The following is a 134,517-nucleotide window of genomic DNA, read 5'->3' as shown; positions in this document are numbered from 1 at the left end:
CATAACTTGGAAAGGCCCTTCTATCTGCTTCTTTTCTTTTATTCTTCCCCCTTTCCTCCTCCCTTTCCTCCTTTCCTTTCTGTTATTGTTATTGTTTTACTGCCCTTGACCTCACTATGTAGCTAAGGACCTTACATTTTTGATCTTCCTGCCCCTCCTCACAAATACCAGGATTCGTTGGGCATTGTGCCATCTTATGCAGTTCTTGGCACCGAGTTGCATGCTGGGAAGTGAATCTCCATACCTCCCTCCAGACCCCCTCTCTTACATATCCCAGGCTGTCCTTGAACCCCTGATCCTCCTGCCTCCAGCTGAAGTGCTGAGATGACAGCTGTGCATCATTCTACCCTGCTTCCTCCAGAGACCTTCTGACCACAGGCTCTGCCTAAGTAGTGCACACACACCTTCCACGGCTGCTCTTCCAGCGTGAAGTCCCATCGGCCCTCAAAGACGTTGCCGCATTCATCAGTAGTTTTGGGTTTTTTGTTTTGTTTTTTACTTTCCACTGTTTCATACGGTTGTCCTTCCATGTCTGAGGGAAAGGGAGAGACATCTATTGCTTGCCGGAGCTGATCTGGCCGTTTGGCTGTTGTGGAAGACAAAGTCAAAGGCTACCCTCAGATGTCGCTTCTCTGGAGATCTTGTTTGTGTGTTTGTTTTTGTTTTTGTTTTAAGATTTATTTTGATTTTACAGGTATGAGTATTTTGCCTGCATGCATGTGTTTGATGTCTTTAGAGGGTAGAAGAGGGGGTCAGATGCCCTGGAACTGGAGTTACAGACAGTTTAAGCTGCCAGGTGGGTTCTGAGAGCCCAGCCTGTGTTCTGTGCAAATGTGAAAGCACTCTTTTCTGCTGGCCAATCTCCTGCTCAACTGTGTATCTTTTTATCTCATCCTAAGGGTCTTCCCATCCCTGTCTCTCGTGTCTCCCCAGCACTGGGATTATTAACTTACACAATGTTTGGTTCTTCCTGCACAGCAGATGCCTTGCTGACTGGGCTCTCTCCCAAGCTCTCTCTCTGGTTATTTCGTCTTCTCTGGGGAGGTCCAGAAGGAGCATTTGAAGCCCTTGGGGAAAAATGCTGAATTGAATTTGGGGTGAGCATATCCCCCAGGTTTATGTGTTGAGATCTTGGCCTTCTAGGTAGGGGTATTGGAGACCATTAAGAAATGATGCCTGAGGACTGGAGAGATGGCTCAGCAGCTAAAGAACTCTTGTTGCTCTTGCACAGAACCCAGTCTGTGCTCACTGGAGGGCAGCTCCCGGCTGTCATTAACTCCAGCTCTGGAAGAGCTTATGCCCTCTTCTGGCCTCTGCAGGCACTGCACAAATGTGGTGCACAACCAGATAAAAATGGAAAATATAAAAATAAATGAAAAGAGAAAGAAGGGATACCTAAGCCAGGCTTGTGGGCTAACTCCTGGATTCTCTTTATATAACATGTGTCTTTTCTAACCAAGATGACATTAAACGAGAAATCAAATAAGTGTCAGCTGGGTGTGGTGAAACATTCTCATAATTACAGTTCTCAGGAGCTTGGAGAAGGAGGATTGCAAATTCAAGGGCAGCCTGGGCTACAGAGTGAGATCCTGTCTCAAAAATATGTTGTTTCGCCTTTCCTGGTGGCACAACCTTTAATCCAGCACCCAGAAGGCAAATTCAGCCTGCTCTACATAGAGAGCTCCAGGGCAGCAGGGCTGTATAGTGAGTGAGACCCTTCCCCCCACCCCAAAAGTGGTCAAGTGGAAAGTGACTTGTTCACCGGTACTTAGAATGGGAACAGTCCCAGAGCACTGGTTTTAGATCCCTCAATCTCTTTGGCTCCTGCTTCCCAACAAGATCTCTTCTGCCTATACAGGTTCCTGTCATAATTTTAACTTCCTTCTCCAGAGGCCAGCTTGGCTGCCTGACGCTAGGGTTTCAGGCTCCCACACTGCTTCTAGGTAAACCTCTTTCCTTCCATAGTCTCCACAGAGAAACGGGCCAATCAATTCAAGAGGGAAGGGAAGGTAGGAGAGGTATGACACCCACCCTAAGGAGAAGCAGAGTTGCAGAGCAGGTTGAGGAGATGGGTTGAAGGATCTGGAGGGGCCAAGGGCTCAAGTTCAGAGCACATTGTAGTGGGTGGGAGTAGGGGCTACATCAGTAGACAAGAGTGGAGCCTTTCTGGGACGTAGTGTGCAAACAGCAAGCACTGAGTCCTTTCCGACGTCTCCATCACATGGCTGTTCTACCTTCTGCAGATATGAATTTTTTTGCCTCCCCTCGTCCCGTGTCATTATCTTTTCCCTGGAGCTAGCTCTGGGCTGGAAACATTCCTGATGACAGAGTCAGAGTTAGCCAAGCACCTGCCCCACACCAACAAGAGACAACACAGCCCTTGCAGATGCGGCTTGCACCTGCCTCTAACCAAGCTTATCTTGGCCAGGTGAAGCCCACAACTTAGTTTTTGATCTGGTCAAAACAAGCTGCGCCCCCCAACTTCCAGGGCTGTGGAGACAGAAGGGTCTCAAAGCTGAGCTCACATCCGAAAGACATATCTGGCTTTCTCCCCTGCCCTTGAACGACTCATCCACAGGCTAAAAATGGAAGGGTAATGTGACACCTTAGCTTCCCTCAATCAAGAAAGATGATGGTCTATGAATTGGCCAGTGACTTTCCTTCTCCCCTGTCTGCCCCTTGCCCCACTCCTATTCCCTATGAAAAGGGTCCACATAATCAACCTGCATGGGAAAACCTCTCCCTCAGACTCCAGTGACCCCTCTGTGCCACTGGGTGGCACACTGGGTGTCCACTGGGTGACCCATTAACGGTGAGGCTAAGAGAACCCCCAGTGGAAAGGGGACTTTCCCAGTGTTGTTTACTTTCTCTTTAAGATAAACATTTTTAGCTTCCCAATGTGGAGTAGAACATACAATGTTTGTCTTTCTGTGCCTGGCCTAATAGCTCCATATTCCGTCCTCTAGTCCAATTCACATCACAAGAAACAGCCATTTTTATGGCCGACAGATAATAGTATAGTGGGACACATTTCGTTCATCCATTCATCAGCTGGCGGCCATTTGGGTTTTGTTTCTTGGCCGCTGTAAACGGTGCTGCGGTGAGCATGAGCTTGCTGGTGCCTCTTGAGCAGATCAGCTCCATTTCGTTTGCACATTCCTTCATAGCTAGGTTAGGACAGGAATGTCCACTGAGTTATGCTTTATCTACCGAGGGGGATAGCCTGCCTGATCCACACTGAGCTCGGCGCGCCGCAGGGAGGAGTTACGGTCTCGGCTATCATGAGATGTATCAGCTACACAAGGCAAAACCGGACTTGGGCCATGGGATTGTGGAGTCCTTTCTAGGCTGCTCGGGCCCGAGCATCTCCGCGTGGTGGCAGTATTGACTGAAAAGCAGATCTCTGTCACCGAGAAAGGCTGAGTTGAGCCTTCAACTTCCTGCTAAAGCCTGGGAAACAGAACGGGGGAACGCGAATCTACAGATCCCGACCTGCTGTGACACAAATCTCGGATGCTAGGAAGCCTCAGCATTGTGATTTAAAAAAAAAAAATTCCAAATTGCATTTTCTTATTTTTCAGTGATGCCCCAGCTATGGTTCTTTGGTCTGAGAATCATCGAATTGCAGAATTCAAAAATTCAAACAGCTGCTTAGGCCCTCGGATCTCACAGCCACGTCTCCGGACTGCGCGGATCCCACCAACAACAAGGGATGGGATGCTAGCCTCACAGGCAAGCCGGAGACTGGTGTCCTGCACCCAGCACTCTGAGATTCTGTCTGGTTTTTGTCTTCTGCGTAGAGATCCACGACGCCACGCGTCAGCACAGAGGGTCCAAGCAATGGCGTCTCACCGTGAGAACAGTGCCAGGCTTGCTCTCATGAGGTTCTGCCCGAAATGAAGAGAGTTTGGGGACTGGCGTGAAAATACCCAAAGTCCAGGCTCGGCTTTGGAGCAGATGGAGAGAAGAGGGTGGAGAACACAAAAGGGTCCTTGGGGTGGGGACCCCCAGACTAGGACGTAGACATTTTGCCTCACTCCGACACTTCACGGTGAGCCTGATTGTCCTCTGTGAGGTGATACTGGCCTGAGATCCAGTGACTTCCACAGTGTCTGTGATAGCTTCAGTATGATTTGACTGTGTTTTCCCAGGCTTCACAGGTTGAAATTTAATCCTCATTGTGGGGTCCTAAAATGGTAGAAATCTAATCGACTCTCATGTTCAGAGGTGGAGGTCTGAAGTCTTTGGGGAAAGATTAGGGTTAGATGGGATGCTAGCCTCACAGGCAAGCCCAGCACAGCCCACCATGCAGCCCAGACGACAACTCATCTTCTGAGTCCTACAATCTCTATCCCAGCCTTAGCGGAAAAGGGTATAACCTCAAAGAGCACATTTGTTATGTGTTTTTGTTTATTAAAGATTTATTCATTTATTTGTTACATATAAATACACTCTAGCTGTCTTCAGACACCAGAGGAGGGGATCAGATCTCATTACAGATGGTTGTGAGCCACCATGTGGTTGCTGGGATTTGAACTCGGGACCTCTGGAAGAGCAGTCAGTGCTGAGCAATCTCTGCAGTCTGTTTTTGTTTATTAAATAAGAAACGAGGGGCTGGGGATTTAGCTCAGTGGTAGAGCGCTTACCTAGGAAGCGCAAGGCCCTGGGTTCGGTCCCCAGCTCCGAAAAAAAGAACCAAAAAAAAAAAAAAAAAAAAAAAAAAAAGAAACGAGAACATAAATTAAAAAAACCCTCAAAGAACCTGACTTCCAGAGAGAAGTTGTTCCAGAGCTTTGGCCGTCTGCTGGCTTGCAACTGTATAGCCCTGACAGAGGGCAGGGAGCACAGACAAGGTTGTGCATTCTGCTAGGTTTTAGAGAAATCTTCTCACTGGAAGCCTGTGTTACACTGAGAACTTCCCCAAGAACCAAGAGAACATGGAAATCTGACAAGGGGTCGGAATTAGAGGGGGAAATACACAGGAGGCTCCCTATAACCTTGGGAAACACTTTTGGGAGGGGGAAACCCACATGAATACATGAAACCAGTATCAACAACCGAGTCCCACATATATTAATTTCCCTTCACATACCTGTGATGAAGTTGAATTTATAAACTGGGCATACTGGAAGCTAAACAACCAAATGCAGAACCATTCCCTTCCTCTCAGCTCCGAGGACAGACCACTCAGCTCTTCTGTAGCCCTTGGCAATCCCGGCATACTGCCAGTTCTTCTTTCTTGAAAACTTTTACCATTTTAATGACAGAAAACGGTTTCTAGCTTCTCTTTCACATATTTCAATTCCAACGTCACTACTCTTTGGAGCTTTTGAGTTAAGAGAGGATCACTTAAATGAAAACACAGTCAATCTCAGAACAGAGACTTAAGGAGAGAGGGTAGAGTCCACAGTGTGGGTATGTGGGGGTGGGGGCGTGGGAATGAGGCAATACCCAGTCCATACAAGACAGAGTCAGATTTTGCCACCCTGAACATAAAGGAGGGAAATTTAAAATTCATGAATTGTTTATTTCTGGAATTCTCCCCACAGTGTTTCTGGACCTTTGGTGACTGTGGGGGACTAAAACGACAGAAAATAAAACGTTGGATAAAGGCTGAGGGAGGGGATGTCTATAAGTATTACTATAAACTGAGGAAATAGCACACTCGAGTGCAAAGGCATCACGATCAGGTCAGCCAGAGCTACGTCGAGATGAGCCTTGGTTACCGGACCTCGCTGCTATCTCAAAAGACAAGAAAGAATGGAAGGAAGGCTGCAAGCAAGGGAGGGAGGGGGGAGGGAGGAGAGAGGGTTGGCCCAAGGTAAGGAATAAACAATCTGATAGGAGAAACACACCAAGATAACTCAGTAGATGAAGATGCTGAAGCGAGGGGCACAGTTGAGGAAGCGGACACCCAGACAGCTAGTACCACAGAGGGAACAGCGGCTAGGGCTCTGCCTGCCCAGCACAAGGCCAGATGGAAAGCAAGAGTGCAGTCTGAATAGAGCACTGCACAGGCTGGGCACAACCACAGTGCATGCTGGGATAGGGTACAGACTAAGCATAGACCATACAAACATCCTGGTACAGAAGGCGAGATGAGGTGACCCTCAGAGAAGCTCTGCACAGACAAGCAAATCAGTGATTGCCACGGACGAGGCCGTGGAAGTGGCAATGTTGGCGGTTCCTGAGAAGTCGTGGGGATGGGGGCAGGGAGGAACAAAGTTGTGGAAAGAAGGTGCAAGAAGGAAAAGCAGTCCCGGCTGAACAGGAAGCTCACCAGCTATGAAGAAAGGAACACACCATCGACAGGACAGAACAATCTACACAGACAGATATGTGTAACAGAGATGGCTACTAAGTGACTTAGCAGGAGGGTAGAAGTGAATAGGAGACCAGAGTTCAAGGTCAAGGAAGACCACTCTTCAAGGACAGCTCCAGGAGCAGATGTGGCTGCATCCCTTCTTTCCTTCCGGTCAGCCCTACACAACCATGCACCTGGGGCACAGTCCCACCTGCTTACATTAGTGTTGTCTTTCTCAAAGTGTGTGCCAAGGCATCCCAGGGTGCACTGCACCAGAAGTCTCCAAGTGTGGTGTAGAATGCTCCCTGGTGTACGAGGAGGCTGTCAGATACAGGTATGCTCCATTTTAGTGCGGATGGTTGTAAATTCCTCTCAAAGATCTTATCTCTGTGAGGCTGGGCTTGGAGGCTGCTCCTACCATTAAAAGCAAAAGTAGTGTACACATCAGTCTGCAGATGCTGGCTGTGGTCTGTGGGGAACTACAGGTGTTGAAGAAATTAGCCAGGTTCAGCGGTACATGACTTTAATCCTAGAATTCAGGAAACAGAGATAGGGAGATATCTTCCAGCTAGAGGCCATCCAGTCTACCCCGCAAGTTCCAGAATTACATAAAGATACCCTGTCTCAAAGGACAACAATAAATGAACTTAAAGTAGCATGTGTGTCTGGAAAGACGGTTCATGGTTAAGAGCAGTTGGAAGCTCTTCCTGAGGACCCAGGTCCTACTCTCAGCACTTACAGGATACCTCACACCATTTGTAATTCTAGTTCCAGGAGATCTGATACCCTCTGGCTCCCTTCAGCATCCTTTATATGGTGCACAGACTTATATACAAACAAAATACCCATACACATAAAATAATAATATAAAAAAAAGGAGGTGTGGAGGCAGAAATAGCTCAATGATTAAGAATACTAGCTGCCCTTCCAAAGGACCCGGGTTCAGTTCCCATCATTGACATTGTGGTTCACAACTGTTTGTAACTCCAGTTCTAGAGAATCGACACCCTCTTTTTGGTGTCAACAGATACTGGATGTACATGGTACAGAGAGAGAGGGGGGGGAAAGGGAGGGAGAGGGAGAGAGAGAGGGAGAGAGAGGGGGGGAAGGGAGGGAGAGGGAGAGGGAGAGAGGGGGAAGGGGAGGGGGAGGGAGAGGGAGAGGGAGAATTCCCATACATGTAAAATTAAAAAAATATAAGGAGGTTCAAAAGACGACTCAGTGGTTAAGAGCACTTGCTGCTCTTGCGGAGGACCTGGGTTCTGTTCACAGCTCCCACAAGGTGGTTTATAAACATTTGTAACTCTAGTTCCAGGGAATCTGATACTCAATTCTAGCCTCCCTGGGTACTACGCATGAATGGATACACATAATACATTCAGGGAAACATTCATATACATAAACAATGTTAAAGTAATAAAATAAAATGTGTTGGCTGTGGGTATGACTCAGTGTCAGAGGGCTTGCATGTAAATCCCTGAGATTGGTCTCCAACACTACACTCGTGCACACACACACACACACACACACACACACACACACACACAGTGTGCACTGAGTCAGTCAGTATGCATTTCGTTCAATCTATGAGGATCTTTTTTTTAAAGGTAGCTTTGAATGTTATTTGGGTCTAATTTCTTACTACCCAAAGCCATTAGGTATTTCTTTTAACCAGGATACAGAGAAAAGTCTGCAACTTTCTATCTCTTCTGAGCTCAGAGGACCCACTTCTCTGTGATAAGGTCCTGAGAAGGACCCCGCAGGGTCAGTCAGGGTTGTTTCTGGAAGGAAGGAAGCACCTGACAGGCTGCGGGGTAGAGATGGAAGGGCTGCCCCTTCTGCCGTGGAATCCCACCCTGCCCACTCACTAATCCCTTTTTTGGGATGAAAGTGACTTTTCCTCCAGGGCCACTCATACACAGTGACGCCTTTTCTCATCAAAACCACAGTCCCTTGAGTTCCAGCTCCAAAGTGGTTTCCACAGAGAAACCTCAAACGCTCTCAGTCACCACAAACCATTTGCAATACTGGCTCAGAGGCCTCACCCACGTCTCTGCCCCATCCTAGTTTATCCGTCTCAAATGTGCTGACAGAAGGCCTCTGGTTACAAGGACTTGGTCTTACCTGTCAGCATCCGCCATGTATTTACCAGGTGCCTACCCTTGTAACAAGGGTACAGATGCTCTCCCCTACATAGTAGTTTAGAGGCAAGTTGACTGACAAGGGACAGCCCTTAGGAGACAGCAGAGGGCGCTCCTAGGAGCAACCTGATCTCTAGACAAGGAGGAATCCATAGGCAATCCATGTGCTCCCAGTAATAGACAAAATGTAGGGTGTGCTGTGCACTGCACAGTCTTTCAAAGCCAGACTGCTAGTCAGAGGGCAAGAAAGAAACACTGGGTTGGAGCGATGGCACACAGCCCCTGCAAAACAGAGGTGGGGCAGAGGACACGACCAAAGCCAGACTGAGTTAAGTAGTGAGTTCCAGTCTGAAAAAGGAAGGTAAGTAGGGAGGAGAGGGGAAAGAGAAGTGGAAGCAAGGGAACAAAGAATAAAAACAAAACAAACAAAAGCAGGAGGGCCAGTTGGAAGCATCACACCTCTAATTCCAGCACTCGGGAGGCAGAAGCAGGTGGATCTCTGAGTTTGTGGCCAACCTGGTCTTTAGAGTGAATTCAAGGTCCAGGAGAGCCAGGCAGGGCTACACAGAAAAACCCTGTCTTGAAAATCAAAACCAACCAACCAAAAACAAAAATGGAAGAATAGAAGAGAGAGAATCCCAGAGGTGCCAGTGAAGTAGAAAAGCCCTCCACAACAATGGTTCATACTAAATGAAATGTCATCTCCCAGGCTCCGTGGAGGTTGCTATTCTGCTGCCCAGGGATGAGACCCAAAAGAGGGCAGGGCCTCCCACATTATCATGGTTGCCTACAAATTCTGAGCAAACCTGGCTTAGGGTCCTTGAGAGGGCTGGTGATCCCCCAAATGTCTCCTCCCATGAGGGGAACCAATGTACTTTGGATCCACCACACACACTCTCTCTCTCTCTCTCTCTCTCTCTCTCTCTCTCTCTCTCTCTCTCTCTCTGTCCTCCCCTTCCCTCTAGCTGGCCTTGCAGGGGCCAATACAACTGCAGGGAATCAAGAAAGAGGCTTTTCCTGAACTGTCTTGGGTATCCCAGCCCCACAGCAACACCCACTTGCCCTGGCTCTATTTGCTCCTGACCCAAACCTGGAGCAAGACAGCCCCACCTGCAAGCCCTGGTGGGAGGGAAGGCCTGAGACAGCAGTACCTACACGCCTCATTTGCTGGAATCTGCAAAAGTTCTATGGAGAACCAGGATCCAGCTGGTGGGTACTTAATGTCATTCTCCTTTGTGTCTGGAGAGGCAGCAGCCCCTGGGGTGCTCCTCACCATGGCTCTAATCCCATGACTGGACTGCAGCACTGGGGAGGTGGAGGTGCTGGAAGCCTGCCTGCTGGGCTCAGGCCCCCGTCCCATTCATAGCCCAGGCTCCCCCAGTAATTCGATAATTGGGTGGGATTTTCACCGAGAGAGAGGGAAAGTCCAAAGTAGCGATGAGCCAGCTCTCCTCCCTCCCTGTCTCATTCCAGAGTTCTTCCCTGAGAGTAGAGGTCTAGTAGTGACTCAGACTAGGGAGGGTGAACAAAGGCTAGACTCATAATGGTGGTGCATAAGAAAAAGAATGGTTCTCTCTCTAAACTTGGGTTTCCTGATGCCATCTCTAGGTGACTCCTGGGGCCAGGGTCTATAAAAACATGGATGGCATCTTCATATCATGAGCTCCCTTTACTAATGGTCAGCCACTGTGAACATTGGGCAGGAGGAGTAAGGAGTAGCCTGCCTCTGTTTCTCCAGTCTATACCAAGCTTACAGAAGCGGCTGGGCATCTCTTGCTCTGAGAAGCAATCCTGCACAGCCCCTGACACACCTCAGACCACTTTATGCTCCCTCCGAGCCACAGGGCGAGGCGAGTCAGGACCACAGGCTCTAGAAGTGGACGGGGCACCATGAACAAGCCTGAAACTTGCGTTTGTAGCTCTGCCATGGTGACGCTCTCTTCAATTCAAAATGCCACAAAAATTCCTGCTGAGCTTCCTTAACAGCCTCCGCACTGAGGACCAATCCCTGGTGGGAGGTGTCTCTTACCTGCTATGCCTTCAGGTGCTCCAGGGAGAAGCTGGAGCACATCCAAACTTGTACCTTGTCCTCAAATTACAAAACTACCTAGGGTCTTTTCTCTGGGCTACAAAATTCTGCAAATGGCCTCAGTTAGGAGGAATCAATGTGGATGACTTTGGAAACTTCACTTTGCCTTCCCAATCAGCAAAATAATGTTTGCCAAAGTCCTCAGATTTCTTACTGCCGACTTGAAAGCGGTGTTTCCAGAATCTGAGCCCAGGGGCTGCAACTTCCTTCCCATGGGTTTCTGTGTTCTCTTCCCAGGCTGAATATGAGGGAGAGAGAGTAAAGGGATCAAATCTTAGACTTGGACTCCCTAACAACTACCTGCGTACAGGGTCGGCAGTGCGCCATGCTCCGGGAGGGGGTGTGGCTACAGATCGACTCCTAAGACAAGGTGATGGACGAAAGGAGCATCAACACTTCCAAGAACAAGAGACAGGATGTGGCAGTGCTAGCGGGGCACTGTATGTCTTGCCCTCAACTCAGGGCGCCTGGGGCTAGAGATCCAGGGCCTGGTCTTGTGACCCAGATAGGTTGAGATCGGAAAGAACGAAGCCCAAGCCTGAGGACTACGCAGTGCAATTCTCAGCTGGCACAGCGCGGACCTGGAAGGCCACTAACCCGGTGCACACCTGGGCACATCCAACACCCTGTGCATCCCGACGCGCATTGTACTCCGACACATACCAGCGGTGCCCCAGTACCCCCTCCACGAACACCGACACACCCCGCACTCTGCACACACCTTCAGCACCCCAGCACAGGGAGCTCTGTCATTCACCCTAGCACCCCGCGCACCCACAGCCGCGGGAGGGGCCAGAGCCGCCAGGCTTCAAACCCCCGGGGCCCCGCCCGCCCCCTGCCCGCCCCTCCCCGGCCCCAGCCCCGGCGGGCGCCCCCCGCGGCGCTGCCCCGCCCCCGCCGCCCCGCGCCGCCCAGGGCCTCGGCCCGCCGCCCGGCCGCCGGCCCACCTGGCGCAGCGCCGCCCTCGGAGCCCGTGTACCGGTGCACACCCGGGAACCCCGCGCACCCCGCTGCCACAGAGGGCCCAGCGCCACTGCAGCCGCGCCACCTCCCAGGGCCGGGCCAGCCCCGGCGTACGCGCTCTCGGGGTGGACTCCCCCCGCTGCGCGCTCAAGCCCACGATGGCTCCTCTCGGATACCTCTTAGTGCTCTGCAGCCTGAAGCAGGCGCTGGGCAGCTACCCGATTTGGTGGTGAGTGAGTCTCCTTGCGTTCGCCCCCGGGCCCCAGTGCCACCCTAGGGCAACCGCCCCTCCTGGGGCAGGGCCCCCACCGTCGCTCTGCGCACTGGCTGCGGGCGGGTTGTTTTCCTTGGCTGCCACTTGGACCTGTTCGGGCCGCAGCTGGGACGCGGGTGGCGGAGCTTCCGGGGACACTGATTCCCCTGGCAGGAGGGGAAAGAGGGCAGTGAAGGTCCATGCTGTCCTTGGCGTCGAACAAGAATGGCAGAAAGCGGGTCAGCACATGACACTAAAGCCTAGGCGATTGTCGAGGAGAGAGGGTAAAAGGGAAGCCGCGCAAGGAAGAGACTCTTCTTAGGGACCCTATTACACACACACACACACACACACACACACACACACACACACACACACACACACACACTTTAAAACAAAGTCGGCAAGGCAAGACCGAACAGCTCGGGGCAGCACAGTTACGTAAAGACAGTCCGAGACCGGGCGGGGAGTGGCTCGGAGCCTGCGGCAAGGCGCACCGGGACCAGCCCGGAGACCTGCGCGCTTCCCCAACGCTATTGCTGTAGCTTCTACGTGGCTGTCCGGGTGGAAGGTCGGTCTGCCGTCCACAGCCTGATGGTCTGGCTGACAAGGAAACACTGCTGCCGGGAGGGGTGAGCAATAGGTAAAGTAAGGGATTTAAGTTTCCCCGGAGTGAGAGGCTTGGGGACCCGGTCCTGGAGAGGCTGGACAGCATCCTTCACTCCAGACAAGGCACACTAGAAGACCCTTCTCAGCCTAGGGATGGAGTGAGATTAAGCATAGGAAAGATCCTGGCTCTCAGGCCCTATGTCCTCCGCACGTACCCTGAAAGGAGGAGAAATTGGGCCGACCCTTCCTCGGGGCGTGTGACACTCTTTCCCTTCATGGAGTGCAGACTTAAGGTCACGATCAGCGGCGCAGATCTCTCCTCGAACACAAACGAGAGGATTGAGAGCGTCAAGGTACCGGCGCGCACCGCTGGTGAAAACTCAGTTGGATAGAAGCCTCCCCACAAACGTGCGCACCACCCCCCAGGAACACTCCAACAGCTTGCCTGGAATTATAATAATTATGCCGAGGGGAAGGGGGGACCCAGCGAGCCGAAGTACATCTAATCCGATAATCATTTTTCTCTTCGAGATGCTTCAGGAGAAGAGCTGAGAAGCCTGGGGTGGGGATGCAGGGCCCGCGCCGCGGCAAGGATGGAGGGTGGGCAACCAGGAGTCGTTGGGGGCTGGAGAGGCTGCTGCGCAGTGGCTGCGCTCTACACAGGTCTAGCTGAGCCTCAGCTCCTGTGAGAATTTTAGGATCTGGAGGGGCACCTGTGGAGCACTGTGGCCTCCGGGAGCGAGGATTGCGCTAGGCATGTCTAGGAGCGCGGACACACTGAGGTGCGTCCCGGCGTCCGCGGGGAGCCAGGGGCAGCGCGTCCGAGGGAGCCCCGCGGGCTGCCCGCTGCTGAGCCAGGCTTCTAATTAGAACCCGCCGCCGCGAATTCCTGGGCTCAAGAGGAAGCGCCTTCGCCCCCGCTCTACTCCCATAAAGAAGGGCCTTGTCGCCAGCCTCCTGGCTACCCCGGGTCCTGGGACTTTTGTCCCTAAGGTCGGGGGGGGGGGGTGTCACTAACCGGGTCCACCCAAGCCCGCAGAAGTATGGCCTCCTTTTCACCTGGGCTGTTAGACTCCCCCCTCGGGTGCACACGGCATTCTCCAGGTGAGAGGGGAGGGGTGTGAAAAAGTGAAGCCCTTAGCCTTCCCACCCCTCCCCTCAAAGGACCGGGGCAACCCTTTGGCCCCAGAAAGTGATACGGAAGTCCACCTGGTATTCATGGGGTTGGGTGACAAGGGCCACCTCTCCGCCCATCCCCTACTCCCACTTTGTTCTCTGTAGGATTCTCACACTTAACAATTCTGCTTCCTGAGACGCAGCCCCCCTCGCTCTGGGATGCTGGCTTCCTGGGGACAAAACCTAGTTCCCCTCCTGCCCCCTCTATTCCCTCTCAGTCCCTGGCAGGCTCAAAGTGTCAGCTGGATCAGACACTCTGCAGAATGGAGAGGGAGGGTCCCCTAAAACGGGCGGCAGTGGCTTCAGTCACTTTATACAGTGTGGTAGCTGGCTCTTTAATAAAGGTTGTTTTGTAGTTCCTACCTACCCAAGCTTCAAGCTTCTCCTCTTTTCTCTTGCCCACGGTCTGGGCCTAGATGAGACAGAGCCCCCAATGTGGAGGGGCCTCATGGCTACTGCTGGGTGGGCTACTGGTAAGCTCCATAGAGAGGCAAAACAGGACTCTTGAACCTTTTCTTTCTTTTTTTTTTTTTTTTCTTTTCTTTTTTTCGGAGCTGGGGACCGAACCCAGGGCCTTGTGCTTCCTAGGCAAGCGCTCTACCGCTGAGCTAAATCCCCAACCTCTGAACCTTTTCTTATTTGTTACATTCACCCTCAGACTGCTCGCTGATTGTTTTACTTGACCTCCCGCCCAGCCTGAGCCTCTCTCCCCCTTTCTGACCCCCAGCTCCCCTTTCCTACAAAGCTAAAGTGAATAGCAGAGAAGTTCCTCACCTGCAGGACCAAAACCAGGAAATCTCAAATCAGGAGTAATTAGGCTTTTGAAGATGCCGTGGGTCTTCATGGGGAGGAGGGAGAGAGGAGAAAGTTGGTGCTTCTCTGTTTCTGGTGGAACCATGAAGGTCTACCACCTCCCCAGGACCTACTCTGAGGGATGGGTGGTGTGTTCAACCCCATTGCCAGTCCTAATATCACAGGCCCATCCAAAGTAAGAAATCCATGAGTGTCTGTTTTGGGATCTTTAGGAGTTGGGAGAAGGGGCAGGCAAGAATGTGGGCTCCATCAGAGGACTCACACAGAAGGAACTCTAAGATGCTCTAAGATGTGCCTGCCCCCCACCTCCTCTTCCCTTCTTATCTCCAGTCTAGAAATGCCAGCCTTGTGGCTCCCTGCTTCTCCCCAGACACTGAGCTAATTCTGGCAAGGAATTGACTTTATTCAAACCCACAACTCCCTCTGTTCCCTCCTGAGGCTACACTGCTATGTTCCTGCCCTCACTGGCCACTTCTTGCTGCCATTCTCTGTTCTCAGCCCAATACTGAGCCCATGCCCTCACTGCCACCTGGATTTCCTGTTTGTGTCCCTGCTCCTTGCTCCTTTACTTGTGGAAGAGCCATTGTCCCAGCTCCCCTTTCTCCCTTCCTCATCAGGGTTCCTCTCCTACAGGCACGTTCCTTATGGACCACCAATTCCTGAGTGTGGGAAACACAGCAGAGCATGTGGGGCCAGTGCTCAGCTCACAGCTCCTCCGGAGTTTCTAATAGTTTCCTCCTCTGTGGGGTTCTCCCTGATATCCCTGAAGCTGTGTGCTGTATCCCAGGGATACTTTAATGAGTCCCACTTAGTTCCTCTTCTTAGCACATAGGTGTCTCCAGTTTCTCACTCTTGTCTGCAGTCCTGATACCACCCTCCCCAACTCTCCCACTCCTATGCACTGCTGGGCACAGGCAACCTCCAAGGAAGTCTTAGCTTTCTTTCCACCTCCTTGTGACCTGGTGATGGACACACAGGGTACGTGTGTGTGTGTGTGTGTGTGTGTGTGTGTGTGTGTGTGTGTGTGTATTAGAAAGAGAGAGAGAGAGGGTGATGTCTGTCCGGAAACCGGGAAAGGGAATAACACTTGAAATGTATATAAGAAATACTCAAGATAATAAAAAAAAATAAAAAGAGAGAGAGAGAGAGAGAGAGAGAGAGAGAGAGACTAGGGAGCATGTGGGAATAAGTAAGGTGGGGAGGTTACAGATGAGGTGGATGGTCCATGTAGAATCACGAGGTTGCCAGCGTGAACAGGTGCACAGGCTGCTGTGCAGAGCAGATGAGGAGCTGAGAGAGTAGAGCTAGGCAAAGACAGGTAGACTGAGGGAGAGTCAAGCTGAATTTCCTGGCTTGCTACAGGGCTGTGGAGGTTGCTCCAGAGGTGTCATTTATGAGCCTTCATCCCAGTCCAGCCATTAAAGCCTGCTCTCTCCCTCATCTTTGAGCTCTTCCCAATCTTCCCACCTCTGTCTCTCAGTTCTCTGTCTTTCTGTTCCTTCCCTCCTTCCTGTTCTTCCTGTTCTCCCTTCCTTCTCTCTTCTCTCACCTCACTTGGTCAGTAATTAACATAAAGCTCACAAAGCGAAAGAAGTCAGGACCCTAAACAAGTATTGCGACTCCTAGGACACTGAGGTAGGTGCTGCCTCCTCAGAACTGCCAATCACTCAAACTGTCATCATAAACTACAAGAGGAACAGTCAAAGCCAGCCCTTTCCCAAAACCAACTTGCAGAGCTTTTCCAGACTTTGATGCTCACACTCTCCAAATGTTATTTGGGGGGGGGGGGGGAGTTGTCTCCAAAGCTGGATGTCTTTCTTCCACTCAGCTTTATGTCCCCTTTAAATGACTTTCTATATCATTGGCATATAGTTTCCCAGACCCTTTGTGACCAGAGAGCAGAGAGTCAGTGAATACAGTGGCAGTGAGTATATTCTTAGGCAATTATTAATGGCCCGGTAACATCCCCTACATACAGACATTTGGTCCCCGATTCAAACCTTTGGCCTGCTCAGGCAGTGGCTTTAATGTGGAGGCAGAGGCAGAGAGGCAGAGAGGCAGAGGCAGAGGCAGAGGCAGGCAGGTCTCAGAATGAGTTCCACATCAGCCAGGGCTATATACATAAACCCTATCTTGAGGGAAAAACAAAACAAAAACCCTTTGGCCTGGTAGGTTAGACCCTTGGCAATTCAACCATCCTTCTTTTGATATGGTCCAGGATTCAGGAAACAGGATCCAGATTTGTCACCTTGTCCCTCAGAATAAGAGTATGGTCAGTGCTTTCTGATATGTGACCAGAGCCTAAGTGTAAAAGATCTGCCAACCATTTGTGAAGATGTACAACCTCTGTGTGGTGGTGGTGGTGGTGGCAGAGGTGCTAACACAGCAGCTTAATGACAGGGCACTAACAAGTCGGGTTCTTCTCTGGTTGGTCTAGTAGGTTGGTCTGTGTACCAGCCTGAAATCACTCATCGGCAGAGCTCTTCCTCTCCCTCTACCCTAGGTCCTGGGTGTGAGGACTGCTGGCCTAGCCTTTGGGATTTCTGCCTTTGCCTCTGCTCTGGGAGGGTGAAGAATTAGGCTCTTGGGCGGAGAGGGTTCATGGAGGTCCATTTGGATTTCTGACAGTCCTCTGGTGAAGGAGGCTTCATTTTCTGCTTGGCCTCAGAGGCTACAGCCAAGGGTGTAGAGAACTGGCAGGCGGCTGGCCTAGGGGCAGGGTGTGAAAAGGCTTCCCGAGGGCTTGTCCTGGTACCAGTCTTGCTATCTAGGATATGGTGAGCAGCTGAATCCAAGGCTGAGAAAGGGAGCTAGCCACTTCCCTTCTCTTCCCTTCTGAAGGCCAAAACTTCCAGGAGACTGTTAGCAACACAGGGGCCACATAGCCCTCCTTAGAGTCCACAAAGCCTTCAAGTCCACTTTGTGCCCTCTGTGGTGAGCTGTTGCTCACACACTGCATTTGTAGAGAGTTCTGGGACTAAATCTCAGAGAGAAGGCCCAGGCCCACGACCAGAGAGGCCTTAGCCATATGAACCCTGCCACCTGTACCCAGGAGCATTCCTCCCCCCTTGGAAATAGCACATTTCTTACACCTACCATAAAGTCAAGCGGACCCAGTCAGTGTGACTTCCTTTCTCCTCCCTGGCCTTGCTTTTTTGCCCTTTGCAGCCAACCAGTAAGGTTGTGTTGAGTGGATGAATGGACAAAATCTACAGTGAACAACAGATACTGCACCCGAGCATGGTGGACACAATGGACATGGGGACACATTTTAATATTTCTAATACCTTCCCCCATCTCACCACGTAACAACTTTCCAACTCTGAGACCTAGAGGAACCTGGCCTCTGCCTCTACCTAGGTCTCCCTCCAGGGCTCCCCAGGTGACACCCTCGAGGTGTCTGATACATTGGCGCTTCCACATTCCTTCACCAGAAGAACGTGCCGCTGCCGCCCAGGGAGGCTGGCAAACACATGGCCGCCGGCGCGGGAGCCTCCGCCTGCCAGGACTCGCTCAAAGTATGTGTCAGTAATCCTGCTGGCCCGGCGGGGCAGGACAGGCGCTGGCTGGGAAGGGCTCTGTGCTGCCTGGAGTAAGGACTTAGGACCCCCTCCCCAACTTAGAAAGTGCTGGAACTCAAGGATGGCTTCCATTTTCTGGAGATGCTGTCCGTTTGTGGGAAGGCAGCGGATTGTTGGAGCTCAGAAACACAAGTACCCCAGGGATAGCTCTCCGTCTGGGTAGTTTCTGGGCAGCCCCATTCAGGAGAGGACAGTGTGCTTTGTTCATGAATAGAGTGAGCCCCATACCCTGGGTCTCAGGTATGAGTGTGGAAGCCTGGTGATGCCACTGAGAGGCCCAATTCTCCAGAGAGAAAAGCCTCAATGGATGGATACTCCATTGACCCACAACATCCTGGCGCAGGACCCTTATCAGCGGAGACCTCTCTACCCATGATCCTCCTTGTTTCCTCTGGGCCTGGGCAGAGCCTTGGGAACCCCACCTACTGGGATCCAACTCAGTGCTTACTGTGCCTGACTCCCTGCCAGCAGCGGACAAGAGAAGTCAGGTAAGTCAGGCACTTCCTGCACCAGATACAGATGCAGGGAGAGGTGGACAAGAGACAGTCCAGACAGGCAGGTAGCAGTGCCACCAGTATACAGGGATTCCGGGGTGGGGGTGGAGAGGCGGTGTATCCGCGTGCCTGTGCGCCTGCGCTGAGGCTCTGTCCATAAGATGTGCCTCTCTAGTCAGAAAAGCAATGGAGACTTGTATGTCCCACTCCTATCTTGAAGCCTCAGTTAGAATAAGGTCTACCATCTTAAATAGGGAAACTGAGGCCCAGGGCACCAGGAAAAGGTGTCAACTGTGACACTCAAGTGAAAAATAAATAGCACTGTAGCCTGGGCCCTCACCTATGCCTGTCCAAATGCAATTGGCCTCAGCGCAACTGCCAAGTTACCTCCTCGCACAGCCCCTCGCTGCCTGCCCACAAGCCGCTGTCATAAATGGAGGCAGATCCCCTGCTCGCTCCTGGAAGCTCGACATTAGCTCACATGGAGCTGGTGCCATGGCAGAAGGATGGGAAAATCCACTTGAGACCAAATAGAAGCGGGGGGAACCTTGGCCCGGGGAGGCCAGTGCTGGCCCAGGCTGGGCTGGCCTGCTGCCCATCTCCCAGTCCTGGACCAGCCTCCTTCCTCTGCTGCGTGTCACAGCCAGCGTTTCTGCTATATCCCTGGCCAGGTGCCCGGCCTTTCAACAGGAGCAAGGGAAGGAGGAGGGAGAAAAACCATTAGTGTTTGCCGGCTGCAGGCGTGGCTCACGTGGCTGCAGCCGCAGGATGAAACCCCTAGTCCAAGGATGGGGCTGTGTTCCAAAACATAGCAAGCTCTAAGTAGACAGCGATGCCTACCCCTTTAAGAACAAACTATGATTTAAGTAATAATTTTAAAAAAATTAACAGCATTAGTGAAAATGAAAGCAAGAGACTGACATCTGATTGGCATAACAGGCAGAGTTTTCACTAGTATGGGTTGGTCTTGTTTGACCCACACACACATGCTTATGTAAGGATTAAAAAGTTCCAGCCCTGCTTTCTAAGGCTCAGTTTAGACATCTGCATTTTGGGAACTTTTCAATGGTGGCCTTGGCAGTTACCTGGGTTCTAAAGTACTTAGGATCCACTACCTAACTTTGGCTGCCAATCCTTCTGCTGGGACTCAAGAAAAGGTTTGGGATGGGGTGGGGTGGCCAGATCTTTCGGAGGAGTGACAGGGGAACACTGATTTATTTTTTGGGGGGGTGTCCAGAGAATCTTGCAATGTGACGTCCAGTTGGACAGTTCAAATTCTAGCTGAAAGTAGAGATTGAGGGCTTCTCCCAAGAGGCTGTCCTCCACCCTGGTTGGCAGAGAGAGGGGAAGTGGAATGAATTCCTCTGGTCGTGAATCACAAGACCAGGTGTGGAGAAATGGGTGCAGCGAGGGCGTTGCCGCCTCCCAACTTCTCCCCAGGCCCAGGCAGGGCCCTCCTGCCCTAGCTGTTTCCATCACCCCAAGGCAGAGTTCAGACCTTACAGTGACCTTGCAACTAGAGGAGCTGGATACGGATTGGGAGTGACTGGTTACAAGGTCTCTTATTCTTAAGGCTCTCCAGGGTGAAAAGATAGGGGCACAGCCTAAGTCAGGACACAGGGTCCTTTGAGTAACCCGAGGGTTCTCTATCGTTGTCTGGACACTGGTTTACACATGTGAGAAGGATCCTGTGTGAAAGGAAATGGGGGAGAGAGTTCATTAGACACTCCTGGAAGCTCAGGGTGAACACTAGAGGCTTAATAAAGACTAGGTTCAGGCTGGACTGGATGAAGATCACCAGTTTGTTTAGCTGGTAGCCGTCTCTTAGGCCTTGTAAGCAGCCAAGGGTGACTGGCTAATTGCCAGGTCTCAGGTTCCACTGGTCGCCCCCTGTCCCTTCCCCAACCTCTGATATTTCTTGGGGGTTCAGATCTGATAAGTCTTGACCTTGAAGGGAGAGCAATAGCTTCAGAGAGGTCAGTGGAATGTCAGATGTCTAGGGGAAATTATGTTCATCGTTAACTCCTGGGAGAACGGAGTGGAGAAAATAGAAAAGGCAGGTGGTAAAGGCCTTTAGAGTCCATGAAGATATTCAGGTCTTTTGCATTTGGACTCAAGCCTTAGAAAATCCCTTGACTTTGGAGTATCTTTCGTGTTGTGGAACGTCAGACTGGAAGAGACCTCAGATCAGCAGCCTAAAACCTCGTTCCTGACACTATGCTCTAACCCAGTGGTTCAGCTAGGGACACTGAGGCTCCAAGAGTCTCAGAGGGGACCAGAATAGACCAGCACAGTGGGTCAGATGAGACCTCATGGTTGGGTTCACCATTCTCATCTCCCTTGATGTCTCCCCCTTGATGGAAGTGGCGTTGTAAGGGAAGCATGCCACTTTTGTAATGCTGCGTCATTTTGATGTGCCCGCTGCACACGGGCCCTGCTTGACACATTTCTTGATATTGGACTCATTCATAAATGTTATGTTGCTTGGGCTAGGACTTCATACACTTTAAGAGTGTCATAGTGTATCAGGGCCAAGAGGATGGCTCAGTCAGTAAATGAAGTTAGGATCTGTTACACAAGCACAGGGACCTATGTTTGATCCTCAGCACACACAGAAAAAGCATTATATGGTAGCAGTTTTGAAAGACCGGTGTTGAGGAGGTAGAGACAGGTAGGCCCCTATAGTTCACTGACCAGCCAGCCTAGCCTATAGTGAGCTATAGGTTCCAACAGGAGACCCTATAACAAAACACATAGTTACTAAGGAACAACACACAAGAGTGACCCCTGGCATCCAGTGCATGTGTACACACCTGAACAGGAATGCATGAAGGGATACCCTTGGGAGCCAGTATGCTGAGACTGCTGTTTTTGCCATATTAACCTGAAGTCTTGGCATAGGCTCCACTCATCGAGCCTTGGTTTCTTGTCTCAGGTGGCCTTGGGTCTCACCTGTCCCAGTTTGTCACATACAGGGTCTGTGAACACATCACCCATGGGCTCTACCTGGGGCAACTGTCGCTCATGGTGGGCAGATACAAGGCTGGGACAATGATGAGAGATTTGAAGGGACAAACACAGCAGAGCTGATCTGTGGAAGGAAAGGTCCTGAGTAGTAGCAGGAAGGGGCAGCTGTCCCCAGGCTAAGCCAACGGGCTTGTGGCATGTGCCCCTGGAGCTTGGACACAGGATGCCTAGAAAGTGGCATCTCTCAGAGATACCTCTTTGTTCTGGGTGTTAGGACTTGGTAAGGGTAGAAGAATCGAATGCAGTGAGAAGGACGGTGGTGTGCCCCTCGGTTCTTGTCAAAGCAGAGCAGAGACCCACAGATTTAAGAAATTTTGCAGCTCCCAGTATCAGCCGGACCAGGAAGTCACTTCTAACCTCATTCATGTTGTTGAGGGTCATTTTGTGTATTTGTAGGACTGAGTTGGCTGTGGCTTGGGGTAGCTCCTGAGAGTCCCTCTGTAGTCTCAGAGCCAGAAACTAGGAGGCAAACTCTGTGCTTGGATCCAACTTCTGAAAGCACAATTGAGTAGGGCAAATGTAGAAATCCAGACCACAGTGTATGCCCCAAAAGTCCTGATAGGACATTCTGGGCATAGTTTTGACCTCAGAACTCTGGGAACACCTCAGAGTTAGGGGTGCTGCCGGATTCTGGACCTGGAGAGGCTTCTGAGGAGACTGGGTGTGCTAGGAGCAGCTGAGTCCGTCTGAGTGTGGAGTCTGGCTACTCAGCCCACAGCTGTAGAGACCTGGTAGACTCCGAACTCCTGAATCATATTCCTGTGCCACCTCTGGGTGCTAACCCCATGCCCACGCTCCAAATGGGACAAGAAACGGAATTCTCATTCCCAGCTTGTCTAATTGCTTCGGGACCTTACCCTTGATCACGAAAGGAGGCGCACGCTGCTGCTGCTGCTGTTACAGCCAGTTTCTGACATCACTGAGGGAGGCCAGATATCCTCATGGTGGGTGAGAATTGAAGAAGGTATAGATGCTGTTGCAGTTGAGCGTTCTGTAGAAGTCTCACACACACACTAGCACGAACCCTACCAAATTCCACCTTGTTCTCCTTCCTATAAGTCAGTTGACTGGGCTCCTCATGGCTGTATTTTCTCCCCTTTCCTTCTGAACAATGTCCTTTTGGTTTTTTTTTTTTCTTTTTTTTTTTTTTTTTTCTGGGCTGGGGCTTGAACCCAGGACCTTGCGCGTCCTTTTGGTTTTTAATTTTAATCACGTTAAAGGTGGTGTGCACCTTTAACCCCAGCACTCTGGAGTAGGCAGAGGCAGGTGGATCTCTGAGTTTGAGGCTAGCCTGATCTACAGAATGAGTTCCAGGGTGTCCTTTAGTTAGTAGAGGGCTTGCCTCGTTCACGCAAAGGCTACACCTGTAATCTCAGCGCTTGGGGAGTAGAGGAAGGAGGATGAGGATTTCAAGGTCATCTTTAGCAATTTAGTAAATTGGAGGTTAGTCTGGGCTACATGAGATCCTGTGTCAGAAAACAAAAACAGGCAGGCAGACAGACAGAACTAAACAAGCAAAAACAAACCTAGACTAACCATCACAGCCCAACTGAAATCCAGGTTAACACACCTCCTCGACCCTGCCCTACCCCTCTCCAGTGTACAACAGCCACCCTGCTGTCTTCAGTGTTCCTTCCCACAAGGCCTCTGTGACTGGGCTTTCCTGGCGGTCCAGCTCTCGGGGAACAAGAACCGATCCAGGCTGCGATTCAAGGCACTTGAGAGGCCCTTGGGTCCAGAGAATGTTCTTTTTTACCCCTCTAAATCCATGAGAGGGAGCAGGAGGGATCCTGCTGGAGCTGCCCACACCCTGGCCACCTAGCTAGGGGAGGTGGCGAGCAGGGACCTGCCCAGAAGAGGGAAGGCAGAGAAGGCTGACTCAGCATCCCTAGAGGAAGGGGGCTGGGGAGCAGCTGTGGACCTGGAAGTCCCTTCTCTGCCTTCCTTGGGGGCTATGCCACACTATTGGCAGCAGCTTCATCTTCAGCAGCCTCCTTTTGCAGCATCCTCCTCTTCAGCTCATCTTCCAAACCCACATCATCAGCACCCAGGATCTAACAAGGAGGCCATCTTGGGAACTGGGCCCTGGCCCCAGTCAGTTCCTACTGTGAAGACAGAAACGGCCAGGTTCTGGCCAGATTCTTTTTTTCTGCTGTTTGAGGATGGTCATGCTTTCCATTTACTCTAAGTCTTCTAGTTAACTGCACTCACAGAGGGAAGATTGTCTTCTTCTTAGATGGATACACAGGTGTCCTTGCCCCCTTTCTGGGAGCTATGAATGTGGCTCAGTGGGTAGAATGATTGCCTAGCATCTGTGAAGTCTATGTCTGATCTCTGGCCCTGCAGAGGCAGATGGATCTCTGTGAATATAAGGTCAGCCTGATCTATATAGTGAACTCCAATACAGCCAGGGCTATGTAGGGAAAACCGGTTTTAAAAAAAAAACAAAAAAGGAGGAGTAGGAGAAAGAAGAGGAGGAGGAGGAGAAAAAGGAGAAGGAGGAAGAGGAAGGGGGAAGGAGAGAAGAGGCAATGGGGGCGGAGGGGGGATGTTGCCTAGACCAAGGGAAAAGTTTGCACAGGCGGGAGAGTCTTGGGGTGAGTGTGGGTGCAGTAGGTTGCGGGGTTCAGGGGGCTGAAGAATGGTACAAGGACAGCCAAAGTCCTTCTGGATCCATTGGACAGGAGGAAAGCAGATGAGCCTGAGGAGACATGGTGGGACCTCTGGTTTGTAGGTGGTCAGCCAAAAGTAACATGGTGACAGGGTACAGCAGTGGCTTTCCACCTTGGTCTACTCTCTTCCTCTCTGTTCTGGGCACCTGGCCAGCCCATCCTCTCTGCCATCCTTGAGGGCAAGGATCACAGATCCCAGACCACTCAGTATGTTCATGTCTCGGCCCTCAGGCCAGGACCTTGGACAGTGATTTTGTCATCCTGCCAAGTGTCTCCTCTCCTCATACTCACAAGTGCCCATGTGGCCCATCCAGTTCCATCAGGAACACACAGACAGTCATGGTGGTCTGCACCGAGAGAGGAATGTACTGATTGCTACTGAAGGCAGCAGGGAAGAGGGCGTCTATGAGCAGACTAACCATGGAGGTCAGGGGCCTGGAGAGGAAAGACCCACAACTACTGAGAGTAGAAGCAGTCCCCAGCCTGCACAGGGCTGGCCTTATGAACATGGGTCCTATCATGGGTAGGTGTGCACGGAAGAAACCTACCCAGTCGTCCCCCAGGCCTTACTCATAGCTGAGGGAGGGTGAAGGAGCAAAGAGCAGGCCCTGTCACGGCGTGCACACAGGGATACTCAAGAGGCCTGCGTCACACTGCACTAAGGCCAGGCACGTGGAGATGTGTGATGCAGGCCTCTTGAGTATTTCAGGAAATTGGAGAGCCCAGCTCTATGGGGACTAGACCCCAGGATGGATGTGCTGGCAACCTGAAAACTGTGATTGTGACCAGAGGTACTTGATGAGATGTGAGCACCATTTGAAGCAGCCACAGCCATGAGAAAATGCCCTCCTGAACAGTCCCCAGAGGGACCTAGTCACACCTTTAATCCCAGCGTTTGGGAGGCAGAGGCAGGTGGATCTCTGCAAGTTCCAGGCCAGCCTGGTCTACAGAGCGAGTTCTAAGGTAGTCAACAGCATGCAATGAAATCCTGTTGAAAATCAAAACAAAACACAAAATGAACAAGCAAAAGGGACCCACCCAGTCTTTTTTTTAAAGATGTGATTCAAAAAAAGATGGCTGTGGTGATGCCTATAATCTCAGCAGTAGTAGTCTGAGGATCATTAAGTTCTAGCCTGGACTAACTACATGTCTAATCCCAGGCTAGCCTCAGCTACATGAGACCTAAAGATGAGTGTTTCAAAAAGCAATAATAATAGGTAGGTATGGTGGCTCACGGCTTTAATCTCAGCACTCAGGAGGCAGAGGCAGGCAGATCTCTGAGTTCGAGGCCAGCCTGGTCTACAGAGTGAGTTCTAGGACAGCCAGGGCTACACAGTGAAACCCTGTCTCAAAAAACCTAAAAAGCAAAAACCAACCAATCAAACAAACAAACAAAAAACCCCAAAGACCAGTGATGAGTGCTTTTCCAATGTGCATGAAGTCCTGGGTTTGACACCTCTTCCCCGCCCCCACACCCCCAATATCTGAAGCTGTGGTGGTGTGCACCTGTGATCCCAGTGCCAGAGGTATGGAAGCAAAATGACCAACAGTTCAAGGTCATCTTGAGCTACATGTGACCTTATCTCAATATAGAAATGAATCAAGATTCAAATTTGTACAGTCAACTCTCTGTACGTGAAGGGTCTACAGTCACAGATTTAGCCTCTGAAAATCAAGTGTTTAGAAAAGCTGTATATGGCAGCACAGACCTGCACACTCTGGATGCTAAGACTACACAGTGAGGTCAGCCAGTGATGCACACAACAAGACCTTGTCTCAAAGAAAGGAAAGAGGAGAAATAGATGTTGGGAGCCAGGCCCAGTGGCTCATGTCTGTAATTCCAGCCAGAGGATCAGAAGTTTAAGGTCAGAATTAGCTACATAGCGAGTTTGAAGCCAGTCTAGGCTACATTTGGGAAGGTTGCTGCATGTGTACTGATCATGTGTGGGCTTCCTGTGTCAGCTTTCCCTGCAGTGTAGTGTGGCGCTCTACTGTCTTAGGATCCTTGTCATCTAGGTTTGACATGGACAGAAGGGTGTGTAGGCTATGTGCAAATACCATGCTATGTTATACAAAAGATCTAAATATCTGCTGTGTGCACATGTGTGAGCATGTGTTGTGTGTGCATGCACACAGTGGACATTTGCAGGCCACAAGTTATTGTTGGATATCTTCTGTCACTCCCCACTTTGATTTTTGGTACAGGGTCTGTCACTGAACCCAGAACTCCCTGGCTAGCCTGGCTGCCTCTGCTTCCCACCTCACCCTCAGTGCTATGGCCCCAGACATAGGCCAACCTGATTTTTACATGGGTGCTAAGTATCCTAGCTCAGGTCCTCACACTTACCTGGCAGGCACTTGACCAACACCTTTCTCCCCATCCCCTCCTCACACTTTTTAGCAGTCATTTGCTTTCTTCCCCTCCCCCACACCAGAGCTGGCTGGGATCCACTGAGACACCTCAGCAGCCATCCTCATCCTATCTCCATCAGTATCTGTATCCTCCAATGCCTTCCGAGGCCCGAGCCACAGGCTGAGGTTCCCTGAACCTGTACAGAGCAGGAATGCAGGTCTGATTCTTCGCACGCACAGTGAGTCGTGACAGCTTGACATGTGATCTACATCCTGGGTCCCTGGTCTACAACATCCCACCTCTAGGTGCCCTTCCTGGAAGATGCAGCTTCAGGCCAAGCATATGCACATAGCTCAGAGTCTGTCTGTTTCCAAAGATGGTCTCACACACCTCCTTTTCTTCCCACCAGGTCCTTGGCTGTGGGACCCCAGTACTCCTCACTGAGCACTCAGCCCATTCTCTGTGCCAGCATCCCGGGTCTGGTGCCCAAGCAGCTGCGCTTCTGCAGGAACTATGTGGAGATCATGCCCAGTGTGGCTGAGGGTGTCAAGGCGGGCATCCAAGAGTGCCAGCACCAGTTCCGAGGCCGGCGTTGGAACTGCACCACTGTCAGCAACAGCCTGGCCATCTTTGGCCCCGTTCTGGACAAAGGTACCCTGGGTGGTTAGGGTCATCTCTATATGGGCAGCATAAGGCCTTCCAAACTCCACCTGGCTGGGCTTCCTCCTCCTGACCAATGGAAGGCTTTGGAGAAGAAAGGAGGGGGGGAAAGGGAACCAGAAACCCACAGGGTGGGAGAGCTTGGATGTTGGGGAAGTGGAAGCACCCCTGGGCTGGTTTGGAAAGGAGAGAACAGCAGGAGGGCTAGGTGTTAGTTAGCTGCTGGCTAAGAGCAAATTATCCTAAAGTGTAGTGGTTAAGGCAGTAATTACCATGTGTTGACCTCCTGCTGCCGGGGGTCAAGGGCTGGGCTGGCTCTGCTTCCCATCCACAGGGAGGTCCACAGGAGGCTGGCTCAGCACCAGATGCTAGAGAGGCTCTGAAGTGGGGCAAAGGCTTCTTTCTGGAGTTTCTGGGACCCAGGGCAGAGACAGAGAGGGAGACAGAGATAGAGGAGGCAGAATCAGAGAGACAGAGAGACAGAGAGAGAGAAGAGAGACAAAGGTGGAAGAGGGACGGGGAGAGGGGGAGACTGAAGGAGAACACACACCAAATGAAAGCTTTCATGCCTTGAAAGAACAAGAAGGGGAAAAAATCATATAATTTAAATCACTTTAGAACATACAATCCCAGCACACTTAGCACACCCACAGAATTGCGACACCACCACTCCTAATTCCAAAATATTCTCATCCTCTCAAAAGGAAACCCCAAGCCCATTACGTGGTGCCCCTGGCAACCACTGGTTTGCTTCCTACCCCTGTGGTTTTCTTATACTGGACATTTCCTCTCTGTGTAATTATGCACTCTGTGGCCCTTTGTAGCTGGCTCCTTTCACTGAGTGTGAGGTTTACAAAGTTTATCTACGTTGCCATACACATCAATGCTTCACTCCTTTTGATGGCTGAATACTATTCCATATCATGGGGTGTGTGTGTGTGTGTGTGTGTGTGTGTGTGTACCTTAAATTTCATATGTCAAAAAAAGAATTTTATATGTAAAGGATGATGCCGCCTGTGGATTTCATTTCTTTTATTGGCCTATATTTATTGTGTTGGGTCTTATGAAGACATCTTCATACACATATAGAATATATTTTGACCTGACCTAATTCTGCTGCCCAGGACATCAGTTCCCAGTGGGACCAAAGTGGAGAGTAGGCCAAAACTATAAGCAGTGAATATCTTTGTTTCCTGAGTCACCCGGCTTTGGTGTTTGCTGCAGAGGTCAAAACACACTCTTGACCCCCATGTCTATCCCTGTGCACCTGCTAGATGCTCTCACACTTGAGGTACAGAATGCAACAGCACCTGTGGCTTTGCAAGTCTGTCTTGGAAGCATGGCCACTGAACTGTCCCCAAGGAGAACAGAGTTGTGGAGAGGCTGAGGCTGGGCTCCTGCAGTGGTCTCCCTGTGACCTTGGAGGTGTTTACATTCTTCTTTCCAGTGAGGTCAATGCAGCCTGAGCCTTTGGGGTGGAAGTCTGCCCCTGCCCTCTTTCACCTCCAGTAATCCCGTCAGCGTGGCTCCACCCAGTCCCGTCAGCCTCCATTCTCAAGCCAGGTCTTCACCTCATATAATGACATCATGCCACCAGCCCTGACCCTATGGTTCCTCTGACCCCCTTTCACACCCAACGTCATGACCCACCATTGATTTTCTTTCCTGGGTGACATCCATCAGCTCACTTCCAGGGGTGTCAGCGTCCCTATCTATAAAATGGGAAAGTAATTGCAGCTTGCAACCTGAGAGCTGTGAGTCGGGCTAATTACACACAGTTGCTCCCACAGGAATAGCACAGCTGTGTACAGGAGAGGGCATGGTCCCCAGGCTGGTATGGTTTACCAAGCACAGCTTATAGTATGCGCATGTGTAGCCCGTCCTGTGTCTTCACAGGAATGTGATGTGTGCACATGCAGCAGTAAATGCTAGTGTGCACGCATGTCTTCCCACATGACTACATATAAGCAGCACATGTGCATTCTGTTGTTTTGTTCTTGTCCGTCTGTGTTTGTGTTTTGTTTTTTGCTATGACACTGTACCTGATACTAACGATTTAAAGAGGGAAGATTGATTTTTGGTTCTTGGTTTCAGGGGGTTCAGCCCACCGTTAGTTGGCTCCATTGCCTCAGGCAAGGCAGTCAGGAGGTGGCTGGAATATGTGACAAAGGACTTCTTCCTTCTCTGGAACCGGAAAGTAGAGAAAGCCACAGGAAGGAGGAGCCAGGGATGAAAGACACCTTTCTAGGGCATGTCCTTAGCCACGTATCCCTCTTCTTCCCTGTCCCTTAATAACACCATTAGATCGTGACTCTGTCACGTTTGCTCATTAGTCCCAAGCTCAGGTTCCAGTCACCTCAACAGTCCTTCCCGGACAACACTGCATTTCAAAGCGTTAACGGTGTGTGCGGTTATTGTGTGTACGTGCACAGGCGCATTCAGTGTGGGGCTGCACTCACACGTGAATCTGTGTGTGTGCGTGTGGCTGCACACAGCGGTATCTGGGCCTCAGAGCACGTGCACGTGTGTGTGTATGGAATGTACACGTGTGGACATTCAGTGTGTGCAGAATAACTGCTTCTTACCTGGTTCTCTTCTGCTTTGTCACGGCCACAGGGCCCAGGCAGGAGAGGTGTACTACACCCAGGGGACTCCAAGCCCAGCATGGGTTTTTTGTATCTTGCCCCTCCAGAGAAGAAAGCTGTCCTACTTGAAGCCACAGCAGGTGATAGAGGATGTCTGTTGAGTGGGCGAGGAGAGATGTCCAATGTTTCCTGATACCTCGTGGTTGGAATCTGGAGTATCCTCCACAGGCTCATGCCTTGAATACTTGGTTCCCAGCTTGGGACCTTATTCCGAAGGTTGTGGAGCCTTTAGAAGCTGAGATCCCGAGAGGCTGGGGTTGGAAGGTTTCCTGCTTGTTGTCTGTGCTGCAGTGAAGAAGCCCGGCTCCCATTACCTCAGACAGAGACCCTCCATCCTCCTGCCTCTCTGTGATAGACTGAAATGGGCCAAACATGATTTCTGTCGGGTGTTTTATCACAGCAATTATAACTAATACATCCGCCTCCACGGTGGGAGTCTGTGGGAGTGGCACACATACTACCACCCTCATAATGCCAAAGCGAGTCTCTCGAGGAGCATGGAGGGCACCCCATGACCACCAACTATGTTTTAGCATCAAGGAAGGGCAAACTTATATTCTGTCATGCTGACAGAGGGGGTAGGGCTCAGTTTCTCCTCTTCACCAGGACCTCTTTTTTTTTTTTTTTTTTTTTTCCGGAGCTGGGGACCGAACCCAGGGCCTTGCACTTCCTAGGCAAGCGCTCTACCACTGAGCTAAATCCCCAACCCCACCAGGACCTCTTGTTATTCTCTCACTGCTGCCTTCGTGGGTGCGAGCATCTCTTCTTGAATTTACCATTTATGTGTGTCTTTCATAAAAAAATTTTTTTGTTCAGTTCTTCTATTCATTTTAATAGGGTTATTTCTACTTGGTTTGAGTTTCGATTATTTGTGTTTTTCTTTTTTTTTTTTTTTTTTTTTTTTTAAAGATTTATTTATTTATTATATATAAGTACACACTGTAGCTGTCTTCAGACACACCAGAAGAGGGCATCGGATCTCTTTACAGATGGTTGTGAGCCACCATGTGGTTGCTGGGAATTGAACTCATAACCTCTGGAAGAGCAGTCGGGTGCTCTTAACCGCTGAGCCATCCCTCCAGCCCCCTATTTGTGTTTTTCTTAATCATAGATTTAGTGTGTGTGTGTGTGTGTGTGCGCGCGCGCGCGCGCCTGTGTCTATGTCTCAGTTCTCTCCTCCTACCGTGTGGATCCCAGGGATTGAACTCAGGTTGACTCGAGTTCAATTTCCAGCACCCGAGTGGAAGTTTGCAACCTCCAAGAGACTTCAGTCTCAGGGAATTCCACACTGTCTTCTACTAACCTCCACAACCCGGAGACAAAACATGCAGACATTTAAATTTCTTATTTATTTATTTTTTTAAGATTAAAAAAAATTTTTAGTGTGTAGCACGTTTGCCTGTGTATGGTTTTGTGTACCTGGGTGAAGGTGCCCTTGGAGGCTAAACAGGGTTCAGACCCCGCTGAGCCGGAGAGACTGGCAGTTGGAGCTGTCCAGTGTGGCTGCTGGAAACTGGACTTGGGTCCTCTGTAAGAGCAGCCCATGCTGTCTATCAACTGCTGACCCATCCTCCTACAAGAGTCTTTAACTTTGATGACAAACCCCAACTCTTTCGTTGGCTTTTGAGCTCTAAGAAAACCTGGCTGAACCCAAAATCACAGATGTTTGCTCCCCCACCCCACGCCTTCCAAGACAGGGCTTTTCTGTGTAGCCCTGGCTATCCTAGAACTACCTTTTTAGAACAGGCTGTCCTCGAACTTACAGAGATCCACCTGCCTCTGCCTCTGGAGTGCGGGATTAAAGGCGTGTGCCACCACACCAGCTGGAGAAGCTCGCATTTTCTGTTTTCCTCAGAGTCTTACGTCTTCAAGCCAGATGTGGCACATGTGGTTGTTGCAGCCAGAGGCCTGATTTCTAAAATTTAAGAACAGCCTGGTCTACATGGTGACTTCCAGGCCAGTCAGGGCTCACAGCGATTCTACATTTTTCTTTTTAAAAGGCAGAGTCTTAAAACCTTAAATCTGACATCTAGATCTATGATTTTGTTTTAGTTTTTAATAGTTTTATTTTATGTGTGTGAGTGTTTGCATCCGTGTATGTTTATGTACCATGTGCCTGCTGTACACAGAGGCCAGAAGATCCCCTGGGGCTGGGGTTATATACAGTTGTTGCCATGTGGATGATGAAAATTGAACCCATGTATGTGCTCTGGGAGATCAGCCAGTGTTTTAACCACTGACCCATTTCCCCAGAACTATTTGATGTAGTTTTTGAAGTTATTTTTACTTATGGTGTGAGAATAGGATCCAACTTCATATTTTTTCTTTTTTTTTCCTTTTTTTAATTAATTTATATATTTTTATACAAGTACACTATAGCCATCCACACACCAGAAGAGGCCATTGTATCCCATTACCGATGGTTGTGAACCACCATGTGGTTGCTGGGAATTGAACTCAGGACCTCTGGAAGAGCATTCAGTGCTTTTAACCTCTGAGCCATCTCTCCAGCCCTATTTTTTCTTTTTTTAATTTTGATTTCTTTCTTTCTTTTTTCTTTCTTTCTTTTTGTTTGTTTTTTTCAAAATAAAGTTTCTCTGTGAAGTCTTGGCTGTCCTGGAACTCACCATGTAGACCAGGCTGGACTTAGACTTAAAGAGATCCTCCTGCCTCTGCCTCCCACGGGCTAGGATTTAAAACATGTACCACTACCACCCAGCTCTAGCTTCATTCTTTATTGTGTTGAAATGCAGTTATTCAAACACCATTTGTTACAAAGAGTATTGTTCCCCCACTGAATGGCCTTCGCTCACTCACTGAAAGTCAACTGGCTCTGTATGTTTGCACTGATGTGTGTGTGTGCGCCCGCGCGCACGAGTGTGTGTGTGTGTGTGTGTGTGTGTGTGTGTGTGTGTGTGTGTGTGTGTGTGTGCTGTCTGCTCCATTCCACTGGTCTCTGAGCATTGTCATAGCAGTGCCACACAGTTCTCCTGTCTATGGCTTTGTTGTGTGTTTTTTTAAACTCAACATTGTTTGGTATTTAAGGTTGTTTTTATTCCATATGCGTATCAGAATCCACTGGTAATGTCCTCTTTTTGGACTTTTTTTTTGTGTGTATGAGTATATTTGCCTACATGTGTGTATGTGTATCACGTGTGTTCTTGGTGCCCACAGAGATCAAAAGAGAGCACTGGATATGCTGGAACTAGAGTTACAGACAGTGGTGAGCTGCCATGTGGTGTTAGAAACTGAACCCGGGTCCTCTGGAGGAGCAGTCAGTGCTCTCAACTCCTAAACCATCTCTCCAGCTCCCACTTGTATAAAAGCTTGGGGATCTTAGGGGTTGTGTGGAAGGAGGAGGAGGAAGAGGAGGAAGGGGAGGAGGAGAAGGAGGGGGAGAGGGGAAGGAGGGGGAGGAAGAGAGGGGGAGGAAGAAGAGGAGGAAAGGAAGGAGGGGGAGAGGGAGGAAGAGGAAGAGGAGGGGAGGGGGAAGGAGGGGGAGGGAGAGGAAGAGGAAGAGGGGGGAGGGAGAGGGAGAAGATGTGGAAGGGGAGAGGGGGAGGAGGAGGAAGGAAGAAGAGGAGGCGGAGGAGGAAGAGGAGGAATATGTCAAACTAGCAGTGCTGTTTCCTGATCCATGAACATAGGCTATCTTCATAGCCCTACTGCTTCAGTGACACTTGGTGGCGTCCATCTCTAAGTCTTCTACATTGTTTTCTTCTTTTTTTTTTTTTTTTTTTTCTTTTTTCTATTTTTCGGAGCTGGGGACCGAACCCAGGGCCTTCCGCTTGCTAGGCAAGCGCTCTACCACTGAGCTAAACCCCCAGCCCCTCTACATTGTTTTCTAAATTGTTCCCAAGCATTTCTTCCATCTTCATCTACTATGACCTTCTTCTCTTTCTTCTCTTCTTAAAAATCAATTAATTTTATGTCCCTGAGTGTTTTGGGACACCGCATGCATGCCTGGTGCCAAGGAGGTCAGAAGAAGGTGTCAGATCCCCTGAACTGGAGTTACAGATAGTTGTGAACTGCCATGTGGGTGCTGGGAACTGAACCTGGATCCTCTCAGGGAGCAACAAGCCCCTCTCCAGGGCTAACCCTCTCTTAGCCCCCACCTTGCTTGTCTTACTATGTAGACCAGGCTGGCTTCTAACTCACAGAGATCCACCTGCCTCTATCATCCAGGTGCTGGGGTTAAAGGAGTGCACCAGGCTCCCAGCTCATCATTGGTTTATTTCTGTTTTATATTGTGTTTGGATTGTTTGCTGTAGGAGGCAGAGATCTATTGAACTGGGGTGCAGTACAGTTGGCCAGCGTGACCTGGCTGACGCCGTTCATGGGCTCTGACAGGGTGTTGTCTGCTATTGATTCCTTGAGCTGCTCTGCACGCACGATGATTTCTCCTCTTCCTCCCACTCTGGATGCTCTTGACTCCTTTCCTTGATGTCCAGGGCGAGCATCCATACTCTTCTAACCTTAGAGTGACTGCTTTCTAGCTTTTACTGTAGACAGTGAAAGCTGTGGGTCTATCCAAGTTTTTACTTTTTTTTTTTTTTTTTTTTTTTTGTTCTTTTTTTCGGAGCTGGGGACCGAACCCAGGGCCTTGCGCTTCCTAGGCAAGCGCTCTACCACTGAGCTAAATCCCCAACCCAAGTTTTTACTTTTGTAGATTCCGGAGCAAGAAACCTTTATTCATATGTAAGTAGATAAAGGATTTTTTAAATTATTTTTATTTGTTTTTATTTTATGCATATGGGTGTTTTGCCTGCGTTTACATCTGTGCGCCACAGTCATGCACTGCCCACAGCCGCCAGAAAAGGGCGTCGAGTCCCTGGAGCTAGAGTTGAAGATGGTAGTGAGCCACCATGTGGGTGCTGGGAATAGAACTTTGGGCCTCTGGAAGAGCAGCCAGTGCTCTTAGTGGCTGAGCCATCTCTCTAGCCCTTAAAGTTAGCATTTTTTTTAATTTACCTTTTCACACACACATGTGTGCACATGTGTGAGCATGTATGTGAGTGTGATCCCCTGGAGCTGGAATCACAGATGGTCATGAAATGCCATGTAGGTGTTGGATCCTCTATAAGAGCAATACACACTCTTACTGGCTAAGTCATCTTTCCAGCCCTGAGAGAAGTTTGTTTTAAATAATCCATTCTTTTTGATCTTTTGGAATTATGCCAAAGTTTTTAGGACAATCTATTATCAAAAGGTTTTTTTTAGATGGGACCTAGTTGTATACATCTTTAATCCCAGTACGTTGGAGACAGAAACAGGTGGATCTTTGTGAGTTCGAGAACAGTCTGGTCTATATAGCAAATTCCAGGCCAGCCAGGGCTATATAGTGAAACCTTGTCTCAAAAAAAAAAAAAAAAAATCTCCAAATTCATGAGCACGCAACTCAATTTCATTTTATTTATTTGTTTGCTTAGAGATAGCATTTTACTCTGTTGCCTGGGTTCTTATTGACTGCCCCAACTCAATAAAATCCTACTGCCACCCATTCATCTTCCTTTCTTAAGTTTCATGGAAAACATAACTGGAGGCGAGCAGAGTTTCACATGCTGTAGCTAGCAGCAGCACCCCTTCTTGATTTCTAGAACAAATTCTCTGGGGATAAGCACATTCTAGAGAGGTTCCGAAATTGCCCAGACCCAGAGCCGGGACATGGGAGACTCTCCAGTGGATGTATGTATATATGATAACAAGTACTCATCCCACACTGCAGATGCACACAGCCTATGTGCATGCAGTCGGCACTCTGCCAGCACCCCGGTGTGCTCTAGCACATGCATTTTGCACTGTGAATGTGTCCGGTGACTCAAAGACAAGGTGCTGGTGCCTGGGGAGTATCTTGGAGGGCTTCCCTGGGGAAGTGGCACTTGGGCTAGCTCTTGGGGGACTTTCTCCTTTCCTCTCTTTCTTTAGGCATGCATAGACTAGTCCCCTAGAGCTGTTTGAGAATTCTAAGGCTTACTTATGGCCAGTATTGTGGTGCATCTAATTTACAAGTCAGGAAACTGAGGCAAAACGGGAGCTCATGAGCCTGGGCTCCAAACTCTCCAGGCAGACAGTAGTATGGTCGTGGGGAGCCCAGGGGTGAGAGGAAAAGAAGGAGCAGGGGAAAGCAGTGGGGCTCGGCAGTATGTTTCTGGCATGGTGAGAGCCTGCTGGAGCCTGAGGGACAGGGGAGGAGGAGAGAGAACAGCTGTGCCTGAGGCTAGTGCCCCATCACATATTTTGGTGTGAGGTTAGAGGAGCTGCAGAATGTTGAGGGTCTCCCAGGATGCTCTTGGACAAACAGGCTGTTTAGGGACAAGCAGCTACCACAGGTCCTGCCCTAGAGAGCAGAGTCATCCTCATCAGCCTCGGGGCTGAGGGCTGTGCCTGCCCACATTCCTCTGCCTACACCCTTGCCTCCTAGAAGCCACCTGCGGGACAGAGAGAGCCTAAGCTGTCTAGCCTCAGGATCCCATTCACTTTCCCCTGACAGTGCCAGAGGATTTCCTGCCAGACAGCAGCCTGCACCTCTGCACTGCCCTCCCTGCTAACATGTCTTAGGCCTCTCAGTTTGCTGGTCCCTTCTTCACTCTGTCCTCTCCACTCCCAGACAGCCCCGTTCTCCTCCTGTTCATGTCCCCCTCCTCAGTTCTTGTTCTCCTTCTCTTCTGGTGGCCAGGGGAGGAAGGAGCCCTCTGTGTGCCCCCAGAAGGGCTGGCTCCAGAAGCCCTTGTGCCCCCCACCCCCTGCTGCCCACTGGCCTCGAAGTAATCAATCTGATTGGATTAGGGTCAGGGCAACCCTAATCATGTCAAAGGTTACCCTAGGCTTTGTGGCAAGGACCGCAGGGGTGCCTGGCCACCCCTGCCGAGGTGGCCTCTGTTGAACAGAATTTAACATCTACCAGCCAGCTGGGAGGAAAAGAGCCAGCCCCTTGCATGCATGTATGCATGTATGTGAGCTTGTGCAGCCATGTGTTATATAAAAATGTGTGTGCATGTGTTCTATATATGCACGCGTGCATGAATGTCTTCAGTGGGCCTGTGCGCTTGTGAATATGAATGTGTTTGTGTGCATGTGAATGTGTGTGTGTTGTCTGCATGTGTGTCTGTGGAAGGGCATATTTTAGTGTGCATTTGTGTGGATGTGCCTTACGTGGGTATGTGTGTGGATATATGAATACATGTGCTATGTATAAATGTGTGCAGATGTGTCAGTGCACATACACATTTGTGCACCTGTGTGTGCATTCATGGGTATTGAGTATTCATGTATACATGTGTGAATGGGAGTTACACACAAAGGTACTTATATGTGTGCTCAGGTGCATTATATATACACATGTGGATGTCTGACCGTCTCTGTGGGTGTGACCCTGTACATGGTACGCATGTGTGTGCATATGTAAATGCATTGACCATGCATGTGTGAATGGGTACCTGTGTATATAGCACTAGTGTGTGCTCATATCTAATCCCAGTACCATCTACCCTGTGTCAGCCTAGCCTGAAACCCAGGCTGCTACCGTGAGCTTGAAGAAGCTCCAGTCCCTGGATGCTGAGCTGGGTCTTAGAGGGCTCTCTGCTCTTGCACCCAAAGGTAGCAGGGAGCTACCCATCTACTACCCTTGGATCAGAAAGCATTTGAAGATTTTTGAGTACAGGATGATTATGGACAGTTTATGTCCCTTAGGGGGAGCCTCAGACACTTGGAGGCAGGCACTAGATGATTCTCCTGTAATGACCTCTGGCAAGATGAAATGGGTGAGGTGGTTGCAAGGCCAGCCTGGCCAGAGGCAGGGGTCCCAGATTGAAGGTCAATAAAACAGCTAGTCAGGCTAGGAGACTAGTGGGAGGCTCCCAGGACATGGGGGACCCAGAGTCCAGGAAGTAGGCTCATAAACACCATGTGGCCTAGTGGGAAGACAGCTTTCTTTTGGCTGAGTAAGACATTTGCAGTAAGACGTAAAAGGACATGGTCTGGAGCCCACAGCTGTGGAAACTGGGGTCTTTACCTGCCTGCACACTTGGGTGGCTATGCCTGGGCGTCCTCAAGCTCCTAAGGCTTCCATATGAGGGAAGATCATCATCTACTACTCTTGCAACACGCCACCCCATCTGGGGGTGGTCTCTCCAGGTCCTGAGGGGCTCCCGGGGGCTCGAGGCTTGTACAGGCAACCCTTATTCACTGTGAAGTCTTTATTTGAACCTTGCTGGCCTGGGCAGAGCTTCTTCCCTTGTGTTGGGTGTGGCCCATCCCTCCCTCCTGTGACATACGCCCAGGCTAGCCATACTGTCAGCATGCATACTGTCAGCATGCAGTGGCTGGACTTTGTTGGGTCCTCAAGACCTCTGGAGTCACAACTGGTGGCAGAGATGGTCGCTTATTAACATCAGACTCCTAGTATCTGCTGAATAGTTAGACCCCTGCCCTTGGTTAACCCACCGAGGAACTTTTTTTCCAATTTACTCCTAGCTCTACTTGGCTTCTGGGCAGGGAACAACAGCTTGGCCTCTTCCCCTCCCCCAGGCAAAACCCCTTCCTGATGACTGGCCTCAGCTTCGTGGCTCCTCAGGGGGTGGTCCTCCACCTCTCTGTGCGCTCGCTCGGCCTATGGAAGGACCATCTCCAATGGGGCCAGCCTGCGAGACAGCCAGAGCCTAGGGTTCCGGAGGGACAGAAAGGGCAGCTTTTTAGGGAAGCAGAGTCCCCAAATCCAGGTTGCGACCCCTGACCCCCCCCATCCGAAAGTGTTACCATTTACGATGCGTTGGGGGTGGGGGATCCCCTGGCTCCGGGGGCCTCTCCGGTATATCATTAACTCTCCGCTGTGGGAGGGGGGACCCCGGCTGATATCCCACTGTGCTCGGCTCGGAGCACAATGTCCCTGCGAAGACGACAAGATTAAGCACAAGGGAAAAGTGAAAATGCTGTTGGCGATTCACACGCCCTTCGGGGTGTTGAATTAAAGCGTCTGAAAGAGGATTTCCCCTCGCGCCCGACGGCGCGGCGGGCAGCGCATACTTCCAGGTTGCTATGACTGGCCGGCGATCGCCTAATCACCGGCCAGGGGGAAATTCATATAAAATATCGCTGGCCATTGTGGGGCTAACGCGGCGTGACAGTGTCGCACAAAGCCGGATTCATCAGCCCCAGCAGGTCAGCCAGGCGCCCGGCCGCGCGGGCCCGGGCGGTGTCAGGGGCCGCGGCCACGGTGGGGCACCGGCGCATTCCGCTCTCAGGTGGCTCCGGGGCCTTTTGTGCCTCCGTGTGATTACCAAATGCCACCGCGACACCCCCTCCGGGCCGCCCGGCTCCTCGAGGCCAGGAAAAGGGCCTGGGGAAGGAGGGACGGTGGGCAGCCTTGGAGGGGAGGCGCCAGGGCGGGGCCTGGGCTGCAAGCTACCAGCTGGGGCTGCACCGATTCTCCTGTCTGCCCTCAGCCTGCTGTGCTGAACACGGGTGGGGGAAGGGGTGCCCACCCACTGAATGTGTTCTGGAAGCACTTTCAGACATCAGGATGGGAACGGGATAGATGGTTTGTCTTTCTTTCCTCAGCGTGACAGGAGAGTGACGCTCCCAAGTGAGGTGATGCTCCTTGACCCGCAGGCTCTGGCCAGTTGGGCCTTCTTCCCACCAGTGGTCGGAGAGTGATCTCCCAGTTAGAGTCTGGAAATTGAGGGGACAGGGACCATCTGGAGGAGGTTGCCTGACAAACTCAGCCCAGGCTGCCAACCCTAAGCCTTCTGTGGTCTCCAGTGGGTGGTGGATGTAATGTGCTGTCCTAGGTAAGGGTGAACCCTCTGACTGCTGGGATTCCCTGCTTCTAGCCATGTGCAGGATAGCTTCAACAGGGACAGGGGGTCCTAAATAAACACACACACACGGCATCCAATCCTGAACGTGTACTACTGGATTTAAAGGCACAGATTAACATAGACTCAACAGTAGGCGATTTCAATGAACGAACACGGGCGCATGAGCTCATGAGCGCTCTCTCTCTCTCTCCCTTTCTCTCTCTCTCTCTCTCTCTCTCTCTCTCTCTCTCTCTCTCTCTCTCTCTCTCTCTCTCTCTCCTTCAAACTGATCCTGTTGCTTTTTACCTCCCACCTGCTGGAATTAAGAATGTACCACTATGCTCAGCTAGTACCTGGTTCTCGAGAGTACACACCTTGCACATGACTCACCTCCTTTCTAGTTCTGAGCCTAGTGCCTGCCTCATTACGGACTCTCATATTCTGGACAGATGATGGATGGATGGATGGACAGGTGGGTGGGTGGATGATAAACGGTAGTAGGTGGATAATGAGTACATGATAGATGGATAGTAAACAGATAATTGAATGGGTGGTATTTGGAGGAGGATGGATGGGTGATAAGTAGTGAAATGGGTGAAGGGAAAGGAAGGAAGCCCAGGTACTGATACTTTACTTAAACCCAGTGAGACAACAGCAAGGCCAGTTTCTGGGATTGTTTCTGCAGGGAGACTTTGCTCCTCACCTCCATTCAGGATCTGAGTGAAGAGACACTGGCCTCAATTCAGATCCTCCCGCTGAGTCTCCCTGGTGCTGAAGTTACAGGCCTGCACCATGATACCTTTTTGGAATTTGTTTCTTTTATAGAACAACTTCCGGTAGTTTCTTTTCTTCATCTTTACCTGTACCTGATAAATAGGCAGTCTTGGGGTCTCCAGCCCCCCCCCAAGCTCATCTTAGTTCTGCTCTTAGATGTCTCCCCCAGTTTAGCAGCACTTCCTGTAAGAGTCCTGGGCTCAGGAGCCCAAAGGCACCCACCCCCTCCTCATTTGACAACTAACAGCCATTTGAAAGGTTTGCTTCACTTATTTTCTGGAGTGAGGTGTGCTCTTGGAAGCCCTCACCCTTATGCCGGCCATCTCGGCTAAGTCAACAGAAACTGACAGGAGTTGCTTGTGGCAGAAAACTTTACTGTGGTGTGCCCCATTCCCAGTCACTCTCTGCAAAGGGGACGATGGGACGATGGTTCGGTTTCCTCCCTGAGAAACCGTGATCCTTGAAAGTATGAGAACCACGAGTATTGCCTCGGATCCCTGGGTAGACCCAGTCTTGCTGGATTGAGATCCCTGCCATCATAGGATGCCAACCTGAACATTCTGGAGCCTTTTTTTTTTTTTTTTCTTTCTGGGTATCCTGCAGATAAGCTCTCCATTACTATTAACTATCCTGAGTATAGAGAAGCATTGAGAAACGGTGTGGAAATCTCATGCCCCCATCCCCACAGCCTTGAACACTGCTGTGGTACACGGTCATACTATAGCCATCAAGATCATGGTGGATCATGAATGCCTACCTGACTTGCATGACCAAGGTCTTTGTGCCTCCTTGTACCTTGCTTGACACATCCATCTTCCCCTTTTTTGCTGCCAAAATCATCATCATTTGGTAGAAGGACCTTGATCTGGCTTTACCAGCTGCCTCCAAACCTTTAAGTAGAGACTATACATTTTTAGCAAGAAAACCTTGAAGATGATACAATCTTTCTTGGGAGGTGGATGCTATCTATTCCCTGCTAGGAATGTTAACTCTACTCCTTGCATAGTGTGTGATGGTGATGTCTTGGGAGGTGGAGGGGGGTGGTGGGAACTGCTTAAAACCTTTGGCTGCAGATTGCCATCAGCCTTCTTTTACCAAAATGTTCCATTTCACAATCATCTGGCCTGTGGGTTTGCAGCCTACAGCTCCTCCCCTGGCTTCTCAAATGGAGTTTCTGGACCTATTTGTAGAAGCTTCTGGTCTTTATTTCTTCCCTGAAAGTCAACTCCAGAGCTTGCCCTGCCCTGACATGATCAGGAGCTCCACCTCCCCATTTGACAGTAGAGGAAACTGAGGTTCAACAGAAGGGGAGGACTTTCCAGCCCCCTGGTGACAGAGCTGGGCAAGAATGAACTCTTGTCCACTTCGAGTTCTGTGTTGCTCACCCCTTCTCCTGAGTACCCTTCCCCTCAAGTGTGTCTACCAGCTCCAGGCTATTTGCTTGTGTCTTGATAAGCAGTGAGCCTGAAGCCCTTGTTCTGGGTAGGGCAAGGGCAAGGCCTAGAGTGTTAGGTCCTTATCTTTTAGAGCCGAGAAGGGTGGGGGAGGGGCACTAGGGTGACACTTGAGCTGGATAAGGTAACCCAAGGCAGTCTTGAGGCTTGGAATGTGAGGGTGTAGGCAGGGAAGTAGGACTTTCAGTCTCACCCAGGAGGGGGTAGCCCAAGGCCTACGGCCCCACACTCAGGTTCTATGCAGGGAGATTGAGAGGGCTAGAGCCTTAGGGGCACCAGGAGGAGTGGCTTGGCCCCTTCTAAGATAAAATAAGGGCCGGACAAATCTTCAGGTTTCATTTCCGACACTACATAAAGCTAGGTGTGGTAACAGGCAGCTGTAATTTTAACACTTGGTGGAGTTCGAGGTCATTATAGGCTCCACAGTAAGCTCCGGGTGCTTGCGCTGAAGTCCCAGCCTTAGAAAGAAAGAAAGAGAAAAAAATGAGGCTAGGAGCTTTGCAAAACAAAGGGCAGGAGAGTAGGTGGGTGGTGCTGGTGTGGGTGTCTCCTCCAAGGCTGCTCCCGGCCTATCCTCCTCACTAGACAGTAGGACACGCTGTCAAGTGGACTGAACATTTGTATTAGGAAAGAAAAACAGGGTGAAGGCCTTTTCAAGAGCTCTGGGAAAGAGTGGAGTGTCCCTTCTGGTTCTATTCAAGAACACAGAACGTGTTAGAGTCTCACCTGGGGTCTACTGACCTTTTCCCCTGATACCACAGGAATCAAAGGGGTAGCCTGTGCTCTGGAATGGAAATAAACAGTGGACAAGTTGCAGCTCCACCAGTGGGGGAGGATCTGGACCAGAAATGGATTCCGTCAGACTACTCCTAAGGAATAGACATAGCTGGCATTTAAGGGAGCTGGAGGTGCCCAGGACCTCGGCTGCCATGCTGCAGAGAGAAACGTCCCAGGGGAAAAATAAAGGCTGAGTGCGACCAGAGGCCAGTGAGTGGCTGAGAAGAGGAGAGCCGGGCTGGCGGTGGGAAATCTTTAACTTTAGGAAGGCTGTATCTCATACTGGCTCTGAGCACGGAGCTGGGCCTGCAGTGGGCGGCTGTGTGCACGGCCAGTGGAGGCAACGGGATGCTGGGTGGCAGTTCCATTGAGAGCTTCTCTGGTTCTGCTAGTTCCTTGTCCATCTTCTAGTGTTCAGAGTGAGAAGTAGCTGGACTCCTAAATGCCTGCGGAAGGTATCCAAGCTCTGGCAGTGCTCCAGGATGGGGCAGAACAGCTGGAGTCTGCAGAAAGCCATCCAGAGAAAGGTGCAAGTCCATAGAGAAGGTCAAGGGCTCCGTGAGGCCTTTGCCAGCCAGCTAGACATAACCTCAGCTTGTGCTGTATTCCCAGGATGAGAGTAGATGTGTGTTCTTTGATCCTGCGTGTGGACGCACACTGAGCTTTGTGGGTGGATCTGAGTGTGTGTGTACTTGTTTACAGTTCCTCTCTCCCTATCTGGGCTTTGGGACACACAGAGTCCCAAGAGTTTAACCTCTTAGACATGGCTTGTGGACGTGCAGAGAGCATGTGTGCAGGAGGGGTTGAAGGGGCTGCAACTTTTTATGAAAAGTCTCCTAATCCCAAGAGGGTCCTCTGGCCCAAGAAATCCTGTGTATAGCTCTGTGTGCCTGTGAGGCTCGCTCTCTGCCTGGAATGGTTTCTAGCTAGGTATGTAAGATCTCTGCTAGTCAACATGTCAGATTCATATCCATCTTGCTCAAAACACCCTGTTTATCATACAGCAAGAACTTGGCACACCTCTATCTGGTGTCCAGTAGAGGAGGGCGTGTCTTCTCTCGGTAAGAAACTCCTATTCACAATTGGTGGGGGGTGTAAATTAATACAACCATTATAGAAATGTTTGGGGATTCTCAAAAAAAAAAAAGAAAAAGAAAGAAAAAGAAAAAAGAGAAGAAAAGAAAAGAAAAACGGAACTACCACATGACTAATTCACTCCCGGACATATAGCCCGAGAACTCCATTCTCTATCACAAGGATATTTGTGTCTCCATGTATCTTGCTGCTTTATTCGCCATAGCATAGAATTGGAGTTAACCTAGTTCATCAACGGACAAGTTGATAGTGAAGTTTTTGCGTATATATAAAAATGGGTATATTCATCTCTTGATTGTTTGCTTGCTGCCATTTGTAGTCAGTATTATCATTTCGAGATCCATCCATGTGATCTGCTCTCTCAATCTGAGGCTCCTGGCCCAGCCCTAAAGTGGATGGCTCCAGTCAGAGGGAATACCAAAGTCTAGACTGTTGTTTCTCATGTATATGCAGACCTGTGATCAAGTATCAGATATAAGTTAGGCACAGTCAGATTTCAAGACCAGTCTCCAAAATGAAGTTACAGTACACTGGTGGTGAATTATGTGGTCTCTCTCATTGGTAAGTTTTGTGAGCCCTAGGTCAATATGTTTTTGCAGCTGACTGATAGCAAAACTAGTATGAATTTCCTCTCTCCTCCTCCTCCTGCTCCTCCTCCCACTCCTACCCCTCCTTCTCCTGTTCCTCCTCCTGTTCCTCCTGATCCTCCTCTCCCTCTCCTACTTGTAGATTTGTCCCCCAGCCTTTGCAACTTCAGCATGTGATTTCTCTTTCCTTGTGTTAAGTCAAGAACTTCCTTTGATTCTGCAGTGTTCCTGTGCACATCCAGATTGCCAGCGTCACCTCTCTTGATTTCAGAACCACCATTAGGTAAAAACAAAAACGACTTGGTCACAAGCATTGTGACATTGCCACTGTGCAATTCCCAGGCAGCTCCTGAGACAATCTTGTGAGTTCTACATGTAACACGGATACTCTACACATAGGGTTAGTTAGGTCTGAAAAGAGCAGCAGAGGACAGCATGGAACTTCACCACATGACTCAGAACAACATGCAGTTTAAAAACTCAGTATTTCTAGAACTTTCCTGGTGTATGCGGTGCTGGGGACCGACATAAGGGCCTCACAGATGCTAGCTAGGCAAGCAGCTTTTCATGAGCCATCTCTCTAGGACCACAAATGTCCCATCTAATGTTTTCTAGCTCTGGTAAGTCGTAGGTAACTGAAGCCTCTGGTAAGGGGATTCCTTACTGTCCCTCTCATGATGGACACTTCCCTTCCATCCACCTCCTGTGCGCTGCCGCTCTCCTCACCTTACTAAGCCTCACTCTCTGACTGATCCCCATGTTTACATGAGATAGATAGCACCCTGTTGGTTTGCACTGCACCCCAACTGGTGGCCCTGAGCAGTGGGCTGGGTACTTCTGGGACCCTAGTGCATTACTCAGGATTCTCTAGGAAAACAGAAGTGATAGAGTGAATCTCTCTATATAAAGGGATTTAGTAGAGTGGCTTACAGGCTGTGGCCTGGCTCATACAACATTGACTGTCTTTGAACAGAAAGCTCAAGAATCCAATATTGTTCATAGACTGGATGTCTTAACTGGTCCTCAGTATCTGGAATCCCAAGAAATGGGCTCTAAAATCAGTGAAGGAATACACTCACCAGTGAGAGTGAGGGCAAGCAGGCCAAAAGCATAAGCTTGCTTCCGTGGCTTCTGTCTAGGCTGCCACCAGGAGGTGTGATTCAGATTTAGGGTGAGTTTTCTAATCTCCAATGATCCATCAAGAAAAATCCCTCCCAGGGCGTGGTTTCCCACACCAATGATCCTATCACTCCAGAGACAGAGGCAGGCACCTCGATGAGTGTCCTGAGGTAGCTTAGTCTATGTAGTGAATGCAGGAAAGCCAAGGCTATGTAAAGAGGCTCTGTTTTAAAACAAAACAAAACAAAACAAAACAAAACAAAACAAAACAAAACAACAACAAAGCCAGACACTGGTGACACGTGCCTTTAATCCAAGCACTTAGGAGGCAGAGGCAGACAGATCTCTGAGTTTAAAGACAATCAGGGCTACACAGAGAACCCCTGACTCAAAACAAAAACAAATAAACAAACCCTTCATCAGTGTACCCAGCAGGTTCCGCTTTAATTAATTCCAGATATAGTCAAGTTGGCAACCAAGAATAGCTATCCTAGTTGGACTTGAACTCAAAGCAATCCTGCTGCCTCAAGTTTTCCACATGTGGGTATTACAGATGTGTAACATAAGTTTTGATTTAAAAAATCCTTTGTTACTTTTAATTGTTTATTTTAAATGTTTGTTTATAGTGTTAAAGATCTAATTTTCCTTTTGTTCTGAGATGGGATGTCATGTAGCACAGGCTAGCCTTGAGCTGTCTCAGGCTAAAGATGAATCTGAAGCTCTGTCAGATTCAATTAGACCAAGTTGACGTGGTGCCAGGGGTGAGAACATAGGACTACCAACTGAGCTACATCCCCAAGCCCTATTTCTATTGACATAACTGTAGGTGTTTTTTTTTTAAGGTGCTGTGCAATATTTCAGTATAGGATTACATTTTTAAAATGATCCAATCAGGGTTCTTAGCATGTCCACTGAGAACATTCTTGTGCACTATCCTCACATGACTGTTCAGTGCACAGCGTACCCTTTAACTAAAATCCGGACCCACTGGTCATCTTTCCACCACTGTCTTCCCAGGCCTGACATCTGTAACTAACTCATTCTACTTCCTGCTAGGAAACGAATGCTGTTCGATTCCACACCTGAATAAGAACACGAAGTGCTTTTCCTTCTGGGCCTGGCTCCTTCACTTATGTCCTCTGGGTCTGTCAGTCTTGCTGCAAGTGACAGGGTCTTGTCCTTATTCATGATTACTTAATATTTCATTGTGCACACTACAGAACTATTGTAACAAAGTTTATACAGCGCTGGCATAAAGCAACACACACAAGCCGATGACTCGGAACAGCGGTCTAGACCTAAATCCACACATATACGCCCAATTGCTTTTCAGCACAAGGTGTGAACATGCATTCGAGGAAAAAAGTCTCTCTGGAGAGTGGTGCTGGGAAATTGGATATCTATATCGATGTAGGGAAGAACAAATTTAGACCCCCCTATCTCCTACACACAAAACCCAACTCAGTGTAAGACCTGAAACTACTGGGGGAAGAAGCGCATAGGGCTGGGCATGGTGATGATGCCTTTAATCTCTCAGAAGGTAGAGGCAGGCTTATGTTTGTGAGTTCGAGGCCAGCCTGGTATACATAGAGCATTCCAGGCCAGCTAGAGCTCTATAATGATTTCTTACCTCAACCACAACAACAATACACACAGGCACACACACATGCACACATGCACACACACACCTAGGAAAAACACTTGTCATTTGGGCCAATTTTCTTCACAAAAGATCCTCAGAACCGCAGTGGTGAGACCCTGTGAGTCCTGAGTTCTCCTTTCTCCACCCTGGTTTTTGGATTCCTGCCTTTTGGCCTGCAGTCCCTCCTCACCTGTCCTCCTATCTCCTTCCTCTGCAGCCACCCGGGAGTCAGCCTTTGTCCATGCCATCGCTTCCGCTGGAGTGGCCTTCGCAGTGACCCGGTCCTGTGCAGAGGGATCAGCTGCCATCTGTGGGTGCAGCAGCCGCTTGCAGGGCTCCCCAGGCGAGGGCTGGAAGTGGGGTGGCTGTAGTGAGGACATTGAATTTGGAGGAATGGTCTCTCGGGAGTTTGCCGATGCCAGGGAGAACCGGCCGGATGCCCGCTCTGCCATGAACCGTCACAACAATGAGGCTGGGCGACAGGTATGTGCACAGAACCCCAGGGCTCAGAGCAGGGGCTGCTTTTTCACTGGGGTTTCCAGTGGGGCAGGACAAGGGGTGGGGGGGTGCTGCTCTTGGTGACCAGGCTGCTCTGCTTGTCTTCTATCAAGGGACATTGTGACCGCAAGTGTCCAGTGTTTTCCCAGAGGATGCCATGCTCACCTGTGGACTTAGGGTTCCTGGAAGTAGACGGGGAAGGGAGGCAGCTGCAGAGCATGTAGTCTCTGAGGACTCTTCGATGAAGAGATAATCATGAGAGAACGAGACATGAAGGGAGAAGCAGAGGGATGGAGGGTGGATACGTACGGTAGATACAGATTGACCTGAGATAGAGGGATAGCGGGATAGAGATGATTGATACAGGCTATTGAAACAGGGGGTAGGGGAAGAGAAAGACAGACGACAGATACACATACACACCCACACATGCACGCGCAGAGAGAGAGAGAGAGAGACAGAGACAGAGACAGAGAGAGAGAGAGACAGACAGCGACAGACAGAGACAAAGACACACAGACACACACACAGAGAGACAAAGACACACAGACACACACAGGAGCGGGGGGAGGGAGGGAGGTAGAGAGAGGGAGAGGGAGATATTATCATGAGAATCTGGAAATAGAAAAGGGAACCATGCTAACAGCACAGTTGAAGGTTCCCTTCCTCTGGCTGGGCTATACCTGGATCCCAGGGGCTGACACTGGGATTTCAGGAGAAGATGAGGGTCTGAACTTCCTTGCATAGACAATGTTTCACCTCAGTGGCTCATCTTCTATATGCTTAGCCTCCTTCACCCAGAGAGCCCTGCTTCCTTTCTCTGAGGATGAGTGTCCAGATAGGTAGTACTCGGAGGCATAACAGAGCAAAGAACTGAGTCATGGACTGGAGAGGAACCTTGCACGCCCAGGAATGCCTATCGTCAGGTATCGTGAGAAACAGAGGTGACTGTGGGGGTGAAAACAGAGAGACTTCCTCACAGTGTATTTTAAAAGCATTTTAAGGGGTTGGGGATTTAGCTCAGTGGTAGAGCGTTTGCCTAGGAAGCGCAAGGCCCTGGGTTCGGTCCCCAGCTCCGGAAAAAAAAAAAACAAAAACAAAACTAAAAGCATTTAAACTTGGTGTGGTGGCACAGGCCTGTGATCCTGACACACAGCAGAGGCAGGGCAGGAGGATCGGAAGTTCAAAGTCAGCTTCACTACAGGTTTGAAGCCAGCCTTGTACATAAGGTCTAGTCTCAAAAATAAAGGACTTCACATCTGCTGGCTTCTCTGCTCAGCTCCTGTAGCCAGGCACACCTGTCCTTAGATGTAGCAGACATTTGGAGATGTCAAGCAAACTGTCACAGTAAAACTACCTTCCACACATAAGGAACTTCAGACCTTTGCCCTCTTCCTAAAGCCCAACGAGCTCGAAGGCTCCTGTCCTTCAGACAACAGACAGGATATTCTGTCTGGAAAACCCAGCTCTCAGAATGAACGGAGGGGGTTCCCATGACAGGGCAGTTAGATCACATTACAGTGCGTGTGTTGGAGTGACTACACACTCCCGCCTTCAGGAATTTCCAGAAAGCAATGTGGGGTGTGGGGTGTATTGGTGCAGGTCTTTAATCTTAGCACTTCAGAGGCAGAGGCTAGTGGTTTTCTGAGTTCAAGGCCAGCCTGGAGAGTTCCAGGACAGCCAAGGCTACATAGAGAAATGTTGTCTCCACCTCTGCCAAAACCAAAACAAAACAGAATTCCCAGAAAGCATGCAATAAAACAAACACAAAACAACAGTTTGACTGGGAGTGATGGTTCAGGCCCTGGCAATCCCAGCACTTGGGGACCTGAGGCAGGCAGGAGGATTATAAATTTGAGTCTGGGCTGTATTGTGACTTTGAGGCCAGCTTGGGCTATATAGTGAGACCTTGTCTAAACACAAACAAATAGCAAAACAAAACAAACCAACCAAAGACAAAAACATACAAACAAACAAAAAACCCCACCCAACTTCTATTTAAAAAAAAATCAAATAATTTGTGTGTGAAAACTTGACAAAAACTATCAGTATCCCCAGAAAGATCAAAGGTTGTGCCTGTGACACTGGAACAATATATCATTTTTTTTAAGTGGGTGAAAAATAAGAGCTCTTGGAAATTAAAAATATGGGTCCTGCAAGACTGCACAGCAGATAAATGCTCTTACCTTCAAGGCTGACAACCTGAGTCCAGGTTCCACGTCCACAAAGTAGAAGAACAAACGCCCCATGCAAGTTGTCCTGTCTGTCACGTTCTGACATGCATGTGCACGTTTATATATGCACACACTATATGAATAAATGGTTTGGGGGGCAGGGTGTTTGTTTTCGCTTTTGTTTTTGAGACAGGGTTTCTCTATGTAGCCCTGTCTGTCCTGAAACTCGCTATGTAGACCAGGCTGGTCTAGAACTCAGAGATCTGCCTGTTTCTGCTTTGGGGTGCTGGGGTTTAAGATATGTGACACCATGCCTGGCCTTCAGTGCCTTTAAAAAATATTGATAACATGTGGAACAGTGGTGGTGCACGCCTTTAATCCCAGCACTCGGGAGGCAAATGCAGTCAGATCTCTGAATTTGAGGCTAGCCTTGTCTACAGGGTGTGTTCCAGGACAGGCAGGATGCCTCCCTAGAACAAAGGTTTTAGACCACACAGGCAGGACTGCAGGGATGGGGAAAGAGAGATAGCAAGATGGCTGGGGTCAAGAGCTCTTTAGAACTCTTTTTAGAGGAACAGCATTTGGTTCTCAGCATCTACACAGAGGGACTCACAGCTGACTAACTCCAGCTCCAAGACACCTGCTACCTTCTTCTGGCACCTGCACACACATGGCCAGACCTTAATACACACACACACACACACACACACACACACACACACACACACACACGCATAAAAATTTTTAATCTCTAAAAATGGAGAAAACCATCTTCCCCAAGATATGTTATGAAATTCAGAAAACAAACAAAGAAAAAAAAGAAAAAGTAAAAGTAAAACAAAAACATTCAGAGCACAACCTAGAGAAACCCCCTGTGAAGGATGTGCTAGGAGCAACAAGGGCAGCGTTGGAAGTTAGAAGAAACTTGAGCAACACCTTCAGAATGCTGAATGACAAATGATTTTAATCCAGGAATTTTATTCCCAGCTATACTATGAAAAGATCTGCCTTTAGACAGTATCATTTCCCAAGGTTTACCAGATGACAAAATGATGTTTTGAAGGGTTTTTTTTTTTTTTTTTTTTTTTGGTTCTTTTTTTCGGAGCTGGGGACCGAACCCAGGGCCTTGCGCTTCCTAGGTAAGCGCTCTACCACTGAGCTAAATCCCCAGCCCCTTGAAGGGTTATTTTTAAAAAATGTATATTTATTCCATTGTGTGTGTGTTTGTGTTTGTGTGTATGTGTGTGTGTGTTTGTGTTTGTGTGTATGTGTGTGTGTGTTTATGTGTGTGTGTAGGTATGTGTTTGTGTGTATGATTCAGTGTGTGTGTAAAAGTTAGGGGACAACTTCAAGAGTTGTTCTTCCTTCCTTCCTTCCTTTCTTTCTTTCTTTCTTTCTTTCTTTCTTTCTTTCTTTCTTTCTTTTCTCTTCCTTCCTTCCTTTGTTCCTTCCTTCCTTTCCTCTGTGTAGCCTTGCCTGTCTGGGAACTCACTCTGTAGACAGGTTAGCCTCACACTCAGAGGTCCACCTGCCTCTGCCTCCTGAGTGCTGGTACTGAAGGTGTGCACCATCACTGTTCTGCAGGAGTTGATTTTCTTATTCCACCACGGAGTTCCTGGGATGGAATGTGGTTAACTAGCTTAGTGGCAGAACTTTACCCAGTGAGCTACCTTACCAGCCCTTTTTATTTGTTTTCTTTGTTGGTTTTGTTTTGTTTTTTGAGACAAGGCTTAATGTCTTCCAAGCTGACTTGAATTTTCAATGTAGCCATCTTCCAACCTCCTGCTTCTACCTCCCAAGTGCTGGGACTATTAGATGTGTACCATGTACCGCCACTTTCAATTTATAGGATGCTGGGGATCCAATTTAGGCCTTTATGCCCAGCATGCTAGGCAGGGACCCCACCAACTGAGCTTCAAGTCCAACCCTAATGATTGGACATCTTAAAGAGGCTGTTTAGAGATGAGAAAATACGGGGCTGACTCATGACGGGTGTTTTAATCACATAATTGAAAGTTGTGGGCTGGGGATTTAGCTCAGTGGTAGAGCGCTTACCTAGGAATCGCAAGGCCCTGGGTTCGGTCCCCAGCTCCGAAAAAAAAGAACCAAAAAAAAAAAAAAAAGAAAGTTGTGTGGGAAAGGAAATGTCATCTTAGACTGTGCCTGCTAACACAGCCAGGGCCATGGGCAGTGAGTACTGAAGGGAGAGATCATGCTACTGTTTTTAGAGCACGAAGAGGGAGGGTTTAGCTGTTTAGTGGGAGGTGAGAGGGAGTAATAATTTTCACACTTCATGGTAAGAAAGCAACAGAAAATTTCTCCCATTCAAAAATCAAGATGCAGCAAGACAAGTGATGTGACAGCCTTACACACAGCAGGGCACTGCCTTGCATGGTCAGGAACATGCCCTCACAGGGGAACACTGGTTGGGATCCCTGTTTTAACCAGCAGGTCTCATAGGCTTTTGAGATTTTTGACCAAGTAAAACAAAACTGAGAGAGACTGAAAACAGAGAGATGTCAAGAGTCTTCTCTCAGAAAGCCTGAGAGGGGTGTGGGTGTTGGACTAGCTGGACAAGCCAGGCATGGTGTTACTCTACCATGTCCACAGGCCAGTTTGATAGGGAGGAAGGGTAAAGAAGCAGCTGAAAGTCAGGTGGGGTGCAAGCAGCTTTGAACTCAGAACAATGGGAGCATTAATTGTTGCTGTCCAATACAAATCCTTGCAAGCCACAGCCAGAGCTGCTTGGATAGTTCCTAGCTTTCAGGTAGTTATGTCGAAAGGATGCCCAGAGCCAGGCAGTGGGGGTGCATGTCTTTAATCCCAGCATTCTGAGACAGAGGCAGGAGGATCTCTGTCAATTCAAGGCCAGCCCAATCGTCAAAGTTAGTTCCAAGACGGCCAGGGCTGTTACAAAGAGAAACCCTGTCTTGAAAAACAAAAAACAAAACAAAACAACAACAACGAAAAAAAGAATATACCGTTAAAATACACTTGGGGTCTTTTGAAAGACAGTCTCCCGGTGTATCTCAGACTCGCTCCAGCTCTCAGTGCCCCAGCCTTAGCATCCCCAGTGCCACTGAGATCTTAGTCATGCTCCAGCATGCTGGGCTGGTCTTGATCTTTCATCGTCTCTCCTCCTTCCGTCCATTCCACAACAGGTGAACCATCGTCACAGGGGAGATAGTGGCCAGTGGCCCATGGAGATGGCTCATGTCTCAGACTCATTGTAGTTTTACAAAGCAGGTGGGAAGCAGGCAAGGTTCTTGAGAGCTGAGCTTCTAACTACCTAATAGTTTCTTGCCTCCGTTTAAAATGTTTTTGACTATCACGGAAATGGAACATGCTTACCAGGTGCGATGAGACCTTTCGTATGTGAACATGATACACGGCGGCCAGTCAGGCTAGGAGGCATCCTTATCACCTGAAAAGTTATTTCAACCAGGCACGAAGGTGCATATCTGCCATCTCAGCACTTGGAGGCATGGGCAGGGGAACCGCCACAAGTTCAGGGTGGCCTGGACTGTGTACCGAGTTCCAGACCATCCAGGGCTACATAGTGGGAACCCATCTCAAAACGATTGTTTTTTCCCTCCTGTTTGAACGTTCAAAACCTTCTACTCAAAAAATTGGAGCAGTTCTTTTTTTTTTTTTTTTTTTCTTTTTCTTTTTTTCAGAGCTGGGGAACGAACCCAGGGCCTTGAGGTTGCTAGGCAAGCGCTCTACCACTGAGCTAAATCCCCAACCCCAGAGCAGTTCTTTGTCCGCTGTGGTGGCCACTTTGTGCTATAGAATACCAGCAGGTACATATTCCTTCCTTCCAACGATGACCTCTTCAGGTTTCTACTGCTTCTTAGCATCGCCACACTTGGGACCCAGAATCCAGCATGAGAACCTTGGCCATGGCCAGATCTAAACAGAAGCTAACCCCATGGCCAGCTTGGTATTTTAGTAGCGCAGTCTCCATTGTTCATAGGGAAAGATGCAGTTCATCCTGGCCCTATGAGTTTAGGGACTCTCTAAGCACCCCTGCTCAGGACTCCTAGTCATCATTCCGTAGCATCTGCTCTACACATCGTCCCTCCAGAATCCCCAACCTATCCACATGAAGCTTCCTGCTTCCTGTATTCTACCCTAGACACTTCTGCAAAGAGAATTAGCTGGGCCTACGTGGAAAGAAAAACTCCCGGGCCCCTGAGGCCTTGGATCTGGTAGAGGAGACCCAGGTCCAAAGAAGGGAGTCTGGGGTCTTTATGGAGCAGGTGGGCTGTAAGCAAAGAGCAGACCCCCTGGTTGAGCGGAGCTGGGGACCAGTGCAGACACAAGCTTATGTGCTTGCCTCCTCAGGCCATCGCCAGTCACATGCACCTCAAGTGCAAATGCCACGGACTATCCGGCAGTTGCGAAGTGAAGACCTGCTGGTGGTCGCAGCCTGACTTCCGCACCATCGGGGATTTCCTCAAGGACAAGTATGACAGCGCCTCAGAGATGGTGGTAGAGAAACACCGAGAGTCTCGTGGCTGGGTGGAGACCTTGAGGCCACGTTACACATACTTCAAGGTGCCCACAGAGCGCGACCTGGTCTACTACGAGGCCTCACCTAACTTCTGCGAGCCCAACCCTGAAACCGGCTCCTTCGGGACGCGTGACCGCACCTGCAATGTGAGCTCGCATGGCATAGACGGGTGCGACCTGTTGTGCTGCGGGCGTGGGCATAACGCGCGCACTGAGCGACGGAGGGAGAAATGCCACTGTGTTTTCCACTGGTGCTGTTATGTCAGCTGCCAGGAGTGCACACGTGTCTATGACGTGCACACCTGCAAGTAGGAGGGCTCCTAACAGAGGGAGCAGGGTTCATTCCTCGGGGCAAGATTCCTATCTGGGGGCGGGGTTCCTACTCGGAAGGGTCTCTTACCTGGGGACCCAGTTCTTACTTGAGGCCAGGGCTCCTATCTGTAAGGGTCTTCTACCTAAGGACCCGGTTTCTGCCTTCAGCCTGGGCTCCTATTTGGGATCTGGGTTCCTTTTTAGGGGAGAAGCTCCTGTCTGGGATACGGGTTTCTACCTGATGGTGGGGCTCCATTTGGGGATGGAATTCCAATTTGGGCCGGAGGTCCTACCTCATATGGCTTGGGCTCCTCTCTTGACCCAACAGGGCTCAAACGGAGACAGGTAAGCTACTCCCTCAACTAGGTGGGGTTCATGGATGGGCGGGAGGGGAGAGATTAGGGTCCCTCCTCCCAGAGGTACTGCTCTATCTAGATAGAAGAGATCGTGCTTCAGGGTGGGCCCTATTGGACTTAAGGATCCAATGGGGGCGGAATTTCACCCAGAGTGGGTAGAACTTCTGGAGACCCCCTTCTGTTGGGGCAAGGCTTCACTGAAGACTCATGGAATGGAGTTCCAGGAAGGGAGGAATTCCTGAGCGAGCCTGGGCTCTGAGCAGGCCATCCAGCTTCCTTCTGGCTCCTTTCCAGTCCTGGTGTAAGGGTCCACCTGCAAGCCTCATCTGTGCAGAGCAGGATCTCCTGGCTGAAGGAGCCATGGAGAAGAACTCAGGGGTGATACTAAGACCTAACCCCATGCCTGGGAACCTCTTTTAGAGCTCCGCACCCCTTCTGCCTGGGTTTTCCGACTCTTGGCAGAACTTGCCTGAGGAAGACTTGCAGTCCCCAGAGTTCAAGGGAACACCCATGGAAACAGACTCAATCCTGAGTAGAGAGGGTTCTTAAGAGGTGGGGGCTGCTAGGAAGGGTCCCGGGGCACGACACCCTCCTACTGTAGCCTGCCTCTGCCCTGACACTTAACACTCAGATCTCCCAGGAAACACGGCTCATCCGTTCAGTGATGTCCAGCCCCACAATGCCTCAGAGATGTTGCTTCACTTTGAGTTGTATGAACTTCGTGGACATGGAGACACAGTCCAGCTGCAGAGCCACCATGTTCGGGACCTATTCCATTCCCAGAGCCTGCTGTTCAGGCAATGGTCACCAGATCTGCTGGCCACCAGCCTGTCCCTAAACTTCTCTAGTATCTGTCTGGCCTGGAAGCGAGATGCTACAGGCCATCTGCCACAAGAGCTTCCTGGTTGCTGCCACTGTGAATTATTCCCACCTCCAGGCAGGGGAAGGGAGTGTGTGGCCCCATAGGAGTGTGCCCCAAGAGCACAGAAGAGGAAGAGAGACTAAATATGCATGGTGACTGACTGTCTTCTGCCTGGAACTTTGTGTTTGCGGTTGTAATTTTATTTTCGATGCTGCTATATCCACTAACCACTGGATTTAGACAAAAGTGATTTTTTTCTTTTTTTTTCCTTTTCTTTCTATGAAAGAAATTATTTTAGTTTATAGTATGTTTGTTTCAAATAATGGGGAAAGTAAAAAAGAGAGAGAGAAGCACGTTTGTGGTTTGTACTAGAGTTTTTCTTTTATTGTTAGCATGCGTTAGGTGTGCATACTGATGGAGTTTGGTGTGGAATTCTTCACTAATCCGCCCCCACCCCACCACCCAGGGTAATTCACATCTCCCAGACCTTATCACTTGTGCCGGGGCTGCACTACACTGAATGAAGGTGCCAACCCAGGGTCTGGGTCCCAGAACCAAGTAGAGACTGTCCAAGCCTCCCAGGAGGGCCATGGGGTCAGAATTCCAAGAAAAGAGAATAGAAACAGCTAAGTCAGGAAAAGAGCTGATCAATTGTAGCAGAATCTGGAACAGGGTAGATTTGAGAGCTTGAATAGAGGGGTGCAGGTAGGGGTTAGGTTTAAGCAAATATGGGAGCTGGGGAGACCTACAGTAACTAGGATACTTGGGTAGTTCCAGTGAACAGCTGAGAGGCAGAAGAGAGGATGCTTAACCAAGGCCCCTCACACACTGGTGATGCAGAGGACACGTGGAGCAGATCGTCTCCCTGTGACTTCATACTCATACACCCATGTCCCAGTGTCATTGTATTTAGGGTAGGCAGCCCTTGGTATTTGAGGACAGTGGCCTGGCTTGCTGCTGCTGGCCTTTTATGTGAAGGGTCAACATATCTAGGAGCACACTCAAGTCCTCAGAGCCTGTCATCAGGAATGTTTCTGATTCCCACCCAAAGGAAGCCCTGGGAGGGGGTGGGCTTTGCTCAGGAGCCGCCATACTCCCACTTGCTTTCACAGGGGCCCCAGGGCCTCAGCCAAGACAGGCAGGGGTAATCATCCTGTTGGCAAACCAAATGATGGGGCGGGTGTCAGGCCACCATGGAAGTGAGGCTGGAGTTCTCTCTCAAAGCCATACTTCTTTTAAGGCCACACGTTTGCCTAAGCAAGCCTACCGTGTCTCTGCTCCTTTCACTGCTCCCCCATATCCATCCTTATACTGCCCCCACCTCCGAGTTCTATCCTGATGTCCAGATACTGGGGCAATGAATGTCCTGAGCAGCTGAGAGCAGCGAGCCCAGTCTTATCTCTCAGACACCCAAGTTGAAGCTAAACAGAGAGGTACACTCGTAATCTCAGCACTCGGGAGGCAGAGGCAGATGGAGTTCTGAGTTTGAGACTAGCCTGGACTACAGAGTGAGTTCCAGGACAGCCAGAGGTACACAGAGAAACCCTGCCTCAAAACAAAACAAAACAAAACACCAGGAGGGACCAGAGAGATGGTTCAGCGGTTAAGAGCACTCACTCACTACTCTTCCAGAGGTCCTGAGTTCAATTCCCAGCAACTACATGGTGGCTCACAGCCATCTGTAACAAGATCCCATGCCTCCTTCTACTGTCTGAAGAGTGCGACAGTGCACTCACATTCATAAAATAAATCAATGAATCTTTAAAAAGAAGAAGAAGAAGAAGAAGAAGAAGAAGAAGAAGAAGAAGAAGAAGAAGAAGAAGAAGAAGAAGAAAAAAGCCCAAGTTGAGCATAGCCATTGCTCCTGTGTTCCCTCCATGCCCCAACCCTCACCCAAGTGATTTGAAGGCCAGTTAGAAGATGGCCACAAGAAGAAGCCTAGAAAGTGTTTTATGATTTTCAAGGTCCCCTAGCTGTAGTGATTCATCATGAACCTTAGAACTAGGAAGCCCTGCTGGCCTCCAGAGGACCTAGGGAAGGAGCTGAAATAGAGTCACTGTAGACTTAGGGGAATGAGGGTTAGGACAACCAGGAAGATGATTGATAGGCATCCTCCAAACCCTCCCAGGGGACAGTGGGCCACCTGACTCAGAAGAGGAGAAGATAAGACCTGGGAAGGGAGGCAGGGAAGTGAGAGGGGACCTACAGGCCAGGGCCTTCCAGCCTCTTTTTAACTCAGCACTGTAACTGATTCTGTGGGGTTGGTCTATGATGACAGCGAAAGCCAAGGCTGCTTGTCCACAAGCTGTGTGAAGGCCTGTTACAAGGCCTGGTAACAGAACACTGTGTCACATTGCCTGAAACTCTGCCATTTGTTAGAGCAGCCTGCTACTGGGTTTGTGGCAGGACCACCTAGGGAAGTCCTTAAACCTTCAAGGCAATCACAAGCAGGCCTCAGAATTTACTAGACTCACCTGTATCCTTAAAGAAGAATAGCGAGGAGTCCCCAGGTCTTGGGGTGTAAAGGTGGGACCAGGCATGGCTCCACTGCATGCTCCAGGCACATCTTTTGTCCACCCAACCCACTGGCTAAGCCTTCTGCTCTCCTGTACACTCGGCCCTTCCAGGACACAGATTCAACCTGTAGGCTGCTGATCCATGGTCTGAGCATGCTCAGTCCACCACACTGAGTATACAGGCCCTCCCTGGTCACAGTGCCCAGAGTCCCAGTAGGGTACAAGAGGAGTGGCCAGCCTGACCTGTAGGTATAGGCCACAGGAGCTAAGGCAGGAAGACCACAAATTCATGACTGCCTGGGGTACAGAGCAAGGTGAAGATCAGCTAGAGTGATTTAGTGAGACCCTGTCACCAAGTGAAAAGTGACAAAGAGCTGGCGTTTACCTCAGTGCCAGAGGGCTTTCCTAACATGTGAAGCCCTGGACACCACAAAAGCACGAAGAAGGGCTGGAGAGATGGCTCAGTGGTTAAGAACACCCGACTGTTCTTCCAGAGGTCATGAGTTCAATTCCCAGCAACCACATGGTGGCTCACAACCATCTGTAAAGAGATCCGATGCCCTCTTCTGGTGTATCTGAAGACAGCTACAGTGTACTTATATATAATAAAATAAATCTTTAAAAAAAAAAAAAAAGCATGAAGAAAACAAAATCACAGACCGAGGGATGCTGACAGCTAGGTGGCCTTGGGGAAGGAGTACAATGCTGGAGCTCTCTGGCCCCTGGAGAGCTGGCCAGGTCATTCAGGGCTTGAGAAGGAACAGGCCCAGGGCCTCAGTTTTCCTTCTTTAGCCTTCCGATTCACTGACTCTTGGCAGGCTAGCACTCCAATGGTGTTTATGCCTACCCATGGCTCCCTCTCCTCATTCTCAAGTCTGCAGGTGTACACACACCAGGCCCTGACCTACTATTGGCAGGACTACCTAGGAATTCCCAGTAAGGGCAAGGGTCAGTGGGGGCCAGCCAGCTGCAGGTGACCACTCCACAAAGAGGATACCATGTCCAGGGCCATCCAAGACCAAAGAACAGGCGCCCATTCTCCCCTCAGGGGAGTGAGTCATCAGGCAAGGGGGTAGGTTCAGGAAGAGTCCAATTAGCCCGCTGGGCCATCTTGAGTGCTAACCATAATAAAGCCATGGGTCCCTAGGGCAGTGATGAGAGTCCTCAGTTAAGCCTGACTGAAGGATGAGTAGTTCCTCTAAGTTGGCACCCTGGGCAGGAGCCACCCTAATTGGTACCTGGTGCTCTAGTGCCCAGATGAAAGGGACAGACTCGACTGGGAGGCGGCAGGGCAGTGGCAAAACCAGTATGTCACGAGGACCTGACAAGTCAGAGGCCAATGGGTATGGGGGACCAGGCTGTCTCAAGACCCCAGCAGGGTCCAATGTCATATAGCTTTTAGAGATCCAGAGCCCATATGCCCAGGCAGAAGACAGACCACTTTAGAAGGTCAAAGGTCCCACACACCTTTGACTAAATAACAAGGCTGGGAAGTTTGCCTAGGGAAGCCCTTAAGATTGGAGAGGAGGCTGCATTGGCCTGAGGGCACACCAGGACTCAGGTGGGCTCTGATGACCAGGTGCAGGGCTCTGAGCAGCAGTCCTCACAGGCCCAGTATGAGAGACTACGGTGGAGAGGGTCTCGGCTATCCACAGAAGTACACTAGGCTGTGGTCCTTGTGACTATGGTTTGAAGAGGAAGCTTCTGGCCATACACTCGCCCACATATCCCCAGTTATTGACAGCAAGCTAATCTTCAGGTCCATTTTCTCACTCCCAAGCCAGCTGACCAAGAGTAGGTTTTCTTGGAGGTCAGGTCACGGTGACAGCCTCCAGTCTGACTCTAAAGAGAGGAAACTGAGCCACAGGTCCCAGAAAGTGAGCATCCAGGGGAAGGACTGACAGAAAACAGGAGAGGGTCCATGAATAGAGTATCCACATTCCAGGGGAACACAAGACAGACCCCAGATAACGGCCTGGTCATAGGGAGCTAGGAGATGAAGCCCCGAGCTCATTGCCCGACAAAAGCAAGCTCCACTCCTCTCTCAGCCTCAGTTTCCCTATTGCAGAAGGAAGCAGGATGAGCTACAAGTCCCAGTGCTAGGGGTGGGAAGTCCTAGGCCCCACTCAGATCCAAGCTTGCAGCTGTGGGCCTCAGAAGCTGCCTCTCTGGTGAGTTTACAGCCCCTCCCGCTGCCCTGGAGAAGGAGGAAATGGGCCAAAGGCCGTTCACAGGTAGTTGAGATGGCCTCCGAATAACCATATAAAAGGGCCGGAGGCTGGGGGCCCCACCCAGCCAGGACAAGCTTGGCCATCCCCTTGCAAATCTCACACTCAGTAGCTTTGAAGTACTGGAAAGGGTGTGGCCAACCCCCACCTTGGGGCCCCACTGACCCTCCCGTTTTCTGTCACCCCCTCCCCTGGATGCCCAGTTTCTGGGTCCTGGGTCCAGGGGTTCCCACACCTGGCTTGGGAGTGAGAAAGTGGGCCTGAAGCCTCACTTGCCACGAATATATGAATAACTGGTCTGGTGTGGGCAAGTGTATGGCCAGACGCTGGAATCCCGGACCCACGCAGTCTTGGCTGTAGGATCTGGCATTGCCTCTTCCTGGAACACTGTGGACAAACCGGCAGCCAGGAGAAAGTTCTGAGATGTCCCTAGGGCCTTTCTGAGAGCTGGCTACCCATTGTTGGGGTGAAAGGAAACTAAGATTAGGGGTGCCAGTCCTGGGAACACCTCCCAGACCTAACATACTGTTCGCATACAGGGTGATGTAAACCCTGGTTTACTGGGTGGGTCCCAGCTAACCTGCTGTCTGTGAAGTTCTGCCGCTGTGTAGCCGAGGTGATTGATAGCTGGGCCAACTCTGAGTCCTAGCGAGCTTGGCCCAGCCGTAATGATATACCTTTAAGGAACTTTGGGACACGGTACTGCCCTGGAGTTCAGGGCAATGGGACTGTCCAGTGGTCTGGGACAGATTCTTCTCTTTCTGGCTTTACCCTGCTGTTAGTATGCCCTGGGCCCCAGGTCTCACATCTCTCTAGCAATCGCTTACCTTCTCCCACAGCCTAGTCCCTTAAGGGGTTCCCAATTTTCTTTTCAGAAACTCTCTCGAGGTGTGGGTACCCAGAAACAATACACTCTGAGATTACAGCCTTTTAGGGTCATCATCTTCCTCTCCAAGGACCTCTGACTTCCAGAGCCAGATACTTACTGCCCCTGCAGCCCTAAGGAGCCAGTGTGCCAGCCTACTGGAGTCCAGTATTAGAGAGAGGTATGAGTCCTGTATAGCCCAGTTGGCTAGTGTCTCTCATAGACTTGGGTTGAACTATATACTCTCACTGCTATTCTTGGGCCATAGGAGAAGGCTCCCAGCAAGGTGCTGCTTCTGCCCTCTGATGTTTGTTAATTCTGAGATGTCGTACAGATGCCAAGACAAGTAGTGGCCAGGGCAGCAAGGAAGCCCTGGGAAGGGCCCCCAACTCCAGGAGCCTGGGCGATGCCCACCCTTCCTGCCCTGCCCTGCTCTGCCTGGTTGGGCAGCTGGGATGGAGCTGCAAGCTGTCAGAAGGTGCTAATTGTTGTTTAGCTCTAAGCCGGCTCCTTGCTCTGGTCTTTTTTTTCCACCCTCTCTCTCTTTTTTATTTGAGCGTCTAGAACTCACGGTAAATAGTCATTTGGCTCTCAGAGCCCTGCAAATTGGTGTTTATGGTGTGAAGATGAGGAGGACCTAGGACTAGTCCACCAAAACACAGGCCAGTGAAGAGGGAGGAGAGAGGGAAGGAGGCATAGGCCCAGCTGGGACATCCCATCCTGGCCCAGCTCTGCTGCTTGATCCAGGAGAGCTTCCAGGAAGAGGCCATCCTTCAACCTTAAGGGAGACTAGAAATTGCAGGAACTAGAAAAGAACCCTATTTAACACTCAGGAGGCACTGAAGGATTGGAGAAGGGGGATAGAGGGAGTGAAGGAAGGAAGAGAGGGAGGTGAGGAGGGAGGGAGACAGAGAGAGACAGAAAAATCCATGTACATAGGCCCTCCTTACCCAGTGGCCTCACAAATTTGAGACAGGAATGTATGGCTTCTGTATGATGCTTGTGGGGTACAGGGTGTGGAAGGCAGGTGTCAGAGGAATTCCAAGCCCGAGCAGATGGCTGGGAGGGCTTCTCGGGAGAAGGGGACTTCCCCAGTTGTTTGCCTCACAGTGCAGAGAGCAGGCAGGCCTGTGCAGAACCCTCAGACACCTTGGCAGTGGTGGTTCAGCAGCTTCTCTTCACCCCAAAGCTCCTCAGCTCCCTCTACTGCAGGAAGCCCAGGATGCTCCCAGAGCCTCACTCTGTCCCTTCTCCATTCCTGGCACAAGCTTGAGACACTCTGCCACCCCACAGTGCCAGACTTTATAAAGCAAGCCGGCTTTTAACCGGTCCACCAGACACACAGCACTGGAGGGGTGAGTCCCGAAGCTCTCAGAAGGCCATTTGATGTCTGTAGCTTGGAGTAGACTCTGGGGATTACACTTTTCTTCCCCGCCTGCTTTTATTGTCCAGGTCTGGGTTGGGGCAATAAAGTGAAGTGCCAGCTTGCACCTCGAGGACCAGGGACTAATCTTGTGGGAGTCATGACCCAGGCAACATTCCAGATGCCAGGGACCTGATCCTATGTCTCCTCCGTTCAAGGATACCCCGTGGCTCCCTGGTATCCACCAGGCAAAGTTTAACTCCTCAAGCCTATGTACCCCACAATCTAGTCATGATCCGTGGAGTGAGAGACTGAGACTGTCCTACACAGGGGTAGGTATACATACATTTCTCTTCTGACTGCAGTGGACCCACCCCCACCTGTATCCTTCCATCCCTCAGATGCTCTCTGACCCCTATACATTGTAGTCCTACTCAAAAAGTCACCTGTAGGGGCTGGGGATTTAGCTCAGTGGTAGAGCGCTTACCTAGGAAGCGCAAGGCCCTGGGTTCGGTCCCCAGCTCCGAAAAAAAGAACCAAAAAAAAAAAAGAATCATTTTCTTTGGGCTGGAGAGATGGCTCACTGGTTAAGAGCACGAACTGCTCTTCCAGAGGACCTGAGTTCAAATCCCAGCAACCACATGGTGGCTCACAACCATCTGTAATGAGATCTGATGCCCTCTTCTGGTGTATCTGAAGACAGCTACAGTGTACTTATACATAATAAATAAATCTTTCAAAAAGAAAAGAATCATTTTCTTAAGGACAGAGCCCTGACATCATGAGGCCTCCTTTCGAGGGCCTACCCTTCTGCTCTGGCTAACCCTACTCCTAACCCACAGCCCAGCTCTGCCAGGGGTCCAGGCCTGGCTGGCAGCCCACAGACTGCCCAGACCAACATATTGGCTGTAGGTGGGCAAGCATCCTGAAGATTCTAGCAGTGTCCTTTGCCAACTCTCAGCTGAAGTCAATGCTGGCCTGTGCCTTCCCCTCTGCCCCATTCATCTCTTATCTTCTTGCCCTCACTGCAACCACACTCAGGGATCATGGGCCCCTTGGGTCTTTGAACTACAGCTCTGTGCAGGTAGCACAGGCTCCTCCTTCCCTTCCCTCCCGTGCTTCCCTCCCTCATACCCGTGGCTGCCCGTCCTTTCCTCCACAGTAAGTTCTGGGAGTCTCTGACTACTGCCTCTCTGACAGTCCTAACTGGTGTGGGCTGGAGCACAGTGGCCAACATAAGTAAATGCTGGAAACCCCTCTCCTAATAGAGAAGACAGGTGTGGAGACTCAGCTGAGGGCAGAGTAGTGGTGGTCTAAGGGCCACATCTAGCATCTGGTCCTGAACAGGGGGAGTCAGGACCTGTCTGGTTTCCCCAGAACCAGACCTGTAAGCCAGAGCGGGGATACTGAGGCAACTGGAACAGTAGAGTATCTTAGGACATGTCAGCAGGATGTTGCTGTCGAGGCTACTGGACAGCTCCGGGTTCTGGAGACCACCTGAGGAGACGCGGAAGGGTCAGCCCCTGGCACAGTCCAGAGTTTACCATGGACCCAGCCTGGGGCACAGGTGTTAGGGGTGGGGCTCGTGTTGGCGGGAGTGCTGGCTGCAGATGCCTCAGCTGGGCTTTTTAATTAACCTCTGCTGGCTGCTCCGAAGGGCCCCAATTAAGTGCAGAATGCAATGGCAGAGTGGGGTCAAAGAGAGGAGCTGGTTTTAATTAAAGTGCAGTGGCCTGGGCAGGAGCGCCCCCGCCTGACCGCCTCCTCAACAAGTCCCGCTCAGCTCAAAGGCAGTCACGTGATGGGTAGATGACAGAGAACTCTGCAGTCAAGTCTGACGGAGATCCCACCAGATCCCAGCAGGACCAAGGGCTGCCTTGTCTAGCCTGTGTGTCCACTGCCAGGCAGCCCCTCTCCAAGCTACCTTGTCCTCTCTGACCTCTTCTCATTTGTCACCTGACCTGGAATAGCCATCTGCTACCCACTCAATAAGCAGGTGGGTCCCTGGTATAATAAGCATCTGCGGTATGTCTACTTCAGAAGCAGCAAAAAGAATAAAACAAACAATTACATCAAATGCGCATGGGCCATGGAATTAAGCAAGCTGGCGGGGGAGGTGGAGGACAGAGGAGAGCTGTTGAACCCCGTGAAGGAGCAGGCAGCAGCAGGAAGGGGAGGGAGCTCACCTGGAGAGCTAAGGGCCTGGAAAAAGCCAGAGCAGAATCTGGGCCGGGCTGAGTTGCTGAGATGCCAACAAGGCCAAAACCTGCGAGCAAAAGTAAGAGGGGAAGCCAGACTTTTCTCAAAATGGCCAGAAGCCTGCTGAGGACTCTTGACATAATTAGTCTCCAGGAAATGTAAGGAAAAACCATGGGCGAGAACTGGTGAGACACCACCAAGACTGGGACCCACAGAGTAAAAAAGACAGCTGACTTCTGCACACGAATGCTTGCACATGCTTCACACATGCATGCACCACCCCCAATCAATCAATGTAATAAAAATTATGGGGGCTGGAGAGATGGCTCAGTGGTTAAGAGCACTGACTGCTCTTCCAGAGGTCCTGGGTCCAATTCCCAGCAACCACAGGGTGGCTCACAACCATCTGTAGTGGGATCCGATGCCTTCTTCCGGTGTGTCTGAAGACAGCTACAGTGTACTCATATACATACAATAAATAAATAATTCTTAAAAAAATAAGGTGCTATCTCTTCCGCCTGGGTGCACGATACACCAACAGGGCAACAGGGAGTGTGCATGCCTGTGATCCCAGCACTTGGAAGTGGAGGCAGCAGCATTAGAAGTTCAAGGTTAGCCTCAGTTACACAGGGATTCTGGGCCTGCCTGAGTTACATGAGGTCCTGCTTCAAAACAACATCAACAACAAAATTGGATACTGAGGTGAAAGAGTCTCAGCCTCCCTCCTGCTGCAAATTCCAGGTCCCATACACACACACACACACACACACACACACACACACACACACACACACACACACAGAGAGAGAGAGAGAGAGAGAGAGAGAGAACTCAAGTAGAGGGATTAAGGGCCTCAGCACTTCACTCAAGAAGAACAGGGGTTTCTTGAGAGGAGAAACATTTGCTAGGCATCCTAGCCCTCTAGAAATCTCACTGGCTAGGAAGACAGGATGTCTTCCAGCACCTTGACCCAAGCACAGGTCCTGGGCATCAGTATGTCCTGATGCAATTGGTCCTAATCATGCCTCTGAGAGCACTCAGGCTGGGGGCTACCAGGCAGGTATGCGTGTCCTGCCTGACGGCCTCCTGTATTTCTTCCAACGGCGTTGAATAACAGCAGCTGAGGGCCAACATTCTCCACGCCTGGCTTCCTCCAGACACGGGACTTTGGGGAGTGATGAATGAGGGATGAGGAATGTAGGGGGGCTTCTCCAGGGCCACTGTGAGTCCTTCTCATCTGCCTGACTCAGGCTCCCCCAACCCAGCCCTGCCAAACTTGAGTGCCCAAGTACTAGTTACCAAGAAGTGCCATGTCAGGGGGTGCTCCTTTGGTTCTGTTGGGGTTCCGGGTAGGATTTCCCCAGAAGACATCTGCTTTGGGCCCTGCACTAGTCACCAACTAACAGCTCATATTCAGAGTGGAGATCCCAGCTAATGGGTAGTGCCCAGATGTACTAGCTGTATGACTATCTCTGAGTGATCTGCTACTCTGTGGCTACTGTGAGTAGGGGACACATGGAAAAGAAGAAGTATGCTACTGAGACACCCCAAGACCTTGATTCCAAAGACAGGATATTGGGGGAACAAGCATGATTGTCATTTTAAGTCCTGAGGTTTGCAGGCACCTGTCAGTAAGCAGTGGGAATCAGACAAGAAGAGCTGTGGTTTGGATGTATCCCCAGAATTCATGTACTGGAAACCTACCCCGTGCAATTGTATACTGACGGCTTTTGAAGGCAGTACATTGGGAAGTTAATTTGAGTTCAGAGACACCATGAAGATGGGAACCTATGACAGCATGAACTACTTTTATCAGGTGAGGAAGAGAGAGGCCTGTGTTACTTGTTTTGTGTCTCCTGGATACCCTGCAGGTGGCTCTGAGGAATTCCCGGCCCTATATTAAGTTGCTGTCTTTATCGAATCTGAGGCAGTGTTCTTCTGACTCCTGAAGGACATCTGACCTAGAAATAGACTAGGGGTCCTTTCTCACCCTAAGCTCCTGTCTAGGTTGGCTAGACCTGGTCCACCCAGAAGGAAAATCAAATATACAGAGCTGGAGGTTGTGGCACACACCTGTAATCTCCACACTTAGGAGGTAGAGATGGAAGGCCAGGAGTTCAAAGGTCATCCTTGGAGCTGGATAGACTGCTCAGCGGTTAGAGCACTGACAGCTCTTCCAGAGGTCCTGAGTTCAATTCCCAGCAACCACATGGTGGCTCAATCATCTGTAATGAGGTCTGGTGTGTCTGAAGACAGCTACAGTGTACTCACATACATAAATAAATACATTTTTTTAAAAAAGTCATCCTTGGCTACATAGTAAATTCTGAACTAGCCTAAGTTGCATGAGATAATCTTTGTTTGTTTTGCTGTTCTGTTTTTTTGAGACAGAGTTTCTCTGTGTAGGGTTTCTCTGAGTTGCCTTGGCCATTATGGACCAGGCTGGCCTCAAACCATAAGACTCACCTCTTCCGTTGGGGATTTACCTCAGTGGTAGAGTGCTTGCTTAGCAAGCGCAAGGCCCTGGGTTCGGTCCCCAGCTCAAAAAAAAAAAAATTCCTAAAGGGGGTTGGGGATTTAGCTCAGTGGTAGAGCACTTGCCTAGCAAACGCAAGGCCCTGGGTTCGGTCCCTAGCTCCGGAAAAAAAAAAAAAAAGATTCACCTCTTCCTCTGCTCGGGTGCTAGATTAAGTGCCGCCACAGCCCTGCACATGAGACCATCTTAAACAAACAAATTAGATCGCTGCAGGTAAAAGGACAGTGTGGGATTGTGGGAAAGAAGCAGAGTCAGCTGCCTCTGACAAGTAATTTGGGGACAAGAAAGATACCCTTGTGATCAACAGTACCAAACCGAGGCTTGGAGGACAGGGTCTTCAGATGCTGAGCAGAGTTTAAGAGATGTTTTAAATCTTTCTTGACTGTGGGTTACATTAGTATATACATATCCCAAAGTTCACTGGATCACACACTTAATATACAGTAATTTATGTTATGTGTGCACACATACACCTTCTTACGAGGAAATAAGCACACTGTTCCTCCCTTTATAAAAGAACCCCTCCCCCCCATAGGGACTCAGGTTGTGGATCCTCCCCTGTAGTTACCTGGACAGTTTCCCTGGTCCTCTGGCCTCAGTTTTCTCCTTCTGAGGACAGGTGGCTCTAGAATTCTAGGAATATTGAATGCCCCCAACTGGACAGGAATTAGAAGGAATGGTTTCTGTTCCACAGTGAGTGAGGCTCTTAGCATATGGCTCTTCAGAGGATGCACCCTTTGAGGCCTGGGGCATAGGGCAGTGGCTGAGCTACAGGTGTTGGCTACTCTCTATGGACAGAACTGGTTATCCAGTGTGGAGCCCATGCTACCTCCTGCAGATGGAGAAATTCCCCCAAATCTGAGCTGGGTACCAGTGACCCCGGGCTCAGATGGAGTCTACCTTGAGCCTCTACAGCCCAGGTATAGACTTCTGAGGTCCGTAGTTTCATTCCCCCAAGTGTCTGGGTCCTTTCTGGCCAGACACTGGGGTCCTGGAATGCTAGGTCTCAGATCTGGAAGATAGCCACAAGCCACAGGTTGTCCGAGAATGTTCTCTGGAGTGGGCGATATCCGGATCACCCCAGAATAGCTAGACATGAAGGTGCTTGGGCCTGATGAACAGGAAGCTCCTGATGTGGGACCCAAAGTTTTGGTATCTTCCAGGTTACCTGGGTGCAGCCAGCTCCAGACTCTTATCATACACACTACACGCAGATCAGACACACACACAAAGGGCAGGCGGCCCATTGTTAGTCACTGTCCACATGCACAGCAGGGTTGAAACTCATCTGCACACAGCAGGAACCTCCCCCGGCCAGCTGAAGAGGTATTATACCGGCCTGAGATACATATACATCATGACCAAAGAAGGAGGCCATTGTCCAACAACCAGCAGGGTGTTGCTTGTGGGGTGATATGTATTTTATTATTCAGATGGAGACATCGAAGCTGTAAGTTTCCTTTTGTTTTGGATATTTTTTATTTACATTTCAAATGTTATCCCCTTTCCCCCACCCAACCACCCACCCCTTCCTGCCTCCCCACCCTGACATTCCCCTACAATGGGGGGGTCCAGCCTTGGCAGGACCAAGGGCTTCTCCTCCCAAGGCCATCCTCTGCTACATATGCAGCTGGAGCCATGGTTCTGTCCATGTGTATACACTTTGGATGGTGGTTTAGTCCCTGGGATCTCTGGTTGGTTGGTATTGTAAAGCTGTAAGTTTCTTATATATTTGGTTGTGAGCCTAGCCTTTAACGGCTGAGCCATCTCTCCAGCCCAAGCTGTAAGTTTCTTAAGGGTTGGGATTTCTTTTGTCCTTAGCACCTCAAATGAAAACAAAACAAAACAAAACAAACAAAAAACTTGAGTGTTCCCCCAACTTCAATTTAAGCAGACAACATAAACGATTTTGAGGTTCCTATAACAGATCTGATGTGAGCCAAAAAGGTCTGCAATTTCTTGTCCTACCACCTTTTTCCCATGGGTATGTATTTGTGGCATGAATGTGTGTTATGAGTGCCTGCATATGTGTAAATGCATGTGTGCACATGTGTGCATGCAGAGCCCAAGGTAGACATAGAAAATCTTCCTTGACTGATCTTTCATCTTATTCTCTCTCTCTTTTTTTTTTTTCGGAGTTGGGGACCGAACTCAGGGCCTTGCGCTTGCTAGGCAAGCGCTCTACCACTGAGCTAAATCCCCAACCCCCCTTATTCTCTTTTTTTAAAAGATTTATTTAATTATTATATGTGAGTACACTGTAGCTGTCTTCCGATACACCGGAAGAGGGCATTGGATCCCATTACAGATAGTTGTGAGCCACCATGTGGTTGCTGGGATTTGAACTCAGGACCTCTGGAAGAGCAGTCAGTGGTCTTAACCACTGAGCCATCTCTCCAGCCCCCAAATTATTCTTTAAAAAATAAATTTATTATTTTTATGTGAGTGCCTTGCCTGCATGTACGTATGTGCACCACATGTGTGCCTAGTGCTCTTGGAGGTCAGAAGAGGGTGTTGAATCCTCTGGAACTGGAGTTATAAACAGTTGTGAGTTGCCTTGTCAGTGCTGGAAATCAAACCTGGGTCCTTCTGCAAGAGCAGTACTCTTAACCACTGAGCCATCTCTGCAGCCCCCTTTATCTTATTAAGATAGGGACTCTCCCCACCTCTGTGCCCTGAGGCTGCGCTTAAGGCAGGCTGACGCGTCTATCTGGCATTTACATGGGGTTCTGGGGATCTGAACTCCTATCTTGTTCCTCTGATCACTATGGCAACTCAGATCTGAGACAGAGATCACAAGTTTTAGGTCTCCATTAAAACTAAGATGGCGTCCTTTCACTTGCCACAGTATGGACAGAACCAATAGACACTATTTTAAGGGAAAGAAGTCAGCTACAGAGAGACAAGTTTTGTGTGTTCACACTCATGGAAGAGAAAGGCTGACCTGTCAGAAGACAGCAGAATACTGGACACTCAATGCTCAGGAAGGAAGGGACAGAAGGGGCCTGGGTGATGGAAGTCAAGGTACAGGCAGGTAGCAGGAGTAAGCTCTACTACTCCACAGAATGGCAGGAAGATCACAGCAGTTAGTTCACTGTTCTCCATAAAGATGTAAAGAGAGCCCAAAGGCTCTAATACCAAAGCAGTGACTGATTGAGGAACTGGAAACACCACATGCACCACAGGACAGCATGCATGTGGGTAGTACAGTGTGCCTGGTCAATATATATATATATAATTATAGTGTATCAAATTAAAAAAAAACATTGATCTTCCTCCCCTTGCATGTAGAAGGGGAGGAAACAGGAGCTACCCACCAGAGGGTGAGAAAGCCAAGGTGTACTGTGAGGGCCCTCACCTTACCACTTCTGCACCTAACTACTCACATGTGGCATGAAGCCAAGAGCAGAAAGAAAACAGTCCTTGACTGCAGAGATGGCCTACCAGGGCAGCCACTATTCTTGGACAGAGCTGAACTAAGGTGACATCTATATACACCATCCCAGTAGCAGAAACCTTGGCCTGAGTGAGGGGCTATACATGAGACAGGGAAACTGAGGCTGGATTAAACAGAAAGAGGAGCAAGATGCTTAAAGGGACTAGAGCTCAGAAAGGTCCTGCAGTCAGTGCTTTCATTTCTGGACCTGGCCTGTGACTCTCTGGACTGCTGGGTGGCCCCAGGGTGAGCTCATCCCCTGATGGCCATACATCCCCTGCCAAGCCTTGTCAGGATAGGGCTACCCCTTGTGGCAAGAGTGAGCAGAAAGCTGGTCCTTCACAACTGTCCTGGAACAGGCAGTAGGAGATGGATCTTTGAATATAAAAACAAAACAAAACAAAACAACAAACAAACAAAAAACTCAGTTTCTCCTGTAGTCTCATGTCACAGCCAGCACAAGAGACTTCTGGGATCCCAAAGGGTGTGGGGACTGTTGCACACCAGAAAGCAGCTTGCTCCTCAGCAGCAGACACCAGCAGGGCGTCTTCTGACTTAGTTCAGCCCTGACACTGTCTGTCTAGAGCATCAGATCCCAGAATTTCGGGAGGGGGGAAATCAGTCTCTCAGATGTCCCTACTTTGGTGTGCTGAAGTAGGCCCCAGGGTGTATTATCTCTTTCTGTTATCCAATATTAACCCCAGTTCTGACAGGCAGTGAGGATGCACTCAGGAGGCAGAGGCAGGCAGCTCCCTCACTTGGAGGCCAGTCCTACAGAGTGAGTTCCAGGAAGGCCAGGGCTACAGGGAAAAAAAACCTGTCTGAAAACAAACAAACAAACAAACAAACAAACCCATCAACCAATCAAACAAATGAACGAATAAACCGGAGTTCCTAGACACTTCCTTGGGTTGTACCGATTCTCTTCTGTGGCTCACAGAACTTGTGTTGACTGGTTAATCGTGAGAATAATTGTCAAGGATACAGATGAAGAGATGGATGTAAGAGGTCAGGTATGTAGAAGGTGTCCATGCCTTCCCTGGCCACCTCCTCCCCCTAGGACCCTCCACATGTTCAGTTCCTGGAACTCTCTGAACCCATCCATCTCTGGGGGTTTTATGGACACTCAGTTACATGGGGACAATTGACTAAAGCAGTGGCTACCCGTGATCCACTCAACCTCCAGCCCTTCTTCTTTGAGGGCTGAGATAAGGCTGATGAGGGTCCCCACCCTCTGATCCAGACTGGTCTTGCAGCGACCAGCCCCGCCCGGTAGCTACCCAGAGGCTGCTGGCCAGCAGAGGGCTCATCAGCAAGAGGATGACACTGCTCTACCAGATTCCTGGGATTTTAGGAATTGTGTTCTAAAAAAGAGATTTTTTTTTTCCCCCTCAGCCTTCAAGGCCTGGAGAAGGGAGTGGGATAGGAATTAGGGAAGGGCAAGGCTCTCCCTGTAGCTCTCCCTCTGGGGACGTCATTAAAGCTGTAAAGTCCCACCTGTAACCAGGTACTAAAAGGTCCAGAGTTTTGGTTTATGGTTGCATGAGTATGTTGAACGTAAGGCAAAAATGCCAAGCGGAGTTCAGAGAAGACTCAGTGCTGCACAGACTGTCCCTAAGGGCACTGTGAAGTTATATTTTCAGCCAGTTAGCCTGCTCAGAAACTCCTGCTGGAAAAGGCTCCCAAGAGCTTGAGAGCAGGCAGAGTAGATCTAGAAATCCCACAGAACTGTATTCCAATCTGCTCAGTGTACAAAACTTTCACGACAGGCTAAGTGGTCTGGTGTATTGCTGAGCTCCCTGTTGGCATAGTCATCCCAGAGAACACTGTAGTCTGTAAAAGCACCAGAGTACCCAAACCCTAAGGGGTCAGGGAAAAAGGTGTGGAGGTCAAACCTGAGTAAGCACCACCTCAGGTGTGTGTGTGTGTGTGTGTGTGTGTGTGTGTGTGTGTCCACACTCGAGTGTGCATGTTTGTGTGAGATACATGCATGTACATGTGTGCATATGTATGTATATATGTGATGCACACACAGACTTGTACATCTTTAAGCATCAGTAGCCTGGCATAAATGCCATCCACTTTACATGCAGAGACTGCAAAAACTGCCTGGGGGGCAGGATGGGGCCTTCAGGGCATGTAGTTTCTTCCACCTCTCACTGGGTCTTGCCTCCTGTCTCTGGTCTTACTCTACGTGTCTATATCTGTCTCTTTAGCAACTGGCAGAACCACGAGGACAGGTCTCTGGGGACCCATGCCTCTGATTAGATCCTTAGGAGTAGGGTAGTCTAAAGAGAAGGGCCTGGACTTTTCCCTGGCATATGATCACCTGAAGGGGAGGTTCCAGGCCATAGGCAGTTCCAGCTTCTCGTACAGGTAGCTGAAGGAGTCTGGACTGCCACACGAACACCTTCTTTCAGTCAGCTCACCTCGCCCCCTCCTGGTCAGAGCTGGCTCATCTAGGAACCGCAGATAGGAAAAGAAACACTTGGTCTCTAAGCAACCTTGTGGAACAGTTAGCCTCAGTTTACCTGAGCAACTGATATTTCCTGGTAGGGTCTGTCCCTAGACATGCCCACTCAGGGCATATGTCTGCAAGGCCCCCACCAACCCACTGCGACAGGGCTCAAAGCAGAAGCACAGATGAAAGAAGGAAGTGTGTTTCTTAACTTGGGAGTAGGCATACAGCAATCTGTTTTATCATTTTCAAAACTTTATCTTACATAAACCCCATCTTGTCTCCATATTTTTTCAATTTGCTAAACTTCCCCCCTCCACAGAATAAAGTTTCTTTGGCTTTCTATTTCTTTTGATATTTTTTTAAAGATTTTATTTTTTAAAAAAAATAGTTCTAAAAATTTAAGATTCTTTTTAAGTGTGTGTGTGTGTGTGTGTGTGTGTGTGTGTGTGTGTGCAGGTGCTTGTGGAGCTTCAGATGCCCTGGAACTGGGGTTATGGGCAGTTGGGAGCTAGGAACAGAACTTGGGTTCTCTGTGAGAGCAGGATGAACAGTTTCTTCAGTTCAGTTGTCCAACTTCCCTTTTAATACACACTTGGGGATGGAGTGATGGTTCTGCGGTTAAGTCCACTTGCTGCTCTTGTAGAGAGAGGCCTTAGGTTTGCTTCCCAGAACCTACATAGTAACTCATAAACCTCTGTAGCTCCTGTTCCAGTGGATCTTCTGGATTCTTTGGGGCACCAGGCACCCATGTGGTATACATACACATTCATGTACATAGATAAAATAAGTAAATATTAAAAATATACATATATATATTTAAGTGAATATACAATTTAACACTTAAAGTTCATGTGCAATATGAAAATTTCACTGCGGCTTTAACTGACCTGGGGAGGTGGGAAGAAGCTGTCTAGGTTTAGTAGTAGGGTCTACTTCAAATGTATCATCCATGACACATGCAGATAGTGAATATCTACAATGGCTGTTTAAATTTTAGCTGACACAAATAATTATTTATGTGGTACAGGTGACTTTTTTTTTTTTTTTTGGTTCTTTTTTTTCGGAGCTGGGGACCGAACCCAGGGCCTTGCGCTTCCTAGGTAAGCGCTCTACCACTGAGCTAAATCCCCAGCCCCTACAGGTGACTTTTTGAGTAGGACTACAATGTATAGGGGTGACATTAGGATAAAGAGGACTACCACCCTGTCTCTACTTCTTCAGTTTTGCCTTTTTAGGTACAGAAAGGGAGTTTGGTTCTTGATGAACCTGTGGTTTTTCTAGACACCCCATTTCTTTGTCTCCTTATCCATGAAGTGGCTAAGACAGGCTTCTGACATGGCTGAAATCTCAGGCCTCTGGAAACGTCCTGCCATTTCTCCAGGGTGTGTATAGGCAGCACCACCTTATGTTTTTCACAAACACTTGCTGTGTGCTGAGGGTGGGAGAGAACAGGCAGGTGCCCCCAGAGAAATTTACAGAAGCAGCATTTAAAAATGGAGCCCTGAGTGATGGAAAGGGATGCGTTTAGGGTCAAGAAGGTGATTATTGCATAGAATCCTGGCAGGCTCACAACTCTGGGGAGGGTTCTAGAGGTCTCAACCCGCAAACGCAGTGAGGATGCCCTGCACCCTGTGTCTTGACACAACAGTGGCTGAAGTAAGCCCAGGCAACACAATTGCCTCCTGCCAACTCAATAGATAAGGCTCCAGGCTCAAAAGAATCTCCTAAGTCCCTCAAAATCTCCTGCCTGTGGGAGTCCTCACAACAGCACATGGAGTGGAAGAACTGGACAGGGAGGACAGAACCTGGGCCTCACTCCAGCACAGATGGGGAGAGTTAACGGATTCCACCTTCTCTCCTGCACCCTGAAGGAGGCCACCCCATTAGGGGCAACCCAGAGTAGCCTCTCAGGCAGTGCTATGCCCGCACAGGTCTCTAGTCCTCTCAGTCAGCTCTGAGTGTGCACACGGGTCCAAGACGAGTGTAGGGACATGGTGTTTGTCTGACATTTGGCCTGTGCTTCTTCCCACTTTGGCCATTTGTCTGTTACATCATTCTCTTCAATGCCCCGACTCAGCTGAAGTATCAGAGACCCTGGGGTACTCTGAGAAGGACATCACACTCCCAGGGGTAACACGACCTTCCCACTCTGACCTTGGCGCTCTAGAACGCTTACTGGCCTCAACCCCCGCATCCGCGGAATGGGCTGGAATTCCGCAGGAAGATGCGCGTGCGCACGCGCCGTAGGACAGGGAAATCCATGCACCACACCCTTGCGCGTTCTAATCTCCGGAGCCGGTGTGCTAGCCCGGGACCCGATCCGGAAACAGAGCGACTTTGGCTCCACCCAACGAAGGCGTCAGGGTGCAGACGCGCAAGCGCTATTCGTGAAGGGGCGGGGCCTCCTGCGTGCCCGCCCTCTTCCCCCGGCGTGCCCCGCGGCAGGCGCTGACGTGGCTGCCGTCAGCGCCGCCATCTTGTGGGAGCGAAACCAACGCCTGGCTGGGAGCAGCCGCCGCGGAGGTGAGAAGCGGGGCTCTCTGAGGCCGAAGCTGGGGAGGCCACGGGCTGGTCATCGTGGGAATCGCGGGGCTCTCGGCTGCGGCTGCTAAGGACCGAGTCTGGTCGGGCGGCCTGAGGTCTGTGCTCAGTGGGCTCGGCGGCAGGCCGGACAGAAGATCAGGGCGCCCCCAAGTCCCGCGTCGCCCACGGCCGCTTGGCCCTCCCCCACTCCGCGGCCCTTACGCCAGGCCGCCCGCCGCGGGCCGCAGCCCGGAAGTCCGGCCAGGACGCCGGCTCTTCTCCAGGAAGCCAGGTTTCCTGCTGTTCCTCTCTGCGCCCTTCCTAGGCTCCACGGCCCGGGAGCCCGTTGCGGGGAGCAGGGCTCGGGGGTCACGGAGTTTCCCTTCTTAAAGGCTAACCGGCAGCTTCAGAAACGGCATGAGCCTTGGGCCTGGGGAAACTGAGGCTCGGGTGGCCCTGAGACGGCGTCAAGGTCACTCGGGTGTCGAGGTCTTCCTCCTCTGTCTCTCGAGTCCTGTTCCTGTCGGCCTAGAGGACCGAAGTTGTAGGAAGGGGGAAGGGAAAGGGACAGGTGTCGGACAGGGACTCGGAACTGATGACCGGGTGCTGGGATTTAACACATATTCGGATCTCAGGGGATCCCAGAATGCCCACTGTGATCCCCAATTAGCCGTGATTTGGCCCCGCATACCCTCGATGAGATCTGCAATGGGGTCTGCACTCTAGAGCCCAGTGGCCTCTGGAGGGGTTTGAGCGTTATTTCGCCTCTTGGCTGACTCCCTTTATGCTTTTGGTGGATTAGAAAAGGCCATTCTGAATTGGAGAATCTTTAACCTGCCCATGGAATAACCTGCTCCCAGCCTCTGAGCAATATGCAGGTACAGAGGCCAGATCCAGTACAGGATTCTGGCTGTCTATTCAGGATGGTCATGCCATGTCAGGTTGTAATGTAGCTAGCTACATATGTTATGTGGTCTAGCCACATATAACAAACACTAAATGCCAGGGAATCTGCTTGCATCAAGAAGGAATTCTCCCATTCAAACAGCAAGTGGCTGCTTTGTCAGGAAAGGAAGGGTCAGCTGCATTTGGTCCCAGAAGTCACTGGAGGGCCCAGTAGTTGATGCCACAACCCATGTTGGAGTAGTCTGTTGTAGTTCTTGTTTCACAAGTAGTAGTGGTCAGCAGTTTTTCCTGCAGGCTGATTCTGGTGTTTTCTGCTGTGACTGTCAGAATGGTGAGATGCCATGGTGCTTTGTGTGCTGGCCTCATGTCTCTCCACTGTCTTAACCAGTATCTACAGTGTCTGACATGGGTGACTGTAAAGTCCTCACCTTTGAGCTTTTAGCAGGGCTATTAGAAATAGCCTAGACTGTGAGATTTGATGCACAGTATTACTACCTGGTTTCTGCTGTGGTCAAGGGCCAATCGCAGATGTGGGAGCTACATTGTTGGAGTTACATTGTCTCCACAGCATAAAGGTTTCCCTCATTGGAATGTCGATCACTTAGCCTTAGGTTTGAAAATGGGTCTGAGTCACTGGATCATCACATTGTTCTCTTGTTTGTGAGGCAGATGTACAGAATTGCTACTTCAAAAAGGTTTAGGAGCGGAATAGTAGAGTGCTTTTCTAGCCTGCATGAAGTCTTGGTTTGGTCTCTAGCACTGCACACAAGGTTTAAGACAGTGTGAATAACAGCTGACTCATACTCAGTCTACTCATCCTGAGAGGAAAGTAGCAATAACTAGTTCTGTGCCCCACACACACAGTTCTAATTGTAAAATCATGCAGCTGGGATGTCCACTACACCTCTTGCACCTTGTAGAATGGATGTCCACAATCTTCACTCCAATGGGCTGCTTCCTCTGCCCAGGACCAGACAGGCTTCAAAACACCTTTTTTTTTTTTTTTTTAATGTAAAGGTAAATTAGACAAGCAGTTGCTATGGTAACACAGTGTCAGGAAGCCTAACCAAGAGAAAAAACTTGTTGTGCAAGTTCATGCAATAGCTTGTTACAATGGTTTGAAAGTGTTGGGTCAAGTTGTTTTTTTTTTTTTTTTTTTTTTTTTTCTTTCAGATTCTTAGAATTAAATGTTACATTGATGAGCAGGGTTTTTCTGTGTCCCCTGGCTGTCCTGAAACTCCCTCTTGAGACCAGGCTGGCCTCATACTCAGAAATCTGCCTCCATAGTTGGAATTAAAGACATAAGCTACCACCTCCTGGCTCTGATACACAGGTTTAAATCTACTCTTAATCACAAGGGCTATGTCATTTGCACTGAGGAGCCATCAGTGAGTCCCATTAGACCCAGCGTGCTCTAGGCTGCTATGTCATTCATGGTCTTTCTTCCCTGTTGGCTTTCTTGAATCCCTTTGAGCTTTTATATTCATGAAATTGTTAGAGATGGTGAGGAGAGAAAAATGAAAATTTCTTTGATTCGAAATCTTGACAAGCAAGAGCATCTTTTTGTGTATGCTGAATCTACTATTGAAGATTTGACACTGCCTACTGAGAAGCTAAAGGTAGCTGGGGTGGGAGTGTGTATACATTGGGATTCCTCATTACACACCAAGGTCTGTGTCCAGTATTGATTGTGATACAGATTACAGATAATAGCTTGTGCAGTTTGTCAATGTCTGAAAGGTAACAGCCCTCTCTGGTGGGTCAAGTGACTTGATAAGCTGGAAAACTTGTTAGTGGAGGCACACCCAGTCTCTTTATTTCCAGAGGGACCTTTTAGGTGGTCACCCGAGTTCCACCACCCTGTCCTGCTACACAGATAGTGGTGAGACAGATTAGAACCCAGCCTCCACACACTCTGATCCTCTTTACTGATTTTTTTACTCAAAGTGGCAACAGTTTGGTAGTCTGTCAGCAGCCAATAGAATAGGAACAGTGGCACTCCCTGCAAGCCCTGATAATAGGGAAAGTTTTAAGTGACAAGAGCAGGACTGACAGAAAATAGGAAGACAGACAAATGTTATTGGTGCTGTTCATGAGGAAGGGTTTCACTGTGTAGTACAGATTTTCCCTAAACTTGAGATCCTCCTGCCTCACCTCTGTAAGCCTGCTGGTATTACAGTTGTGTGCCACCATGCTAGGCAGGCATATTTTACAGACAGCAGTTGGGGGTGATTAAGTTCAGGCAGACAACGTCTCCCCAGATCTGAGGATCTGAGATTCACGGCTGTAAAGTATGAAGGAGACTTGGTTATTATCATTGGACATTTTAGGAATTGAAAAGCGTGTGATAGAACTAAAAAGTCTTCTTAATTAGTATTTATAAAGGTAAGTGTACCTGTTAAAGGGATGTTAGCAAACCAGAGTTCTTTCCAAAAGGTTCTTGCTTTTTGTCAGTACCAGATGTAAAATATTGCAGTACCATATACTGAAACAGGAACGTTTGTTTTTGGCCTAGATTTTCTAGGTGTCTTCTAACAAGTTTTTTGTTTTGTTTAATTCTGTTGGTATAGTTTAGGTCTATGTGGCCAAGAAAGGGGTTTAGTGAGACTCGTTGCTGAAGAGAGTGAAGGCAGGTCTAGGTGGCCTGGTATGAGTGTTCTCGAAAGCTTCCTGTTCTGCAGATAAGAATGCACTTCTTCCTCGTGTGAATCTAGACAGTTATATATACATACTCCATCTTCTAGTGACATTGGTGGTAAGATTTTGCTTAGCATTATTTTCAGCTTTTAACATTTTTCTGAAGTCATATCAGACTTTGGACATGCTGATGTGAATAACTGAAATGTCTGTTTATTGCTGACAGTTCTGGAGTAAGTTTGACACATACCTTGCTTCCTCTGTGCTGTCGCTTCACCTTCAGTTCCCAGGTCTGTGCACCCCCAAGTGTTCAGAAGTTACAGATACAGGAATGTTTACACAGAAGTACAATTTGTACATAATTTAAAACAGTGCAGCATTCCTTGTTGGCCCTGTAGACTTTCCCTGTCATTAAGATTAACCTCTCCACGGGGGGGGGGGGGGGGGAGTGTGAGAGTGTGTGTTTGTGTGTTTAAATATCCCAAGGGCCTTTTTTTTTTTAACTTTTAAACATTTTAATTTTTAAAAACAACATTGCTTTTGCCTCTGACAAGGAGTACCTATAAGGGACCTCGTGGAAGAAGATGGACGTGGGGACAAAGCTACTTGTCCATGCATTGGTACTGGAACGTTCACCTTAACCATCCTAGACTATATAGACTAGGCTGGCCTTGAGTTCACAAAGATCCAACTGCCTCTGATTCCCAAGTGCTGGGGGGTTTAAGACGTATGCCACCGTGCCTGGCTAAATATATGTAATTTATACTGCAGTGAATGTGTGTCTTAAAAGGGAATAACTAAGGAGTTGGCTCAAGTGAGTCAAATACTTGCTGCACAAGCCTGAGGACTGGAGTTAAATCCCCCTTCACATACAGACCTTCTAATCCCAGCACTAGGAAGGCAGAGACAGGAGGATCACTGGGACTTTCTTAGTAAGCCATTCCAGTTGAGTTAGCTCCTAGGACAGTGAGAGATCCACCCCTCCCCCCTCCTAAAACAACATGGGTATTGCCTATCCAAGGAGGCAGAAATGTCACCTGTAAGGTGACAGTTTTGCAGAGATATTATAGAAAAAGATTGGCAAGTTTGAGGGAGGAACCAACGGCCTCTTAGTAGACCAGGACATTTGACAGAAGGGCTGTGAGTTGGGTAAGTTATCCTTGAGTTTGGAAACCTGCCCAGAGCTGTGTGGGGGTGTCGGTGGTGGGTAGGACTAGAAAGAGGGTGCCCTGGTCCCAGAAGCAGCTTTGTAGTCCGCAGGGTATTTTGAAATCTGTGGGAACCTTTTTGGCTCTTTCAGGTAGGAAGCCAATATGTCTGGCACTTAGCCACTTGTGTGGTTTTCATGTAGGTGGAAAATCCCTCTGTGATAGCCCAAGCTTGATCACAGAAAGATAGAGCTTTTCTTTGGCATAATGTTAACACATTCCCAAATCTTCCAGGAACCCAGCCTTAACTATCTTATAAGTCCAGGATAGTGTATTTTGTTCTCTTCAGCACCTTAACAAACGTCCTCATTTTTCAGGGGGAAAAAATTACTTCTTTGAAGTGGGATGCCCTTGAGATTGCTGTGGTTGGCATTTAGTGCCCCAGTAGCCAGCCACCCCTTTTGTCTTGTATGGCAATGGCTGCCTTTTGATGAAGTTACTTCCCCTGTGTCTCTGTGATCTCATTGTTGGGGTGGGCTCATGGGGCTCTTCAATGTTGTGCAAGCTTAGGTTGTCTGTTGGGCTTCTTTTCCAGGTGGTAGACTTAGGGGATTTGAGGGTATAATGGGCACTAGACTGTTCTCATAGCTACTCTGTGTGAGGCTCCTAACATTACTGGTGCCACCTTGTACCTGATTAATTTACTTGTCGTGTAGTGGGGAGTGGATGTAGCAAGTCTCCATTGTTTGGGTCTGAAGAACAGATGGAAATTTGGGAACGCAGGAAATAATTGATAGAAAAGCTGAATGTGGAAACTTGGAAGAAGAGCCTTACTGACCCAGAGAATGGGGGCATCTGCTAGAAAATGCACTGGGTGAGGGTCACCTCAGGGGAGGCCTCTGGAAACTAAAGGAGAGGCAGCAACAGGTATATGGTTTAGAGAGAAAATTTGCTTTAGAGAAGCTTTTCTGACATTGGGATGGTGGGGGAAATAGGGGTGTGTGGCGTGTGGCTAGCAGTGCCAGGCTCAACAAGGACAGCGGACTTGGGGATTTGGTCTTTGTCCTTCTGTGTGTTTGCCTCACTCCAGCCAGCAGGGTGGGGCAGAACCAAAGCTGGAGAGAGCCTAGTGACAGCTTAGCCTTCCTGTACACTTTACTCCTCTCTTTCTTCCTGAAGAGCAAGTTTTTCAAAAGAAAGAACAGGGTACTTCTTAACCTCAGAATGAAAGTTCCCATAGGTAGAGATAAGAGGTTTTGTTTTTTAATTAAAAATTATGTATTAATATATATATTTTAATTTTTAAATTGTGTATGTGTCTTTATATGGATATGTGAGTGGAGATGTTCAAGGAGGTAGTAGTGTGTCAGATCCTTCTGGAGCTGTATTACAGACCCTTATAAACAGCCTGATGTAATTCTGGGAATTGAACTCTGACCCTCTGTAAGAGCAGTACTTAGCAGCAGAGCTGTCTCTAGCTTCTGGTTTTTGTTGTCCTGAGACATTCTCTAACTATAGCCCAGGCTGGCCCTGAACTCAGGACAGTCCTTCTGCCTCAGCCTCTGGAATGCTAGGATTACAGATTTGAGCCATGGTGATAGCAAAAGTCAAGTTTTAGAAATCGATTTATTGGGGTTGGGGATTTAGCTCAGTGGTAGAGCGCTTGCCTAGGAAGCGCAAGGCCCTGGGTTTGGTCCCCAGCTCCGAAAAAAAGAACCAAAAAAAAAAAAGAAATCGATTTATTCAAACTTATTAAGTACTCCAGTGGCTATCTGCCTCTAAAGTATGGTTGGATGCAACATTAACATTGAGTTTCAGTAGAAGAGTACCCTGCTAATTGTAGCTGGTTTGAGGAAGAGCTTATTTTTATGAAAGCACCATGAGCTAGCTGTTGGTTGTTCCAGTTCCCCTTTTCTTCAGTGTGAAAAGGGCCTCTGGGATGCTAGGTCCAGATCCATTGGCCTCACAGGGTGTGTGTGTGTGTTTTCTGGGGGTGGGGGAAGCTCATAAAGAGGTGATCTGGTAAAGCTTTATTACTTTGATTTTCTTTACAACAGAAATTAATGCTCTTCTGAGTCCACCTGCTTCTCCTGAGCCCGGGATGGTGGTATTATATGTGGGTATGTGATGCTTGGCTTTGTATATACACTGCCCTCTGTAAAGACCAGTGGAGCAGGGGTGGCCATTGAAAAGCCATAGCCACTTGGAGGTTCAGCTTCATAGCTTCAGCAGGAGCCTTCAGTGTTTGAGAACGTGCATGTTAGCAAACAAGGATGTTGATCTGAAGGTGGAGATCAGAGTGTGATCTTGGCTCCATATATGTGCTCAAAGGGCTAGGGTTTGGGGGATACAGCCAACCTTGCCCTTTCAAGGGGTCAGGATAGGGACTTCCTCAGAAGCACCAGACTTATCCTAGGCTGACAGTTATGAAGACAGAACAAGTGGCTACAGGGTCTCCAGAGAGGGCCAAGCTGAGCCTTGTCCCCTGATTTCAGGATGGTTGTGTTTTTTTTTTTTTTGTTTTTTTTTTCGGAGCTGGGGACCGAACCCAGGACCTTGCGCTTGCTAGGCAAGCGCTCTACCACTGAGCTAATCCCCAACCCCGATGGTTGTGTTCTTATACTGTGCTTTCCACCATTTTAGATGTGTTTCTGGGTTGATGCTTGTTTGTGTTTCTTGCTTTGTTTTGTCTATGGTTTTGGGGAGCAGGCCTAATGCTCTGCTGCTATTTCCAATTCTAATCTGTAGTTTTGGAGTTTTTCCAGTGAGAATAAGTAGAGGTTATCTGTACTTCCTGCCAAAGTAGAAATATATATGTAGCAGTATGTGAGTATGTGTTAGGGCAGTGTTTCTCAACTTACATAGTGCTTTGACTTTTTATTCTAGTTCCTCATGTTGTGATACTCAACCATAAAATCATTTCATTGCTACTGCATAACTAATTTTGCTACTATTGTGAATCGGAGGATACCTGATACATGACCCCCTAAAGTGGTTGAGACCCACAGGTTGAGAACTGCTGTGTTTGGGTGTGGTTCTGTGGCTTCTAGGTAGGTGCTGTAGGTATGCAGAGCTGCAGGAAACTCAGAATGTGCATATTATTCTGGAAGCCCTGACTCCAGTTACAAGTCCGGATTCTGTTACTGAGAGGAAGACAAGACACAGAAAAATAGGTATCTGTTCCAAGAAGATTTATACAAACAATGTGGCAAGATGTTTCCCCATTGGAGCCTTTATAAGTCTCAAAAATTATGTTTCATGAATTCCTTATTCTAGCTCTAGTTACAGACCATGTGATAGCCCAGTTATTTGCTTAGAGCTGCTGATGTATAGAGTAAATGTAGCTGTGAATGTTTGACATTTTTGAGGGTAGTTATGTTAAGAAATGGTAATGCTTAAAAATAAAAGGAGAAGCTGTATAAAGATGAGGTTCATCATTCTAGTTACTGTAGTTCAAAAACTTAGCTCAGAATTTTACTTGAGTGTGGGTATATACACTGATTTGTGGGTGGCGGTCACCTTAAGTTTGCAAAGTTTGCAAAGAATGCTCTAACATCAGTTTCACTCATTATCCTACCTACAAGTCAGACCTGGTGGGTTTCCCCTTCCCTGAAGAAGCTTCGAGGAGGCAGTGTGCAGAGCAGGCATGAGTTTCAGATCTTATCCTGGAACAGTTGATTGAGTCATGGTTTTGCCCTTATAAGAGTGCTTGCCTGCCCTAGTATCAGCACACTGAGTTTTACTCTTAAGTAAATTTTATGAAATAATGACAAAATGTAGAAGTCCTTGTATTGCATAAACATACCAGACCTATAAGCCTGGAATGTAGCTGAGGGACATGTGAAGACCTGAGGCTTTAGGAGCAAACATACGCAGCCTCTGTTGATGTACAAAAAGCAGTGTGTGCAGAGGTCAGCATGTGGCCATGTTGCACATGACACTAAAGCTGTTTTTAAGTTGCAGGCTTTCATGTATTTGATTTTGGGATACTGGACTCTACTAAAAACTTTAGTTAGAAAGTGTTTTATATACTGTGTTCAAGTTCTTTAAGAAAAGTTTAGATTTGGTAGATTTCCTCAAATCTGATAGCTGAGAATATACACTTGATGGATGTGGCTGAACTTTATTTTTGGGGGCATGTAGCTCTGGCTCCAGTGTTTTTAGTGTTCCCTGTGTGCAGTTCCTGCAGAAGCCAGAAGAGGGCTTCACATCTCCTGGAACTGAATGGAACTGATGGTTGTAAGCTGCCATGTGGGTGCTGGGAATGGAACTATTGTCCTTTTCAAAAGCAGCAAGTGCTCTTACCGATTGAGCCATCTTTCTAGCCTCCTAAAAGGGATTAACTCTTTAAGACATCACCAATTTTTCATTCAGGTAGTAAGTATGAGTCCTATTCAGGACAGGACATTCTATTGAGTCTCCAGCCCAGAGCAGAAAACTTCTCTTCCTACTGGGATTCTTCAAAATAGTGGTAATAATTGGAGGAAAATGGCAAACCTGCAATCTGATTTAGAGAAGGTTGTCTGGCTTTTTCTGAGTCTTGTGGAAGGACGATCCATCCTCCTAGCTATCTCTTGGCTGCTGCTCAGGCTCCCGTTCAACTGCTATAAACCAGTCAGGTTGCATTCATTTATCATTGTGGAATAGGTGTGGACTCAGTTGTGTTTTTTCACCTTTACTTAAGAGCGAAGGAAAGCCCTGCTACTGACAGAGAGGGTGGTGTAGGGAGTGTGGTTGCCAGAGGAGAAGCTGCTTCAGCCACTGTCCTCTCCTCTCCAAAGAATGAACTTTCTTGACACCCCCCACCACCACCACCACCTAACAGTGGTTGTGGGTCCTCCTGCTTGAGGCACTCCCTCTGGTGTTTTGGGAGGCAGAATAAACCAGCAAGAGGCTCTCTGGGAAGTCTGTTTTCACTGCCTGCTAATGGGAGTAATGCAGAAGAGCCTGAAAAGCAGGTTTAGCTTGTGTGTGGGATTGTAGAGGGAAGGTGGCAGCAACTTGACTGGGCATCAAGCAGTTGGGGCCTGTACCCAGAGCCTCTGGTGGTGATTGGCCCTTGTAGCCACTAGGCTTTTCTCTCTGTGGAGACTCCCTGTTCTAGAAGCAGTGTGTGGGGCCGCATGTGGACACAGAAGTGCCTATTACATCTGCCTGTGAACAGCAGGATGAATCTACATGCTTACATTGTTGAATGTTGTAAATGTAGAACTCATCATTGAATTGTATGTTTACTTTTCCCTTTGGTGATTCTTGTTAGAAAGAAAGAAAATGTTCACTATGGTTCTCATGGCCTTTCTACAGAAAAGGCACACTCAGCTGTGGGCCATGCCAGATCACATGCATGAAAGCCACACTGGATAACAGTCGTCATGGACAATAGGGCACTCATGCAGCTATGCAGTCAGACTTGGCTGAGGTCCCCGCCACTAGACACAGTTATTCAGGGTGTCTGTCTGCTACTGTAGGGACTTGAGAGGGTTGCTCGTATCCTTTCCCCTCTGCCTTCCTCTGGAGTGTGTGTGTGTGTGCGCGCGTGTGTGCGTGTGTGTGCGCTCTCGTGTGTGCGCGCGCGCTTGAGTGCACTTTTCTTCTTTAAGTAGGGTCTCATGTAGTTCAGGCTGTCCTTGAACCCACTATTTATAGCCAAGGATTGATTATCTTGAATTCTGCCTCATCCTTACTGTGATCGTACATATATTTGCTCATACATGGTTAGTGAGTACCAGCAATCTTGGTTTCTACACAGTATCTGCACTTGATCTTAGCCAAAAGGCCGAGAAGCGATCTACACAGTATCTGAACATAAAGTACTATCTTCATGCCCCCTCTGCCTCACCAATCCCACCCCCACCCCACCCCCAGCACACTGGTGGCACTTTAGTCACCAGTGGTGGATCCCTCCTGTTTCTCCATTGATAACCATTTGTGATAGGTTGATTTGGAAGAAAGGTAGATTTTATTGCGTGGACAACTTGTTGCTGAACAGAGTTACCTGCTTCTATGAAGCTTTTTTGTTTAAAATAAATTATGTGCATTGCCTCCTTGGATTTTCCCCCCTGTAATGAGTGCTTCCTGCTCTGTGGCATTTAGTGACTCCTTAATTCATCTTGGGCTCACTTGCCTTTGCCTGGTTTGGATCCTCATGGGATGCCTTGTCGTGTTGAAATTGTTTTTAACTATCTATAATTGGTAGGAATTAAAGGTTGAGAGCCATAATCTCAGAATTTTTAAAGAGCGTTGCCTGAGAGTCTTCCTCCCACCAGCACTGCATTGTCATTGTCACAGAGTGTTTTGGCAGCAGGCAGCAGCCTTAGAGCATGTGCTCCTCCTGCCTAGCTAAGAGTCTCCTTTTTGTAGTTAGTCTTGTCAATCTGTCTGTCCATCTGTTTTCTTTCTCTTCTCACTTTCTATTTTCCTCTCCTGTTGTCTTCATGTTCTTCCTCCTTTGGTAATTGGTTTTGTTTCTTAGTTTTTCTAGAGTAAAGTCTCAAGACGAGTTCAGACTGGTGTCTGCTGGCTCAGTGCTGGGATTCCAGGCATGACTCAACACCTAGATTTTTTCCTTCTTTTTCTTTGACGGTTTCACTATATGTTCCAGATTAGCATCATACTTTGTGTCATTCTCTTGTGTTATCTATTTTCCTGTTCTGCTTTCTGGGAGCCGTTCCTCATTTTCTATTGTTCCAGTACATTCAGGCTTTGGGGTGTTTTATTGTTTAATGGGGTCTCACTATGTCCCTCAGGTGACCTGGAACTTACTTTTTTAGACTATCCTGGCCTGAATTCAGAGAGCTACTTACCTCTGACTGCTGGTTGGTGGGGTTAAAGGCCTGAGATAACATATCTCACACTGTTTTTGAGGTCTTTTGTAGGTTAGAATTGCTGAGTAGCTGAGGCAGAATTTCTGATCTTCCTACCTCTATCCTCCCCAGTGCTGGGTTTACAAGCATGTACACCATACCCTGTTTATGTAGTGTTGGGGATTGAACTTGATTTCATGGATGCTCTGCCAACTGAGCTCCGTCCCTACCCTGAGTTTTTTGTTTGTTTGTGTTGGCTTTTCTTTTTAAGATTTTTTTTAAGGGTATATGAGTGCTCTATTTGCACGTATGCCAGAAGAGGGCACCAGATCCCATTATAGAAGCTTATGACTCACCATGTGGGTGCTGGGAATTGAACTCAGGTCCTCTGGAAGAGTCAGTACTCTTCTGGGCTGTCTCTCCAGCCCCAGTGGCTTTTCTTTTAAGTGGCCTGCCTCCTCTTTTGGCTTGCTTCCAGTCAAAAAAAAAAAAAAAAAAAAAAAGCTCCATTTTTGCATTTTGAAATCTCTGTTAGAGGCTTTTAAAGAGATGGAGCCAGGCTTTGAGAAACTGCTTATGTTCGTATCTTCTGGGGCATTCTAGGAGTGCCCTACATCTCTGTCCTGTGGTTGCGCTACTCTTACACAACACCCCCCACTCAGTGAGGGGCTGAAGGTACTCACAGCTGGATCCTATCCATGACAAGTGTTCCAGGGACTCCACTGTGTTCGTTTGGCTGGGGTTTAGTCACCTTGGCCTCTATACTGTTCAACCCATCCCGGGATCCTTGGGGACTTCCTAAGGAAGGAGCACTTAAAGTGAAGTAATGAGGCACACCTTTAATCCCAGCACTCAGAAGCAGAGGCAGGTGGATCTTTGTTAGTTCAAGACTAGCCTGGTCTACAGAGGGAGTTTGAGGATAACTAAGGCAACACAGAGAAACCTGTCTTGAAAAACGAAACAAAGTAAACCAAAAGAAAATGAAGTAGAAGGCCTTTAGTACTAAAAATATCATTATTGCTCTGTCTTAGCTGATGAATAAAGTGAAGAATTGGGTGTGCAATCCTCAGCATCTCCTTTTTCTCTGTCCATATGGGCAGTGATTTTGGGGAGTGCAGACTTCTGTTCATCTGCTTAAACATAAGCATCATATTGTATAACTGTTTGATTACATTACTTAAAAAAGAAAACATTGTCTAGAGGGTACTAGAGATTATGTGAAGAGGTTCTGTAGGCCATACCTGGGACATGGTGCCATCACGTCATCCAGGAAATTGGGTCTAGCCCACTGAACAAGACAATATAATGTGTTACTTGTGTGGGTACCCCCTAAAATGGGAGATCTTCTTTGTAGAGCCTATTTAACAATGGCTAGTAGAAGTGACTATGTTAAAAAGTCAACAGTTTTCACAGTGTAATAAGATGTTGCAGAACTGAACCCTAAAGAATGGTGAATGCCCCTTAACACACTTGCACGTGAAAAGGGAAGGCTAGGTGGTCCATGTTATAGTATGACTAATCTTTTGTGTTTCACATACTGACTGTGATCTGAATGCACTTTACAAAGTGTGTATATAGGAAATTGAACCCCAGTGCAATAATGTTGGGCAGACGTTTGGTTCTGGATAAAGGCCATCCAGAAGAGGACTTTGAAAGTAGGTTCACACTCACTTGGCCACATGAGATCATGGCATTCTTCTCCGGAGAAGAATACAGCTGAAGGCCTCCCTTAGAGCCAGACATCCAACCTGCCAGACCATGATTTGGGATGTCCACTTCATCTGTTGTTGCTAAGTTGCCCACTTTGTGATTGATGTTCTGTTATGGCAGCACAGAGGGACAATATATAGGGAAGCCTTCATTTTTTTCTGTGGGCCTTGGATAATACAAAGACAACTCTTATGAAGGCTCTATGACCTTCTGTTATTTAGAGTTAACTGTGAGCATTTGACAAAGCAAGCAGTAAATCCATTTGGATGAAGAGTGAAGATCAAAGTGGCCACCAGATGGGGAGGCCAGACCTAGGGAAGCCTTACTGTCCCTTTCTAGAAGCCCTTAACATTTGACAGGCCCTAGTAAATTGGTACCAGCTAAGAAGTTCTTTTCTTCCAGTAGGCCCTACTAAGTATGTATACACCCTTGTAGGAACATATCCTCCTCACATGTGCCTATCCTCATAGTATCCTCTTATATGGGCAGGTCTTCAAGGAATGTATTGCCAGTGGTTTGAGTCTCTTCCCTCTTGGGCTACTAGAGATAAAACACTACCTTAACAACTGTCTCCCATGACCTGGGCTAACAGAAATGCCTGGAGAGGTGACATCACAGTTCTTGCGGGCTTGTCTTGCCTTGCTGCCACCAGGGGCTGGTGGAGCATTTGGCTTGTGGTATTGAGCATAGGTTATGAGTATCTCTTTAGTTGCAATTTGTGGATACTCTTGACACTTTGAAGTAAGGATAGAGGTGTAAAGTGGTTTTTTTCTGTTCTTGTGAAGAGCTCTTTTAGATTTTAAGAGGCCCTGTGTTCTCTCAAAACACACCTTTTAGTGCCAGCTCCTGAGTGTGAATATACATGATTGTAGTTAGATGTCCCTGCATTCTGACAAGTGATTTGACTTGGGAGACAAGGGGTTATTGTGGTCTCTTTGCTTTCCTAAACTGATGTGTGTGGCCTTGGGGAGCATAGGGAGTCTGGGGGGACAGGGCTCTTTTCTGCCACCTGGGACCTAGGATTTAATTGTGCCCCATCCTCCCATGAGATATATATCAGGAGGGATAGAGAAAGCTTGGGGTAGGGGGCTCCTAGGCAGGTACCACAGGGTCCATACTGGCAGCATATAATAGGACTGGAACCACTTTTCTTTTCTAGGTCTCTGGCCAGTATCGCTTCCACCTGTCCACAAACATGGGGAATATCTTTGCAAACCTCTTCAAGGGCCTTTTTGGCAAAAAAGAAATGCGCATTCTCATGGTGGGCCTGGATGCTGCAGGGAAGACAACAATTCTATACAAACTGAAGCTGGGCGAAATTGTGACCACCATTCCCACCATTGGTGAGAAGCTGGGCCAGGGTGGGGGTAGGGTGTGGGGATCCAGAGTATAGAGGGCCCTCAGCTACAACCCTGACCCCCAGGTTTCAACGTGGAGACTGTTGAATACAAGAATATCAGCTTCACCGTGTGGGATGTGGGTGGCCAGGACAAGATTCGGCCGCTGTGGCGCCACTACTTCCAGAACACCCAAGGTAAATGGCCAGTCCTTGTCCTAGATTCCTCTTAATGCCTCAAAGGGATGCGCTTGGCTCACTGGTCTTTGCCATTTCGGGCATGAAGCTACACTAAACTTGGGTAGTGGGAGGATTGGATCTAGAGCCTGTGGGTTGATCCTGTGGAGAGAGTACAGTATATGCAGTAATGTGGCCATGTTTCAGGCTTGATCTTCGTAGTGGACAGCAATGACAGAGAGCGTGTGAACGAGGCCCGTGAAGAGCTTATGAGGATGCTAGCTGAAGATGAGCTCCGAGATGCCGTTCTCTTGGTGTTTGCCAACAAGCAGGTAGGTACCAGCAAGGTCCTTCCCTGAAGGAAAACCTGTATCAGGGAAGAGAGAGGAGGGGTAAAAGGCGGCCCACAGTGACTGGCTGCTTGTGGTCCCTGCCACTAATTACTTCTTTCCTTCAGGACCTCCCCAATGCCATGAATGCGGCCGAAATCACAGACAAGCTGGGGCTGCACTCTCTACGCCACAGGAACTGGTACATTCAGGCTACCTGTGCCACCAGCGGAGACGGGCTCTATGAAGGACTAGATTGGCTGTCTAATCAGCTCCGGAACCAGAAGTGAACCAGACCCCTCCTTCCCCCTCACTTCCTCTTCTCCGCCCTCAGCTTTCCTCTCATGTGGCAAACGTGCGACTCTGTGGTCCTGAGTGCCAGAAGCTGTCTCCATGGGTTGGTCACAGTGTGCATCGCACCGTGCTGTACATGTGCAGACGCAGCCTGCAGCCAGGTTTTTATTTAATGTAAATAGTTTCTGTTTCCACTGAGGCAGTTTCTGGTACTCCTATGCAATATTACTTAGCTTTTTTATTGTAAAAAGAGAATCAACTCACTGTCAGTACTGAGAAGGGATTTGGGTGTAGGGGCACCTGGCCTCCGGGAGCCATTGGGCTGTAGACTGGTGTCGGTATCCATTTGGTGGTTGGTTTTTAACCCAAACTCAGTGCATTTTTTAAAAATAGTTTAAAACACAGGACAAGAACACTTGAACACACAGAACGGAGACTATGCCTAGTGTAGGTTTTGCAGTTAATGGCCTGAATGCTAGTTATCAGATCACCTGTTTCCCTGTGGGGACAGGAGAGAAGGTGACGAACAAACCACCATCCGCTGCATGGTCACAGTAGAGCCCCCGTGACTCGCCTGTCTTTGGGTCACCTGCATTCCATAGCATTGTGCTTGTACTTGTGCTCACATGGTCACCTAGGGGTAGGCTGGGAGCCATTGTGGGGTGCAGGGCCTGGCTTGTACTTGGTGTGTGGCCAGGCCCAATGGCAGCCTACATACCCAGCTTACTCTTGGGCCCACTTGGACGCACTGGCAGGAGGCCTGGGTCTCACCAGCAGGAGTGCGTGCAAGGTGGGAGGGTCGGTCCATTACAGACCCACATCCTGGAGCACCCCCATCTCCATGTGTGAAGTAGCTTCCTCCCTCAGCCTGCAAGGGTCCGATTTGCCATCGAAAGACGACCTCTACTTTTTTCTTTTGTATTTTGATAAACACTGAAGAAGCTGGAGCTGTTAAATTTATCTTGGGGAAATCTCAGAACTGGTTTATTTGGTGTCGTGGAACCTCTTACTGCTTTCAATACACAATTAGTAATCAACTGTTTTGTATACTTGTTTTCAGTTTTCATTTCGACAAGCACTGTAATTATAGCTATTAGAATAAAGTCTCTTAACTATTTGATGGGCTTGTGTGTCAGTGCCACCACTGCCAGGCTGCCCCTCCTGAGATGCGATAGGAGACAGATGTCCTTCAAGCCCTAGTGGAAGTTGGTGAGATCTGGATGACTTGGGTCCCCTCATGTCTTAAGGTACTTTTTTTTGTGATCACCTAGGTAGCCAGCCTTGGAGTACCTATCTCTGGGTAGGTGTGACCACTAGGAGATCCAAAGTCTACCATCCTTCTGAGTGGGCCCCTGCCTAAGAGGACTGACCTTCACTCCTTTGAGATGCTGCTGTTTTAGATAACTAATCTCTCATGCATAGGTGGCTACCTGTAGGGCACAGGTTATCATAGAAGCCACAGCTTGAGTCACAGGACACTTTGGGGTCTACCCAGAAGTGTACACTACCAGCATAATAGCTTTTACAATCAGAACAACTTGCTATATTGTAGCAACCCTAATTTCTACTGTCTGCCAGCATGTGCACACAGGCTCTATAAAATTGCTGGCTACTGGAGCTCTTAGCAGACAGCAGATACATTCAAATTTACAAGTTTGTTCTTCCAACTTCTTGGTCACTTGTATGCTTGTAAGGCAGCCTCAAGGACAGGATTCTGGTCCCTAGACCCAGTGCCCTCAGGTATACTGAATGGTGAGGTGTGGGGGGGAGGGGTAGGCTCCCAGCATAACCTGTCCTCAGTGAGATAATACACTCTACTTTTAAAATACATTTACTTAAGTACAAAGTGGGCTGATACAAAAAAAAGTAGAAGTAATCAGTAACACACACCCCAAAACCTCAAGGGCCTGGACTATGGCGGCAGACAGTCTCCTGGGCAATTGTGGGTGGGTGGGGAGACAAGGGGAGAGCATTACCCTCATAGAACCACTAGGCTCTCTGGTAACCCAGGGCCCACTCTGACCCGGAGTGGTTGCCTCCAATTGGCAGGATAGATCCTAAGATCCAGCAAGCATGGCTCAGGATGCTATTAGGGAGCAGCCCTGCCTTATCCCAGATAGGGATGAGATAGTTAGCAAGTAGGAGTGGGCTGGTAGCCACTTGGCATCAGTGATAGACCCCACAGAGCTCAGAGTTGGGCAGAGCAGCCAGGCCTCTGGTGTCCTTTGGTGTAGCCACATTCTCAGTCATCAGAACTTCTGTCTTGTCGTCTGTGGGATGGGTTCCTTCCACTGTCCTGGCTATGTTCCCGCTTCCTCTTATAGCAGGGAGAGAAGTCAGAATGTCTCTGGCGTCTGGGCCTAGGAAGACAGGGACACTTGAAGGGTCCATCACCCTGCTAAGCATCACTCAAGCCCTGGCCAGCTTTGCGCCCCACCCCCTTCCTTAGTGACCCAGATAGAGTTGGGCCTAGCCTACCGGGCAGGAGAGGGAGAAGATGAGCAGCTGTCAGCCTCCCTCTTGTGTTCTTTGTCTTTCTTCTTTTTGTGTTTCTTATGTTTCTTCTTCTTTTTCTTCTTTTCTTTCTTGCTTTTCTTATGGCTCTCTGCACTGCAAGAAACAATACAAAGGGTCTAAGCCTGAAGAACTAGAGTCACTCCACTGTGGGGTAGTCTCACCCAGTAGGGAAAGACAGAATAGGGCAGGGTCCATACCTTAGCATTGCACACTGGTCGTTTCTACACATTGTGAGTTTATATTTGTAAATGAGCTTAATATTTGGCTCCACAGCAGCAAGGGTGAATGCTGGCATGCTACCAACCTGGTGGGCCTTCTCTCTGTCTCTCTCTGCAGCCTTGTCAAGCTCGGAACTCACTATTTTACCTACATACAAAGCTGACATGGCACAAAAGTAGAAGTAACCTGACACACATACAGTTAAATCCCAAGGCCTGGAACCAGCTTATGAGAGATCAGCCTGCTTCTGTCTACCAGAAAGAAAGATGTGTGCCACTACCAAAGCCAACTTATACTTTTAACTACTACACCCCCCACCAAACTGGCTAGCATCATGGTCCTGAGTGTCACCCTCCTGTTTGTACCCATTATCCTGCTGGATTGCCTGTGGCAGCTACTGAGACTCAGCCGGGAGATGGAGGCCCACCTACTTCAGTAAACTAAGAGACCTAAGGCAGTGCTTTGCCCCTTTATGCGTGCACAGGAAGTCAGACTCAACTTACTCCAGTTCAGCCTTGTCTTCAGCACGGGGCTTCTTCCTGGTAGCAGATGGGGCAGTACTTGGGCCTTCGCTGTCCACACGGTGGTGCTGTATAAGAGTAGCTGTGGTGAGGGACACTCCGGGAATCCTGCCCCACATCTCAGACACCCCCAAACCCCAAGATCCTGGGCATTAGGGTTGACAGGGTTTACCGTGAACACTGACAGCCCAAGTTTGGCAGCCTCTTTGTCTTCTCGGGATAGTGCCACACGGCCCGCGGAGCCACTGCAGGGGACAGAGCATTTGAGGACAGTTCTGAATCACCGCCCAGTCCTGCCCTAGACTCCCCAACTGGCCGCACCTGGCGCTGCCCAGACCCAGCAGCCGGTCCACACCCTTCTCCTCAGGATCTCCTCCTTCCCGTTTGCAGATCTCCACGAAGTCCTGCGGAAGACAGGAGGTTCTAGGCCGGGACAGACGGACCCCCAGCCACCCTGCGAACCTTGAACCCCTATCTCAGACTCACCTCCTTGCTCAGGCCGGTGGGCTGTTTCCTCACGTTCTTGTAACCACTGCGAACGAGGGGCGGGAATGCTCAGCAAAGGTCTAGTCCCTCCTTTGCCTTCCTCGTGTGCCCCGCCCACATCCAACCCCGCCCCCAGGGTCACCCAGACCCCGCCCCCGGCGCGTGCGGTCGCCCCGCAGCCCAAGCACTTACAGTGCGGCCAGCAGCGCCTCACGCTCCGCCTCACGCACGGCTGCCAATTCTTCTTCACGGCTCGGGCCGGTACACGGCGCGCGGTCCTTCGCGTACCAGGTGAGGTCGCGGCCCTTCTGCCAGCGGCCTACTGGTGCCATCAGCGAGTTGCCCAGGTAGTTCTCCCTCTGCTTGTCAGTCTTCACATCTTCCCAATTGAACTGGTCTTGCCCGCCACGCACGCCGCCGCGACTGGAGCCGAACATGGTGCTGGAGCCGCTGCACCTTCTTCAGTATCTACGGTCTGGAGTCGGACTCCCCGCAGCACTCGGCCTCCGGACGCTCGCCGTGACGTCACTCTCCCGCCCCCCGCGCGCGCCTGCGCTCTAACTAACGTTCCTGTGCGCCTGCGCACTGCGTATCCCGGACCGACTCCATCTTTCCAAAGGGCGTTCATTGCTTCACCCACAGGCACATCCTTCGTCCTATTGCGCAGTACCTCTTCAAAAAGGCAACCGTGCTATCACACCTGATAACGCTTGTGTTAGGCATCTCCGTGGAGTGGGACACCACAACACCTTAGTGACACCAGGAGGGGCTGTCCGCTTGTTTCCTGGAAAGCCAAGCGTGCTAACTCCAAAGGCCTGAGGTCCAGGTCACTGTTGAAACTAAGTTAAGTAATGGCAAAACTTCACCGAACACTGAGGAGCAGATAAAGTCGCCAAAGGAACATAGATCAACTCTTCCGTGCTCTGAGTGACAGCGTGCATGGCATTACAGTAAGCTAAATACCACAAGTCGAAGCATCCCTAAACCAGAGCGATCTGTGTACTCCGCAGGTGAAGCTTTACCCGGCAGTTCACTGAGGCCTTGCCTCAAAATGAACAGAAACGGATTTAATGATAGATCACTCGCCTAACATGTAGAAGGTTTTGGGTTCCATCCCTAGTCTGATAAATTACCCAACCTGGAACACTCTAGCATCCCAAATAGACCAAGACAATCTCATTTTTGTTTTCATTCTGAACACAAGTTGGGTACCTGTCAGCAGCCTGTGAGGCTCCTGGTATAAGCCCTGAGATCAAGTCCTGGTTTTAGAGGAAATATCTGGATTCAGATCCCTCAGAACAAGATCATACTAGGGATGAATGGATGGTCCCAAGGGGAGCTGCACAATACATATCCTTTATTTGCCTAATGTAATTGTCATCTCCAAAGCTTACTGCCTTTGTCTGCTAACCTAGGCCTAGTCCTGGAAGCTTCTAGCCTCTGTACAATCTTGCTTTGATTGGCAGAGCTTACAACCCTTGACCATGTAGCTTCAAATGCTCTTCCCAAGCTTGGAGTGAGTGATGAGAGCCAGACAGCTGAGTTTGTGGCTGGGGTCCTTTGGCATCTTGGGCTTGATGGCCTGAGGCTTGGCAGGGGCCTTTTTTTTTTTTTTTTTTTTTTGGTTCTTTTTTTTCCCGGAGCTGGGGACCGGAGCTGGGGACCGAACCCAGGGCCTTGCGCTTCCTAGGTAAGCGCTCTACCACTGAGCTAAATCCCCAGCCCCGGCAGGGGCCTTAATGGCCTCTGAGCATGCACTCTCTGCCTCTGCATTGTTGGCCTGCATTTTCAGGCCTTTCTTGTGCTTCTTGGCAAAGCACATGTTCTTCAGGAACTTGGGGTCAACCCCCTTCAGAAATTTGTATCTCTATGACTGGGGTTTCTTTTTTTTTTTTCTTTTTTTCGGAGCTAGGGTCCGAACCCAGGGCCTTGCGCTCAAGTGCTCTACCACTAAGCTAAATCCCCAACCCCATGACTGGGGTTTCTTGATGCCATTTCTGTGCCATTTGTGGGACTGGTTGTGTGTGGTGTGGTTCTTGGACTTGGCCATGTCTGCATGGGAGCCCGCAGCGCCTGGGACGGAAGAGAAAGAGAAAGGCTGCTTCTGTACAATCTTATCTAGGTCTAGAATGTTTTCAACCTCTGAGACTTATTGCTGAATAAACTCTTACAGCTCTTTCTGAACTCTGGCTGGCCGGTCAACTCAGCTGCTCTGGCTCAAACTCCTCTACACACTGAATGATTAAAACTGGTTTCTTGGGTTGGGGATTTAGCTCAGTGGTAGAGCGCTTGCCTAGGAAGCGCAAGGCCCTGGGTTCGGTCCCCAGCTCCGAAAAAAAAGAACCAAAAAAAAAAAAAAAAAAAAAAAAACTGGTTTCTTTCAGCTTCTCCTGAATTGCCCTGCTAGGCCTCATCCTACCTTGGCAATCTGTTCTAGTTTCTGGCTCCTTTTTATTCTCTGGCTCGTTCTGTCTTCACCTGTGTCTAGCTTGTCCTCCCTCTACAACCTGTCTCTGTACAACGGTTCCAGTAAAACTCCCCTCTCCTTTTCTTTCTCCTAAATCACCTCTTTCCTCTCTGTTCTCATGAGAGTTGGGCATATCCTGTTCTGTCAGATCTTTCTGAGTCATCATTTTGTCTGCTACCCAATTGGACATCACTTTTAAACATGAGTGCTTTCTTCTAACAAACTAATTTTACCTTCATTGTTTGGGATTAAAGGTGTATACTAAGGCTGAGGCACACAACTAGAAATGAGTTTTTCCAGGAAACAACACAATCTCCAGGTTCATGCTGTGATCAAATATCCTGCAACAATAAGGGAGCAGCAGACAGTCATGTGGGCCACAGCCAAAGATAAGCATACTGGCCATTTCCCAGGGAAAGCCTCCAGAAAGCACAATAGCGGCTTCTGGGGCCTCACCTTTAACAAGGCCAGGTATGCTTAGGACACGGAAGGCTGAGCTGGTCAGAACACAGAATGCATACTAGGTCAAGCTAAGAGGGAGGTGTGCTATGGGGCCAGGAGGGTATGGGACAAATGTCTGGAACAGTTCTAAGGCTTATGCATCCTTGAATAATCAGCTAGTCTAGTGAGTAATCAGATGTGCTATGAAGGGTTGGGTGGCCCCAGGCCTGCTTTGAGGTAAGGTACTTACTTGTGTGCTCGTGCATCTGGAGGAAGCCAGTGGGATTTTATATCAACATGAGGAGTGCAAAGGTTTAGGCAACTGCTGATAGGCTTTGGTTTGCAGAGTCACTTATTCTGTAGACTAGAACAGACTAGGGGTTCAAGACGCACAGCCTGGCCACACTACTGGGTCCTACGGGCAGGGAAGTGTTTCTCCCCTGGTTGCCTTTTAAGGACCTATTAAGAGAGAAGGATGACTGCAGGCTGTATATGATCCAGGAGTCTAACTTGGGGGGTTTCTGATAGTAGGCAAGTTGAGCTGTTAGTTGCTGGGTACTTCCTGTCCACTGTCCACATACTTCACAACCAACTTTGTAACAGTGTTTAAAACTGGGGGTCTAAAACTGTGTATGAAGCCACATACCTTTAAACCCAGCTCTCAGGAGGGAGAGTCAGGCCTGGTTTACATATTGAGTTCTAGACCAACCAGAGTAAGACTGTGTCTCACAAAACAAAAACAAAACCCCAACAAATAATCAAAAACCCCACAGGTCTGACCCAAGAAAACCTCCAAAGCAAAGCCTTTCAATCTGGCTTTGCTCTGGCACATACTTCTCAGAAAGTATGAGTCCCAGGACTAGGCTTCCACATCAAAGAAGACAATGACAGAATGTCATGATTTCAAGAATGTATGGTAAACAGACAGATGTCCCTCCATCCTCACAAAATATCCCGGGTGGAACTCCCTGACAGAGTTACTTCTTGGTCTTGGTCCAAAATCGTTTGTATCGTTCAGTGTCAAAACTGTCAACCATTTCTGGTTCTTCTTCCCTCTTCTGCTGGAGCTGAGCCTCACGCTTTCGGAACCGGGCCCGGCGCTCTTCTGGAGATAGGGCATCCAGGTCTAGGGGCATCTGCATGGGGAGAGGTAGAGGTTATATACACACCATTGGGGAGTCAGAGAATGACTGAGAAAGACACCTGCACCTCTTTTACCTGTGCTTGTATCCTGTACTGGCCTACTAGTTATAGATTTTGTTTTGAAGGGAAATGTTTTTCTGTTCCTTTCCCCTTGACACAGGCTTGTATGAAAACGGAGTCTTCATTAGGCCAAGAAAGCCTTGACTCACAGCAGTCTTCCTCAGCCTCCAGGGTGCTGTGAGTAGATGGTGCCACCATGTGCAGCTTTATGTGGTCCTGAAACCAAAGGCTTTGCACCTATCAGGCAAACACCCCACCAATTAGACTACACCCCAGTCTAGATTTGGTGTTTTGTTTTGTTAATAAACAGACTTGTTAAGCCTAGTATGGTAAGACAGACGTACATCTCAGCACTTAAAAGAGGTTGAAATATTAAGTCAAGGTCAGCTTCAGCTAGGTAAGTTCAAAGCCAGCCTGGTTTGCAAAGACCCTGTATCGATAAAACAAGAACAAACCCAGAAAGGAAATAGCCAACTTGTGTGTTCTAATTTTAGTGGCTGGAGTTTTTGGTGTAAATCCCTCCAACAACCTGTTCCCTTCATTCCTCCTGCAGTACAGTGAACTGTAGCTATATATGAAAGTCCCAATCCCACATTCTGGCCCCGGGCCCTAGCACCACGGCTCGGCAAGCACCTACTGAAGGAAGCTTACCGCCAGCATGCGTCGTGGCTCCCGGTACCGGATATGGATAGTGGAGCCGTCCTGCTTGACCAACAGCACAGGGTAGAGGCGAGCATAGGCCTGGCGACGCAGTCGAGTGAGTGACGCCCTGCTGCAGTCAGCTCTCCAAGGAGATGTGTGTAGGTGGCAGGGTGCAGGGAAGGCTGCCCTCACACCACAGTGCCTCAGCAGGCTACAGACAGACATGTAGGCACTGGTTGATGGTTGATAGTGAGCCAGATGGCACCAAATGCCGGGGTAGCTAGCCACAGTCAGTAGGACACAGAACTACTGAGCACCATCTAGCAATGATTGATGGTTCACATTGAGGGACTTCCACTGAGCTGTCTGCAGAGTTAAAGCAGTCTGTAATGGGGGCTCAGAGCACACGCCTTCCAACACTGAGGAGAGGGATTAACACTGGAGAGGACAGAGTGTCTTGGGGAGTTACTGAGGGGACTGGAATTTTATGCTTACCCAAGCAGACTACCCAAAGGCATTGTTTCTCCTTAGCACTGTAGTGGCGGGAGGAAACAGTCACTGGCCCTGATGTAGGCCCTGCTAGAAAGGAAAAAAAAAAAAAAAAACCCTGTTTGTTTGTTTCCATTTGATTATTATCCTAAATCCTGGCCTGGAGCTAAGTTAGACCCAAGTGAATCTCTAGTTGTCCAACTGATGGATTGTTAGATTTCTGCTGTACAACAGCATAGCATTTACATAGGACCTGAGCACCTGTTCAGACATGCCTAAAACTACTTCTCCCTAAAAGAATACAAAGCCAAATGTGGAAGGGAATGCTTGTGTGTCCAATGTTCTAGAGGCAGAGGATCAGGAATTCAAGGTTATCTTGTTACACGTGGAGGGAGTTAAAGGTCTGGCTGGGTTACTTGAGACTGTCTCAAAAACAGAAAAACAAAACAAAATAAAACTAAAGCAAACCTAAGGGTTTACAAAAGCCATATAATCTTTTCTTCCCAACTATTTTGTTTAGAAAACAAAAACCCCTTATGTTCGATGCAGACTCAATTTTAAAAAGTTATCTTCAGTCTGTCGTTTGAATTCTTAGATATAGAAGATAAAGTGTGAGATCTAGGTGTGTGTCATTTGCCAGTCTATACTACTAGCCCTCTACTAGCCCTCTGGCCTCAGATTTGAAATTTTGGAGGTTTTTTTTTTTGTTTTTTTTTTGTTTTTTTTTTTACAAAAGCAGTTACCAGGGTCCTACCCTCCAAAGACTAGGCAGTTTTCGGCGGGACCAAGGCCCACCCACCCAATTCCTGAAGGAATCACAACCCTCTTGTGTTGTGTATGTGTGGAGTGCTTGGTTCACTTTATTTTTTAACATCGTTCTAGTTTCCACAGCAATACCGCGAGATGAGTATTATCAAACCGATTTACAGACCGGACAAGAAGCTACTTTCTTCAATGCCAGAGACTCCCATAGTGGTCTAAGCAGGTAGAAGTTGAGAGTCCCACACTCAGCAAGAGAGAACCAGTGGGCGAGCGCATAGATAAGGTTCCCACCTAGGCAGAGAACCAAAGGGTAGGGCACCACTGCCTCGAAAGAGGGGATCCCGCTGGTCAATGTCCCAAGTTCGGGGTCTCCTCCTCCCTAGCCACGTGGACTAGGCCCCGGGCCCCGACACAGATGTCGGGAAGTCCCCTCCCATTTGCTCCACCCGACGCGCAAGTCACCCTCCCATTTACTCCTCAGTGATGGGGCCGGTTGTTGCCGGCACCCAAGACACGCCAACCTGCGGCCGCCACCTTATCATGGGAGAGACCTCGTAGACTCGCAGTGCAGAATGTTACTCGATAGGTGGGAAATTGAAGCCGAACCACGCGGGGCCACAAAAGAAACCCGTCACTGTAGATGACAATCCTCCACCACAACCCAGATGTCCTGCAAGCGCCGGCGGCGCGCGGTGATGACGTCACGAGGTGCGGGCCGGACGTCGTCGTTGAGGGCGTAGTAAAACCAGGTGGGCGTGATGGGAGCCAGCTCTGGGGAGTTCTGTTTAGTTTACTGTGTTCCTGCGTCCCTGTGGGTGGCAAAGCCGAAGTAGGCTAGGTCGGATGACTACCCAAGGCAGAGAGTGTGGGCAGGGGTCGGGAGGGGGTGAGGGGAAAAGGGGAGGCGTCCGAACTGTGACTTTCTGGGGTGCAGGCTACACAGCGCTGTGCATGCAGTATGTGGATGGAAGGAAGCATTGCTACGGACCCCTGTGTGGTCCTTAGTTTCCATGCCTGGTTGTTTTCCAGGTTTGCTTCAGATCTGGTGGTCGCCCATCTACCCCTTTCAGAAGGTACACGGTTTTTCTTGGGCTCGTGGTGGAACCAGGTCTGGAAGATGGACATCCGAGTGCCAAGTCGGGATGACAAAACAGCCAACGTGAAAGAGTTGGAGTCACTGTGGTACCCGTGAGGAATAACATTAGAGAACAGTTGGTTCATCAGAACCAAACTACATGACTAGTGTCTCTGAGTAGCCCGACACTAAAGGTCACCAGACACTAAGGGTCCTGAAGCTCTCCACCGTCTTGAGCTTGTGGCATCGGTTTATTGTGAGCCCTAGAGGTGTGCTGCTGTGCAGGCTGCAGGACTCTCTCCAAAGTTACTCAGGATAACCACAAAAACTTACATGCTGCCTTTAGAGGACTTTGCCACATTGGGCCCCTAGCATCATTTTGACAGATCTTTTCCTTCCCCTTTCCTATTTTTTTCCTGAGTTAATTGTCTTTTACCATACCTCATGGGTTGCATTGGTCAGTTTAATTCCCTGTCTCCTCCTAGGGCTATCCAGCATGTAGGCAGGGGTCTGCAAGGGACACAATTTGCAGCTGGGCGACCAGCCTCCGAAGCTCATCGCAAGTAATGGCCTGCAAATATCGTTATCAAGCACTAGAAAACAGGGAACCCATGCAACTGGAGCCTATAGGATTTCCAAAGAGGAAGCTCTAGCCACTTTACAAAGGTCGGATGACCTTCAGTCAGCCAGTGAGCTCTGGCAATGGCGGAGGAGTGGGCATTGTCTGAAGAAAGGGCTGTTGAGTTTTTCTGCTTCATCTCTAGTGAAGTCCTCTTGTATAGTCGTGCTGTCAGAGTCCTCTAGGTACTGCTGAGTGATTTATTATAAATCAGTGAGCTCCAGCACAGGGTACTCAGCCTAGGGGACAGGTGATGGGGGCATCACACACCTGGTGGTAGGTTTGCTTTGAGTCTGTGATGCTCTGAGACCTCAGATGTGTCTTCCATTCTCCACTGAATCGATCACTAAGTCTTAAGACTCATTTTCACTGTTTGAGGTTCTGTCTGTTGTCCCAGTTAGGGAACCAGAAATATCTTTGAATACAGTGATGATGAAGAGATTTTAAATATGTCTTAAATATGTTGCAGGTTGGAGAATGGAGGGAGAAAAGATAGGGCCATTTATCTATTTACTTATTCATTTTTGGTTTTTGAGACAGGGTCTCACTATGCATCTCTGGTTGTCGTGGAACTCTTGTGTAGAGCAGGCTTACTTGGAACTCAAGAGATAACACCACCTCTCTCTGCCTCCCAAGTGCTGAGATTAAAGGTGTGAGCTACCATGCCCTGCATATAAGGCCATTTTTTAACTGACAACTCTTAAGCCAGAAAAGGAGGAGGAGAAAGAACTTCTTAGGGACAGTGTGGCTTCTCTTGATGTCTTTAGACCAGTGGTGTTATAACGAGGGTTACCTAGAGCTCAGTGTAGTATTGAGGAACATTCAAACTCCTAATTTTTTTTTTTTTTAGCTTCAATGGGGTAGTATTTCAGATGGTATCTTGAGGTTTCCAAGGATACTGGAGACTCAAATATCATCTCACACTATGCTGTCTGAGACAAGGGAAAGTAATCCCAGCATTTGGAAGCTAGAAGCAGGTGGATCAGAATTTCAAGGGCTACACAGCAAGTTTGAGACTAGCCTGAGGTACATGAGACTTAGTCTCAGGAAGGAAGAAAAAGACAAACCTTGAAACTAAGAAAGACTCTTCCTTCTGAAACCTTTAAATAAAAGACCAAGTTTGTGCCTGGACTACCATTCCCTGAAATCTCATCCTGCTGACCCGGAAGGCCTACCTAGCAGAGGTTCCAGGCACTTCAATGTGTGGTTGGCTTCCTCTGGGCCTTGTCATGGCCCTGTCAGTGTGAGGGTACTTATGGCTGCCAAGGGCCATAAGGTTTTGTTTTGTCTTCATTTGCAATAAGGTTTCACTGTGGAGGGCAGGGGAGCCTGCATCTCACTATATAGCTGAGGGTAGCCTCAAACTTGTGATCTTCCTGCCTTAGCCTCTTTGGTGCTGGGTCTGTCTCTAGTCATGAATCATCATACCTGGATAAGAAAGGAGAACTTTTATAGACATAGGTGAGGTATAATTATTGCAGTCGTGGAAAACAGAATGAAGTCCCTCAAAAAGTCTATTTGGCAGCTGGGTGTGGTGGTGCATGCCTTTAATCCTAGCGCTCAGGAGGCAGAGGCAGAAAGATCTCTATGAGTTCGAGGCCAGCCTGGTCTACAAAGTTACAGGACAGCCAGGGCTGTTACACAGAGAAATCCTGTCGTGGGGGGAAAAAAGGTCGATTTGGCATATGACCCTGTTTAGCCTCACTGCTGAGTACATACCCAAAGGGGAAGGAGGTCTGAAGTGACACCTGCACATGTTTGCTGGGGCACTACTCACAGCTAAGGGAGGGGGAAGAAGTCTCAAGAACAGAAAAGGGAGTGGTGGTGCTACAGCCAAATGCTTGCTGCTCTTGTACAGGACCAGAGTTCAGTGGACTGGTGACACACATCTGCTTGTAACTGCAGCTCTCGAGGATCGATGCCCTGTCTGACCTCTGTGAGTACTTGTGCACTCGCACATGCACACACAAGCACATAAATTTTAAAAAGAAAAAGGGGGTCCCTCTCTCTTTTCTGCATCTAAGATGTACATTCTCTAAGGTCAAATCACTGCTCACGGAAATAAACTCAGCCGAGTTGGAAAACGGGTGGTGCTCAGACTCTACAGTACAAAGTGTGTTAAAATTCCCTACATTCCAGCTGTATGGACTTCTTGATCTCACTAATTACTGCCACAACTGAGCTCTCAACTTTTCTATGCAGCCTAGCTTTCTGCCATCAAGCCAGCTGCATAGTTGGGAAGGACACTGTCTTAGTCACTGTTCTATTCCTATGAAGCGACACCACAGCAAAGGCAACTTCTATAAAAGAAAACATTTAATTGGAGGCTTGCTTACACTTTCTGTGGCTTAGTCCACAATCCACCTGGTGGGAAACAGACAGGCATGGTGCTGTATCGGTAGCTGAGAGCTTCACATGTTGGTCTACAGGCAGCAGAGAGAGAGAGAGCGCATACACCTGAAATATCAAAGCCCAGCCCCAGTGATACACCTCCTCCAGCAAGGCCATACTCCAAACAAGGCCACCCCTCCTAATCCTTCCCAAACAGTTCCACTAACTGGGACAAAGCATTCAAACATAGGAGCATATGGGGGTCATTCTCAATCAAACCACCACAAACCCTGAAAGATTCAGCCTTTGTCAAGGGGAAAAAACCAATAATTTGCATATGACTACTGAACAAACCATGACCAACAACAACCTGCATCTCGGGGCTCATAAATATATATAATATATATATAATATATATAATATATATAATATATATAATATATATATATAATATATATATACACACACACACATACACGCGCACACACACACACACACACACACACACACATCTCCTCTCAAAAGTTCCCAGAATTCCAGACACTATGTGCAGCTGGCAAAGTCACATCCCAACCCGAGCAGGAGGCAAATCATAGCTGCTGTGGACAATCTGAAGCGGCCATATCCCACACCTGGGATTAAAGCAACATATTAGTGTAATATTTATGTTCTTTTTTTTTTTTTTTGGTTCTTTTTTTCGGAGCTGGGGACCGAACCCAGGGCCTTGCGCTTCCTAGGCAAGCGCTCTACTACTGAGCTAAATCCCCAACCCCAAATATTTATGTTCTTAAAAGAAACCAAAATTGCCACTACAATGGTGTCCACCATAGTAATACTAAGTCTAACTAAGGCATTGCTCAAAAGTCCAAGTCCGCATTCTCCCCCTGGACTGAAAGCATACATTTCAGTTATGGGCTATAAACAATTACATACCCCCAAGACACAATGGTGAGGCAGACACAAGATAAACATTCCCACATCAGACAGGAAGAATGCATTGTCCCAAGGACAGCCTGAAGTGCATCAGGGCAACTACTAAATCCTCTGGATATGGCAAACACCCAGATGAGGGTAGCCCTGGGTTACCTTCCACACTGGTTGGTTGCAGTCCATGTGGAGCCACAGCTGGCACTGCACAGTGGCTCTGATGCTATCTAGGGTTTCAGGAGCAGGGTAATTTTCTCTCACAAAGAACTAAAAGGCAGGGTGGGGCTTGGAGAATTGGCTTAGTTGTTAGGAGCACTGCCTGCTCTTCCAGAGGACCCAGGTTCAGTTCCTGGCACCTAATGGCTCATAACCATTTATTACCTCAGTCCCAGAGCATCCAAGCCCCCAGCCCACTACACACACATAGTACACAGGCACACATGCAGACAAAACACTCATACATATAATTTTAAAAAGAATTACAAAGCTGGAAAGCCATCATATACCTGGGAAATCCATGTATTCTATTGGAGTCTGTTGAGGCCTGCCCCCCAGCATAGCTGTAGCCATTTTGTTCCATGCTTACTGATCATTGCCACAAAAAAATAGTTGGACTCAGGCAGGGTTGTCCTGAACACATAGCCTGTTATGTTCTGAGCTTTCTTTTCCGTTTTAAATATGTATGCATGCATGAGTATACTGTGGCTGTCTTTAGAGATACTGAAAGCATCAGATCTCATTATAGATGGTTGCTGGTAATTAAACTCAGGACCTTTGGAAGAGCAGCCAGTGCTCTTAACCACTGAACCGTTTCTCCAGCCATTCTGAAATTTCTTAACCTTAAATTATGCAATTATAAGCTCTACTTAGGATCAACCAGAATAAAGGTCAGAACTGTTCTGTCTAGCTAGCTAAAATAGCTTGACTCACAGCTAACCACTGGACAGCTCTTCCTGCATGCGCACATGAGCTCATTGTGGTTTTCCCTTTATAAGCCGGCCCTGAGAAATGTTAAAGGTCCATACTCTGCTCACAAGTCTAGGCTGTGACCATGATTGATCAGTGTTGGGGTGTGTGTTCAATCAACCAACCCTGTTTAACTGAGAATGATTAACTGAGTGGTTTGTATGGCGATTCCTGAACCCCACCAGTGTTCTTATTTTCATTAATAATAGAAGTTAAGATGGGGTTGGAGAGATGGCTCAGAGGTTGAGAGCACTGACTGCTCTTCCAGAGGTCCTGAGTTCAATTCCCAGCAACCACATGGTGGCTTACAACCATCTGTAATGAGATCCAATGCCCTCTTCTGGTGTGTCTGAAGACAGCTACAGTGTACTCACATACATAAATAATTCTAAAAGAAAAAAGTTAAGAAATGACACAAACAGAAGCTCAAAGACAAAGTATGACTCAGACAGGAGCTTAAGGACAATTTATTAGAGTTTATAGAGTGTAAATTTCACAGCTTCCTGGTGAATGAGAATGAGGACACGATGTAGCTCCAAGTTATGGCTGAGAAGGGTTTTACTGTAGATCCAAGGGAGAACACAAGTTATGGCTCAGAAGGGTTTTACTGTAGATTCGAGGGAGAGCACAGCCAGAGGCATTTGCAAGAGTCCAGAGCAGGGAGAGAGAGAGATCACCAGACATGATCAAGAGACTGAACCAGGCCATGAGAGGAGCGTAGTGAAAATCTCAGTTTCTTTAAAAACACAGAAATGGTATGTGAATATGCTTTTGTTTTAATCCCAGTGTGGGATGTGGGAATGCTTCAGACCATCCACAGCAGCTGACTAAGATTTGTCTCTTCCTATGCCAGGGACACCATTTCGCCAGCTAAAGACAGTTATATTTGGAATTCTGGGGACTCATAAGAGGGTATAAAAATGCCAGATTCCCAAGAGAGAGGACTGGGGAAAAGATCAGAGAACCAAGAGAGAACATGGCCAAAATGTCAGGCTTCTATAGGAAAGAGATTCTGTGGGAAGGGAAGTGAAGCCCCTCCCCTGGAGGGGTGTAGGGTAGAGGGCTTGCGTGAGAAGAGCAGAAGGAGTCAGAAAGCCAGGAAGCATGGAGTCTGTACCAGGTTCTTGAAATGCTGAGACAGCCTATGACTAGCATGCATTTGTATGCTTACAGACACCACAGCCATTTGTCCTGAGTGTCTTTGGGACCTGAAACCTGGAAAGGACAATGGCAAAGAGTCGTGCTGCTTGTGATAAGTTATGCTGGAGGTCAGCCACCCGCAGCAAGCAGCCACATGATGGGAAGCGCTGTTGAGCCTTGGCCACCACTGTCCTGATGTCCTTACAGCATCTGGTGCTTTTACCTATACTCATCTCTGTTCTTACCTTGACCAGGATTAGAGTTTTCCCTGTCTCTCCAAATCTTTTCAAATTCTTCTTGTCTTTCAGTCCAAACCAATTAAAAACGACAGCAGTACCTGAATGCTGTGTCCTTCAGAAGCACTTCTGCAGCCTTAGCCATCCTTTTCAGCTTTCCATAGGCCCCAGGGCCCTTATAGTGGTGGGACAAGAGCGGGTCCCTTCCACCCTCTTAGAGAATATTCCCCTCCCTCCCTCCCTTTCCTCTGTGTAAGATTTTTAAAAGTAAAATTAGGCACAGATATTTATCATAAAGTCCGTACATTTTTTTTTTTAAAGATTCTATATGAGTACTCAGTAGCCATCTTCAGACACACCAGAAGAGGGCATCGGATCACATTACAGATGGTTGTGAGCCGCCATTTGGTTGCTGGGAATTGAACTCAGGACCTCAGGGAGAACTGTCAGTGCTCTTAACCGCTGAGCCAGCTCTCCAGCCCTGAGTCAGTACATTTTTAAAGGAATTTTACATTCGATTCCTTCTCTGTGCCTTTAGATCACTTTCTTTTTTTCTTTTTTCTTTTTTTCTTTTTTTCCCCCGAGGCTGGGGACTGAACCCAGGACCTTGCGCTTCCTAGGCAAGCGCTCTACCACTGAGCCAAATCCCCAACCCCTAGATCACTTTCTTACTCAAAGCTCAGGACTTCTCTCCCAAATAGCTCTTTCTTAAAGAATTGATACTTAATTCAATTGTGCTGCCCACTTTACGGCAATTCTTTTATTTAATGTATGAGTACACTGTCAGTCTTCAGACACAGCAGAAGAGGGCATCAGATCCCATTACAGATGGTTGTGAGCCACCATGTGGTTACTGGGAATTGAACTCAGGACCTCTGGAAGAGCAGTCAGTGCTCTTAACCGCTGAGCCAGCTCTCCAGCCCATGGCAATTTTTTTCTTTTTTCTTTCTTTCTTTTTTTTTTTTTTTTTTTCCGGAGCTGGGGACCGAACCCAGGGCCTTGCGCTTGCTAGGCAAGTGCTCTGCCGCTGAGCTAAATCCCCAACCCCGGCAATTCTTTAATAAGTGTGTTTGTTTTACTTAAGACAGATCTCCCTATGTAGCCTTGATTGGCCTAGAATTATGTACAGAACCTGTCTTGAATGCCCAGAGGTCAGCCTATCTCTACTTCCAAGTGCGGAGATTAAAGATGTGCACCACCACACTGGGCTTTTTTCTTTTATCTCTAGGTTTATTTTTCTTTTATCTCTGCTTGAATTAAGGACACACAACTTCAGCATTCTCTGAGATCTTTGCCCTCCAGTTTCTCTAACTTATTTAAAAAATATTTATTTTGGTGAGGCACAATATTACATGCTTTTGTTTGTCCTAGAACTTGCTCTGTAGACAAGGCTGGCCTCAAACTCAGAAATCCACCGGCCTCTGCCTCCCTACTGTTGGGAATTAAAAACCTGTGTACTACCTCCCAGCAGGTACACACCTGTTTAATCCCATTATTTGCAAGGTAGAAGCAGGTGGTTCTCAGGGAGTCTCCAGACAGGACTATATAGTAAGACAGTATCTAAAAAACTAAAAGACTGGGGCTGGGGATTTAGCTCAGTGGTAGAGCACTTACCTAGGAAGCGCAAGGCCCTGGGTTCGGTCCCCAGCTCCGAAAAAAAGAACCAAAAAACAAACAAACAAAAAAACCCTAAAAGACTTAAAATTAGGTATATGTGACTATGTGTATGGCTATGAGTACATGAGTGCAGGTGATTAGCCTGCACAACCTGAGTGCTGGGATCTGAATCTGGGTCGTCAGGAAGAACAGCACGTGCTAGCCGCCTCTTGAATTGATTTAACAGTTAACCCGCTAACCCGGAAATGTGACTAAACAGACTCGAAGCTGACCTTTGATATGTTCCTCTCCGGGTATTTGTGAACAGGTAGGATCTGAGCTTGGGCGGGGAGAGGGAGGCAGGGAAAGGAGAAAGTATGGAAAAGGGCGGAGTTTGGAGATGAAGCAACGACGATAGGCGAAGTGGGCGTGGCCATTGGGAAAACAGTGCAGTACGCCTGCGCAGCAACGCTGCGCTTCCCCTTCCGTAGGCCCTTGCGGACCGACCTGCGGCTATCTCTTGGTGGAAGTGACGAGTCGGGGTTTAACATGGAGTAGGTGGGGCCAGCGAGGGTGACGTATGGTCAGCGGGCAGAGGTGGGAAGTGACCGGCGCTGACGCTTTGCGTACTCGGTCTGCGCAGCTCTGCGGCACTCCGGTATGTCCCCGTGGGTCGGCGCGCCGCTGTGACGTAGTCCTGCGGGCGGTCCCTGATGCTGCGGCGCCCGCTGGTCGGGCTGGCGGTGGCCGCCCTGGGTCGCGTTCCCGTGGACGGTGAGTGCGCTGACATCTGGTTGCCTCCGGAGCGGGACTTGCGGCCGCATGTTTCCCTTGCGTGCCGTCTCCAGTGACTCTGTTCTTGTGGGGATGCCGGTTGAACGTGTTTTTCGGGACCCCAGACGACAGGGATGGGCAAGCAGAGTCCCAGCCGCCCGCAGACCGGCGCAGCCTGAGCCTAGTCTGCGCTCTTTCTCGGCTCCCTGCCCACCCGGCGTCCTGGGAAGGCTCAAGCACATGGCTTTAGTCCTCAGCCATTGTGGGTGTTGGACTTAGGTGCCTGCAAATGGTGCAGGCCTGCTGACGTCTGGGTCTGAATATTAGGATTTGGCTTGTCCCGTTTTGTTATTGTTGTTTTAGAAAAAAATATTAAGCCGCCTTTAGGCTTAATCTCAGTCACAGTTTTATCCAACGTGGAAGTGGGCGGGGTTCCTTCAGGTGGTGGCTGGGGAGAGAGAGAGAGAGCGAGCGCGAGCGAGCGAGAGCGCGCGCAAATAAATGTAAATGATTGGTCAGCTTTTGATGAGGTTCAAGGAGAGAAAGAAGAAGGCGGTTTCTGTGGTGCTCCTTCAATTCACCTTTCAGGAGAAGGTCATAGGATAGTTATGGGAGCTACCGCTAAAGTTGTTCCCCGTTTTGACCACAAGGGAACACAATTTCTTGCTATTCTAGCTCCTGTCTACACATAGTACTTTTTTTTTTTAAAGATTTATTTATTTATTTTATGTATATGAACACACTGTAGCTGTCTTCAGACACACCAGAAGAGGACATCAGATCTCATTACAGATGGTTGTGAGCCACCCTGTGGTTGCTGGGAATTGAACTCAGGACCTCTGGAAGAGCAGGCAATGCTCTTAACCGCTGAGCCATCTCTCCAGCCCTACACATAGTACTTTACACGTGCCTTCACACCGTTGCTTTTACATCGCAGTGTAACCAATGGATGCTACATCAGCCACTGCTGGGGTTTGCCTACCCTTCCTTGGCCCAGCGCTGGATCTTTGTCTGGAATGGGGTATGGGAGAGACCAGTAGTTTTCTGGAATCTTAAACTTGAGACAGTGCATTTCTATTTAGCTACACTTAAACTTTCTCTTCTGTCTTGACACATGCAGACTATACAGGAAGCATGATGTTATTTGAAAAAAGACAGAAGGGGGTATGGGAGGAAAGAGCCCAGGCAACAAAGAAAGGTAGAATAGGGTTGAGCTCTTGGAAGGTAGCCGTATGAGGAAGGCTTCTTGTGTTCCTGACTCTTCTGGGTGGGCCTCAGTCTTCCCTGTCCCAACCGGTCCCCACCCTCCCTGATATGCATTTGCTGGTTCCTGTCCTTGACTCTGCTTCTGCTGGTCCCTGGCCTGCCCTGGCCTGTCCTGCCCTGCCTACATGTACTGGGCCTGAGTTTCCTTTACTCTACCCTATCCCACATCCTCCCTGACCGCCCAATCTTCCCTGAGCCTGTAAGGCCTTAGTCTCCCTTCTGCAGGAGTGAACAGATGGCCAGCTCTGCAGTGTCCTAGGTCTTTCCACTTTATTCTCATTGGGTTCTGAGCCCTTTTCCTTTTTATGTTCCCTTTGCCTCTTGATCATGGGTTGGCATCCAGATTCCTGGTCAAGGATCAGCCTGTTCCCTTTTATCCTTGCTGGGAAGAGACACAAACGGAGATGGGTAGCACCAGGAAGGTGCAGCAGCCTGTTCGTGGTTAGCCGCTGCTCCTCCACCTCTACTTTGTTGGGAGGCCATGGTAGGTCCATCTGGCTCAGAGGAATAAGAATGAACAAGCTTTGGCTGCTCTTGCTGCTGTTGTTAGGAGAGGTGCCTAAGTGGGGGGATGGGGGGGTGTCTCAGGGCTCAGTGTGCTGCTCATGTCTGCCTAGCATTGTTTGTGTGTTGGAGGACTGGACTGGTAACCCTTCTCATTCCTGGGAGGGCCTTCTCTTCAGGTGACAGGAGGGAGGTGATAGTTGTGACAGATTTCAGCCCTAGGGGACCTAAGGTACAGATAGGAAGTTTTGTCTAGGGATGCTCCAGCAGAGCCTGTTCCCTTCAGCGCTGCTAGGTGAATCTTGGCATGCTTTACAGTTAGGGCCATGGGAGGCTTTGTCAGGCAGTTGAAGTTTGGGACTGGAAAGCTGAAGAGATGGGGGTCCAAAGTTTCTTAGGTATCTCCCCAAAGGAAGTTGCTTCTATCTACCACACACTTCTGTAAATGCTAGGGAAAAACTATATAATTTCTGACGCAAGCTGTGGCCTTGTGGAGATATAATAATGGCCTTGCCACCCGGCTACTGATGAGAGTCCCCCTTTGGTGGACCCAGGGATTTCCCAGGTCCATACTGCTCCTGCCTGGCGCACACTGTACTTGCTGTCTGCCCCTGTGCCACAGCTGGCTAGCCAAGGTCATCTGGTGTGCTCTGTGTAGATCCAAGCAAGTGTAGTGCCATAGAGGGTCACCAGGGGCTGTCAAAGATCCATGAACTGTATGTGCTGAGTGACACCTACTGGGACTTTGCAGAACCAAGGTATGAACTGAGTGGCACTTGAAGAGATATCTTCCCATCTCTTGTGGTTTAGCAACAGGACAGAAGTTACACACCATGACTCCTGAAGTGGGCTTGAGCTCAGAAGGGGAGCAGTAGGGAGTGCAGAGCTGGGTAGGAGTCAGCTGTCTGAAATGCATGTGCATGTGCATGTGCATGCTCGTGTTCTTCCTCCCTCTGCCTGGTCATGGCCTGCAGGGGATATGATAGGGTTAGGGTCAGGTGAGGGCTCCCGTAGTCCCAGCAATGAGGGTTTCAGGCTGGATTCTAGGTGATCCTAGCTCATCATTACCTAGAGTTAGAAGGGGTTATAACATCATGGGTAGGTACTGGCTGCTCCATTGTGATGGGATGGCAGATTGTCTTTTCCAACCATGCTTGTCACTAATACACGGCTTCTTGTTGGCTCTCCTACCTGGGATCCTTTTCTCAAAAGCTTTCTTACCATGTACATTTTGGAACATCTCTCTTAGCCTTGGTTCTCCTCTATTGTCATGATCCTGTGTTCTCAGTCTCTGGATACACCTATGCAGTGGCCTGCTGAGCCCGTGGCGAACACTGCCTTGAGTTCCTTTTACACTCAAGGGAACCAACAGTTCCAGAAATGGCCATCTGGAGAGTGCAGGTGTAGAACCCATATTGGCAGCTGCAGGTCACAGCCTGTGGCCATCACCGGATTTGAGGCAGCGCAGCACCTTGAGGAGCTCTCTGAGTGCCTGATACGGGCAGAGGGGAGGGAGCATCATAGGAGCTGCGATGTATGGTTTGTAGCACACACCCTAAAGCCAGGGCATGGTGTGGGCAGCAGGCCCGATGACTGGGGAAAAGAATGCCTATGTAAAGGTGGTGGTGAGGGGTTGGGGATTTAGCTCAGTGGTAGAGCGCTTGCCTAGGAAGCGCAAGGCCCTGGGTTCAGTCCCCAGCTCCGAAAAAAAGAACCAAAAAAAAAAAAAAAAAAAAAAGGTGGTGGTGAGTTGGGGGCTGGAGGAAGCCTGGAACCCAGAAAGGGAATAGCATATAGTGGTCAGTGTGGTTGACTGGTAAGCATTGTGGAGTGAGGCAGAAGGCAGCAGTTGTATTGAGAGGCAGCACTGATGATCCTGGGTAGGTTTCCCTAGGTTCCTTTTCTGTCTTTTTAATAGATGGTCCTGTGTACTTCTCAGGGACATGTATGTGCATGTGTGTGTGTTTTAATGTGCATTTGTGGCATGCATGTGCAAGCCCATGTATCATCATATAGTACTTGTGATTCTGTGGGTGATAGAATAACAGCAACACTGCTTTTGTAAGATTACTTCATGGCCTACATTGGGGATTAAGAGCACAAGGCCTCTCTAAGCTGGTGTTCTTCCTGCAGCCTGTGTCTTTTGAACCTAAAGCTGTGTGGGCTTTGCCCTTATAGGTCAAAGGTGCTTGGGTTGACAGGCAGCCTCTCCAGCTCCCAAATACCCTCCCTGGTCTCCTTCTGCCTAGACCTCAGGAGAGAGCAGCAGCTCTGGTCTCAGTGCTCAGTGCCGTGGTAGCTCTTCCCGCTCTCCCAGTACACTTGGATGCTGCTCTGGTTATTTAGACAGGTGTAGGTGCAGATCTCAGGAGCAGGACAAGTAACCACCTTTTCCTTCTTGTATAGTGGGAGGACAGGGCTGATTTCACAGTGCAGGCAGGGCTGGTGCCTAAGGGATTTATTGCTCAGAAGGGCGGGGTTTAGGCTTGGCAGAGATTAGTCCCCTAGCCCTCAGTGCAGAGCAGCCATTGACTCTTCCTAGGCTACCACGGAGACCGCAACACATCAAGTAGGTGGGTGCCATCCTGGGGAGGCAGGAGGGCCTTCATAGACAGGGTTCTTGACGTGTAAATGACCTGCTCAGAGGCCTGGCTGGAGGACTAGGGCTGACAGTGAGGTGGGGCTGTGTCTGCTCAGGCAGGAGCCTGGGAGCAGGTGGGATCAGTTGGTCCTAGGGTGATGCCATTGGAACTTCAGGGGAGGAAGCTCAGGTCCCAGATAGACTGATGGAGGAGGTTCCTGCTGTGCTTTCATACCTACAGCAGGTGCTCCTCTCTGGCAGCCCCTACCTGTGGCTAACCCTGAGCTGCATTTACTTTCTCCTTGGGAGCTTAGGGGGGTGCTATTCCAACTCTTGGCAGCAGATTGTCCTTCCCAGACAAGTCAGAGATGGTTGCATGTCTAGTGGGAAGCTTCCCAAATAGGTTTGGGTTGAACAGACTTGAGAGTACCATATCTGTAGGGCCAGAGACATTCCTATTTCAGACTTGGGACCCCAGTGGGCAGTGCCACGTAATGGAGCCAAAGCCCAGGCAGCAGTGTGAGGTCAGATTCTGGAGGGCAGCCTCTGTTGGGTGGGACCAGTGTGCTGCTTTGTCTGGTTCTGGGTCACTTGGCCTGTGGACATCCTGTTGGGTGTGGGTGAGGCTAGATGTTGGAATCCTGTCAGCCTTCCTGCCTGTGTTTACCATCTTGCCAATTGACTGGTGTTGTGAGGAAGGTTCACAGTATATGAGGATGTTGCCTTTCAGAGGTCTTCACATCACTGCCTCCGATTGAACAGAATGCCAGGGCGCCAGTGAAGGCAACCCCCTCATGTCTGCGATATCCCTCTTCCTACAGGCATGGCAGGACCTAGGCCAGTAGTGCTGAGCGGGCCATCAGGGGCAGGGAAGAGCACTCTGCTCAAGAAGTTGTTCCAGGAACATGGCAGTGTCTTTGGCTTCAGCGTATCCCGTGAGTGTCTCAGGACCTTGAAGGGCAAGGAGCTGAGAGGCTATCCCAGCATGGGACTATTCCTAGAGTCTCCAAATGCACACTCCCAATCTATCAGATTGGCTCTCCTCACCCTCCTCATCCCCACTACCTTCTCCTTTCCCAGGGCCTCCATCTAGAGTAAGCATCTTGGCCCCGTTGACCTTTCGAGGTCTGGTCTGGCCTGCCCACTGGCCGTGAGCACCACCTGCTGTTACATAACCAGAGGAGCAGGCCTGCAAGGGTAGACCCTGGGTGGAGGAAGGTTTGTAGATCTCTCCAATTCTGATAGGTTTGTTTGTTTTCCTTTTCCTAGACACTACAAGGAACCCACGACCTGGCGAAGAAGATGGCAAAGGTGAGCCAGCCTGCTAATCCAAGGGTCTCGGCACCACTGGTGTGTGTTGAGGGACGGGAAGGAGGAGGGGGTTAGGGTTGCTCTGTGCCTTGGCTGTAACAGAGCTCAATTCCCAGCAGAAGAATTATTTCTTGCCTTTGGGTTAATGGCTTGATTAGAGTCTACATCATAGTCAAGGCTGAACCTTCTTCCTGCCTGGTATATGGAACCTGGCCATTTCCAATTCTCCAGCAAGGACAGTGGGGACAGTGGTATCTGTTGCAGCCTAGATCTGGCCATAGCAGCCCTGGGTAGGATGGAGAGGGGCCAGGCCAGGCAGGGCTGGGTTTCGGGTACTCTCTGGAAAGCCCTCTTCTTCTCCAGATTACTACTTTGTGACCAGGGAGATGATGCAGCGTGATATTGCAGCAGGGGACTTCATTGAGCATGCTGAGTTCTCAGGGAACCTGTATGGGACAAGGTGGGCTGAGTTTGGTGTGGGCCCGGCTTTGTGGGTCAGGGTAATCCCAGAACTCTAACAAAAGGAAGCTCTCCTCTGACCATGCGATGCCCTCCCAGTCTCCCGCCTAGGACTGGGATGGCTTGCTTTCCCCCTAGTCTCTAAGCATAGCTGGTAGGCTCCAGGGAACAAGCAGGCCCAATCATGCCCCAGGCTCATCTGTCCTCAAGCCATCCGGTGAGGCAAGGAGCCACGTGAGGTACTCACATGGAGAGGTAGGCAGTGACAGCCAAACCTTTTTGGCTTTTGGCTATAGGACTTTTGGCTTTTGGCTATGATGTCAGAGGGCCTGACAGGGTTGAGGGTAGGCTTGGAAAGTACAGAGGGTGCTGGGTTCCCATGAGCCTCTGCACTACCTGGGCCAGGCCCAGGATGGACCTTGGGGAAAAAAGGGCTGAGTTTCTCTGAAGCTCTTGAAAGCCTTAAGAGGCTAACAAGGTTTAGCAGCCATCGATTGCATGTATGCCTGAGGATGGCCAGAGAGCAAGAACTCACGAGGGCTTAGGGGCCAGGACTTTGCTGGGATCCACTGGACTTCTGCCCTTCCCTGCTCCCAGCAAGGAAGCCGTCCGGGCTGTGCAGGCCATGAACCGCATCTGCGTGCTAGATGTCGACCTACAAGGAGTGCGCAGCATCAAGAAGACTGATCTGCATCCCATCTACATCTCTGTGCAGCCTCCCTCGATGGACGTGCTGGTGGGTACTTGGTGTGGGAAACCTGCAGGGCAGGCCTGAGACCTGGACCATACTGACCTGACAAGGACCTGCATTTCAGGAGCAACGACTGCGGCAGCGCAACACTGAGACTGAGGAGAGCCTGGCAAAGCGGCTGGCAGCTGCACAGGCAGACATGGAGAGCAGTGAGTGCAGTCAGACCATTCATACCTTTTGAGCATGTGCCCAGCCCTTTCACCACAAGTTGGGGGAGGACCACGGGTAAAGATGGAGGAGTTGAGACCTTTGTCTGCAGAGCCTTTGAGAGGCTTTGACTGACTTAAGTGTTGTAGGCATCTTTTTGTAGTTGTGCTCTTGTTCCTGGGTCTGAGCTTGGTCCACGTTCAGATGCTGTCATTGAGACCTTTGGTTGTTTCCCTATGTGTATGTGGGAGTCCCTCACAGGCAGAGCTAGTTCTGAGAGGCTTGGGGAGGGGCAGTAGTCCACATTCCAGGAGTCAGGACTTGATTGGAGCAGACCCCAGCTGAGGTTCTCTAGGAGAGGGGGAGGAAGAGTTCATCCATCCCTGGCTGTCCTAGCAACAGTGGCAGCAAGAGTAGCCATAGCCGGTTGTTAACAGTGGTGCAAGCCCAGAAGGGCCAGGTTCCCAGTGTTCCTGACTGTCTTTTGTCCCACCCCAGGCAAGGAGCCTGGCTTGTTTGACCTGGTGATCGTCAATGACAACCTGGATGAAGCCTATGTTACACTGAAGCAGGCACTGTCTGAGGTAGGCCCATTCCCACCTGCCCTGTGTGGGGAAGTCTCCCGCACAAGCCATCCTGTGAAGTCAGCAAACCCTGCTGATGTCGGGCTGCACCCTTGGTGTGCTGTAAGCAGACAAGGCTCTGCCAGTTGCTAGACTGGTCAAGTACAGGTGCAAAGCCCAAGAGTCCCTGGGGACTGGGGGGTGTGCAAGGTGGGGGTGGGTGGGTGGGATTTGAGACCTGGCCCTCCCTGGTTCCCTGCCTCTCCTGACTTTCTCTTTCCCTTCTTCCTTGGCAGGAAATCAAGAAAGCTGAGGGAACTGAACATGCCTGAGGGCCTGCTTTATTCCACAGAGTGATGCCTGTGGTCTAAATCTGCCTGGATTATGAGGTGGGGGGAACTTTGCCAGGGCACCAAGGACTTGTAGTAGGCTTCCACTGTGGAGTAGAAGGAGCTACCCCTTGTCTGGCCACAAGGTGGCTCTGCACCCTGGGCTGGCTTGCTGAGGCCCAATGACTCCGAAGAAGAGTACCCACATCTATTCTCCCTGGGCTATTTGTGTTCCTCTCCGTTCCTCCTGCTGGAGCGGGACTGACATTCTAATAAAGTAATTACTGAGTTGTAGTGTCACAGCCCTCCAAACTGGGCTTACGGCCCCTGGCTGCCTACCCCTACCTGGTCAGAGCAAACGAGGGCTGCCAAGGGGACTCAGCATAGGTGTCTGGTGGCCCTTGTCCCTGCCCACATCCGGGGTCCACCAGTCATCAGAATGCTGGCTAGGGTTGCTTGTGTTCTCATCTTCCCCTAGGAGCAGTCACCTGAGACACTCAGCGTAGGCTGGAATGGACAACTAGTGCTGCTGCCTCTTTGCAGTTTGTGAGCCATTTGGGGACTCAGGGACAGACACCACTTGCCAGGAAGGAAAGTGCCCAACCACAGGGGAAGAGCTAAGGTCATAATGCTGGCTCTGGACCTGTGGGTGCTGTGTGCTCTTGTCCTTGTGTATAGCCAGCCAACCCAAGGAAGGGCAAGTGAACCCTGTTAGGGCTGGTAGAGGGGCAGAGCCCTAGGGCTTCTGTAAAGGTCCCAAATTTCAAGCTCTAGAGGTTGTAGTGGGGTGCAGCATTCCTGAGGGAGATGTCCCTCCCCTCCTGCCCAAGATGAGATATTCTGAGTGTCTGGGTTCTGCTCTCCTCCCCTCTTCCCCTGGGCTCTCGGCCCAGGCTGCCTGGCTCCGCCCAAGAGAGCAATCCCAGCAGGGAGGGCAGTGGTTGTTGCCAGCTACCCCACCCGGTGGTCAGCCACAGCTCTGCCTTGTGCATCTCCAGGTGAGGCTGCTCCCTGGGCAGGGCTTGGGGGATGGGGGGTACTGGGTGTGAGTGTGGAGAGGGCAGGCAGGTATTCAGTCAGAAGTAGCCAGAGAGACTGGGGAGTACTGGGCTGCCTCCAAAGCTGCAGATGTTTCTCTGGAAGGGTGAGCCAGGACTGCCTGGACCTCGAGTGGAGGCCCGGGAGACCAGCAGGCCTGTCTAGATCCCTGCTGCTCCACCCCCAGGGACAATCATGGATTCAGATCCTGGGGGGAACAATGGAGCCCTTGAGGGCCCCTCCTCCATCCCCCATTGTGCTTGGTGGCGAGAGGTGGCTCTAGCCCCGCAGTATGCCTTTAGAGAGAACCAGTATCCAGCCGACAGGTGGAAGGGCTCATCAGAAGGTTTGCATTTCCAGCCTGGAGAAGGTAGGGAGGGTACTGCTGGGGCTGCAGATTGACAGGGTCTTGACTGGTGTGTGCTCCTGACTGCTAAGGTGGAGTTTCCCAGGCTTCTGAATCCCCTCTCAGGCTCTGTGGGGTGTGTCACAGGTGGTGCCAGATGCCACCCTGGAAGAGTCACTGGGGCTCTGGCCAGATATTGTCTTGCTGTATTAAGGGACCATCAGGGTGTCCTTTAGCTTGGGTCCAGCTGAGTTTGTGGCTCTTTTGGGGTAACTAGATCCATGGTGGAGGGAGATGGGAACAAACCGGTAAGCCCAGGGTGCTTCGAGTACCTCCCCCAGCAGCTGAGACCCTTCAGGCTGTCATAAGATGCGCCAGTCCACCCCAGCCAGTTATAGTGTGTCCCAGGGATCAGTACGGGCACCGGGCCCAGTCTACTCAAACCGAACAAACTTCATTATCCTCTTGCCTGCTACCAAGCAGACCCTCTCAGCAGCTGGGCCTACACAACTGCTGATGTGTTTGTGTGGCCCTGTAACTGGTGCAGAAGTCTTCAGGATGCCACAGAAGTTTCGTTCTAAGTGCTTCCTTCCCACCTGCCTTGCTATGTCTAGGGACTGCAGAGAGGGAGATGTGAGAATGGGTAGCCAAAAGGGGAGATACAGAGTTTAAGAAGGGGCCTGCTGGGGCTGGGGATTTAGCTCAGTGGTAGAGTGCTTACCTAGGAAGCGCAAGGCCCTGGGTTCGGTCCCCAGCTCCGAAAAAAAGAACCAAAAAAAAAAGGGGGGGGGGGCTGCTGACTGGGCTTGGATTTGTATGGGACAGCCTCCATGGATCCAGCCAGGATAGGATTTATAGAAATGGGCAGGGGAACCTGGCTCAGCTGTGGAGGGGCTGACAGCTTGGCAGGACTGGCGAGACAAGGATTAGGGTGAGTGTGGGCTTCCTACAAGGAACTAGGCACATGTGTGCTCTCTGGGCAATGGCAAAGGAAGGCATGGAGAGTGTGGGGTGCCTATGTAGGCTAGCAGCTCTGGAATGCAGTGTAGCTGAAGGCTGCTCAACCTGTAGGGGTTGTCTAGACTTAGGATTGTGACTCCTGTGCCAGGCACAAGCTAGCCCATCTGTTTCTCTGGTCCCCACAGTCTGATTTCATGTAGTTCTGCCTTCTCAAACTCCCAGGAATGTGACCTGGGTGCTGGTGAGGAAGGCCCCACAGGTACACAGGTCAAAGAGGGAGGTGGGTAGTTTCTGCTGGGTACCCAGGGCTTGAGACCTGGCATGCCAAGTCCTAATGCTTGTAGCCACAGATAACTATTACTGTACCCCTCACGAGTGTCTGCTAGCTCTGGGGACAAATGAGGACCCTCAGGTCTCCCCTCCCCCAATACACACATAACAAACTAAGTCTCTGGCCATGTGTTTGCTGACACACTGGGTCATACACACAGTGTATTATGCTAACTACTTCGGGGCTCTTGTCAGCTCAGGCCTAGGGCTGGATGTGTGAGAGGATTGATTACAGTAGAGGATGCCCCTTCCCAAGCTTTCTAAGGGAGGCAGAGGCTGAGTGAGCTATGTGTAATGTGTGGGCGGGGGTACCCCGGGCCAAGCTGAAGCACCCCGCCACCACCACCAAGCCTAATTCTTGACCAAGATAAAGAAACTGCAGGAGTTCCTTGAATGAAAAACCCCTTCAATTAGCTGTGAATGCTAAGAATGGTGCCACACCTCTGTGGTAGAGTCCTATATCTTCAACATGTTTAAATTTACAACAGAGTAGATAACTACAGAAAAGTTCCCAGAGGACCTCATATCCCATGCCATATTGGCACGAAACACATCATCATAGTAAACTCTGTTAGCTGAAAGCCACAGTCTGGGCGTTTCCTACATACATTCCCTTGGCTGCTGCTCACACCACACCACAGCACCTCCTGGAAGACAATCTCCTTGTTTTAGCTGCCCATGACTACTTAACTATTACCCAGGTATTTTTCAGGGTGCCCTCTTGGAAGTAGGCCTGGGCTTTGTTGGGGTTATGGTTTTCAAAAGAATACTATGGGGGTGATGAGCCTACCCTTATGATGGCATCAACAGGACTCAACTGTGATGCTGAGTCACAGGGCTCCGGCATCACTGCAGAGTTGCAAGTCCCCATTTCATGCTGTCCTCTGATAAGTTGTTGCCACCCACAAGTAGCCGCTGGAGTGGGTATGTGCCCCCTTTTTCTATGTGTACCATTTCTAAGAGTGGTTGGGTGTTCCTCTGCACAGAGATGGGATGGATTTCCAGTCCTCAGCCTGGTTATCCATGGGTGCGGTTGTTATCATATGGGGTAGCTGTAACCAACGCTGCAGTCTGCAATTCTACTTTCTTTAGTCTGTTGGTTGCAGTGTCACTGTGACCAATCCACATTGTAAGTGTGTAAGCATGTTCTTCCTCTTTGAGCTTGCTGCACACTCTCGTTTCCATACTTAGCCATCTGATCAGCCACTTCCCCCAGGATTTCCAGTTCCTTATATTGAAAGAGAAGTTGATAACCAGAGTCCAGGACCTAGATTGGGTCTTTGTTTTGTGAGTGGGGTTTGAGAAGAGGTCTCAATGTAGCCCCAGCTGATATCAGACTCACCACGTAGCAGAGGATGACCTTGAAACTCTGATCTCCCGAGCACTAGAATTAGAGGCATCGTGAACATGCCCATGTCAGAAGTGCTCTCATTTCTCATGTGTTTCTACAGCCAAGGCCTTTCAGAGGACACAGCCAGAGAACATACACACACCACAGGTTTCCATGGTGTAAGTGACCTCTGTGAGAGCCTGCCTCAACTATGCTAAACACAAATGCATTCTAGAGTCCCCAGCACACAGGATGGTGTCAGAAAATTAACCCTTATAGTGATCAGGAAGCATCTGATAGGCAGACCAGAGTTGAGTATGCATAGGTACAAACTTCTCTGTCTATCCTTCACCCCAACCCCTGTTGTGTGTGTGTGTGTGTGTGTGTGTGTGTAAAACTTGTATGACCAGGTGATTTTGCTTGTGCTCATGCAGTCAGGGAAAGGCAGCAGGTAGGGGCTAGCAGGGGCCAACTGAGGATGGGCAGGGCACTTGGTACACTTACTGGGTGAGACCCGGATATGTGTTCTAATCAGAAGTCACTGAAGGAGCTGAGCGTGGACATGCTTAAAACTCCCAGCACTTGGCAGGCAGAGGGAGGATGGTGGAGAGTTTAATGATATCATAACTCTTACAAACTGATACACAAGGAGTCTGAAGTCCACCTGTGCTACATGAAACATTTGTCTTTAAAAAAAGTCATTGAAGGGCAACGGGTGTAATCTCTGTGTACATTCTAAGGTACCTCAGTGGGCATGAGCCAGGTTTATGGGGAAGAGTGAACAGGTAGGACCTAAAAGGCCAGTGACCACCTGGTCCCAAGTGGTGCAGGTGGCAAATGTGGGTGGGTTCAGGGTTTGCTGATGGACTAAGATGTTCTGGAGACAGCAACACAGGTAAAGTAGTCTGAGAGTGGACAGGTCCCTTTGAAGGAGAGATTGGCATATGGGTCTGACCCCCTGTAGTTTGAGGTGCCTGCTGGTATGCCAGTGCGAAGGCTAGGCCAGAAAGACTTACAGGCTAGAGGCTGAACTGGAAGTCTGCCTAGGCATGGCCTGAGCCCAGGGTCCTGGTTTTTCCGGGTCAGCTCTACAACCATAGGACATCTTAGTGCCTTTCTTGAGAGTGAATAGCTATGACTGCATGCACACTTTGAGTGACAGGTCCTTCCATCCAGGGACAGAGTCAGCCCAGGGCTAAGCTACAGTGTCTCCATTGTTACCTGTACACATCTTGACTCCAGTGCTGGTCAGCTACTATGACAGGAGTAGGTATACCAGAGAAATGGCGAGGTGTCAAGCAAGACTTTCCAGACATCCAGTTGTTAAATACTACACACTGTTGGACAGGTCTATCCAGGAACTCCTGGTTCCAGACCCTCCTGGGTGAGCCCGGGTAAGCTTTAGGCTCCTATGATTGAACTTTCAGTTGGGGGCTGACTGAAGCCAAGGTAAGAGAGTTGAATCCACTCTTGAGAGGGCACCAGGTGGCCCCACTGTATGTCCATGCCTGAGGCACAGAGGTGGGAGGGGTGGAACCTGAGGATGTATCTGTCTGTGAATGTACTTGTGTAGATGTGTTTACTTTGACTGTGGGAGTGTGCGTGTGTTCTTCTGTGTGCATGTATAAGCGATCACATGTGTGCCTGAGCTCACTCTTCTTTATGAATGAGCATTTGCGAGCATTCGGCTATGTAAGTCTTGAGTCTTTGCATGTGTGGTTGAGTTTATGACTAAATGTATATGAATATGTGGGTGTCAACATGTGTGCGCATGTGTCTTCATAAACGTATACATCCTTGAGCATACATTTGTGTCTGAGTGCATGTACATGCATATGAGTGTACAGTGTGTGTCTGTGGATGTGTATCTGTGTGCATATGAGGGTAACTGTGTATGTGTGTATATGCTTGTGAATGTTTACATATGTAGCACAGACACACACTTGTATGTGCATGCATATATTCACATGAGGGTGTGTGTCTGACTGCACACATGTGGTCCCAAGAGGGGATGCACAGATGTGAGGATGTGGGGCCATTTCCTCAGGAACCCCTGTTGTTCTGCTGGCTGCCTCCTCTTCCTGCCCTGAGGGGAGAGGCCCTAGCTACATAAAGAGCTCTGGAACCACCAGTCCTGATGCTGGTCCATACCTGTTATTCCTACCTCAAAGGCCCTGCCAGGGGGAGGAAGCCAGAAGTGTCATCGTGGAGTGCTTGGGGGACTCCTGTCCCAAACTTTCCCAGGAGCAGGTACTAACTCCATGGTAGCTGTGAGGAGGGAGGGTGTGCATGAGGAAACCACAGAGCCTTTCTCTGACACATGTCTTCCAGACTGAGTTGAGTTGGCCTGGATGTCACCATCTCTGAGGCTCACAGGTGCCCAAGCATTGCTGTGTATCAGTTTGCAGCCTCACCAGGTCCTGCCTGCACAGATCCTGGGACTGTCCAGGGCACTAGGACCTGGGGTTAGGTGAAGAGCCCTATGAGCAGATGGATGGGCGGCAGACAGACTAAATGCAGCAGGATTAGGAAAGGGCTTGGGGAGGATGAGGGTCATCTATGGAAGGGACTCCTAGAGCTGCTGTGTAGAGTGGGGAAGGAGAAAGGCTGGTGCTACTGGAGGATTGGAAGCTAAAGCATTGGGGAGGGATGGGGGCCAAAGGTTCGTGGTTGGGAAATGATGGAGCCTCAGGACTATGGGATCTGACCACAAAGTCTGGGATGCAGCAGGAGTTGCAAAGGCCAGAGTAGCCGACAGGCTTGGGGTAAGCCCTAGGAGACTGGCATCCAATTGGGATGGAGCAGGCCTGGTGCTGTTCTGTTTTCCCCCTCTGCCAATAACACACAGGCTTTAGGGGCCTGAGACAAAGGTTTACTTCCTATAGCTTGAAGCTTTCTGGGAGATCTTTGGGAGAGAGAAGACAGGAAGGGCAGGACCAATGGAAGATGCTCTGTCTTCTTCATCTTTAGCTCATAGGGTGTGAAGGCAGATGAAGGAGACTTCTGTAAGGTAGGGAGCTCAAGATCATCTGGGGTGTGCAAGTAGACAGCTGTTGGACAAGCCCGCAGGCACCTCAACCCTGGGCTCAGCAGTTCCCAGTTGCCCCCTGCTGACCACCTGCCTGCATGCTTGTAGGTCCCACCTGCCCGCTCCCATGACCAACATGAGCTGGAGCTTCCTGACGCGGCTGCTGGAGGAGATCCACAATCATTCCACCTTCGTGGGCAAAGTTTGGCTCACTGTACTGGTGGTCTTCCGCATTGTGCTAACGGCTGTCGGTGGTGAGTCCATCTATTCAGATGAGCAATCCAAGTTCACCTGCAACACGCGCCAACCGGGTTGTGACAACGTCTGCTACGACGCCTTTGCGCCCCTGTCTCATGTGCGCTTCTGGGTCTTCCAGATAGTGGTCATCTCTACACCTTCTGTCATGTACCTGGGCTATGCTGTCCATCGCCTGGCGCGCGCCTCGGAGCAGGAGCGCAGGCGGGCCCTCCGACGTCGCCCTGGCCCCCGGCGCTTGCCCAGGGCGCAGCTGCCACCGCCACCACCTGGCTGGCCGGACACCACCGATCTGGGCGAGGCGGAGCCCATACTGGCGCTGGAGGAGGATGAGGACGAGGAACCAGGGGCGCCCGAGGGCCCCGGGGAAGACACGGAGGAGGAGCGAACGGAAGATGTGGCTGCCAAGGGGGGCGGAGGTGATGGAAAGACGGTGGTCACTCCTGGCCCGGCCGGGCAGCATGACGGGCGGCGGCGCATCCAGAGGGAGGGCCTGATGCGCGTGTACGTAGCTCAGCTGGTGGTTAGGGCGGCCTTCGAGGTGGCCTTTCTGGTGGGCCAGTACCTACTGTATGGCTTCGAGGTGCCGCCCTTCTTTGCCTGCAGCCGCCAGCCTTGCCCACACGTAGTGGACTGCTTCGTGTCGCGGCCAACCGAGAAGACTGTCTTCTTGCTGGTTATGTATGTGGTTAGCTGCCTATGCCTGTTGCTCAACCTTTGTGAAATGGCACACCTGGGTCTCGGCAGTGCGCAGGACGCTGTGCGCGGCCGTCGGGGAGCCTCAGCGGCTGGTCCTGGTCCCGCGCCGCGCCCACCGCCCTGCGCTTTCCCGGCTGCGGCCGCGGGCCTGGCTTGCCCTCCGGACTACAGCCTGGTAGTGCGTGCAGCTGAGCGCGCGCGAGCGCACGATCAGAACCTGGCGAACCTGGCACTGCAGGCGCTGCGTGATGGGGCGGCGGTGGCGGCGGTTTCCGCGGATCGCGACAGTCCGCCGTGTTCAGGGCTCAATGCAACCTCTCGGGGACCACCCAGGGCGGGCGGCCCAGCTTCCGGAACCGGTAGCGCCACGTCGGGGGGTACCGTTGGAGAGCAGGGCAGGTCGGGAGCTCAGGAACAGCTCGCCACTAAGCCCAGGGTTGGCTCTGAGAAGGGCAGTACAGGCAGCAGAGACGGCAAGGCCACCGTGTGGATCTGAGGGCACTGCGGAGAGATCAGGGAGGGCCTGGCATGAGGATTCAGTTGAAATCTTTCTGCCCTCAAACAGTGATCTCTGGCAAACCCTGTTAGGGATCTTTAAAGGAGGAGCTGAAGCCCCTTAGGAGGTGCTGGCTCGGGTACCTCTCTGCAGGATAGGAAGGGGAATGCCAGGGCCTTATATGTGGCCTCTGAGGTGGGGAGTGGGCAGAACTGTGTCCCAGGAATTGCCCCTCCAGGCTATACTACACAGGAATGACCTCTCTGCTGGGCCTGCCAGCCCTTCCTTCTGGGCTCTTATGCAGTTTCCCCATAGGATTGGAGGTGTCTGGCATGAATCCTCACAGAGAGAGCCAGAGAAAAGTCCGGTGCAGGCAGACAGCGTTAGTTACTCCCAGCCCTTGGCTCCCTACTTGAGGCAGCAGACTGAGTGAGACCTGAAGGAGGCCTTTAGAGAAAAGTCCTTTCATTGAGCTGAGATCGCTTGGCATGACTCCTTAGAAGTTCTGTTGCCCCTTGCTGCCTAGTTGCCTCAGGCTGTGGTCCAGGGCTGTGGCTTTGGCCATGCTGAAAAATTAGAGCTCTGGGGAGCCTGTCCCCATCCCCTGTGACCTTCCCCTGTTTTAAAGCCAACTTCCAGAACAAAGGAAGTAAAATAAAACTAACCTTTTGTTTACACTCAAGTGTGTACGTGTGCTTATGTGTCTAAGCCCACAATGCACACTGGTCAGTGTGCACCAGTGTGTGCGTGCGTGCGTGCGTGTGTGTGTGTGTGTGTGTGTGTGTGTAACCATGTGTTGTGGGTCTGTGTCTGAGCATTCGGAAACATGTCCACCTCAGTTCATTGGGAGAGACAGCTTAATTGCAGAGAGGCTGGGAGAGGAGATCCCCTCCTTAGGGACAGGCTGGGGAATAAAGCTGGAGACCAAACCCTGGAGGTCATCAGACCTATGATGGTGCCACTTGGTGCCAGGCAGCATGCCAGGGTCGGGTGGTGGGGCTTGGTGGAGCGCACAGATGTCAGAAACAAAGAACAGTCAGGCACACAAGGTCATCCTCCAGCTCAGGGGACAGAGGCGTTCGTCTTGGGCTGGAGGTGTGTAGCACCGGTGACTTTGAAGAGATGGGGGAGGGCAGAGGAGAGGAAAATACAAGGAGCCATCTCAGTGCAGACTCCAGGTGACCAGCTGCCTCCTGTGAGGGCCGGGACAGCACTGCTCTCCCTCAGCCACACAGCCAGCCCTTCCTGGAGTCCCTGAGCTAAGCTCAGCTCAGTCTAAGTCTAACCTCAGCAAGGCTGTAGTCAAACATAGCAGGCTGAATCCCTCTCCTTCTGGAGCCCATATACCTGGTCCCCAGTCTCAAGGGATCCCTTACTCCAGCTGGGCCCCACCCCCACTGAATCCTGCCTTCAGGTGAGCCCCACCCTCTTGTGAACCTCGTCCTCAGCTGAATCTTAGCCCCAGGTGTGCCTGACATTCAGGAGAGCCCTTTCAGGAAGTTGTGACTCTAGGCTGAGCTTCAGCTGAACCTCTCACCTCCACGTAAGCCTCCACCCCTAGCTTCATCCTTAGGAAACCACAGAAGGACATGCTGGGAATGGAGCCTGGGGAAAGAGCCATACATAGGCACACATAGCGATGTCTCCCCCAGCGGGTCAGGCGGGTAGCATCTCTGCAGAGGAAGCATCTTGTTATAAGCCATTTGAGTTTGGGGCTGTGCTGTGGAGTGTCATCATAGACTGGGGCAGGGACTCTGTGCTGGGGGCAGGGCATAGAGTCAAGTATGCTCAGTGCACTTCTTTCTTACCTTCTCTCTCTGTTTGTTCTAGCTAGGCCATTCCTCTCCTGATTGGACCAAGGTCCACGAGGCTTTCCTTGGCCTACTGATTCAAATGTCATTTATCTCAGAGAAACATTCCCAGACACACCCAGGACATCATTTGTAATCAGTTCTCCTTAGCTGACAGGAGTAACCGTACGGAGTCCTGAGAACTGGGCAGGTATCTATGGCGTAAGGGTCTGGCGCTGGCTGTTTGTCTCTAAAGAGTCATTGTTTTGTAATCCCAGAGCCTTTGAGTTCTTCTCTGCATTTGAAATGAAGTATGTGAACAATGGCTATTCCAGCATAACAACTGGCCAGATATCCAGGCCTCGTGGTCTTGCCTAGAGAGAGAGATCAGAGTGAGGTAGTTTCTCTCTTAGACAGAGGAGGGCAAGAGGCCCCTGAGAAGAAAAGTTTTTACAGACAGGGAGAGTCCATTTCTCAGTGGACTCTATGCAGAGGCCTTGAGCTTGTCTTACAAGGAGACATCTGCAAAGTAGCAGGTTTTCCAGCAATGACTGGACAGTGAATGCTGACGTGGATCCAGAGGAGGGGGAAAAAGCCCTGACGCTGGTTGAAAGCCGAAATGTTAGCTCAGAGCCCTCCTTCTTCACATGAATGCTGGGCTGGGCCTTGTGCACACCGTGTGCTCTAACAGTTTATTGCCTGCAAGGGTGGCTCATTAACTCTGCGTTTTCGAAGGCTCTGCCTCTGGAAGATGATGGCTGACCACCTGGCTCTCCTCCTTTCTTTGTTCTTCCTTCGCCTGAAGCCTCCTGGTGGGCTTTTCCTGTGCCTGCACTTTTCTACCCTATTTCCCACCCAAACGAAGTCCCTGGCATCTGTTCAATTCATCAACACAGAAGCCTCTCAGTTCAGCCCCTAGTTTACATATAGGCCTGAGCCAACTGGCCTCAAGGACTGGGCATAAAAATGGCCCAGTCAGGGGCTGGGGATTTAGCTCAGTGGTAGAGCGCTTACCTAGGAAGCGCAAGGCCCTTGGTTCGGTCCCCAGCTCCGGAAAAAAAAAGAACCAAAAAAAAAAAAAAAAAAAAAAATGGCCCAGTCAAGTCCAGGTCATCAGGCAACTCAATTTCAAGCTCCCTTCCTTGTGGGGAGATGCTTCTCTACCTCAATAAAACTTTGCTTGTTCTTCTGTTGTCCTTGAGATCATTTTGTGTGTGTGTGTGTGAGATTTAATTTTTTTTTTTTTTTGAGACAGGGTTTCTCTGTGTAATCTTGGTTTATCTTAGAACTCACTCTGTAGATCAGGCTGGCCTCAACCTCAGAGATCTACCTGCCTCCCCAGTGCTGGGATTAAAAGAGTGTACCACACCACTTGGGGTTGTGGCCAGTTTTGAGACAATGAACTTGGGAGCCACTAGCTCAACTTAGGTGGCCTTTGAATTTCTGGGGCTTCAGAACTCTGGGTTAAGCCCACCTGAGTCAGGAAATGGGCTTTGTCACGCTCAAAGGTTCCCATAGCACTGGGAGACACAGAGTTCCCACTGTGGGGAGTCTGGAGGCAGAATAGCCTGTGTTGGGGAAATCGCTGTTTAATCAGTTAGACAGAGAATACAGTCTGCAGCTCCGAACTGCAGCTTCTGGGAATTCTGTTTCTCTGGACGTGCCTGGCTAATAGCAGCTGCCTGGAAGCACACGGGACTCTATTTTGCAGGTAGGTCAGCTTCCTTGGCCTCCATAATGGGCACCTTGTTTATAGAGTTGGGGTCTGCCACAGGCATGGGGCTACATGCTGAGGGCCGAAGTGCTGTGCACTCTGATGCCCTTCTTCTTGGCTTTTAGACACCATCTTTCCCATTGTGACCACATCTGATCACTCTATAGATGGTTGTGAGCCACCATGTGGTTGCTGGGACTTGAACTCAGGACCTCTGGAAGAGCAGTCAGTGCCGTCAACCACTGAGCCATCTCTCCAGCCTGGAAGAAACTTTTTGAGACAGGGTTTCAGTTTGAGGCAGGAGGGTCAGAAGACTGAGGATAGCCTGAGCTACAGTCTCCCAGTATGTGCTATGACGCCCAGTTCCTTCTTAACTTCTTTTGAGGCCCTGTCTCCAAATACAAACACACATCAGTTCATGGAGTTTAGGATGTCAACAAACAATTCTTCCCATGTCCCAGATGAATGTTCTGTGTCCATGCAAGGACATTTGGCAATAATGACTTAGATTCTGATGTCCCACCTTCTCAGTCAGAGTGTCCCTGAATTTGGGTCTCCCTTCTCCCCGGGGACATTAGCCACCAGTCCACAAGGATGAAGGGAGCAGAGTTGACCAATAGGATTTTGCACAGCCCATGAGTCCGAATGGAAATGACATCATTCTGGGATCAGCTCTGGGGAGACAGATCAACTTTAATCCAGATGAATCAAGGTCTGTGGTCTTGGGTGAGTGGATAGGAATACCCCGGGGTGGACAAAGGTCATTGGCTAAAGGCTAAGGTAACTGATGTAGCTCATTAGCATGGGGAGACATTTCAGGAATCTCAGCTGCTTGCTGAATGGGTCTTACCAGGAGAAGGGAAGCTGAATCTCACCAAGGCTGCATATGTACATGATATACTGCATATGTATGTGATATACTGCATATGTACGTGATATACTGCAGGCTGAAGGTATAGGGGTTTTGAGATTCCCCAGACAAGGCCACAGGAGAAGCCCTGCTAGTAGAGGGAGTCCGCCGTTTTGTACTGAGCTCAGGGCTTCCCAGTAATGTCAGACTTTGCCTTCAGTTAGCAGGGCAATACTGGACTACTCTGACTAGGACCCAACCTCTGTGCCATCCACAAGTCCAACCTACAAGACCAGCTTCTTGACAGCGTGAACGTCACCACAGTCCCATGTCTGACGTTTCCTGTCCACCCCAGATAAAGATGGTGGCAACAAACTAAAGGCTCTGTGCAGATCCAGGTTGGTGGGAAAAAAAATGGGTTTATTATTGTTACTTCAGGAACATGGGTAATTCCACAGGCAGCTACATTGCCAGGAAGTTCCTTGGGCAATTCGAGGATATCTAAACCCCTGGGGAATCCCACATGCAGTATGAATGATTCACAAAAATGCTGTAGGGAGCCCCCTGGGTGACTGGCAAGTAGCTACCCTTTGAAGAATTCCCCCCTCTCCAACTCCCCAGGATCCTTCTACTCCCTGTATAACCTTGGAAAGGGGCCAGACCTAGTAAGGAGATCTTGATAGCCCTGTGAGCCCCAAGAGCCCCCTGCTCCTCCCACCAAAGAATGCTAATGGGGTGATCTTATGAGGATCCCGCCCAAGTGGGTGAGTGATCACAGTTGCTCTGGGTCAGGATGGCATTGTCATGTCCTATATGGAAGAAACAGTTACACACTTGCCTGAGTTCTGAGCCCCGAGATGGGTTATGGCCTCTCACTGTTGCGTGAGACCTAAAATGCTCAACTCTTTAATTTCCAGAGGCTGAAGCTACCCAACTACTAACCTAGCACTTACTAATTTATTAATCAATCAGCTCATACCTCGGTTTCTCCCTCTGTCTGGGATAAGCACAGGCTCTAGGCCCCACTGGACTCTCCTGACCAATGCTTATTACTACCCTCCTCCCTCCCCACTTTCTGGTCCCTGAGCAGGCCTGTGGTCTGGCTAGAGGACCCACCCTTATTCCACACTGTATGGCAGCCATGCCTTGCTGGCACAGGATCAATTGGGAACTGCCTCTGTCTCATCACCATCCGTTTCTACAGTCTTAGCCAACTGGCTGCTGCCCATGAGAGTTCATGGAGGACCAGGGTGGAGAGGGAGGCATGTTCAGAGACACCCCCAGAATAGGGGCAGTTCACTTCTTCCTCTGGGAAAAGAAGAAGCCTAAGAGGAGAAACACAGGAAACTACTTCCATCCTGGGAAGTGGGGCCTGGGACCCCACCTGGCCAAGTTTCCAGCTCTCCCACCCCTCCTGACGGCCATAGAACCTGGGCCTATGAGAGATATTGGTGAGAGCACATGTTGCAGCTGGGCTCTGAGGCCAGGATAGGCCCCTCAGTTCCCTGGAGCTTTCAGGGGCCATTCCATTGTCCCTTCCTCATGGAAGCAGGATAGCAGTCCAGGTGCCAGCCTTGTGGAGGCTGAGCATGGAGCCATCACTTTGAGGTAAGAAGTCCAGAAAGTTTCCCAGGTAGAGTTTGTAGCCATCACCAACATAACTCAGGAGACAAGTTCCGCGTAGTTTCACTGGGGTCATGTACGTGGCGCTGGCCATGGCTGCTAGCCAGGGTGGGCATGGAGGGAGTTTTGTGGTGACTCTAGCCAGGGCACTGGGGTACTGGGTAGATTTCTTGCTTGCCCTTCCTGCCCTCCCTGTATGGGTGGGAAGTCCATTCATTCCTCTTGTGCGGGCCAGGGACAAATTGATGTAAGGCCTGAGGAATGTGACCCTTGTAACCCGGAGGGTGTTGCCCCCAACCAGTGTTGTCCTGTTCTGTCCTCCCCCAGGCAGGCAGGGGTTGCTGGGTCACCCTCAGGCCGAGGGAAGAGGAAGTCATGGTCTTCCAGGAGCACACATTCCAGCTGCAGGGTGGGTAAATTAGGAAGCTTGCAGCCCGGGGGGACTAAGTGTTGGAGCCCATTACAGGGGGACCTGCCTGGACCTTGATCAGAAAATATTACTCATGGTAGTTAAGGTGATGGTTGATGTTAAAGTGGTTGTCCAACACAGGGCAGGGCCACCAGGGATCCAGGGCCTTACAGGATTTGAGGTAGACAGGAAGGCCTTGAAGTTCCAGGGTAGGGCCTGAGCCCTGATCTTAGCCAGGGGATACATGTTCAGCTCTGCCCCTCCTTTCCTTTTGGGAAAGCATACATTGGCTTTGAACTTGCTATATAGATGAGGATGCCTTTGAACTCTGGATCCTTCTGATTGTGCCTCCCAAGCACTGGGACTAGAGGCAGGCACGTTGTCCTGCTTGGTCAGGCCTGTTGGCAGATTCTGCCTGGGATCACTTGTTTTACTCAATGACGTCTGAGCTGCTGGCCGAGGTTTAGGGATTTGTCAGTGAGCTGCATGAAGATCCTCTCTCTGCTTGGCCAAACTGTGATCTCCGACTGTGCCTAGCCTTGTAAAAATCAAGCCTTAGAAAGAACCTGGCCTAGGCAGTTTACTGGGAATCCCCACCCTGAATACTGAGTGCCACAGTTAAAGGACTAGATCCTTCTCCCCTAGTCTGAGGGGCCATATGCTTACCTGGCTCACTTCCAGCAGGGACCTGTTAGGTGGCCTGGCTAGAGTCCCCCTCATCCGTCACCATCTGCCCTGCTCCTGTAAATTCCCACTGTCAGGTTGTATTTGGGGTGAGGACTGAGTTTTTTCCTGATGACAAGGCCTTACTGTTGTGGTTCTAATCGTCACTGCCCTTATCTCTAAGGTCTTTAAAAAAAAAAAAAAGAATTGCGTGTACGTGTGTGTGCATGTGTGAGTGCTTATGGATGTATATGTGTGCATTCAGGGTCCAGAAGAGGGTGTCAGATTCCTCCAAGCTGGAGTTACAGATTGTTTGCAGGATGCCTGGTTTGTTAAATGGATGCTCAGGATCCGAATTCTGGTCCTCATGTTTATGCGGCAAGTGCTCTAAACCCCAGAGCCATCTCTTCGGGTTCATTAGCACTTCTTTACCCTAGCAACTACCTGGGTAGTCTTTT

At 49.6% G+C, this 134,517-nt stretch overlaps 6 protein-coding genes across 37 annotated transcripts; 4 read left to right on the top strand and 2 right to left on the bottom strand.

Moving 5' to 3' along the window:
- Positions 1-11,549: 11,549 nt before the first annotated feature.
- On the top strand, positions 11,550-56,092 carry Wnt3a (Wnt family member 3A). Of its 2 annotated transcripts, none has more exon segments than NM_001414349.1 (4): positions 11,550-11,726; positions 26,885-27,126; positions 47,240-47,505; positions 54,042-56,092. In NM_001414349.1, coding segments are annotated over 4 exon segments (1,059 nt in total). In that variant the 5' UTR covers positions 11,550-11,655; the 3' UTR covers positions 54,522-56,092.
- A 19,730-nt stretch (positions 56,093-75,822) lies between these two features.
- On the top strand, positions 75,823-92,326 carry Arf1 (ARF GTPase 1). 4 transcript variants are annotated; one of them, XM_087574157.1, is made up of 6 exons: positions 75,823-75,866; positions 82,615-82,677; positions 90,230-90,413; positions 90,494-90,604; positions 90,791-90,915; positions 91,041-92,323. In XM_087574157.1, exons 2-6 carry the CDS (start codon positions 82,672-82,674, stop codon positions 91,200-91,202), a joined length of 588 nt encoding a protein of 195 aa, XP_087430283.1. In that variant the 5' UTR covers positions 75,823-75,866; positions 82,615-82,671; the 3' UTR covers positions 91,203-92,323. The 4 variants fall into 4 exon arrangements, with proteins under 4 accessions (XP_087430283.1, NP_001400967.1, NP_071963.1 ...); NM_001414038.1 differs by lacking the exon at positions 82,615-82,677 and having other exon boundaries at positions 91,041-92,326; NM_022518.5 differs by lacking the exon at positions 82,615-82,677 and having other exon boundaries at positions 75,823-75,982; positions 91,041-92,326.
- A 695-nt stretch (positions 92,327-93,021) lies between these two features.
- Positions 93,022-95,484, bottom strand: C10h1orf35 (similar to human chromosome 1 open reading frame 35). The gene is made up of 7 exons (NM_001100551.2): positions 95,142-95,484; positions 94,950-94,995; positions 94,785-94,867; positions 94,636-94,708; positions 94,446-94,531; positions 93,685-93,816; positions 93,022-93,566 (listed from the first exon to the last, which is right to left on the bottom strand). Exons 1-7 carry the CDS (start codon positions 95,384-95,386, stop codon positions 93,449-93,451), a joined length of 783 nt encoding a protein of 260 aa, NP_001094021.1. The 5' UTR covers positions 95,387-95,484; the 3' UTR covers positions 93,022-93,448.
- Positions 95,485-95,533: 49 nt separating this feature from the next.
- On the top strand, positions 95,534-118,828 carry Guk1 (guanylate kinase 1). Of its 20 annotated transcripts, XM_087571757.1 has the most exons (11): positions 101,675-101,791; positions 101,983-102,591; positions 103,188-103,297; positions 104,506-104,583; positions 115,790-115,903; positions 116,238-116,279; positions 116,643-116,739; positions 117,336-117,474; positions 117,554-117,638; positions 118,135-118,220; positions 118,496-118,828. In XM_087571757.1, exons 5-11 carry the CDS (start codon positions 115,792-115,794, stop codon positions 118,529-118,531), a joined length of 597 nt encoding a protein of 198 aa, XP_087427883.1. In that variant the 5' UTR covers positions 101,675-101,791; positions 101,983-102,591; positions 103,188-103,297; positions 104,506-104,583; positions 115,790-115,791; the 3' UTR covers positions 118,532-118,828. The 20 variants fall into 20 exon arrangements, 18 of the variants coding, with proteins under 18 accessions (XP_087427884.1, XP_087427876.1, XP_087427878.1 ...); XM_087571750.1 differs by lacking the exon at positions 103,188-103,297 and having other exon boundaries at positions 101,426-101,702; positions 101,983-102,297; XM_087571752.1 differs by lacking the exon at positions 103,188-103,297 and having other exon boundaries at positions 101,426-101,702; positions 101,983-102,832.
- Positions 98,489-101,644, bottom strand: Mrpl55 (mitochondrial ribosomal protein L55). 6 transcript variants are annotated; one of them, XM_087570309.1, is made up of 5 exons: positions 101,475-101,634; positions 101,123-101,244; positions 100,198-100,281; positions 99,712-99,913; positions 98,753-98,993 (listed from the first exon to the last, which is right to left on the bottom strand). In XM_087570309.1, exons 3-5 carry the CDS (start codon positions 100,218-100,220, stop codon positions 98,835-98,837), a joined length of 384 nt encoding a protein of 127 aa, XP_087426435.1. In that variant the 5' UTR covers positions 100,221-100,281; positions 101,123-101,244; positions 101,475-101,634; the 3' UTR covers positions 98,753-98,834. The 6 variants fall into 6 exon arrangements, with proteins under 6 accessions (NP_001099252.1, XP_087426435.1, XP_087426434.1 ...); XM_087570308.1 differs by having other exon boundaries at positions 100,198-100,278; NM_001105782.1 differs by lacking the exon at positions 101,123-101,244 and having other exon boundaries at positions 98,489-98,993; positions 100,198-100,278; positions 101,488-101,644.
- A 636-nt stretch (positions 118,829-119,464) lies between the features above and the next one.
- On the top strand, positions 119,465-127,687 carry Gjc2 (gap junction protein, gamma 2). 4 transcript variants are annotated; one of them, XM_087573616.1, is made up of 3 exons: positions 119,465-119,526; positions 124,580-124,782; positions 125,669-127,687. In XM_087573616.1, exons 2-3 carry the CDS (start codon positions 124,670-124,672, stop codon positions 127,008-127,010), a joined length of 1,455 nt encoding a protein of 484 aa, XP_087429742.1. In that variant the 5' UTR covers positions 119,465-119,526; positions 124,580-124,669; the 3' UTR covers positions 127,011-127,687.
- Positions 127,688-134,517: the final 6,830 nt, after the last annotated feature.

The sequence above is a fragment of the Rattus norvegicus genome, chromosome 10 (assembly GCF_021556685.1).
Source record: "Rattus norvegicus strain SHRSP/BbbUtx chromosome 10, alternate assembly SHRSP_T2T, whole genome shotgun sequence".
NCBI classification, from domain to species: Eukaryota; Metazoa; Chordata; class Mammalia; order Rodentia; family Muridae; genus Rattus; species Rattus norvegicus.
The sequence above is the reverse complement of the archived record's forward strand: the minus strand, read 5'-3'. Positions and strand labels throughout refer to the sequence as shown.

Bases quoted from the DNA above. Each gene is read 5' to 3' on its own strand.
- Wnt3a (XM_087571764.1), top strand. From the start codon at position 27,000: ATGCCCAGTGTGGCTGAGGGTGTCAAGGCGGGCATCCAAGAGTGCCAG. The intron at 27,127-47,239 runs GTACCCTGGGTG...CTTCCTCTGCAG, and splicing joins TGGCCCCGTTCTGGACAAAG to CCACCCGGGAGTCAGCCTTT. The intron at 47,506-54,041 runs GTATGTGCACAG...TTGCCTCCTCAG, and splicing joins ACAATGAGGCTGGGCGACAG to GCCATCGCCAGTCACATGCA.
- Guk1 (XM_087571745.1), top strand. From the start codon at position 110,557: ATGCTGCGGCGCCCGCTGGTCGGGCTGGCGGTGGCCGCCCTGGGTCGC. The intron at 110,618-112,226 runs GTGAGTGCGCTG...GTTGGCATCCAG, and splicing joins GGGTCGCGTTCCCGTGGACG to ATTCCTGGTCAAGGATCAGC. The intron at 115,904-116,237 runs GTGAGTGTCTCA...TCCTTTTCCTAG, and splicing joins CTTTGGCTTCAGCGTATCCC to ACACTACAAGGAACCCACGA.
- Mrpl55 (NM_001105782.1), bottom strand. From the start codon at position 100,220: ATGCCTTTGGGTAGTCTGCTTGG. The intron at 99,914-100,197 runs GTAAGCATAAAA...GTCTGTCTGTAG, and splicing joins CCTTTGGGTAGTCTGCTTGG to CCTGCTGAGGCACTGTGGTG. The intron at 98,994-99,711 runs GTAAGCTTCCTT...CTCCCCATGCAG, and splicing joins AGCCACGACGCATGCTGGCG to ATGCCCCTAGACCTGGATGC.
- Gjc2 (XM_087573615.1), top strand. From the start codon at position 119,762: ATGGATTCAGATCCTGGGGGGAACAATGGAGCCCTTGAGGGCCCCTCC. The intron at 119,937-124,703 runs GTAGGGAGGGTA...CCTACCTCAAAG, and splicing joins GCATTTCCAGCCTGGAGAAG to GCCCTGCCAGGGGGAGGAAG. The intron at 124,783-125,668 runs GTACTAACTCCA...GCATGCTTGTAG, and splicing joins CCAAACTTTCCCAGGAGCAG to GTCCCACCTGCCCGCTCCCA.
- Arf1 (XM_087574157.1), top strand. The intron at 90,414-90,493 runs GTGAGAAGCTGG...CCTGACCCCCAG, and splicing joins GACCACCATTCCCACCATTG to GTTTCAACGTGGAGACTGTT. The intron at 90,916-91,040 runs GTAGGTACCAGC...TCTTTCCTTCAG, and splicing joins TGGTGTTTGCCAACAAGCAG to GACCTCCCCAATGCCATGAA.
- C10h1orf35 (NM_001100551.2), bottom strand. From the start codon at position 95,386: ATGTTCGGCTCCAGTCGCGGCGGCGTGCGTGGCGGGCAAGACCAGTTC. The intron at 93,817-94,445 runs GTAAGTTGAGTC...TGTTTCTTGCAG, and splicing joins GAAGACAAGGCTGAACTGGA to TGCAGAGAGCCATAAGAAAA. The intron at 93,567-93,684 runs GTAGGCTAGGCC...CTGTCTTCCTAG, and splicing joins TCTTCTCCCTCTCCTGCCCG to GCCCAGACGCCAGAGACATT.